The sequence below is a fragment of the Aptenodytes patagonicus genome, chromosome 3 (assembly GCF_965638725.1).
Source record: "Aptenodytes patagonicus chromosome 3, bAptPat1.pri.cur, whole genome shotgun sequence".
Classification (NCBI taxonomy): Eukaryota; Metazoa; Chordata; class Aves; order Sphenisciformes; family Spheniscidae; genus Aptenodytes; species Aptenodytes patagonicus.
Window position 1 is genome coordinate 6,011,207 of NC_134951.1, and position 122,805 is coordinate 6,134,011.

Consider the following 122,805-nt stretch of genomic DNA (forward strand, 5'->3'; position numbering starts at 1 on the left):
CCTGCAGTCCCAAAGGAGACTTCTCAAAAGACAGACTGATGCTTTGACATCTCTTCATAGCACCCTCATCTCAGCCAGTTGAGGACAATGTTTGCAGTTAAGGCACTGGTGCTGGACCATAGCAGACAGGAGTCCTGGTGTCAAACTTCTTGAGTCTCCCCTGGAAAGGATTCTGGAATAAGTCAGGGTCTGATCCTCAGACTGCGGAGGATTCTTTGCTTCAACTCCTCACACCTGAAACAGAAATTATGTTTTCTCAATTTAATAATCTGCTATGCAGCTAAACTAGCTAAAGTCTGTGAGAATTTTAGGAGGAATTCATCTCATCTAACTGTAAAGGTCTACGGAGTTAGTCCTTTTTATATTTGAGAGAGAGGCAGAGAGAGAATGAAAGTGTGAGATGGAAATAAACCATTTTTACCTACTTTGGGTATCTGTATTAAGATATGTTTAATTATACTCCTTAAGTAGTCATTCCCCTTATCTCTAATAAAGTAAGCACCAGCTCACTGAGATAAATGTAGACATCTACAATGTTCATTTCTGCAGATGCCACATGGAACTAAAAGCTAGGAACTCCACTTTCTCCCTTTTAGTAATACAAGAAATGTATTATTGCAGAAACCTTAAAAACATTTGAAGTGTGCTATCATGTGTCCTCTTAGACTTCTCTTGTTCTAAATAAAAAGAAAACTTTCAGTTGTTCTTTCTGGTTCATTGGGTAGAAGGCAGATATGCTGCAGGTGGGTAATGTACCTTCTTTAGACGATGATAAGTTATTTGTCCAGTTCTAAGCAGCTCAATCTGGAGCTTTTTTGTGGTCAATGGGGAGGAGGAGAAAATAGTCCAAAACTAGTAGGATGAAGCATAGGCCTGGAAAAGCCTCAGGCCATAACGGGAGTCACGATGATTAGTTTAGACCAGATGCTTAATATTTACTCAGTTTTTTGTGATAAAGTGGGAGGCAGTCAACATGAACTAACTCATGAGGGAAAACCTGGATATAGTAATTGAGGGATGACTGTTAACTATAAAAGTGAAGTTGTAATCAAATGTCACTTCAGGATGTAGCCCATATTTCCCGAAAAGAGAAGAGCTAGTCCTATTTTACATGATAATTGGTGAGAATTTATTTGAAATTCTGTTTACAGCTCTAGTTATTTGACATTAAATGAGCTGAACTTAAGCCCCAAAAGAAGAGGTATTAACATATTCGGGAAAACAGACAGTCTGCGATATCAGAGAAAACCAAAGAGCCCACTTGATTAGAAAGTCAAAAACTGAAAGGGAATATGATTGCTCTCTACAAACATCAGAAGGGCTAAAAAAAATGTAAAAGCTGCTTGAGCTACCAGATATTTTTATCACAAGACCAAGACATATGCACTGTATTAATAAATTTAGTGAAGAAATCAGTTTCTAAACATTAAAACGAGAAAGGTCAGCAGCAGCCTTCCAACTGAACGAAGAAGGACATAAAAACATTACAAATAGCGGACAAAACATTTATGGAAGGGATTATGTGATAAGCTACCTACAATTCCAGGAAAAGTCCTCAATGACCTAAAAATTCCCTGTGTGCCTAAACAGACAAATGCTGGGTGATTGAAAAAGTAAAAAATGTCAGTCACAATAAATAACGTTGGAAGCAGCCATCATGCTTCTTCCACAGATTGTAGCAACTGAGTGTTCATGAGGAAATCAGCTTATAAATGGGAAAAGAGAGAGGAGACAATGGGAAAAAAAAAAAGAAATGTATTAAGAACCAGGAGGGAAAAGCGAAATGAAAGCAAGCAGTAGAATGTGAAGACAGGGAGACAAACCATGAGATAAGGGAGAGGCCATCCAAAAATGCAGAAAGTTTTCTGGACAGGCAAAAATCACCAGAAATATGAATGGCCATCCAAGCCTAGTTTTTAATAACGGGCACCGAGGAGGTTTTAAGGCACTGAGGGCACTCATAAGCTTTGATGGCCCTGACCAGCCTCCCTTGAAGCCTCTCCCACCGCCTGCCCATGGCCCCAGGAGCCCCATTTTGGCTCAGCCCGTCTCATCTCAATGTACCTGTCTCTACTCTTGTTTTTTGCCCTGCTTCGTGGATGGGTCTTGGACCATCCTTTATGTAATCAATAAACATAAGGATGGGTGCTTTTGAAACACAACAACAATCCAGACCATTTTGACATAATATTGACCATAATATGTCATAAACCAAGCTTAAATCTTTGGAGTTTAGATTATTCCAGTAGCCTCACACTAACAGCCATTGCAGATCTAGCTAGGCAGATCAGTTGAACAAACCAGTATAAAAGATTTTTATCCAGCCTTATATGAGTTATTTAATGCTGGTAAGCATATGTTTTAGATGTATCTGGAAAGTGTCTAAGACTGTGGCATCTAATGAGCTATGGCATGAAAACTTGTATCTTCCACAGGTTGGTATGAACAGTTCAGAGACTGGACTGTTCCACTGAATTTATTTTTCCTTATATGCCCATATTTATTTGCTCTCAATTCATTGTAGTACCTCCAGTGTTGGCTTGTCCCAGAAGGAATGTTGTATTTTAGATAGTAAGTTGGGTTGCAGCTGTTCATTGAATTTGTGCTTGGCCCATCGCAAGGAAATAATAAATTCATCTTGTCAGTTCAATAGCACAGGACTACTTCTGGGTGTTCAGTGATTTAGTACCTACTTCCTGGTAACTAAAAAACAGTCATGTAAATTAATTATGAAGGTCACAGATCATGTTTTCCATTTGGTCAGCATTCAAACTACAAGCAAAGAAGTCCCTACTTGCCTAATATTCAGACAACTGAGGGAGATGTTAGTTGTACATAGGAAAAACGAACAATATGGGAGTTTCTTGTAGGAGGTTTTTTATGTACTGATTGGTCTACTTACATTTGCGACTTGTGCCAAGTTCATACTGATTAGAACTTGTGGATCAGTGTCAACACACATACAAAATGCACAGTTTATGTTGGGTTTTAACTTGTGGTCTCTCAGAGTTTACAGCACTCACTGAGTCATCGAAATCAGATATTTACTGTCTCTCTACCTTGACAAATCCTCATGTAGGTCAGACCAATTCTTTCATGCATTGCCACTAAACGGCACCTTGCTGCTGTGCCACTAAGAACATTACAATTTGGCCTCTCAGAGGCTGATGTTTATATAAATTATGAAAGTCCCACACATAGCAGGAGGTCTTCTGGGATCAGCTCCCTGGAGCCTGTTTCCTACAGTCTCGGTATGCAGATACCCTCTCCGATCTGGCTGCTATGGATGGATTGTTGTACAAAAGTATCACTAGGAGCTATATTAGTTAGGGAAATTGAAGCTAACACATCTTTTCATTAAGGAATATTCCCTAACCACCGTCTTTGACTCTTCATGCATGCATTGCAATTATTGCAGCAAACAGCATTATCTTATCACTTAAGATTTCTGTACCACTTGTGTACTCTGCAAGATTTAGTGGAGAGAGAAGTACTTAACCTTCTCAATAGGAGGGCACGATGAAGTGGAAGAGATGGGAATAGGCCCTCTCGCTGAAACAGAAAGCATGCCAAGTTTTCCTGTAGGCATCACTTTGGTGATGTGGCCTTTCCTTACAGCAAATGGAGCACACAGGACCTTTGCAGGAATAGCACAGCGTTGTACTGAGCCAAATTGTAACTGTAAAAGACCATTGGGGGCAAAAAAGAAAAGAGGATTTATAAAGCTGAAAGGAGTTAATCTAGTTTTCAGCAAACAAGGAAATGGAAGTCACACACAAAATTTACAGATAATGGAATAGACACCTTAAAACTCAGAAACAGAAAATTGGTAAAAAACTTGATATGAAGAACAAAAATTCCTGGGCCACAAGACAGGGATTGTAATGTAACTTGTCACAGACAAGGCAAACAGTTGAATATACTTACCGTTGCAGTTACATCACCTAATGTCATAGCTCTCTAGAGTCACTGTTTCTCAAAAGCACTTTTTTTTGCCATTATTCCTCACAGGGAAACAGATCCCCACCCATGTGCAAACTGAGGCACCTAAGTTGATCATTTAAATTATTAAAGTGGTATATATGATCTGTGCATAAGCCCAGAAAAATATCTTGTATATGTCTAGAAAATACTTTCTACAATGTGGCATTTGGAAGCAAGGCGGGGGAAAAGCCACTATGTAAATGAAACTGTTAGGGAAGAAAAGAATTGGTAGAGAAAATTCATATTACTTGCTAGGAAGGGTGAAACTAATAAGGGAAATCAGCATGTTATAGAATCTGTGCAGTTTCATAGATGAACAGGACTTTTACCCAGAGCTGAAAGTCCACTTAAATTTTATCTCAACTGATAAACATAGAAGGGGTTGCTAGAAACTGTTTTGAAGACTCCTCTGTGCGTAATGTGATCTTCAGGTAAAGGTAATTCAGAAGAATACATAACTTCCTTGACACTGGAAAACAACCCTCCAAACTCCGTGCTGCCAATAACTCTATAGCTAGCACAGCTAAGAAATCCTGTAAACAACATTGAAAAATAATTATTTTCAGGTGCATCTTTCCAGTTTTCTTTTTTAACAGCATCCCCTCTACTGAGCTTCTACCAAAGCCTTTGCTTTGGTAGAATAAAACTTTCTGTTTCCATTTAAATCTTGTCCTATATTTTGGGAAATTTTTGTTTTGATTAACATGAATATAACAATAACACATTGAAGGTGACAAATCTAAGTCAAGTGATGTTGTAGAGTGTCTGCAATGCAAGAAAACTTGGAGATCGCTCAGATTGATACGCACTTGCATTTGCTGATGCCAGTAAGGAAAGCTGTATTGTGAAGGGTCAATGAGGAACAAAAGACTTCTCAATTTCCCTGACAAGTGCCCTTTCCTAGTGCTCTTCTGGCAAAATACAAAGAGTAGAATGAACACAAATACAGGTGTATTCACAGCTCCAGATTGGATTTTGAAACCTAGAGACAGTCCTCAGTAAGGAAAGACAACTGAGATGATACATTGCCATATCTGAAGTCATCTTCTTGTGTCTTTTCAGAAGCTTAATACCTGCTTGCCCTTAGAGCAAGACTTAAGTAAGGAACTTCACACGGGCAGGAACAGCATCTCTGTAAGAGCCACCTCAAGTGCCCAGATACGATTAAGCACAGAGGACTGATGGGGAGCAAGAGAAACACTTACGTTAACACAAGAAAGGACAAGAGACACACATGATTTATCATTAACATCTTTTGCGAGTAGCATCCAAGACTCAAAGCATTCATCTCATTTATACTATTACTTACTGCTTTCTCAGGATAATAGGTAGAACTTTAAGGTGTATGTAAAGCATCCATCTTCCCTGCAGTAGTCCTTTTTTTATCACAAGAGCAGTACAAACTGGCCCTTGTGTAAGGGAAAACAAACCCCGTTATCTCTTGTAAACAGCTTTCCCGCAACTTTGGGATACACCTCAGCCAACAGCTTCTGCTTCTGCATTTTATTCCTTCCCTGCAACGCTCATGCAGTAAAAGCAGAACATGAAACAGTGAAGTCTTTAAGCCCACCATGCTCCTCTTCGACAAGGTATGCATTAGCCAAACACAGCTTAACTGGATGTAATTCTCTGGCCTATTGTATTTAGGGGGGGGGGAACAAAAAGACTGAGTAATTCCTTCTAGTCTTAACCTCTATCAGTTCTGTGTGTACTGGAGAGAGGAAAAGCATTGTATAATAATCAAGTAAGGTCTTCCGTAGAGAAGAAAGTCTGTGTGATTTCAAATGGAAAAACAAAACACAGCTACTTCAGCAAGACACCCTGTAATAACAAGGTAAAATAAACCATCATCTATCTATTAAGCTGTGATTGCTATTTGTCCGTTGTGTTTCTTCCCTCTTCTGATGGACATCTTAATGTTCCTTGTAATAAATTTTCAGTGGTGCACTAGTGACCTTATTTTCTCTGCATTTGTAAGAAGTCAGGTAAGAGGCTGGTGAGGTTGATATGGATCCAGACAAGACAATCTTATTGTTGCTAGCCAAAGAGTCAGAAAACACACTTACTGTCACTTCCCTCTTCAAGTTGAAGGAGGCTATTTAAGACTGCATGGACAAACTGCATTTACTTGGCTGAGCTTTCAACTTGAGGTGAGGTAGGTGTCTGCTGACTCAAAGCATTAAAGTTAATGTTTAATGAAAAAACTCTTCTACCATGACACCACAGAAATGGGATAAATGTCAATGTTTTCAAAAAAACTTATTCAGCTCAAAGTTCAGGAGATCTAAGAAATATTTCTGTCCCAGTGTGCAGGCAAGCTGCACCTTATCCTACCTTTCTGGTCTCTGTAGCTATGTAGCTATGTAGCTACGTCCACAATAAGAGTATACACCAAGAAGTAGCTTAAAGATTAGCATGCTTCCAAGTCATGCTCCACAAATTCACATCATTGGCTGAGGGATACTCATAGTTCAGACTTCAATGAACTGAACTCAGAGTTTTAAATAACATCACTTCTCTTCTAGGAGGCATCCTGAGGCTGGTTTGAGCCTGTGTCAGCCAACAAACATGACCAAAAGTGCACTGAGCGCCAGGTCCTTGCATTCGCCTGACCTATTTAGCCTATTTTAGTTATCTTCCTTTAAGATTAAATAACTGCTCTTGGGAGTTTCTGTTTCTCTCTTCTGACTTAAAAGGGAAGTATAACTGATTAAGTCAGATACAGAAATGTATAGCATATGTCTGGTCAGGTGAACACCACTCCTAATGATGCTTGAGGGCATTCTGTAAGAAGATTATTAAATGCAGCTTCTTTCTCATTCTTTAGGTAAGGATACTGCTCAAACTACCCCTTTACCTCTTATTTTTATTTGTCTGGAAGCTTGAAAGTCTGCCATAACTTTTCACATTTATTTACATAAATGCTGTGATACATCACCAACACCATATTTTTCCATCAGATGGAAAGGTAGGATGAAAAACCCAACGGCCATTTAAAAGACAAATACCCAAAGTTAATTAGTAGATCCAGGTGTGCAACAATATTTACCAAAGAACACCCTCGCTTCTTCCATTGTATTTATAGCCATCATAATTGGGCTGAAGTTAATCGGGAGACACACAGGAATTTCCTAGACAGTAAAGGCCGGCAGCTCACAGTGTGTGCATTTTTGATTGCCCTATGCAGCAACTGGATGGACATGAAAGACTGCTGGCCTTTGAAATTAGATGTTGCAGGTGACTGTTCCCCATCACCTGGCAAGCCTGTGTCAGAAACAAGACAATCAGAAAAAAAGATGGGAATGACAGAGACAGCCATTGACATGGAAGTTGCTTCAGCTGGAAAACATATCAGGCCAAAATGCAGGACTTGATTCTCCCATGCACAAAGTTTCCACTGTGATGTAGGGCTGCAGGTTCAAGACCTTGTTTTCATGACTTAACAGGATAAACATTTTGTGTGCTTCATAGAAGGTATGATTGAGGGCCCACAGCCATCTGTAAAAGTTTCTCCAATTAATAGGGAACTTCATTCATACAAATTACCTAAAGGAGGAGGAATGCTCTCTTTTCCTCTGGAGAAATTAAACTGTTTCTCTTTTGAGCTGTGTATTCAGAGGACAGGGTTTGCAGATCACCATCAGTGCCTAATACTTCCCAAGATTTCATTTCACTCTTTTCTTTGAGAAACCCACCCAGTGCACAGCAGATCTGGCAGACAGAGGAGTCTGCATGCTGCAAACATGCCATTTCCCTGTCCTGTGAAATTCTCATCAGGTTTGGATGAGCTACAAGGGCTTTAAAACTGCCATTTTCCTTCAGCGCTGGGGGTAGAGCAGCATCTTGTCATGGTCACAAAGATCAGTCCACGCTTTTGCAGAGGAAAACTGAAACTGTTCTCCCTGCCACAGCTGCTTCAGACTCAGGGTATGGTTATTTACCTTCCTTCCCTTGGAGAGGCTTGAGGAGAATGTCTAAAAGACCTGCCATTTCCTGAAGCAGTCCCCAGACCCAAACATGACACAAGCCAAAGCCCATCTCAACAGGCAAAAAGTGAGGCAGTGAGGCAGGCCAGACTGGGTTTTCCCAAAAAGTTCAGCAAGCAAAGTAGCCCAACTCCACCCTCTGGATAAAGTATCTTCTTCCACCTGGCAGCTAGTGTCAGTCCTTTTTGCTTAAAGTTAGTAATATCTGAAGTTAAATTTGACAGATTAAGCCTTGCTAATGGTGAGAGAGAAGCATTTCATTTATTTAGAAGAAGAAATATTGGAGTGCATAGATATTGGAATGTAATTTCTTCAGAGTCCCTATTCTCATGTAAATCACCTATACATGTATAGGGGCCATTTACCTGTGGCTGCTGGACATCAGTTCACCTCACCAGGAAAATAGCTAAGTTGCTCTTTCTGGTCAAAGAAAGAGGAGAAAAAAAAAATAACAGGGGGACTGGGGCGGGGGGGGCAGGAAAACTAGGCACTGGGCAGTCTGCTAAGAAGACAATGTGAAGTTTGCTAAATCTAATTCTTAAGGACTGAATATTCCAGTTGCACTGGTACATCAGCTGTCTGGCACAAACAGGCCAGAGCACAACTTTTGTTTGCACTCTCAGGTGACAGATCCCCGTCTCATCCACTGCACAGGTCACGTGAATTACAGCAGAGTAAACGAGCACATTTGGCAAGTCCTTGAAACTCTTGGGTGAAAAGCCTGGTCCTAAGTCAAGTTTCTAGAGTTTGGATGCTTAAATCTGAACTACTCACCAAAGGCTTGCATTATAATCAATGAAGGGAAATGAGAATCTCTAAAACATTCAGCATCTCTTCCTAAGACAACTTTTTTAAGAGAGTTGAGACTAAGCATTTTCTTGAGTTACACATAATTTCCCACTAACTACGAAGGCAGTATAACATGACCAACTTAGACATGCACGCATAGTCTTTCAATACAGATTGTATGTCTTTGTGTGTGTTTATGTACCTGCATGCAATTTAAGATATAAAGTAATACTCTCAGAGAAAGTCCTGATTGAATGAACTTGACTTGACCCATTTTAAAATTTAAACATTTATTAAAAGGCACTTTCCCCAATAAGATTTCAACAAGGAGCCTTTTCTGCACCCCTGAAAGGACTTAATAGAAGGATTGCACGTCATGTGAGATATTCACTGGGGAAAACTTTATGTAAGGAATAACACAAGATATTCATGTCTGACCTATGGGTAAAAAACAATGAACTTCACTCGTGATTTTGTTCTTTTTTAATCACTTCCTGTGCAAATGAAGGAGCTCACAGGTCCTTACAATCAAACATGGCCATCTGTCTTATCCTGTGGTACAGCAAGGATAAGCAATAGCTTTTTAACAAAGCTCTGCTTCCTCTCTTTGAGCTGTTCAAATGAAATACAGTCGCTACAAATTAAAAATACATATATGCTTATTTTAGCTTTGCCACTTGCAAGTTTGACTCTGTGATAGACTGGTATGTTCTTCTTGCTAAATAATTTGGTTTCCATTCCAAATCCATAGACCCATTTTCAAGGAGAAAGAGCTGAGATCATTTTAAGCTTAGTCTGGACAATGGTCTAATTCTACCTCTATACTAGAGAACTCAACAGTGGCAGGGCTTTTATCCTCCCTAAGATTACAACAGCAGTGTCAAGCAGACTTAATCGAGGAGTTACCATGAACAGGGCACCATTATTAAAAGGTGCATGGTGTCAGCCACCCTGTTTGGCAGGCTAAAGATTGCCAAATATATAAATTGGCCTCAGAACCAGAGAAATGGCCGCGGCACTGCTTGGTACACCAGTATAGATGAACCCTAAAAACCTGAGTTCTTTCAGTCTCATAGCACATGAGCAGTTTTCCAACAGTAGTCTCACCAGGATAGCAGCCCAAGGTTACATCACCTCCCAGCACCTATAGATTATACCGATTTTTATACCCAAGGACTGACACGGCTTTTTATTGCTGTATCCTAGCACTACTACTTCATGACCAATTAGTCTGCTACCGCAATATCATCCCTCTTTTTAGCAATTTTTCATTAAATAAAGGCTCCTACCATACAATTTTGACCTATCTTCTGAATACTGGATTAACAGAGGCCAAGTTACTTAGTATCACATCAAGAAAATGTTTTATCCACAAAACTTTTAAGAGTCAAGGCAAATCTTGACAAGCAATGTGAATCTCAAGAGCAAGTGATCATCCAACAGTAATCTAAGTGAAATTTAATTTACTCCTTTATTCATGAGAAAGCTTACAAACTGAGCTGTTTAAAATCATTTAAGAAATTTGGTCTCTGACTTATTTTCATCAATCTGAGGAAAATGCAAAAAACAATAATTAAAGTTGAAAAAGAATCTGTTTTTTTTCAAATTCTTTTTAATAATCTACAGCTTTATTTTCTAACAACTAGAAATATTCTTATTTTCTTATGAAGAAGTATAATTATTTTCTTTTTAAATAACAGTTCACAATGAGAACTTGTGCTTTATGAGTACTTCATTCACTGTGAAATAAGTACCTCTTCAGCCGGCTGAAAGACATTCTCTTTGTCTATCATATCCTATATGAAGAGATAGGAGATTAACCATGTTTCATATAAGATGAAAAATTATTTACCTTTTAAAATGAAAGCTACAACTTGAAGAAATGGTTGACTACAGGGAACCCAATTGCATGTCGTTGTGTTCCTTACTACGTGCAGCAAACCAGGCTATGTGAGATTTTCTTCTAGGCTGCTTCCTTTTTAAAATACATATAAGACAGTGAGAAGCATATCTGTGGCTAAATGAGCTGGTTTGCATTACAAACTGAAAAAATATCTAAGCCAGCACTTCATGCACAGAAATAGCCCGGGAAATAGGAATCGCTATATTGACCCATACTGTTTCCCTCCCATAGTGGGTGTGACGGTGTGTTTGCCTGTCTCTCTGTTTCTTTTTTTTTTTTTTTTTTGCTGTATCACCCAGATCCACTGGATTAGGCAGCTCCGCTGACGGCAAGCGTCCTTTATCAGGCTCTCACAACCTCCTGCTCTCCTGCGCTGCCTTCAGCCTTTGACACCAACATGAGGTTCAAGTTCTCGATCCTGGCTCTTCTTCTGGAAGTGATCATCATTGTTTTGTTCGGAATATTTGTGGAGTATGACACCAGTGATGTCTCCCAAACTTTATACCCATGTAAGTGTTGCTGTCTAAGATTTATAGACGTTAGAATTTCTTTAAACTAATCCTAAGCAAGATTTCTGAATAACTTATGAGACCTACTGATATAGCTGGAAAAGAAAGGCATGCTTTGGGGCAAACAAACTTTTTCTGAGGTGTGAAAGCAGCAGGCTTCAAAGACAAATTCAAGTTGAGCACATATAAAATTCTGAAAGTAGCTAACTGCTGAGAAGTTAGCTGTTCTGGGAAAGGGGAGTCCTGAAAATAGTCCTAGTGTTCGCATAGCAGGTTAAAACTCGGGGAAATATTAATTGCTTTGAAAAATTTTAGCATTTTCCAGAGATGGATGGCAGAGCTTCTCGCCGGCCCTTCTATCCTGATTACTGTATCAAATAATGAAAATGAACGGAACATTTTATTACTATCATCCAGGTTTCAAAAGGTTGTTTTATGAGAACACGGAAATTGGGCAGCATATTCATCATCATTACAAAAAAATTTTGCAGAAACTGGACTCCACGAAGGGCAATAGCTTTTGTCAGAAGGTGGATAACCCTCTCCTATCTTTCAAAGCAGTGGCTCAGTTGTAGACAGTAATGGTTCAGCCTGCAAACGTTTCCGTTGATTTGTTGTTCTGCAAATGCTTGATGAAGTTCGGGGAGGAAGCTTTTGGCCTGAGAAGTAACTACTTCTGCTGACTTCTGCCACCCTCCTCCTCCTCCTGCAAAGATCAGACTGTTGTAAATATATAGAAAAATAAGTCTGCAGAGGAGCAGCCTGTGTCTTGCTGGCAGTATTGAAGGTTTGTTGTTCTTCTTCTTGGCTCTGATGTCTCAATGACTTGTAGCTCTAATTGCAATCCTCTTAATGATCATAACGGTACAGAACTCCTTGCTTGTATGTAATATCCATGTAATTTTGGATGTATCCCTCTTTTTGTCTCGTTCCAACTGGCCTTTCAGTGACAGTTGGCCTAGGCAAAAACTATGCCAGAGACCACACTAATAATTTGAGAGCACAGACAATTGTACTGTGGTACTGTTATTTTATCAACATAGCTATTGCCTAAAACACCTGTCCAACTACCTCTTCTCTGACTCTACCCCCAAAAAAACCCACGACAACAACAAATGCAGCCACAGAACAATAGTGCTTTGGGCATCTTTGTATAATTAGGTAAGTCAGAAGGACGTTTTCTAGCACATGGATCCATCAGACTCAGATTAAGGTCTGTTTGCCCTGCAAGAACACAGAAAATTACTTTCTCCAGTCTGAGCATCATACCTGCTGGCTCTGGTACTAAATTAAGCTGCATTTTCTCAGAGTCCCCCTTACCAAGGAAACTAAAGAAAGGTGCATGGGATCCTCATGCTTATGCCAGTAGTTTAATAGCCTTCAGTGGTCCCTTACAGTGCTGTGGTGCATTTCTTAGTAAACCTCAAGTCATCTTCTGGATGGAGACTGCCTGTGCCACACGCAACACTGTGGGTCCTGTATTTCCAGGGGAGATCCCGGAATAGCCTGTTCTCTCACTAAAAAAAACCCTCTCTCAGCCCTTGTGTGGAGCCCTGGTTTTTAATTTAATATCTCCTTTTTAAAAAGGTGTCAGAGAGAGGGCAGGACCCTCATCAACATCACAGAGAAAAGGGTTCTTGTCACCAGACACTAACAATACAATATAGGCCTTTAAATGTAATATGTCCAGTTAGGGTTCACCTATAGCTATTCCTTCGCTAATACAAGTGTCTAAAATATGTGGAAGGAATTGCCTGCTGTCTTCCACGCCTTTCTGCACAGCCAGTGTATGACTATGTTATACCTGCACACTGTCCCCCAGCTGTCCACACTGTTGAACTGCTAGCAAGCTTCTGGCATGGTTTTGGCTCATGCAAACCAGCACCTTGACCTCCTCCTAGGTATAGCTTTAGGTATAACATAGATCAGGGACTACTCTCAATAAGTAGTACAGGTGGGAACAGTGTTTTGGGAGGGAAGAGCATGTAGCTGTACAGGTGTGAGTCAAGCTATGCCATTTGCTTTTTGGCCAGGCTGGTCGGTTTACCAGTAGAAACATAAACTAAGCAAATACCGCAGATGTAATGTTGTGCTTTTAGATGCTGACCTAAGAGTAGATGAATCTCATTTACAATAAACAAGTGGAAGAAAAGCAGGATTTCCTAATACCTGTGTTTTCACTTTCAGGCCCTCTTTCCCTCAAACATCCCTGTCTACAAAGTGCACACAAGAGCACAGTTTGTCTGAGGACCTGGCAGAAAGTTAATGCTATGGTTGTATACATGTGTTAGGGCATATCCTGAGCCAGGACTTCCCCTGAGTTCACAAAATGATGGGTTCAAACTGCTTCCCATGCTATCCCCAGGGATGTTAACCCATCTGTACCTCATAGATTTAGTTGTTTCATCCAGGGGCCAATTTATATTCCCAGAACTGCAGTGCAGGGCCTGCTTTTATATGCCTTAAAAACCTCAGCACTATGAATCCAAGATGTTTCAGTATTTTTGGACTGAAGAAAGATGAAAATAATAATTGACGATCACCATAGTTTTGCACTCAGGTAAGGGGGCCTGAGATGAGATCATACCCAAAGCAGAGCTTTGTATTATATCTATTTCTGGTGGATGCAAGTACAGGCATGGCGAATTGGATGGACAACTTCAGGTGTGCTTTGCCACTGGAACAGGAGGACAAGGGTGTGTGATGGTTTTGCAAGTACTCCTAGAGGATTTCTTTAGTGCTGGTATCCTGTACGTAATGTCCTGTGGTTGATCCATGATTCATGGCTTAGGGAAACTGATGTTCCACTTCTGTTCAGGGTTCTACTCTTTACTCCTTTAGACAGAGCAAAATCACGGTTTTAATATAAACCTAGATGCCAGAAGCATCTTTGCGTTGAGATTGACCACCATGAGGAGACCTTGCAGTTGAATTAATATGCTGGTCTTGGGCAGCCTTGCAGAATCATGTTCAGGATCTGCTGGAGTGTTTTTCCCAATCTTTATTTTCCTGTCTCACAGAACGGAAGTACTATGTTTTGTTAAACACAACTAGTTACTGAAACAGTTTATTTCAAATTGTGCTGTTTTCTCCATCATTTGAAATCATTCCAGACCTACTCTTCTTTAAAAGAATGCATAAGAGGTAGTTAAAACACAAGATATAGGCTAGATTAGTTGAAGGTCTTCACTCAGTCTGTGAAATTTGTCCTCAACATCCATGAATTAACCCAGTTTTAACCAAGACTTTTCATCTTTTGTGTAAGTAAGTGCAGATAGCTTTAAAACATTTATATGAATCCTGGCTAGCCCTCAGGAGGACCCATGATTACATGTCAACCAGCTGGTTGTTTCAAACAGAATTGCTTCTAATCTTCAGGGCTGGGGTCAGATTTCTAAAAGCACCTTTCAAAAGAGACTTGACAAAGACATTTGAAGGAGAGTTGCTCTAGATGTGCAGTCCACCACCACGGTCAAGTCAGGCATGAAGCCACAGCTCTGCGTTCCTGTGGCACAGGCTGCTGCAAGCTGGGAGGCTGCACAGACAGATGTATCTGTCAAATGATCTTGCACTTTAATATCCTTTTTCTAAACACCCCCTGCTGACTCCCTCTGACACAGGAATAGGGGCAAATTAAGCTGTGTTTGGGGTTCTGCATCCACTAAGACACTAAGACACTGCACTAGGCATGCAGAAGCCCTATTGATGGGCACTGAGAATTAAACTCCTGTTATCAAGGTGCTTTTGAAACTGTTCTTTTGCTCACGTGTAGAGTCAGGTTACTTAAGTGGCAAAGCATCTTTTACTAATCTAGATATGATTTACTGAGATGTTGTACACATGAATGGGATTTTGATGAGAACAATTCACTTGCTTTGTCTGCAATGATTTAACCAGGAGATTGCAAACAGGAGCAAGTAATATGCTGAATGCTAACAAACCATAAGAAAGACTGGGAAAATATTCTTACCTGGAGCTAACTACCCTGAATGGGCAAAACTAAAACTTTATTAGAAAGTCCATGGCATAGGCTGATTAAATAATAAAAAGAGCAGAAGTAGGTAATTTTCAAACGTACCCCTCATTTTGTGCATGAAACTCGTGTGATATAAACTGAAAACTGTTGAAGTTGTATATCACTTTGACTTGTCATGTTAAGAGTTTATTTAATACATTTCCATTTTCTTCTGCTAAAGTCAAACAAAAAGGCTACTTTTGTAGATGTTGCTGTGCAGTTTTTATGGATTTGCCCTCTAGTTCTGTATTTTTTTGGTAACATTAACAAGCTTTTAATAAAGTAGTTTTACAAGAGTCAGACAAATAACCCGGGCCACTTCTCAAATGCAAATGTGATGATCCCACAGATTACTGGGTGAATGGTCACTCACAGAAAATTATTTCTAGAAGGGGAGAAAAATGCTTGTTCAGCATCCAGTTTCCAGTTATCCTCAAAAAAGAGGGGGAGAGAGCTAAGGTCACTCCTTCCCTTATTTGAGACGACCTTTCTCATGTGACCTGCCAGCATATTTTTGTCCCTCTTAAAAAAAAAAAAGGTGGCTGATCATCTGTACCTGAGGTCATCAGGATGGTGTTTAGAGGAAGGCTGGGAAGGCTATCCACTCTCAGCCCTACCGGCACCTAAACACTGCTATATGTTTTCCAAGACATTTGAAGGAGAGTTGCTCTAGATGTGCAGTCCACCACCACAGTCAAGTCAGGCATGAAGCCACAGCTCTGCGTTCCTGTGGCACAGGCTGCTGCAAGCTGGGAGGGTGCACAGACAGAGGTATCTGTCAAATGATCTTGTACTTTAATATCCTTTTCCTAAACACCCCCTGCTGACTCCCTCTGACACAGGAATAGGGGCAAATTAAGCTGTGTTTGGGGTTCTGCATCCACTAAGACACTAAAAACTTTGCTGCTGGTAGGATCAGGAAGGTTGTATTAGCATTGGTTTGTATTGTCCCCAGCCATATCTTTTTTATCTCTTGCCAGGTCCTCTGAAGCAAGGGAATATGTTGAGCTCTAAACAAGACAGTCATTTTCACACAGCATTGCAATACAAAATATGCAAGTATATCAAAAGCAGAAGCCCAAATGGGGTAATTAAGTTGATTTTTTTAAAATAAGTAGTAAGCACAACACAAGAGTTTGGATAGTAGTTCTGGAAATTGAGTAACATGGAGGAAAATGGGAAGCTTCCAAAGGACTGCAGGGGCCTCAAAAATCCCATCACCGGCTATTATTGAAGTCAGGAGATAAGTGTGAAAATGTCCAGCCTAAAGAGGAAGCAAAAGGGTTGGGGATGTCTGCGAACCACCTGCATTTCTATGCTGTTTCTTACATGCGTGTAGCCCAATGTAAAGGGTCTTACTACATGCATGTATGTATTTCAGTGGTGGGCCAGGGCTGGAATATGGCAGGGCAAGTATAATAGAGTTTATTAGGAATCTCCAGTAACATTATACTTCTGGGCCCTCTTTTGGCTAAACATGGTAATGCATATAGCAAAACTATAGCAACGCTGAAAGTACGTAACTGGGAAATGTAACTTCAAGCCAAATATTATACTAACCAGGTCAATGTTTCAAGTTTTTCCCGCATATTTGCATGTAAGAGGCAATGAAATAGAAATGAAAAGAAATAGTTTCTCTATAATGAGGTTCTTACTAACAATACAATCAGAGAAAAAGCTTTAATTACAGGACTCAAACCTGTTTGGTGTAGAGTCCATTAAATCAAATAAAACACTTCAGAGTAACAAAATCTTTTAAAATACAAAATATCCATGTTGTGGTGATAAACTCAGTTTGTATTAAAAAGCCTAAAAAAGGAAATTAAAAACCAAAAACTTAAAAAAAAGTAGAAAAAGAACTAGCCTTATTTTAACAAATTTAATATTTGGGGAAAAAAACATATTTGAAGGAGGGCTAAGTATATGCTGATTAGCAATATTAATTTACTAGTTTAGACATTACCTTAAATGCCTTTTTCTTTTACCCAGGTAAAGAAATCAATCTCTTGTACAGTAATTTTTAGGGATCACAAACATACCTTTGCACTGGGCCAACTAGCACTCTACCAAACAAATCCCATGTACAATTTTGGAGTTAGCCAGAACACGCTGGATGTGACAACCTTTATTTGAGGGGGAAGAGAACTCTTCTATAAGGACATGTAGCTGTGATGTTCCAGGTAGCTTCACACGCAGAGAACACATCCAGACACATGAAATTTGCTGGTATAGCGAATAAATACTTCAATAATTGGGTCTTGCATTTTCCAGACACTCAATCTTCAACTAGTAGACTGGTCATGAAGTGGGGAAGGATGGATCGCATTAATGACATGAGTTTGGAACTCTTCTCTTTTCTATTGAATTCTCATTTGTCCCTAGCTTTCCTCCCTTCATAGTCACTCTTCATAGTCACTACACAGACATGTTTTCCCTTCAGTCTTTCAGGATGTCCATGTGATGATATTTGTTGGATTTGGTTTCCTGATGACCTTTCTGAAGAAATATGGATTCAGCAGTGTTGGTATCAACATGCTCATTGCTGCCTTCGGTCTACAGTGGGGAACCCTGATGCAAGGATTTTGGCACATGGAAAGAGGGAAAATTCATGTTGATATCAAAAGGTACATGTGAATTTACCAAAACTGACATTTCTATCCCTTAAGATATCAGCAGAAGCCATAAACTACAACATCTGTGGGATCAGACTTCTAAGTTCACTGAAATTTGATTGAGCCTTACTGTCCACCTCTCAACATTCATCTGCCCTTCACCTCTAAAGGGGCAACACCTGGTGCACTGGGCCAAGGGAACCAAAGGGTGGGATGAAATTTGAGGTGCTATGTTACATGTGGGCCACAGGTGATGTAGAGTGACTGCTTTGAATCTCTGGAGCTGTGGAAGCTGGAAGATTTCCAGCAGTAGCACACCACCTCCTGCATCCAGCAGGCATGAAAGGGTCTGTCCTTCCATGACATGAGGGGTCACAGAAGAAATGCTGGAACAGTGTGTCTATCCACTCATGAGGTTTTCTCCTACATCTCAAGAAATTATTTGCATGAGCACCATACTGCAGTAGGTTTGGGACCCCAATCATAGAATAAAAGACCTCATGAGCAATGTCTCTAGACATTTTTAATCCCGCTCCCATTCATCTGTCCTGCTTCTACCAAGGTCTCACAGTGTTTTCTACAGCTGCAGTTCTGTTTTCTGAGATAACTTGTAGACAATTTTGAAAGGAACAACATCGTAACGTTACTGAGGGAGAAGCAGAAATAATTTAAGTAGCTCCTTAATGCTTACAGACAGGCAGAGGACCTGTAGAGGACCCATAAGTTAGTGCCCCTCTGTGCTGCAAGTTTTTGACCAATTTGTGTTTTTATATATCTTTGCCATTCCCCATAACCTGCTAATGCTGGTCCTTCCTGACAGGTAGTGAAAATATGATGCACAGTGATAGAAAGGCATGCAAGGCTTTTGAAATGAGATAAACCATCTGACCAAAGCTAAGAGCTCCCTGTCATCTTTGGAGTTCAAGTGACAGTCAGAGCTGGAAATATCCCTGCACATCCGTAATACACATCTCATCTGACCTTTCACTGTAATTTCAACCAGCTAAGCACATATATGGTATAAGCAGGATGTAACCTTCCCACACTTTTTCCTCAGTAGCTGGTAAGATCCCTACAAAACCCATCTGGAAAGGTTTGATTTAATTTTCATCCACAAAGACGATCTTGATAATTTTATATCTGAAGAGTTAAAGCTTTATCATTTTAATGATATGACAGGTTTGATATTACAGCCTTATTTCAGGTCTCTTTAAACTGATTTTCTTTTTTTCCTGTGTTTTTGTTTTGCTTTGTTTTTACTCATTTTCTTAACTTCAGCATGATAAATGCAGACTTCAGTACAGCAACTGCTTTGATTTCATTTGGAGCAGTCCTGGGGAAAACAAGTCCTGTTCAGATGCTGATCTTAACAATTCTGGAGATCACAATCTTCGCATGCAATGAACATCTAGTTACAAAAACACTTCAGGTACAACTATTTAGCAATAACTGTTTTCTGTTTATAACAAATGCTTTCACTTTGTAATACTTCCAGTTTACGTATTCTAGGTTCTAGTTTCTACCATAGAAAATAAACCATTAAAGTCATCCACACTTCTCCTTCATCAAATCCTCATCTTTATGCTGTGTAAAACCTGTGGCATTATTTTGGGTCCCTATTACAGGCCACAGATGTTGGAGCCTCAATGACTATCCATGTTTTTGGAGCTTATTTTGGTTTGGCCGTAACCCTAGTTTTGTATCGTCCTGGTTTGAAAAACAAACATGAAAATGAAGAATCTACCTATCATTCAGACATATTTGCCATGATTGGTAAGTGAAGCAATAGTGAGTTGTTCATCAGTTGTTCATCCCTCTTTCATCCCTATGGTTTAATGATTGCCTATTATTACGCTGCATCCATTTTCTTAAGTACACTCCTAGAGGTGTACTCTTTTTTGTCTGACGCGTGCACAATGTTTTCAGTGACACACATATTCTTACAGTTTTTCCTTGGTTAAAAAAAGGAAAGATCAAATTAAAGATGCATTTTCACTGTGCATTAGTGGTGACTCCCTTTTTCTTATATCTTCTGTTATAAGCAGCATTTCCATAGAAATTGGCCATAATTAAAAGTATTGAGCTGTGCGTGTCCCGCTAATGAATGTTAGAAACCATACATCTATCTGTCCATGAGATCAATTAATAGATCAATTTGCCAGCTAAAACGATCAGTTATATCAATAGATGATAAAGGATTTGCATGTGAACTGTCTTGCTAAAGCATCCTATCCTGGTATGGTTTTCACAGTGGTGAGCTCTGGCAGTGAGTGGGGCATGACGAGAGGTCACAATGTGTTAAAATCTTCCAGTAAGATTTGGCAGAGACCATGAGTCAAAATCCCAGCTGCCAATGTCAAAAGCTTCTGCATAATCTATTATTTCTTCCAGCATTTTGGCTATTTCATGTTTCTTACTGATCATCTTCCTCATTTCTTGTAGCTAGTTCTGTTATGTAGGATCTTTCACATTGAAATATCCCTTGTGACTGAATAGTCTTTGTTTCATTTTGACTTATATTCATCCAGGTACCCTGTTCCTTTGGCTTTTTTGGCCCAGTTTTAACTCTGCCATTGCATCTGAACCAATTTACCAGACTAACGCAATTGTCAACACTTACTATTCCTTGGCTGCATGTACTGTCGTAACATTTGCCCTCTCCAGCCTGGTGGATCAAAGAGGCAAATTCAGTATGGTAAGAATCACATTGCAACCTCTGTTAAATCGAGTCACCCCTCTATAATAGGGATGATTAGGCAGATTCCCAATGTCTGTGAGCTGTCTGGAGCCTTTGCTCATACTGTGGGCAAAATCAGAGCTATTGTTCTTCTAAAAGCTATAATGTAAGATTGGGCTCTGAGGCACCCCACCCTGCTTTAGGTATGTGGTGATTCCTCAGTGGGATCACTGCATCTGGAGAGTGAAAAGCTCTTAGACATTACAGCCATGGTCCTGCTTCCTTGTTCTCTCTTGTCACAGAACCTGCTGGACCATAGAGACATTAGTCCAACGTTCAGGTGGACTTCTGGGTCTTACTCTAAAGAAGATCCTATGTGAGTTGCCATGTTGCAATAGCCAAAAATAAGTCTCTCAAGGCAACGACCTGTTCCCTGGCAATCTCACAGTACAGCTGCACAACAGGCAAAGCCAAACCAGGTTGGGGTTGCCAGGCTGTCAACCTTTCATCTCCTTGCCCTAAAATCCAGCCCTATGTTTTCACCCACTTCTTTCAAGCAGTTGCAGTGTTTATCTAAGCCCAGCGTGAGCAGGCACAGTTCAATGAGCTCGCAGAATTTGCTGCTGTTGTAGGAGGCAGTTCGCACTGGCTCAGCCTGGCTTCTCGAGCAGTCAGATGCAGTTTGCAGTCCACTTTGCAAAAGTTGGACTTCATTAAACTGGCCCCAGTTAAACTGGCTTAGAGCAGCTTTGAACCAACACCTGAACATGTAACAGGGAACCCTGTTTTAAATTCCTGTTCATTATTCATTGGAAAAATCCCACCTGAGGAAAAAGGAAAACATCTATGTGCAAAAAAAGCCCTAAAACAAGCCTCTGTTCCACATATATCACCTCCACCTCTGTACACTCTTTGCAGGTTCTCATTCAAAATGCCACCCTGGCAGGAGGAGTAGCAGTGGGTACCTGTGCTGACCTGTCAATCCACCCTTTTGCTGCCGTGTGCATTGGGAGCATTGCTGGAATCATCTCTGTCCTTGGGTACCACTTCCTGACTGTAGGTATTGAGGATCCACCTCTGCTCTCATTTACTTATTGCTTCATTGGCTTTACTGGAGCTCCCTTGGTTTGCTAGAAAGGGAGTTTAGAAACTGGCTGATACAGTATAGAGAGTAAGTTCTAGATAACGGTTATTTTTAAATCAGTGTGATTTAAATATATGCTTATGAGCTGACTTCAGTCCATCACCTAGCTAAAAACAGAGGAGGATCACGAAGATATTGGAGTTCATTAAAGTTGGGATTTCTGTTCAAGGAGCTGCCAGAATTTTGCTCCAAGCCCATGTTTCAGTGAAATAGGACTAATTACATTTCAGTCTTTTAAACTTTCTAAATAGGTCTGTAATCAAAAAATACTTTTGAAGTATAAAATGGAAGTGTTTCATGTGCAAAACATAGAAACAAAATATTCTGACTAAAACTGTTTAAAGTGGCATTTCGTGATGGAGAAACATTCTGGAAGAAAATACTTGACTAGCAGACTCAGAACAGGCGTGTATGTGTTACTTAGCCACCTCTTTCAACCTTTGCTGCAGTGGCTGAAAAGATTAGGAATATCAGTGGACTGTCATGTGTTTTGTACCATTATATTTATGATGGTAGCTTGGACATTTGTACGATTATACATACATACTTGTTTTTCTCTGCATATAAACAATTGCACAGTGAAGGGAAAGATAGCAGGTTTTATAGCTAAACTTTGCATACGTGAAATAAGTTCAATTGTTTCTTGTACTTCTGCACTACTTTCTTTTGCATATCATTCTAGAGATAATGGAAGACTATAAACTCACTATAAACTTCCTATTTCCCCTCATTTCAGCCTTTGTTGGCATCCAAGCTGAATATTCAAGACACTTGTGGAGTTCATAATTTACATGGTTTACCTGGAATATTGGGAGGTATCGCTGGCATCGTAGTAACTGCGGTAAAAGAGGAAGCTAGGTGAGTTGTAGAGAGAAGAGAGAAAGGAGTTTATTGATTTTGAAGGTCTCTCCTGATTTCCCACCTTCCTTGGATCTAATTATGATTTTTTTTTCAGAAAATGCATCTTTGATTTGATGTCAAACATCGTGTTCTGGTTTAAATAGGACTCTTCTTGACATCCTGCCTTTAACACACTGTTTATATGCCAAGCTTGTTCAAACTAAAAGCTCAAGTAAAAATAAATAAATAAAAAAACAGCATAAAAAACAGCATACAGAACCAGTCAAACATAGAAGAATCTTTATTATGATTCTACAATTACACTGCTGGTAACTGTAAGATTTCCAAGAAAATTGGCAAAATGGGCTATTTGACGATCTTAAAAGACTCCAAGAAGATGAAATGCTGGTCTTCTTAACAAAGGGGAGCATTCTCCAAAAGCTTACAAGATACTAATAACCTTTTCAAAGAACTTGTTTTCATCTGTAGCCTAAAACAAAACTAAAATAAAATCATGATTTCTGTCTTGTACACAGCAATGGCAGGGTATTTTCCTATGAGCCATCTTGTCCAGCAGAGAGCAAGTACAATGTTGTAAGACCAATTATCAGTCTCAAAGTGTAACAATTTTTTGATTGTCAATGGTTTGTTTTTCTGCCCTTTTCAGGCAAGGCATCCGCTTGACTCCTGGCATGCAGGCTGCTGCCCTGGGCAGTACAATTGCAATTGCACTGGCGGGCGGAGCATTGACAGGTCAGTATGATGCATATAGCAACCGAAATATATGTGAATTTCGAGGTTTACCCATGGAGAACTTCAATGTATCGACAATTTCATGTGAATAATACAAAATAGAAAAATAGAAATAATGCATGATGGCACACTGCCAGAAACTTAAATATGGACAAGCAGTTTTCCAATAATTTTGTCTTCAAATGAAGCCTAGATATCTTACTGAATACATGCTGCAAAGACACTGCATTGTATATATAGGAATAGTAAGACGTTGTCATGGTTTAATCTCAGTTGGCAACTAAGCCCCACCCAGCCGCTCGCTCACTCCCCCCCTGGTGGGATGGGGGAGAGAATCGGAAGGGGAAAAGTGAGAAAACTCATGGGTTGAGATAAAGACAGTTTAATAGGGAAAGCAAAAGCCGCGCACGCAAGCAAAGCAAAACAAGGAATCCATTCACTGCTTCCCATGGGCAGGCAGGTGTTCAGCCATCTCCAGGAAAGCAGGGCTCCATCACGCGTAACGGTGACTTGGGAAGACAAACACCATCACTCCAAACGTCCCCCCCTTCCTTCTTCTTCCCCCAGCTTTATATACTGAGCATGACATCCCATGGTATGGAATGTCCCTTTGGCCAGTTGGGGTCAGCTGTCCTGGCTGTGCCCCCTCCCAGCTTCTTGTGCACCTCCAGCCTTCTCAGTCGGTAGAGCATGGGAAGCTGAAAAGTCCTTGACTAGTGTAAGCACTACTTAGCAACAACTAAAACATCGGTGTGTTATCAACATTGTTCTCACCCTAAATCCAAAACACAGCACTGTACCAGCTACTAGGAAGGAAATTAACTCTATCCCTGCTGAAACCAGGACAGACGTTGTTCTGGATGGAATTCTTCTCTAGATTCAGACACTTAAAATTCTGAACAGTAACTAGTTTGAGATTAAGACATATTCATTTAGGTGTCACATGTTTCCATGTGATTGTGGATACTTTCCAAACTAAAATTCAGGCTGAAATAGAAAATTCCAGTCCAAAATCTGGGAAAGGTTCGAGCAATTAAAAACAAGTTCTTATTTGTGTTGACATGAAGAAACCTGCATCACCTCTCATGAGTGACCTGATGTCCCAAGATGGTTGGGCATTTCTGTAGACTAGGAAACGAGTCAGAAAACTCAGATGACTCCCCAGGGCATATCTGAGGAACATTTATTTGGGCATCTTGTCCATTTTTTAACCTCTGATGCTGTTTTTCCTGCAGGTGGTATTCTAAAGCTGCCCTTCTTGGGACAAGCACCTGACCAGAACTGCTTTGATGACTCTGTTTATTGGGAGGTAAGATACAACCTCCCTTTATTTTCATTATGTTGGAAGAGGTACGGCACACTGCAGTCCTGCTCTCCTGGGGTTTGTGGTTTGCACACGAGTCAGCTTTCAAAAATGTTGCTCTGCCTCAGGCTGTGAATTTATCAAGGCCACCTTCAGGATCTTTTTTGGACTTGCTAGCTAGTCATGCCATTTACATTGGACTAACTGTGAACAAAAAGCAGAAATAGAGCCAACAAATTGAGACCTCAGTGGAGCTATTTATCTCTCTTTTAAGTGCTCGCTGTGTCAGGTATCCTCTTCCTTCTCGTAGTTTAGACATGATATTTGCATTTTTGGCTAAATGGTGCAGCTTTTCTAGCGTCACCTAGAATTTCATACTGAATGAAATTTAAAGCACTTCTTCAGTATTCGTAGGGTGAGTCTCCCTTAGGCTGAGCAGAAGCTCTTCTGCTTCCTGTTTGAATGATCTGACCACTGAGGTTGTCGGAAGAAGACGGGCCTCCTGGCACTATTGTTTTATGCATGAAGACACAAACAATGGGGCTGAGAAACAAGTACGTCTGAAATAGCCCTGCTAGGGTCCCTTTGCACTAATGAAGGGATGGCTCTAGATTGCAGTTCATTCGAATCCTTCCAGATCTATGTTAGGTTACATGAATTAAAACCTTGAAAGTCTCTATATTCTCTATATTCCCCACTGATAATGAAAGACCTTTCATCGCCTGCCTCAGATGTAGAGCTCTATACCATAGAGACCTAGATTTGATCAGTTGAGTCCCACATACATCTCTGAGTTGGATGCCTACAATCAAGTGCAGAGCAGAAACTCAGACATACCCTTCCTCTTGGCTAACCTAAGAAGCTCCCTGTACTGTTTGTAGGCTTTCTGCATCTCCCTTCATTACACTGATGACAGATTCTTAATTTAGGCAATCTGTATTTTATCCTTTATGCCAGGACAAACTCAAAAAGGCACGACAAGAAGAAATACATGATATACATTCCTTGTAAATAAAATGTTGTGAACGCAAAATATTTTATTAGTTTTTGTCGTGGTTTAACTTCAGTCGGCAACTAAGCACCACGCAGCCGCTCGCTCACTCCCCCCCACCCGGTGGGATGGGGGAGAGAATTGGAAGAGCACAAGCTAGAAAAACTCGTGGGTTGAGATAAAAACAGTTTAATAATTGAAATAAAATGATAATAATAATAATATGATAATAATAATAATAATACACAAAGCAAGTGATGCACAGTACAATTGCTCACCACCCGCCGACCGATGCCCAGCCAGTCCCCGAGCAGTGGCCCCCCCGGCCAGCTTTCCCCAGTTTATGTACTGAGCATGACGTTACATGGTATGGAATGTCCCTTTGGCCAGTTTGGCTGTGCCCCCTCCCAGCTTCTTGTGCACCTTCAGCCTTCTCAGTCGGTAGAACATGGGAAGCTGAAAAGTCCTTGGCTAGTGTAAGCATTACCTAGCAACAACTAAAACATCGGTGCGTTATCAACTTTGTTCTCATCCTAAATCCAAAACACTGTACCAGCTACTAGAAAAGAAATTAACTCTATCCCTGCCGAAACCAGGACAATATCCACCCCTTATTCTATACCATCTGCGTCATGCTCAAGTCTCATATTTTCCAGTACATTTTCATTAATCACCACCCCTTTATATATATATATATATATATACACACACAGAGATATCATTCCCTTCGTCTGTGGGCCATCCCTCTAAAATGTTCGGTGAGTTCATTTAGTCCATGACTTCGGGCTCCATCTGTCATAATAATCTTTCAGGGCAGGAAAAATGGAGATGGTATGTGGTGTTGGATTGTTCCATGTTGAAGTCAGTTCTGGTACCATCATCACTGTGCTTTGCTTGGTTTCACTGAAGTTATTCTTCATTAGTCTGGGTGATTCTTATTGTAATAACATTAGTATGGCATATAATATTATTAGTATTATTAGTATATCTGTGTATTATTAGTATAACTATTATAACTATAATTAGTACTTAACATCACATAATTCAGATCATTGGCTATTCTCACCCAAAATCAAATCCCCTTGAGGTACACATCGGACTTCCCCATCCTCCCGCATTATCCACCAAGTGCACCCAGGTCCTTGAGCAAAAGCAATCCCATGGATGGGTTTGCCTCTGCCTGAGGCAGGAATAACCCAGACTGTCTTCCCCAGCATATTTTTTATGTGCACTACAGGAACTTTATTCCCATCTACAGTACGTAAAAGTTCTGACTGGGCAGGGCCAGCTCGATTGGCAGATCCCCTAGTGTTGACTAACCAGGTGGCCTTTGCTAAATGCGTATCCCAATGTTTGAACGTCCCGCCACCCATTGCTCTCAGTGTAGTCTTTAACAGTCCATTGTATCGTTCAATTTTCCCAGAGGCCGGTGCATGATAGGGGATGTGATACACCCACTCAATGCTGTGCTCTTTGGCCCAGGTGTCTATGAGGTTGTTTCGGAAATGAGTCCCATTGTCTGACTCAATTCTTTCTGGGGTGCCATGTCGCCATAGGACTTGCTTTTCAAGGCCCAGGATAGTGTTCCGGGCGGTGGCATGGGGCACGGGATATGTTTCCAGCCATCCGGTGGTTGCCTCCACCATTGTAAGCACGTGGCGCTTGCCTTGGCGGGTTTGTGGGAGTGTGATATAATCGATCTGCCAGGCCTCCCCATATTTATATTTCAACCATCGTCCTCCATACCAAAGAGGCTTTAACCGCTTGGCTTGTTTGATTGCAGCACATGTTTCGCATTCATGGATAACCTGGGCTATAGTGTCCATGGTCAAGTCCACCCCTCGATCACGAGCCCATCTATATGTTGCATCTCTTCCTTGGTGGCCTGAGGTGTCATGGGCCCACCGAGCTAGAAATAATTCACCCTTATGTTGCCAGTCCAGATCCACCTGAGCCACTTCAATCTTAGCAGCCTGATCCACCTGCTGGTTATTTTGATGTTCTTCAGTGGCCCGACTCTTGGGTACGTGAGCATCTACGTGACGGACTTTTACAAGCAGGTTCTCCACCCGGGCAGCAATATCTTGCCACAATGCGGCAGCCCAGATGGGTTTGCCTCTGCGCTGCCAGTTGCTCTGCTTCCATTGCTGCAACCACCCCCACAGGGCATTTGCCACCATCCATGAGTCAGTATAGAGATAGAGCACTGGCCACTTTTCTCGGTCAGCAATTTCTAAAGCCAGCTGGATGGCCTTTACTTCTGCAAATTGGCTCGATTCACCTTCTCCTTCAGCAGTTTCTACAACTTGTCGCATAGGACTCCATACAGCAGCTTTCCACCTCCGATGTTTTCCCACAAGACGACAGGACCCATCAGTGAACAGGGCATATTGCTTCTCATTTTCTGGTAGTTCATTATACATTGGGGCCTCTTCAGCACGCGTTACCTCCTCCTCTGGCAATATTCCAAAATCTTTGCCCTCTGGCCAATCCATGATCACTTCCAGGATTCCTGGGCGACTGGGGTTTCCTATTCGAGCCCGTTGTGTGATCAGTGCGACCCACTTACTCCATGTAGCATCAGTTGCATGATGTGTACAGGGGACCCTCCCTCTGAACATCCAGCCTAGCACCGGCAGTCGGGGTGCCAGGAGGAGCTGTGCTTCAGTGCCGATCACTTCTGAAGCAGCTCGAACCCCTTCATATGCTGCTAATATCTCTTTTTCAGTTGGAGTATAGCGGGCCTCGGATCCTCTGTATCCCCGACTCCAAAACCCTAGGGGTCGACCTCGAGTCTCCCCTGGTGCTTTCTGCCAGAGGCTCCAGGTAGGGCCGTTCTCCCCAGCTGCGGTATAGAGCACATTTTTTACCTCTTGCCCTGCCCGGACTGGCCCCAGGGCTACTGCATGAACTATCTCCCGTTTAATTTGTTCAAAAGCTTGTCATTGCTCAGGGCCCCATTTGAAATCGTTCTTCTTCCGGGTCACTTGATAGAGAGGGTTTACAATCAGACTGTAATTTGGAATGTGCATTCTCCAAAAACCCACGACGCCTAAGAAAGCTTGTGTTTCCTTTTTGCTAGTTGGTGGAGACATGGCTGTTATTTTGTTGATCACATCCATTGGGATCTGACGACGTCCATCTTGCCATTTTATTCCTAAAAACTGGATCTCCTGTGCAGGTCCCTTGACCTTACTTTGTTTTATGGCAAAACCGGCCTTCAGCAGGATTTGGACTATTTCCTTCCCTTTTTCAAAAACTTCTCCTGCTGTGTTGCCCCACACGATGATATCATCAATGTATTGCAGGTGTTCTGGAGCTCCACCCTGTTCTAGTGCAGTCTGGATTAGTCCATGGCAAATGGTAGGGCTGTGTTTCCACCCCTGGGGCAGTCGGTTCCAGGTGTACTGAACACCCCTCCAAGTGAAAGCAAACTGTGGCCTGCACTCTGCTGCCAAAGGGATTGAGAAAAACGCATTAGCAATATCAACTGTGGCATACCACTTGGCTGCCTTTGACTCCAGTTCGTATTGAAGTTCTAGCATGTCTGGCACAGCAGCACTCAGCGGTGGCATGACTTCATTTAGGCCACGATAGTCTACTGTTAGTCTCCACTCTCCATTAGACTTCCGCACTGGCCATATGGGACTGTTAAAGGGTGAGCGGGTCTTGCTGATCACTCCTTGGCTCTCCAGTCGACGAATCAGCTTATGGATGGGAATCAGGGAGTCTCGGTTGGTGCGATATTGCCGCCGGTGCACTGTGGTGGTAGCAATTGGCACTTGTTGGTCTTCGACCTTCAGCAACCCCACAACAGAGGGGTCCTCCGAAAGACCAGGCAAGGTGGACAGCTGTTTAATTTCCTCCATCTCCAAGGCAGCTATACCAAAAGCCCACCGGTACCCTTTTGGGTCCTTGAAATACCCTCTCCTGAGGTAGTCTATGCCAAGGATGCACGGAGCATCTGGGCCAGTCACAATGGGGTGCTTCTGCCACCCGTTCCCAGTTAAACTCACTTCGGCTTCCAATACAGTTAGCTGTTGGGATCCCCCCGTCACCCCAGAAATACAGATGGGTTCTGCCCCTATATAGCTTGATGGCATTAGGGTACACTGTGCACCGGTGTCTACCAGAGCCTTATACTTCTGTGGGTCTGACGTGCCAGGCCACCGAATCCACACAGTCCAGTAAACCCGGTTGTCCCTTTCCTCCCCCTGGCTGGAGGCAGGGCCCCTCTAATCCTCATCACAGTACTCATTTCTCATTTCTTGTACGTACGGGTCAGAAGTTTCTTCATTAAGATCAAGAGTAAGATCAGCCCTTCTACTCTCTCTGGGGAACTGCCCGCTGGAAACTGGAGCAGCAATTTTCCTGGAAGAACCTCTTTCTGTGATTGTTTTCCCTTGCAATTCGCGTACCCGTGCCCCTAGGGCTGCGGTAGGTTTCCCATCCCACTTCCTCATGTCCTCTCCGTGGTCACGCAGGTAAAACCATAGGGTGCCCCGTGGTGTGTACCCTTTATATTCTCTCTCTTGAGCAAAAGAACGCTTACTTCTAATAGCCGAGATACTGGTCCGTACAGGTGAGGAGTAGGACCTATCCTCTCTGAGTTGCTGGATCTCCCGGGACAGTTTTTCGGACAGTTTCTCCACAGCCGAGACGATGGAGGAAGAAAGACTTTCCTCGTATTGCCGGAGTTGACTAGCCAATTCATCCACTGTTTGTTCCTCTCCATCTTTCCAGGTCATCACTGCCAATGAATTGGCGTATGACGATGGTGAGCTCCTTATAAACTTCCGCCACATGGGTCGTGTGCACTTGACTTCGTCTGGATCTTTGGATAGTTGTTTATTGTTCAGGTCACCATAAATCACCTCCAGCACAGCTAATTCTCTCAGAAACTGGATACCCTTCTCCATGGTGGCCCACTTGCTTGGGCGACATATGACATCTTCCTTAAAGGGATACCTTTCCTTCACGCTTGACAAGAGTCGCCTCCAAAGGCTGAGGATACGTGTCCCTTTTCCAATTGCTTTATCAATGCCCCCTTCCCTAGAAAGGGATCCCAGCTGCTTGGCTTCCCTACCCTCTAATTCCAGGCTACTGGCCCCATTATCCCAGCATCGGAGCAGCCAGGTGACAATATGCTCACCTGGACGACGGCTGAAATCTTTTCGTATGTCTCGCAGCTCACTCAGGGATAGAGATCGGGTGGTCACTGCCTCGTTTATGAGTTCTTCCTCTTCCTCCTCCCCGATCAGCGGCCGGGTCTCCTCCTCCCATTCTCGTGATGGCCCTTCTCCAGGGTACTCGTACAGTTCTTCCTCCGGTTCCCTTTTAGAAGAAGCTTCTTCCTCCCTTACTAAACGAGCCGACTTCCGCTTCCAAAATTTCTTCTTGTGTACAGGGGCGACTGATACCGGCACAGGCTGGTTCTTTGGTTCAGCCACAGGGCCTGTTGCCGGGGTTGGAGTGGCCGCAGTGCATGTCGCCGGGGTTGGAGTGGCCGCAGTGCAAGTGCATGTCACCGGAGTCCGAGTAGCTGCAGGGCCTGTTGCCGGGGTCTGAGTGACTGCAGTGCAAGTGCATGTCACCGGAGTCTGAGTGGCCGCAGGGCCTGTTGCTGGGGTTGGAGTGGCCACAGTGCACGTGCATGTCACCGGAGCCTGAGTGGCCGCAGGGCCTGTTGCCGGGGTCTGAGTGGCCGTAGTGCATGTCACTGGGGTTGGAGTGGCCGTAGTGCGTGTTGCCCGGGTTTGAGTGGCCGCAGGGCCTGTTGCCGGGGTCTGAGTGGCTGCACGGCCTGTCGCTGGGGTCGGAGTGGCCGCAGGGCGCGTTGCCCGGGTCTGAGTGGCCGCAGTGCGTGTCGTTTTACTGTCAGAGCCAGAGACCTTCCCTTCCCTTTGAGGGCACTGAATGGTGTTGAACAGGGCTCGGTAGGCATGGGCCAGGCCCCAGCACGTTGCAATGAGCTGCATCTCTCTGGAGTTGCCAGGGTGACAGCATACTTTTTCCAAATATTCTACTAACTTTTCAGGATTCTGCACTTGCTCAGGGGTGAAGTTCCAAAACACTGGGGGTGCCCATTGGCCTAGGTACTTGCCCATCTTGTCCCACACACCCTGCCACTCATAGTTATTCAGCCTTGGGGCAGATCTCTGGATGATATTCTTAAATTGCTTACCAACTTTAGACAAAACCGAAACAGTATTCCCAAGAAGTATTAATAGAAGTATCTTAACTGCCCAAGGATGTTCAAAATACTGAAAAATTACTGTAATGAAGGAGGAAACATTATAGAAGAAGGTAGTGACCCTGCCATTCTGTATTTCCTCCGTAAAAAAACTCTCAGAAAGGTTACTGCAATTGCTAGTTGTCTCCACGAAATGATCTCCGTGGTACAGTAACGGCTTCATTGCGAAGTTTACATACCACACTAACGTCAAGGTCAATGTTCTAAAAACAAACCTCACAAGCGAGACATTACTATTCACTGCAGACCACAGCAAACTGCAAAACCCAACACCAATCTTTAACATGTACAGCAGGAAAAAGAGCGCGATGCAGATTATACAAATCAATATTGAGAACAGAGAAACCAACATTGTGACCCACAACTACTAACAGATATAAGTTCTTTAATACGCTCCGGTTAACCTGTTATTATCTCAAACCCTTCGTGCCCCACGTTGGGCGCCAAAAAGGACTGTCGTGGTTTAACTTCAGTCGGCAACTAAGCACCACGCAGCCGCTCGCTCACTCCCCCCCACCCGGTGGGATGGGGGAGAGAATTGGAAGAGCACAAGCTAGAAAAACTCGTGGGTTGAGATAAAAACAGTTTAATAATTGAAATAAAATGATAATAATAATAATATGATAATAATAATAATAATACACAAAGCAAGTGATGCACAGTACAATTGCTCACCACCCGCCGACCGATGCCCAGCCAGTCCCCGAGCAGCGGCCCCCCCGGCCAGCTTTCCCCAGTTTATGTACTGAGCATGACGTCACATGGTATGGAATGTCCCTTTGGCCAGTTTGGCTGTGCCCCCTCCCAGCTTCTTGTGCACCTTCAGCCTTCTCAGTCGGTAGAACATGGGAAGCTGAAAAGTCCTTGGCTAGTGTAAGCATTACCTAGCAACAACTAAAACATCGGTGCGTTATCAACTTTGTTCTCATCCTAAATCCAAAACACTGTACCAGCTACTAGAAAAGAAATTAACTCTATCCCTGCCGAAACCAGGACAGTTTTTTAATGAATTAAACTCCAGTATGAACCACACAATTTGGTGAGAGAAAGTTTGCAGTCTAAGGGGAAGTTTTGAGCCAAAAGAGCAGCTGTAGCAATGACAATCAGGAGAAACAACTTTTAATGACAGCTCTGCAAGTCATTCGCTGTTTGACCTCAGGAAAGTCAAAGCACTGTTTTTCGGCAAGACCTGAAATAGGCTGTGATATGTAAATGATAAAAAATGTCAGGAAACGGAAAGTTTTAAAGTGTGGCTGAAGAATTCACAGCCTGTGTTGACCAGTGATAATAATACAACCCTGCTCAACTGAAGGTCTTGTAGTATTAGTAGAACTGCTCAGAAATATTCTATTCTAAGTGAGCTTTATCAGGCAATGGGAAGGGACATTGATATGTGGCATACAACATCATTTACATGTCATTAGAGATGGTCACCTTGTTCCTTTAGCGCTCTTTGAAAATACCAGATATTAATTTTGCACTCTCGTAGCTAACATCAGTGTTAAGGAATTCTTCTATTAAGAAAACCCTGAATTCATTCCTTAGAATTCAGAACTGGTGGTCCATGTCAGGCTCGGTCAACGTTAATAAATAGACACATAACATATACAAACAGAATTACATTCTCAGTGCACTTTAGTCTCCTTTTATGGCAAAAGGAAGTCCATGTCTCATCAACTGAACTCTTCTCTGATTTTCATGGCAGGTTCCAGAAGAGGAGAAATCACATGAAATTCACCCCAACAACTATGATGAGCACAGCAGATTTGAAGCTACCATGTAGAAAAATAATTCCTCTGTAGTATTTGTCCTAATGATGCTCCTTTCAGTTTCTAATGCTAAAAAACAACATCCGAGTATTGTCCTAACCACGCTGGGTTTTCAAGAAGGGGATGTAGATAGCTATATTTTTGTAATATAAAACAGGCTTGATTTTAGAATACACAGTCATTATGCCAAGCTCAGGTGAATGAATTAGATCCTTCCAATACATTTGTTCATCAGAAAAACCCACCACAAACTGCTCTACAAAATTATCTGTATTTTATCTTTTGTTGTCACTGAGTCAATATAGCTATCGAAATAACCTTTGTGTTTCAAGCCTATTACAGGATACCATATTTAACTGCAAGATTTCTGAGTTACAGTCACACCCTTCAACTGTGTAGGGGTAATCAAGAAGAAATGGATTGATATTGTTTATTTGGATCCTAACAAGCTTTTCACTGGAGCATCCCAGATTAACTTTTTAAGAAAGTGTGTTGTCCCATTTTTGGATGGGGGAGAAAATGTGCTGTATTTTGAAGACTGGTTATGACAGGAAAAAAAATGTTGAAATCATTTTCATGGCAAAGCACAGAATACAGTGATTGATGAGGTACACTCAGTGGCAATATGAGCATCAAGATTCTTTGTTAATATGTTTATTGAAAGGGAGAAGAAAGTGAAATGGTGAAAAAATTCATTATTGGCATAGATTTATTTAGACTGTTTCAAGGACACAATAAGGGAATTGAGTAGGAGCTATGAAAAACAGGTAATTACATAATATGTCTTATTACGTCCAACAGTAATAAATGGATAGTAGCACTGTTAATGTCAAGAATATAAACTGAACTAAATGCTAGCTCCAAGAAAAAGCGGGAGTTGTTAGGAACTGATCAGAAAGCAACTATGTTCAACCTACAGAAGACTCACTGGAGAACTCCTGTGTGGTGAGTCGCTACCTTTGAAGTCACTGCCTCCTAAAACAAGAGAGAGCAGAAAGAAGAAAATTGAAGCTAAATTAAGGTAAACTAACACCATCCAAGAAGCGATGATAATGGCTGCTTAATTAAAAGAGACCAAAATTGAGGTATCTGAAGGGACTCTACGAGATGACAGTAGCTGGGAGCAGAGTCACACATCTGTGCCTACCTACACGGGGTAATCCATTGAGAGGCAATGGATGGGAGAGGAAAATCTAACAGAAGGATCACAGTGCCTCTAGGCATTATTCAGACACAGAAAGCTACCACTGATGTCTCAGAAGGACAAGCGACAGTGGATGAACTTTCAAGACTTTTTTATATTAACATCTTATTTCAAGTCTTACTTATCAGATTTAAGGGGAAAACTCCTCTCATATAAAATAGCACAGAAATTTTTGGTTCTGCTGATGTATTTTTCCTTGAAAAACTTTAGAAAGATACCAGGCAGGGCTGTCCCATACGTTATATCAGCTGTATACTGCTATATATGTCAGACTTCTCTCTATGAATGAAAATACCTTTGTTGTAACACACTTTAGTTCAGATATACTCTTTTGCAGATGTGCAACAACTGACTCTTTTCTACCTTATTGGCTTGGAGACATCTTTTATCCTTTCAAAGCTTTCACACAATCATTTTTGTAAAAACTGAGAAGGCATTTAACAATGTAAATAATGCATATGTAAAGATCTTAGAAGTTTTGTGCATAATTTACAAATGCAAAGTATTGAAGTATTTGAAAAAGACTCCATATGTAGACAGACTGTAAAAATCTTATCCTCAATACATGAAGCTCACCCCTCAAAATCCTACGTGGGGATTCAGAGGATCTTTCTTTCACCTACAGCTGTGAGGTAACTTCACTGATTGTGAGTGTTCACCACAAAGGAATACCTGAGTGAGAAAGTACCACTTACTGTGAGTAAACCTTTCAGAATGATGCCTTCAACAGTTATCTTTAGCTCTTTAAAACGAAAGGGGAAAAAATAAACGATGCAGTTTTGTTCTCCAGTTCTCCTTATAATCTTTCCATAGTAACCCAGACCCTCATCCACTAAGTATTCATTACTGTCCTCTGCCTTTTTTCAGAAGATTACTGCCGCAGAGAAATCAGTCCTTCAGGTTCCCTCAAAAAACAGAGTAGGGAGATGGATCCCTTTACATGGAGATTTATTCCACCTAACCTAGCTACCATTTTCAGGAAATTCTTTGTTTCCTTTTTGACAAAGAAGGACCCTAGAAATAGGGCCTGTAGCAATAGGACAAAGAGTAACGGTTTTAAACTAACAGAGGGTAGATTCAGACTAGATATAAGGAAGACATTTTTTACGATGAGGTGGTGAGACACTGGCACAGGTTGCCCAGAGAGGTGGTGGATGCCCCATCCCTGGAAACATTCCAGGTCAGGTTGGACGGGGCTCTGAGCAACCTGATCTTAGTTGAAGATGTCCCTGCCCATGGAAGGGGGGTTGGACTAGATGACCATCAAAGGTCCCTTCCAATCCAAGCCATTCTATGACTCTATCATTCTAAGTCTAGCTTAGCCTGGAAAACTATATTTTAGATGGCTGAAACCATGTGAGTTGTATATGACTTTAACAACTGAAAGAGGGATTAAAAACGCAGCTGTGAAAAACACTTCATAGGTCCATCCTGATGTTCACAATACTTAAAAACTAACAAATAATACAGAAAAAGCATTAGAATCATAGAATCATAGAATCATTAAGGTTGGAAAAGACCTCTAAGATCATCGAGTCCAACCGTCAACCCAACACCACCATGCCCACTAAACCATGTCCCTAAGTGCCTCATCTACACGTCTTTTAAATACCTCCAGGGATGGGGACTCAACCACTTCCCTGGGCAGCCTGGTCCAATGTTTCACCACTCCTTCAGTAAAGAAATTTTTCCTCATGTCCAATCTAAACCTCCCCTGCCGCAACTTGAGGCCATTTCCTCTCGTCCTATCGCTGGTTACTTGGGAGAAGAGACCAACACCCACCTCGCTACAACCTCCTTTCAGGGAGTTGTAGAGAGCGATGAGGTCTCCCCTCAGCCTCCTTTTCTCCAGGCTAAACAACCCCAGTTCCCTCAGCTGCTCCTCATCAGACTTGTTCTCCAGACCCCTCACCAGCCTCGTTGCCCTTCTCTGGACACGCTCCAGCACCTCAACGTCCTTCTTGGAGTGAGGGGCCCAAAACTGAACACAGGGTTCGAGGTGCGGCCTCACCAGGGCCGAGTACAGGGGCACGATCACTTCCCTGCTCCTGCTGGCCACACTATTTCTGATACAGGCCAGGATGCCATTGGCCTTCTTGGCCGCCTGGGCACACTGCCGGCTCATGGTCAGCCGGCTGTCGACCAACACCCCCAGGTCCTTTTCCGCCAGGCAGCTTTCCAGCCACTCTTCCCCAAGCCTGTAGCGCTGCATGGGGTTGTTGTGGCCGAAGTGCAGGACCCAGCACTTGGCCTTGTTGAATCTCATACAGTTGGCCTCGGCCCATCGATCCAGCCTGTAATTAGGGCAATGAAAATGAAAAATGTAAATATGTAATGTAAATGAAATGAAAAATGTAAAAAGTATGTGTTGTAAAAACATCAAACAAGAAATAGGACTAGAAGTGACCTTTTGAACAACGTGGTGCAGCCAGATGACTAAACCCTCATGTGAAGTTAAGCTAAGTGAACAGGATGTGAGACACTACAGATCATTTTATGAGAAAATTGCTGAATGTGACAGGAAACAATATAACACTCTGATAAGAATTACAGATAACACCATGAAAAATGAAAAGCGAGTTATATGAGAAATGGCCTCATAGCACAGATAATTGTAGGGAAGAATTGGGGACCTTCTGGGGAGCATAACCTTGAAAGGCCAGCAAGTGCCCTTGTAAGCATAGCTGAAATACCAACCTCAGGTACAGATGTAGCAAATCTGAGACCAAACAAAATTTAATTAGTAGTGGGCAAAGATGGGGAAGGCAAAGAAATAGGAAAAGGGACAATGAGGCATGCAAAAAAAACTGCAATGAGGGTTCTCTGGGGTATCTGTCAGGCAGTCCTGAGATAGATCACTGCAGCCCGGAGCAAGACAACAAATCAAATCTCTTGTTTTGATCATCTATGCGTGTTTGATTTCCTCCTATGGTCTCCATCCTGCTATGGTGGAGAGCTGCTGACCCTTTTGCTCGTCAATGAGGCAGCCATACACTGGCAGGAAAGAAAAGCAAGGAGTTAAAAGAGACACAGGGTGGAAGATGAACTTTGAAAATGGGACTGAAAAGTACAGTACAAAGTTAAAGTACAACTACTCTAAACTTGAGGTTCACAATGACTAGCATTTCTTTTCTTTCTCATGAAAGACTGCCAATGTTTTATCCTCTCCAATAACCACTGAACACTCTTTCTGTCTTACCTTTGTTCTCACCTTGACTTGTTTCTACATAAAAAAGCTTAACTAAGCTTTATTTTAAAAATAAGGTTTGGGTTTTTTAAGTGAGTAAAAACTCATTCAGTATCGACATTCATCAAGTTGTGCATAAAAATATCTGAAAAAGATGAGTTAAAGGGCAGCAACTGTGTGTAACTTTCAGCTTGAAATTAGATTCCACCATCAGGATGCTGAAAGCTCTTTTTTAGATTTCTGTCATTCTCAGAAGAAACCTTAGGAGTTCATATTTTTCAAATTAGTAGCATTTTGGAGGTTAGGTCAGCCATCCTTTAAAAGATATTTTCTGTATCCAGTCCTAATGCCTCAGTCTTTAACAGGCAGACCAGTTATCCTCAGGGTACTCAGCCCCCCGAGCTGGAAGACGGGGACGGCGAGCAGGATGAACCCCCCGTAATCCAGGAGGAAGCAGTCAATGACCTGCTATGCCACCTGGACGCTCACAAGTCTATGGGGCCGGATGGGATCCACCCGAGAGTGCTGAGGGAGCTGGCGGAGGTGCTCGCCAAGCCACTCTCCATCATTTATCAGCAGTCCTGGTTAATGGGGGAGGTCCCGGACGACTGGAGGCTTGCCAATGTGACGCCCATCCACAAGAAGGGCCGGAAGGAGGATCCGGGGAACTACAGGCCTGTCAGCCTGACCTCGGTGCCGGGGAAGATTATGGAGCGGCTCATCTTGAGGGCGCTCACAAGGCATGAGTGGGACAACCAGGGGATCCGGCCTAGCCAGCACGGGTTCATGAAAGGCAGGTCCTGCTTGACCAGCCTGATCTCCTTCTATGACCAGGTGACCCGCCTAGTGGATGAGGGAAAGGCTGTGGATGTGGTCTACCTGGACTTCAGCAAGGCCTTTGACACCGTCTCCCACAGCATTCTCCTCGAGAAGCTGGCGGCTCACGGCTTAGACAGGTGGACTCTGCACTGGGTCAAAAACTGGCTGGATGGCCGGGCCCAGAGAGTGGTGGTGAATGGAGTTACATCCAGTTGGCGGCCGGTCACAAGCGGTGTTCCCCAGGGCTCAGTACTAGGGCCGGTCTTGTTTAATATCTTTATTGATGATCTGGATGAGGGGATTGAGTGCCCCCTCAGTAAGTTTGCAGACGACACCAAGTTGGGTGGGAGTGTTGATCTGCTCGAGGGTAGGAAGGCTCTGCAGAGGGACCTGGACAGGCTGGATGGATGGGCCCAGGCCAACTGTATGAGGTTCAACAAGGCCAAGTGTCGGGTCCTGCACTTCGGCCACAACAACCCCATGCAGTGCTACAGGCTTGGGGAAGAGTGGCTGGAAAGCTGCCCAGCAGAGAAGGACCTGGGGGTGCTGGTTGACAGCCGGCTGTACATGAGCCGGCAGTGTGCCCAGGCGGCCAAGAAGGCCAATGGCATCCTGGCCTCTATCAGAAATAGTGTGGCCAGCAGGAGTAGGGAAGTGATCGTGCCCCTGTACTCGGCACTGGTGAGGCCGCACCTCAAATACTGTGTTCAGTTTTGGGCCCCTCACTCCAAGAAGGACGTTGAGGTGCTGGAGCGTGTCCAGAGAAGGGCAACGAGGCTGGTGAGGGGTCTGGAGAACAAGTCTGATGAGGAGCGGCTGAGGGAACTGGGGTTGTTTAGCCTGGAGAAAAGGAGGCTGAGGGGAGACCTCATCGCTCTCTACAACTACCTGAAAGGAGGTTGTAGCGAGGTGGGTGTTGGTCTCTTCTCCCAAGTAACCAGCGATAGGACGAGAGGAAATGGCCTCAAGTTGCGCCAGGGGAGGTTTAGATTGGATGTAAGGAAAAATGTCTTTACTGAAAGAGTGGTGAAACATTGGACCAGGCTGCCCAGGGAAGTGGTGGAGTCCCCATCCCTGGAGGTATTTAAAAGACGTGTAGATGAGGCGCTTAGGGACATGGTTTAGTGGGCATGGTGGTGTTGGGTTGACGGTTGGACTCGAAGATCTTAGAGGTCTTTTCCAACCTCAATGATTCTATGATTCTATGATTCTATGATTCTAATCAGAAAAGAGATCTCTTCCTCTGTAAGGGTCAAAATGACAGAAGCCACTGGGATTGGTGGTTTTCTAAGTGAAAACTTCAAATTTGATGTTTCTAATGCAGTGTATCTCTTTTTTCTTTTTTTTTTTAAAAAGATTAAATACAGATAGATTAAATCTTAATGAAATGAAACAAAGGAGTTGGACTTAAAGAAATAAAAAGTGTTATCTTATTATTATTTCCTCCTATTAGCAATTATTTCTTATTTAAACTAACCAAAGGGCAAGCTTATTGACGCTCAGCCCTTTTCCAAACACCAGTGGATGATCATAACTTCAAAGACTATCTTACAGATATTCAGTACTACCTCTTTCAGAGCAATATCTTTGTATTTCATTACTGAAAGGCAAATTTATCTTACAGCCATTTACTGAACATGTGCCTACAAAATTTATTTTAACATTTGTATTCAAATCTGTTGCTGATTAAATGCATGAATGATGATCAATTGTATTTGTTTGATATTTCTTGGGGACATACAGTCTTCTTTCTCTCTCACTGGGATCAACCTGTTAACAAAGTATGTGTGGTGAGGCTCTTGCCAAAAAAGAGCTCTTCCTCTTCTTCACAAGCCTCCTGCAGAAGTTCACCTTTCACCCTCCCCTGGGAGTTTTTATCCCAGACCTGGGCCTCTTCCCCTCCATTGGGTTTTCTATCCACCCACAGCCTTATGAAGTCTACACTATACCACCTTCCTAGAGCTTTCCCACATGTATTTCTCACTCAGAAACAAAAAATGCATACATTCAGTACAAAATATATTAACAGTCCACTGCCACATACGTGTCCCTACACCTATGCGTCTTGTCATCAAGCAAACAGGCCAGAGATCAGTCTCTGGTACTGCATAGATCACATATGCACCCAATGATACCTTCTTCGCCACGACCTCCAAGGCAGACCTTGGTTCTTTACACGTTCCTCCAAACACAGACACATGCACAGAGATGCACACAAATACTAGTACAACCTACTGCAAGAAAATGATAGATGTTGTCCCGATTCAGACCTACTGTGCAAACACATTGAAGAGTACCAGAGGAAATCCTATACTTGGAACTAAGAACTAATTTACTTCAGAATAGTATGGATATTAATGAGATCCATTGAACTTTTTAAAAAACCAAACCCAACTTTCCCACTTTAGAATCAAACTCTCTCCAGCACTGTCTTCAAAGATGCAAAGATGCTTACTTTATTATGAGTGATATAGTGTCCTGGTTTCGGCAGGGGTAGAGTTAATTTCCTTCCTAGTAGCTGGTACAGTGCTGTGTTTTGGATTTAGGGTGAGAACAATGTTGACAACACACCGATGTTTTAGTTGTTGCTGAGCAGTGCTTACACTAGTCAAGGACTTTTCAGCTTCCCATGCTCTACCGACTGAGCAGGCTGGAGGTGCACAAGAAGCTGGGAGGGGGCACAGCCAAACTGGCCAAAGGGACATTCCATACCATGGGACGTCATGCTCAGTACATAAACTGGGGAAAGCTGGCCGGGGGGGCCGCTGCTCGGGGACTGGCTGGGCATCGGTCGGCGGGTGGTGAGCAATTGCACTGTGCATCGCTTGCTTTGTGTACTATTATTATTACATTATTATTATTATTATTGTTATTATTTTATTTCAATTATTAAACTGTTTTTATCTCAACCCACGAGTTTGTCTCACTTCTAGTCTTCCAATTCTCTCCCCCATCCCACCGGGGTCGGGGGGGAATGAGTGAGCGGCTGTGTGGTGCTCAGTTGCTGACTGAGGTTAAACCACGACACATAGCTAATGTGACCAGACCCCCCAGTTTTCCAGCAAGTTTGGCCAATGACCCCTATGTCTGCATATGTTTTGGGTATTTTTTTTCTTGAGTTCATGTTAGGTGAGGAGAACTGGGACAGTGAAAAGAATGACTGTTGCTCTACCGAGTCTTGCTCACTGAGGTGACTGAGCACCACAAGAATATTCTCCTGTTCCTAACAGAACCTGGCCAAGTTCTCCTCATGCATCATGTAAAACACCATAGAGCAGCGAAGTGTTTGACTATCATAAACTTAACAAACACTTTAGAAACAACTCATCTGGTTCAAGACGTGTGTCTAGAGACATTATCTGTCAGACCTTGGAGGAGCCACAAATATTGGCCCAAAGCAGGATCTTGAATCTCCACTTCAAAATGAGGCCAAGGGGAAATGTTCCCAAGCAGGGAAGAAACACTCACAGCCTGTCACTCATGTCTGTGACAATCTCACCCTGCTCATCTCACTCACTACCTGCCAACACTGCAGGAACCAGAGACCTACTGGAGGAAATCAGCGGGACTGAGCAGGCAAGGGCAACGGGGTGAGAGGGGTTGCCTCCTTCTCCCACTGCATTTCAAGAGACACCTCCAGTTCCCACAGTGTCCTTCCAATAACCCGGAGAGTCTTGTACAGGCAGGTGAACGCTGTGCTTGTTCTGAAACTCTGCACAGACCTAACCCTGGGCCCATCTCTTGGGAAACAACTCAGAACTGCTGCTTCCTTTCACATCTCAAGAGTCAGCATCTGACTCATTCTTTGCTAATAGTTAAATCCCAGATATATGTGGAAAGAATGACATTCTCGGTGCCTTTTTACCTCCTTTGGGGAGGTGGAGTAGAAACAGGCCAACTGGCACACAGCTGGACATAGGCCCTGGACTTTTTCCAGGATGCCTTCTAGGTAGGTGAAATGTCCTGGTCTTTCCTTCAGAGACCCCGGGGGCAGCAGCAGACTCGGGGCAAGCCGGTACAAGAGCAGGCTTGCTTTAGCTCCTCTTCCAGGCTCCCGGCCAGGTGCCCATGCTCTTTTCCTCTAGGTCTCTGCACCCCCATCCCCTGGGGGGCTGACTCCTTTCCTATGCCTTTGGTCACGTCTCTGCAGGGATCCTGATGCTTTAAAGAGTCAAGGACAAGGGGGTCAGCCCGGGCACCTCACCTCACACAGCCTTCACGTTCTTGCTTCAAGGTCATGTACAATTTAGTTCTCTACATTTCTACTAGAAAGCTCTTCCAAACACTGTTTTGAAGGCTGCGGTTCATATTCTCTGGTCAGTCTCAGTGAAAGCCCTGAATGGTTTCTTCTCCATGGCTTCTTTTAACACCTCCTTCTCTGCTGCTCACTTTCTTAGACTCTAAGATACACAAGTCAGACTGTACCTCAGCCTTATTTCCTCAACCAACAGAGGCCATCTTTTCTCAATTCTCCGCTCAGCTTTGGCTCCCCATTCAGAGATAATCATACAAGCTCTTCTCTCCACCTCTCCTCCTGAAATGGTTACAGCTGGATGTCAAAGGCAATTGCCACAGCTGAAGACACAGGCCCTACTGTACAACTGGCTCTAGGTTGCCCTGCTTGAGCAGCAGTGTTGGACCAGATGACCTCCAGAGTTCCCTTCCAGCCTCAACCATTATGTGAAAATCAGGAACATGTAAGGCATGGATTATCTGACCAGTTTGAGTTTCTGGATTTGGAAGACAAGGTGCCCCTTGCCCTCTATTCACTTTAAAGGAAGCTGAGGCTATCAGATCAATACACACCTCACCATTTGGCCAGATCAGTCTGACCCTACATCTCACTCTGCTTGAACTGCTGCTAGAACAAAGATGTGTGTGCCACAACAAATTATTCAGCTAGCTCAGAGGAGCTTGGCACTGAGTTCTTCCTCTCTTGAGTACTTCTGATCAATGCAGCTTTCCACTATAGGACCCACAGTGCATCAAGGCCATAAATCCACATTGAGGTTACTCAAGAGGAATCTTCACAACTGTCTCAGATCCCTAGTCAGCTGAGCTTCTGCTCTTGTCAAGACCTGGCATCCCCAAGATCTTCCATAAAGAGAGAAGGGAAAACCTGAGCAACCAGTAGAACCTCTTCCTTCTTCTCCCACCTCCTCCCAGTCTCAAAGTTTAAGGCAGTGTTTAAGTTGCCGTTTCTAATTGGACTTATGCCCACAGAAATCTCTGCCAACACACAGGACTAATTTAGACATCACCCATTAAACAGTAACCAGCGTAGGGTAAAGTGAGCGCACACGGTGGTGAGAGTGCCTAGTAGGGATTCTCCAAGGGTAATACCCCAGATGGGCATTTCTACCATTTCTTAGAGGTGAAGTTCATATCTCTGTATGTGTAGAAGTGCCATTAATGCTTGAAACTCTTAACTTCTGACAGGAGATTGCACTCTTTGCCTGAATTTTCATCTTCTCAGCTAAGCCTTTGCTGAAAGACAATGGATTGGGTCACTCTTGTTCCTGTAGGGTTATTGTTCATACTCATTCTCCTGCTGATTCTGAAAAGACAACATGTCTGTAAGAGCCACGCAAGAGAAAACTTCCCCCCGGGACCCACGCCTTTACCCATCATTGGAAATCTGCACATCATGGATCTGAAGAGACCTTACCTGACAATGCTAGAGGTAAATTCTGTTGTTCCTTTTCTTAGAGCTCTCTGTCTAAGGCAGTCACTGACCCCCCCAAAAGGGGTACAATTTTTTCTCTGGAGAGGTAGGTTCAAATGCAGCAGAATTAATTATCTGCAGCAACTGTTCTTCCTATCACATGATATTGTGTCAGTGCAGGGGGATTGACTTCCAGCCACATCAAGAGAATTGACCTATTTCTGTGGAACACAGGAAACGCTGGGGTTCTCCAGACAAGGGTAACTAGAAGAAAGGGGCCCTACAGTTCCTACAGGAACTTCCACCAGGGGCTGCTGAAACATTTAGGAGGAGACCAGAATTTTCTGGAGGCTGTTTGGTGGATTCAGCCATCAGGGAACTGACAGAAAACAGCTTCTTGGTTCTCTCCCTTCATCCTCGCCATGAAGGAGGAACTTTCCTGGTTTCCCAAAGCAAAGCAGGAAACAAACAAACACTGCTTATTCTTTCACATCTGGTGGCGGTAAACTCCAGGACTTCAGGGAAGATGGTGTGTGACAGATAGTGTATGATTTTTGGGGCCCTCTCACTGCTCTACTCCTCAAAGCCATGAACAGCAAACCTAAGAGTTTCAGACAGTTCCTGTGCCCTGATGTACCACCACCTTGAAAACTGTCTGCTTCTGGGCTGGGGAACATTTCCAACATATCCCCTATGAGTTCTCAGCTTCTCAATCAAAAGTTACCTGCAGAATCCGTGTAGTGGATGCAGTTACCTCATAACTCAAAATGAAGCAATTCTTAACCTGCTTTCCTCAATTTCATTCCCATGTGAGCCATGCAGTCTATTCCTGCCTGGTTGTGGCTGCAGCTCTTCCACTTTGTCACTAAAGGCAGTAACTCCAGCTGCACCTAAAGGCATAACTCCAGACTATTTAAGAGTTGTTACTCATTATTCCAGCTGATTTGTAATTCCCCAGATTTGTATACTGGGAACTGAACAGGTTTTGCCATGTTTACTGAGAAATTCACTTTCCGTTTGTCTCTTCAAAGGAACACAGGGCCAAGCCTGTCTGCTCTTCAGCCTTTCCTTTAGCCCCTCTAAAAGTCTGTTACTCAAATACCTAACAGAGGATTACAGACCCCATTGTGATTCTTTTCCTCACAAGAGCTCCGACATTTGTATGACAAATTCTCCACTTTTTGGACAGTGAATGAAAAGCCAATGCCATGCAGGAAAGTAAACCTGCTGAGAAACAAGTATTTTGAGCTTGCTGAAAATCATCTTCTTTTATTGTCCCCTTTCATCTGACTAGCTATCCAAAACATATGGCCCAGTCTTCAGCATTCAGATGGGACTAAGGAAAATGGTGGTGCTAGCAGGATATGACGCAGTGAAGGAAGCTCTGGTGAACCAGGCGGATGCATTTGCAGGGAGACCTAAAATACGAGTTGTTGAAGAAGCAGGAAAAGGAAAAGGTGAGTGTGCTGTTCTGTTCCCCATACACCTGCCTTCTGCAAAGAAGAATGAGACTTCCTCCATGGAGAGGAGAATGCAGAACGTCTCACTTTGTTTTGCAAAGCATGTGAGGCAATGGAAATGAGGGGGAAACTGAACAATGTGTGGTGATATTCATCGGAGATAAGGAGAGACAATATTCTTAATTTACACATAAACATATAATTTAGAGGTCTGAATCTGCAGCTGAGTCTTCCCTTAGAGGTGACACGGTGAGGAGCTGACATGGGGCCGTCTCCTGTTGTCTTCTCACAAAGGCCACCCTTGCAACTGCCCAGCTACCAAAACCTTGCCACATAAACCCAATACAAGCTGGCAGAGAAGCGTCTACTGCATCATCAGCACTATCTCCAAATAGTCCTTGTGAGATTGATATTATTGAATGCTTATTTTAAATTTTCCTGTTCAATTTATATTTGAGAATAAATCTCTCCTAAAGAGAGAATAAACAATAACCCAAGCCTTTAGTTTGCTTCCCCAGAGGAAGCTCACTCTTGCTCTGAGTTCTTCTGGTGCAGATTTCACCCCCCCACAGGTGTTAGACCCTGAACCTGATCTTTTGATTCCCATAAATATTGATGGGATACATGGAAATAGGGACATGAGAGACTGTCATCTCCTGACAGGAAAGCAAGAGTGAGCACATTTGTATCTTGTGACCAGCTCTGAGTAACCAATGTATTGTTAAATACTGACCTATCTGCAAATGATTTCTTTCCTCACTAGGGACAGTTTCTTGAACAAGACTCTAAGCAAGAATAAGAGAGCATGATAGGTGCAAGGAGAGTAAATAGCAGCACCAGCTTGACCAAAACTTCTCTGCAGATGCCACTGAGAATTCTCTGCAGCTTTTCTAGTGTGTAGGGGGGTGGGATCACCCCCACCAAGTAGGGAGATTTTCCAAACAGATGCCCATATTTGAGGTTTCATTTACTCTCTATAATCTACATAAGTACACAGGCGCTCTTGAGAGAGGATGCATCTCACCTAAGGGAGACGTCTAAGGTTAATGAGCTCACTCATCATCCCAGGTGGTGTCCCAGAGGCACAATTCCAACACCCTGTTCTAAACAAGGCTGAACAAAAGCCCTCATGTCTCAGGGCACATCAGACACCTCATGAACTCAGAACGGCAGCTGCTTCCCTCAGACCTTTCTCCTGACATATCTTTCCTGTCTTATTTCATTCTATGTGGGGACACAACATGTCTTGAGAGCTTGACAGGTTTCCTGCCAGCACTCATCTTTACCAGGATTCAGGGCAGATGAGGAATCTTTGCTCTCATGATGAAATTTTTATTTCTGTGTTTTCATTTTCCATTTCAGGAGTTATATTTTCTGATGGAGAAAACTGGAAAGTGATGCGAAGATTTACTCTTACAACCTTACGAGACTTTGGAATGGGCAAGAAGGCCATAGAGGATCGTGTTGTAGAAGAGTATGGATGCCTGGCAGACACCATTGAGGCACAGAAAGGTGGGGGGAATCTTACCTTCATAACACTTATTTTCCTCAAGCCTGCTACAAAAATGCCAAGGGTCAAGAAAGAAAAGTCTCTGAACTCTTTCAGAGATCCACCTTTCTCCAGCATCCATGCTCCGAGGAGTTTATATGAGCTGTCTGTCTCTGTCTCTCTACCTGGCAATTGCCTGACATGCAAATGAAAAGCATTCACTGAGGCACTGGAAGTCAAACATAGAGTCAGACATCAAACAGCACGTCTGAGAAGAGTAATTTGTTCCTCCATGTGCAGCGCCTTTGATTGATTTAGTGGCACTGGGAGAGTAGAAGGCTATCGCAAAGACTTGAATACCTATACTAAAAAATTGATTGTCCCTAAAGTCACATGTCTGTGAAACCCCTTCCAACAGGAGGCAGAACATCCAGTTACACATTTCACCAGCATCACCCAAGATTATTTCTCACTAGGCTCAGTTACCAACAGCAGGACTTCAGTAGGTAGCTCTTTCGACCAAGCAGACTTGGGATAAAAACAGATTTCTACATCACCATTCTAGTTCAGGCTTCAAGTACTCACCTTGAACCCCTGAAAGCTGTATCCAGCTGCAAAGGGGATGCACCTGTGGGATCTAGAAGCTGTAGAAGTGAGACCCCCTGCAGGAAAGATTGAGTGAACAACAGCTACTGAGTTAGGAGATTGGACCTAGAGGGCCTAAAGGGACACAGTCCAACTCTCAAAGAATAGTGGTGATACGGGACAGCCCAGGATGGCACCGATGGGGGAAGTGGCAATGCTGAGTTTCCCTTATACCAGGAAACTTTAAGATCATGTATGCCCAAACAGAGCAGCCTGGGGAAAGACCACAAAGACCCAGGACCGCAATAGTCTTGGAGAAAATGCAGGGGAGCACAGAAGACTTGCATTCAGTCTCTGGTCTGTCAAAATGCCGTTAGGGACATGAGAACCCTGAGATGGGGGAGCCTTTCCTCCTGCCATCTCTGTGCCTATCGTGTCCCAGACTTCACTGAGACTTTGCATGTTACTTTAATTAATTAGAATAACTACTGACTTTGTTGTTTGCACCACCTTTTCCCATGCTAGGGAAGCCCCTTGAGATGACTATGATGATGAATGCTGCTATTGGTAATGTCATCGTGTCCATATTGCTTGGAAAGCGATATGACTATGAAGACCCCACATTCAAAAGGCTCCTGTCATTGGTGAACGAAAATGTCAGGATTTTTGGAACTCCGTCGGTTTTGGTAATTCATACTGTTTGAATATTGCTATTCAAAAGCATGATTATACAGTGGTATACAGAGGTACACCTCTCCAACGCTGATCATTGCAACACATTTATCTATACATGACAAATGCACCTTGAAATGGCAGAAAGCGGACCTTATTTATGGATTTCTCTTAGCAGCATAGCCTGGGAAATTATAAGTTCCTCCTTTCATGAAGAATTGAACAACATGTAATATGATACAAGGATTGTGTCCCCTAGCAATAGAAGTTGATCATTATTCCCCATCTCCCATTACAAACAACAAGGTCAAAATCGGTGTGGGAATGCCTATAACTGCCTCTTAAACTTGACACTCCCAATTCCAACCAGTGTGGAGAGGGAGGGATGAATTCTCTAGGAGTGGAGAGGTAGGAAATTCTGTCAAGGACATATGCACAAACATGGGATTTCTAGGCCATCATCAACTAGTGTGATTAATATGCAGTGTAAGAGGGAATAAATTTTAACCATTTCACACAGTTGGCCAGGGAAAAAGGAGGACAAAGGAACATATTGCATCTTGAGTATAAGGCTGTACACCATTTTCTGTAAGGGCTTCTTCTTGTTGAACTATGGTACATCTGCTTAGCAGCTGTTTCTTCTTCCTCACCATCTCTGCATCTTGCAGATGTACAACATGTTCCCAGTCCTTGGATTCCTCCTGAAGGACCACAAAATTTTTATTCAGAATGTAAAAGAAATCAATGCTTTTATCAAAGTGACTTTCACAGAACATCTCAAAGCCCTGGACAGAAACGACCAGAGGAGCTTCATTGACACTTTCCTCATGAGACAACAAGAGGTAATTGAGTCCTAGCAGCTTCTTCAGGTCTCCTCACTTTCCTTTCAAAGCTTGGTAGATAAACAAATGTTCTTCAGCAGAGGTCTAGCATGTGCAAAAGTCCTACCAAAAACTGTGGTCAGACTAAAAGACTCTGCAGTCATTTCAGCTAGGAGATAAATTGATCACAGACAAGCATCTTTTATGTGTCCCCAGTAATTCATCAGGAAAATACAAAACACTATTTCAGCAAGCAAAGTATGGGAAGCTGTTAGTTTAAAATCCCTTTCTGTACCATAGCATTTCTGATTCTTTTTTAAAAATCACATCCCCCTTCATAGAGATGTACCCAGGGAAAGCTCTAGGCCCAGGACTCTTCAGTACATATTTCTCAGTTTCAGTTGCCAGCTCACACAAGATTTCATTTACCTGCTTCAACAAAACTCTAGTTTTACAGTTCTTGTAAAAATGTGTCAGTGTTTGTACCCAGGCCTCACCTCTATGTGGTACGGCCTCGTCAGGTTTCAGCCCAAGTCTGCTATAGCAAAAGCATGAGTTCACTGCTGGATTACAGGGGAACATGAACCACCCTTCTAGGCTCTCTTTTGATGCTAGTGGCAGGTAAAGGCAATATCATCATGGGCCAAGTCCCCAGTACCTCTTGAGTTCATGACAAAACCCAGCTCTGACAGCAAATTTGTTCCTCTTCCCAACAAATCTCATCCTGCAAGATGCTCTGCTCCAGGACCCATGGGCAGAAAAACTCTGAAGCAAATAATTGAATGACATGGGTGGCCCCAGTGACTGGTCGCTCTTTTCCAAAATATTCTTGTCATCACTGACATTTTCCAAGCTGAAGACCCTTGTTGACTTGAGTGTGTGTTCTTGTGGGCAGCATGAGCAATCCAAACACTCTATCTCAAGACTCAGCTTAGAACAGGTTTCTCAAGGCATCCCCTCAAAACCTTCCTATCCTTTACACTTAACCCCTCCCTGAGGGATGCGTATGAAAGTTTTTCCCTGTTCTCCAATGAAAAAGTGCCTTCTTGAATCTTTAATTGACTGATACTATTATTGTTTCATATCTCCAGGAGAATGGAAAGGCTAATGGATATTTCCATAATGAAAACTTAACTGGGGTTGTGAGAAATCTGTTTGTAGCTGGCGTGGAGACCACATCCATCACTTTGCGCTGGGGCCTTCTGCTCATGATGAAATATCCTGAAATTCAGAGTAAGTGGAAACTAGGCAATCAGTGGCTTCTTTCTCATCAGGTCACCTCAAATGTGACTTCACATTGAGCAGGGCTGAACAAAAAGTGAATTCTCCACATCCCCCTATTCCTAGCAGAAGAAAGAGACATTCAAGTGATCTGTCTATGTATGATCCCTATTCCTTTCACAGAAAAGGTCCAAGAAGAGATAGAGCGAGTGATAGGGTCAAACCCCCCACGAATCGAGCATCGAATTCAAATGCCATATACGGATGCTGTTGTACATGAAATTCAAAGGTTTGCTAATATCCTGCCATTGAACTTGCCGCATGAGACTACTGCAGACGTGACCCTCAAAGGCTATTTCATTCCCAAGGTGAGACAACTTCTGCACTACTTTTCTTCCCTCCATCCCCAGTGCAACACATCTCCCTTTCAAGTCCTGCTTGCGTCCAAGGATGCTTGCTCACACTGGGGTTCTCAAAGCTACTTTGGCAGGAGCTCCCCTATTAAAGTGGGTGTTTTGAGCTCCAACACTCGCCATTGCTCTGATGGTGACAGCAACACCATCCTCGGTGCAATAACTGCTCTGCCTTGGCTTGCAGGGAACCTACATTGTCCCCTTACTGGCCTCTGTCCTGCAAGACAAATCCCAGTGGGAGAAACCAGACGTCTTCTACCCTGAGCATTTCCTGGACTCTGAGGGGAAGTTTGTAAAGAAAGACGCTTTCATGCCTTTTTCAGCAGGTATCTTTCATTTTGTTTTTAGGGCTCTGAGGGGAACTGGACATCTAAGACTACTTTCCCATTGCAGCTGGCCTCTCAGACTCTTCCCAGAAGTCTCCTCTCCTCTCCTCTCCTCTCCTCTCCTCTCCTCTCCTCTCCTCTCCTCTCCTCTCCTCTCCTCTCCTCTCCTCTCCTCTCCTCTCCTCTCCTCTCCTCTCCTCTCCTCTCCTCTCCTCTCCTCTCCTCTCCTCTCCTCTCCTCTCCTCTCCTCTCCTCTCCTCTCCTCTCCTCTCCTCTCCTCTCCTCTCCTCTCCTCTCCTCTCTCCTCTCCAGTCCCCCCCTCTCTTCTCCTCTCTCTTCCTCTCCTCTGACAACAGCTCAAGACGCAGGTCCCACTGACTTTCTTATGGCTGTTCTGCATTTTGTTCCAGGGCGGAGGACCTGTGCTGGAGAGACTCTTGCCAAAATGGAGCTCTTCCTCTTCTTCACCAGCCTCCTGCAGAGGTTCACCTTCCACCCTCCTCCTGGAGTTTCCATCTCAGACCTGGACCTCTCTCCCTCCACCAGGATCACCATCACGCCAGTGACTCATGAGGTCTGCGCAGTGCCACGTTCCTAGGGCTTTTCTTAGTCATCTGCTTTTCCTGAAACACCCAGATGAAATACCTATGTCTCTAGTCCCACATGAGAAGTTTGGTACTTCTGAATCCAGTAGGGCATTTTTAGCCCAAGCGCACCTTGGCTCATAGCCGGAGGTGTCTCTCCCACCATTACAGCAGGCGGCAGTCCTGACTTCCAACCACTCCTTGAAAGGGAAGGTGATGGTCATTGTGAAGATGAATCCCACGAGGGCGATAGCAAAGTCCATTTCATTCTGTCCTTCCTTACACCTCTGCATGTTCCCCTCTGTATTGGGTTTGCGTGTCAAGGTTTTGGTAGCGGGGGGCTACAGGGGTGGTTTCTGTGAGAAGCTGCTAGAAGCTTCCCCTATGTCTGATAGAGCCAATGCCAGCCGGCTCCAAAACGGACCCACCGCTGGCCGAGGCCGAGCCCATCAGTGACAGTGGTAGCGCCTCTGGGATAACATATTTAAGAAGGACGAAAAAACAGCTGCACAACAGCAAATGCAGCCGGAGAGAGGAGTGAGAATATGGGAGAGGAACAACTCTGCAGACACCAAGGTCAGGGAAGAAGGAGGGAGAGGAGGTGCTCCAGGTGCTGGAGCAGCAATTCCCCTGCAGCTTGTGGTGAAGACCATGGTGAGGCAGGCTGTCCCTCTTCAGCCCATGGAGGTCCACAGTGGAGCAGATACCCACCTGCAGCCTGTGGAGGACCCTACGCCAGAGCAGGTGGATGCGCCCAAAGGAGGCTGTGACCCTGTGGGACGCCCGCATTGGAGTAGGCTCCTGGCAGGACCTGTGGCCCCATGGAGAGAGAGAAGCCCAAGCTGGAGCAGGTTTTCTGGCAGGACTTGTGAGCCCATGGGGGACCCACGCTGGAGCAGTCTGTTCCTGAAGGACTGCACCCCATGGAAGGGACCCACGCTGGAGAAGTTCATGAAGCACTGCAGCCCATGGGAAGGACTGACATTGGAGAAGTTCATGGAGGACTGTTTCCTGTGGGGGGACCCCATGCTGGAGCAGGGGAAGAGTGTGAGGAGTCCTCCCCCTGAGGAGGAAGGAGTGGCAGAAACAACGTGTGACGAACTGACCGCAACCCCCATTCCCTGTAGCCCTGAGCCGCTGGGACGGGAGGAGGTCAAGAATTCAGGAGTAAAGTTAAGCTGGGAAGAAGGGAGTGGTGGGGGAAAGGTGTTTTAAGATTTAGTTTTTATTTTCTCATTATCCTACTCTGATTTGATTGGTAATAAATTAAACTAATTTCCCCAAGTTGAGTCTGTTTTGCCCGTGATGGTAATTGGTGAGTGATCTCTCCCTGTCCTTACCTCGACCCACGAGCCTTTCATTATATTTTCTCTCCCCTGTCCATCTCAGGAGGGGAGTGACAGAGCAGCTTTGGTGGGCACCTGGCGTCCAGCCAGGGTCAACCCACCACATCCTCGATGAAAAAGGCCGGGGCCAGTCTCTGGGCCAGACCTCAAAAGGTACTGTGCTGATCTATACATACACACACAAAAACCCAAGAGCTTTCACCTTCCACACCTCCAGCACAGCTACATCCAAACTGCCTAGTGAAAATGGTCCATTACACAATTTAACCTTGCACCAGTGCCCTAAATGCACACACAACACATGCACGCAGAAATATAACTGAACGGCTCAACCTGAGACAAGGAAACGTAAGATGTTCACCTGATGCAGGACTGCAGTGCAGATGCGTAGAGGGCTCTCAGGTAATGCCATGTGGTTATATGCTGCCTGGAAGTTAAAATTAATTTAGTTTACTACAGAATAATGTGCATATTAATGATAAAGGTAAAAACACAGAAAAATAAAAAGTCCTTCTCCATTTCAAATCAAACTGTTGCCAATGTTGCCTTCAAAGCTGGAAAGATCTTCTTTCACACCTGAAATGGCTTCTGGGGGGTGCACCCTTGCCTGGAACAGACAACCAGTGCTGTGCTCCCAGCAGGACCTGAGCAAACCAGTCCTTCTGTGGCACCTCTTAGGCCTCTCCTCATCTTTCTCATACACTCCTGCAGTAGCTTTTTAGTCACAAAAACAAGTTGTCTTAGTCACAAGAAGTCTTCTTAGACTTCAGTAAGGCTTTTGACACTATCTACCATAAGATTCTCATAGACAAGTTGTTGATGTATGGGCTAGATGAGCAGACAGTGAGGTGGGTTGAAAACTTGCTGAAAAGCCAGGCCCAGAGGCTAGTGATCAGTGGTGTGAAGTCCAGCTGGAGGCCAGTAACTAGCAGGGTACTCCAGGGGTCAATACTGGGTCCAGTCCTGTTTAATGTCTTCATTAATGATTTAGATGATGGGGCAGAGTGTACTCTCAGCAAGTTTGCTGATGACACCAAACTGGGAGGGGTGGCTGATACAGCAGAAAGTTGTGCCACCATCTAGAGGTTCCTCAATAGGCTAGAGAAATGGACTGACAGGAACCTCATGAAGTTCAACAAGGAGAAGTGCGAAGTCCTGCACCTGGGGAGACACAACCTCAGGCAAACAACCCCCCAGTACATGCTGGGGACCACCCACCTGCAAAGCAGTTTGACAGAAAAAGACCTGGGGGTCCTGGTGGACACCAAGTTGAACATGAGGCAATAATGTGCCATTGCCGCAAAGAAGGCTACTGGTATCCTGGACTGCATTAGGAGGAGTGTTGCCAGCAGGTCAAGGGAGGTGATCCTTCCCCTCGACTCAGCACTGGTGAGGCCACACCTGGAGTGCTGTGTCCAGTTTGGGGATCCCCAGTACAAAAGAGATATGGACATACTGGAGAAAGTCCAGCAAAGGGCCACCAAGATGCTGAAGGGACTGGAGCATCTCTTATATGAGGAAACACTGAAAGAGCTGGGACTGTTTAGCCTAGAGGAGAAAAGGCTCAGGGGGATCTTATCAGTATGTATAAACACCTGGAGAAAGGGTACAAAGAAGACAGAGCCAGGCTCTTGTCAGTGGTGTCCAGTGACAGGACCAGAGGCAATGGGCACAAACTGAAACACAGGAGGTTCCCTCTGAACATCAGGAAACACTTTCTTACTGCGAGAATGACCGAGCGCTGGCACAGATTGCCCAGGGAGCTTGTGGAGTCTCCATCCTTGGAGATACTCAAAAGCTGTCTGGACATAGTCTAGGGCAACTGGCTCTCGGTGGCCCTGCTTGAGCAGGAGGGTTGGACCAGATGACTTCCAGAGGTCCTTTCAAACCTCAACCATTCTGTGATTCTGTGATTTGAAATTACCAGTGAATTCAATGGAAGCAAAGTTATACCAATTCCTAAGCATTTTTAAAAAAATAAATCTCTGCTCACTAATCACTTGGGCATTGGCATTCTGGTTTCAGTTCTCAGGGTATCAAGGCTGTGCCTGTACTAATGATGAAAATATAACTAATCAGTAAACTGAAGAGCATGCAGAATTTATGACTTTTATACCAAACACCGGGTTGATGACCTGTGGTTCTCCATGTTCTTGGACTTTCATGCTTGGACACGCTCACCCAGTCACACGCGCTTGGCTAGCAAACATTTACCTGCGTCTGTACTCTACTGAGGATTCATTAGCAAGCAAAGGGGAAGACAACTAAAGCAGTCACCAATCGCAAGAAAAACATACCCTTCACTGGGAAAGAGGTCTATGGGCTAGTACAAATGTCTCTCGGGAAATTTTTGCAGGAGGACAGAGATCCAGAGTTCACATTTTCTCTTTTCTCTTCTGTAGCAAATATTTGGCTGAATAGAGATGGACTGGAGCAGCTGCACTTTCATTGGTTTAGTGTTCATCCTGACTTTTCTATCTGTTTTGAAAATGGGAGGTTTCTGGAATAACCACCGGAGAAAGAATTTTCCCCCAGGACCAAGAGCATTACCTATCATTGGAAATCTGCATTTGTTTGATTTGAAGAGACCCTACAGGACTTATCTACAGGTAGTCATTATCTTTTCTATTGGTCCCATAATTGCACATATCTCCAAGCCCTATAGACCAAGATGTAAGAGTTTCTCCTATTGCACTGGATGTGTTGCATCCACAGATGACCCTTAGTGAGGGACGGGAGACTGTTATTTGAGCAGAAAACTTTGAATGCAGTGAGATTTGTTCTTTACTGTAATACTTCCTCTGTGCAACTTCATGCATCTAGGTTTCAGCCTTAAACAACTCTCAAATTAATAACAAGTGCTCACATTATTTTTGTGGTAATTTTGAGAAAAGGTAACTGAATAAGGAAGCATTTTGATATGTGGTCTAACTCCCTCCACCTTCCACTGATTGATGTGTCTGGGGTTGCGACTGCAGCTTCCTGCTTTCACTGATTTAGCAACCCTTCTCATCTCCCTTTCCTCCTTTCTTCCCCAAAAGCTGAAGATAACTATATACTCTTAATATTCAGGGCCAACAGTTGCCAGAATATACAGCAAAGATCTAAGCAAATCAAAGTAATAAATCTTTCGTTTTCTTCTAGTGCTTTCTTTACCTAGTTTATTGTAGGACTTCCCTGATTTTGAGTCAGAAGACTTCTGTGAACCTGCTCCTTTCTTAGAGTTTTTTCTACTTAGACACTGAAATTACACGTCCTCCTTGCTGATGATTTTAAAAGGGATATTTACACCTACATATCTGTGTGTATGTTACATCCACAAATCAAAAGACCACTCAGAGGCAGTATCTGGAAAATCGCTGTAGCTATGCAATGCAGCCTAATTGTGTTGGCAAAAGCAAGCTCCATCTCTTTTCAGGCCAGCTGAACCAACATGTCTCTGCTGTAATTTAGTGAATCCATTCTAATGGAGGAGGCTGGTTCTCTGACTTGATCTTAACTCAAGGTTTAACAGTCACGCATACTTAGTGCGTAAAAGCGACTGGAGACCATATGCTCACCCTAAGCATCACCATTGCAAGCATTGGAAAGTCCTTACTGGAGAACACCCTTTGAAAAGATCATATTCTGCCTCAGCTACAGCAGTCTGGGATAACAGTATCACCACCAAAGAAGCTACTCTTAATTCAGACACGTGTCGCTGCTGCTATGTTATTTCATATAGCTGCTTACCAGTTGCTGAGCATTTTGCATATCGATGCTAAATCATTGTCTTCTCTTTCTCTGTGCAAACACACTAGAAAATAAGTGCATTCAGGAAAACCCCCTCCTATTGTCAGGAGTATCGGGACAATTGAGTTATATGAAAATAAATCTGCCTGTACAAGCTAAAAAGGTACCAGCTTAGGCCAAACATTGTCTCTGAGACAGTGTCGTGGTTTAACCTCAGTTGGCAACTGAGCACCACCCAGCCGCTCGCTCACTCCCCCAGCCCCCGGTGGGATGGGGGAGAGAATCGGAAGAGTAAAAGTGAGAAAACTTGTGGGTTGAGATAAGAAGAGTTTAATAATTGAAATAAAATAAAATAAGAATAAGAATATACAAAAAAACAAGTGATGCACAGTGCAATTGCTCACCACCCACCGACCGATGCCCAGCCAGTCCCCGAGCAGCGGCCCCCCCGGCCAGCTTTCCCCAGTTTATGTACTGAGCATGACGTCACATGGTATGGAATGTCCCTTTGGCCAGTTGGGGTCAGCTGTCCTGGCTGTGCCCCCTCCCAGCTTCTTGTGCACCTCCAGCCTGCTCAGTCGGTAGAGCATGGGAAGCTGAAAAGTCCTTGACTAGTGTAAGCATTACCTAGCAACAACTAAAACATCGGTGCGTTATCATCAACATTATTCTTATACTAAATCCAAAGCACAGCACTGTACCAGCTACTAGGAAGGAAATTAACTCTATCCCAGCCAAAACCAGGACAGACAGATTCATGGTAGATGTAGTCATATATAAAAAGTGAGAATTTACCTAATGCTAGATCCTGGACCAGAAACACACTGGGTTTTTTATACAATAATAGTAGCAAAGGTTTGAACAGGTTTAGTCTGTAAACAAAACACAATAACACAGAGATCAGTGTGAAAACATGAGTAAAAAATTGAATTTACAGGGATTCCTGAGGGAAGACAGAGCTGTCAGCACAACCCTTGACGGACTTGGGGTTTCAGCTGTTAACACTTCTGCTCGGTTTAGCACAATGGGACTCCACTCCTGACTGCGCTGTCTAGCCATTAACCATCATAATGTCTGGCACATTCACATTATTTAAATCAATTCACTTTCTCTGTACTTAGGAAAACATTTGTCATTTTAGTAACTTAGAGGCAGGACATGAAAATAAGCAGGACTGAAAGGGTGGTGAATTTCTTTGTAAGCTGTAAAAGCTGTAAATCACTGTTACCTTCTTCTGACAGCTGTCAAAAGTGTATGGTCCAGTCTTCAGTGTTCAGATGGGCCAAAGGAAAATAGTAGTGATTTCTGGATATGAGACAGTGAAAGAAGCTCTCGTAAACCAGGCAGATGCATTTGCAGAGAGACCTAAAATCCCAATCTTTGAAGATTTGACCAGAGGAAATGGTAAGTTGGTTTTATTTTTCCTTATCAGCTTGACTTATTCAAAAAGTTTTTTCCTAGAGACGAAGCAGAAGCTGGCACGTCACTTTGGATCAGAGACCATATAAGGCATTGGAAACAGGAGAAATTTCATTTACTTCAGTGCATTTATTCAAATTTGAAACTACTGACAGTGACAACAAAACCACCATAACTCTAACAATAGCCACAGCAACAGATAATGGATAGTGTCACACTTTCAGGATCTAGAAGGGGGCATGCATGCCGGGGAAGGCATTTCTAGCTCACATGATACGGTTCCGGACTTCTGTTGGTTTGGGCTTAGCATAGAAACTCCTTTTCCTGAAATGAGTATTATACTGCTGCTTCTCATTTCAAGTGGTGAATAGTGCTTTTAAAATCCAAATGTGACAATAGAATGGAACACATACGGAATTGGGGATTTATTTTAATAAGGGAAACACTGTATACTGACCTGGGTTTCCAAATGAGAATTTCATACCCAAACTTCAGTCTAATTTTTCATGAGAGTTTCATATTTACATCTCCAAAGACCCTTGGACAAATTCAGGAATAATTCTGTGAACATTTGAACAGTTGCATCATTTGATCACATTATTGCATGTAAGCTTTCTTAACACCTTATTTTTTTCCTTGGAAAAAATATAACTAAAGTTATTAGTTACATGGTGTAACAATTTCGGTGAAAAAACTGATTGAGGAGGTTTTAAGATGCTACCTAAATTTTGAAGACATTTGTGCCTAGTCAGGTTTCTCCTGCAATCATCAGAGACATGAGATCTCAGTTCAATTCCACTTCCAAAGTATGATGATCAGCGGTTTGAACTTGAATTTCCAATGTCCTCTTTCTTTCAGTGACAACTGTCTCTCAGAGATACATGTTCTTCTTAAGACTTGGTTAAATACCTCTTAAATAGTTTATCCTCCTTTTTTTTGTGCAATAAACCTATTGTTGAGGCCTGAAAATACTTAAGGGAAAGTTGTTTTTTTCCTCAGCCAGATATAATTTAGCTTGTTTTAAAAGTGACTGCTACTAAATAGCTACATTATTTGTCTACAAATTAGTTATTTAAAATCTTCTGCCACCTTGAAATGTTCTCTTCTTCTGTCAGGGATTGTTTTTGCTCATGGTGAAAACTGGAAGCTGATGCGAAGATTTACACTGACAACCTTACGAGACTTTGGAATGGGGAAAAGGGCCATTGAGGACCGCATTGTGGAGGAGTACGCGCATCTGGTAGACACCATTGCGTCACAAGAAGGTGGATAGATGATGCATTCTTCAAACCTCTAAGGTTTTGTTCAAGTACCCAGAGGCTTGCCAGTAAGCTTCTCAAGTTCAGACCTTTTTAAGAAATGTACTTCAGGCTGAATCAAGTTGATGAATTTGGCTCCTCTGGCATTTTTGTGACTTGGCATGGTATTCTAACATTGAATAATAATCAGTAACAGCAATCAATCATAACAAATAAATAGCAATAATTAGTATTAAATTTACATTTACAAATTACAGCTCTTGCCACAGTGTAATATATTCTTTTGTTCACTGTATAGGAAAGCCCTTTGATGCTAGTAAAATAATTAATGCAGCAGTTGCTAACATAATTGTATCAATATTACTTGGAAAACGATTTGACTACGAAGACTCCAGATTTGCGAGACTTCTACGTTTGACCAATGAAAACATGAGGCTTGCTGGGAAACCTTTGGTTACGGTAATGATAAATATTTTTATGTTGCTGTTCCACTGGATGCCATAGAAACATAGTAATACTGGTAGCCAATTGTTCCTATTAAACAGAAAAAGCTGAGACTCTGAGAGGTAATAGGTTTACAAGCACTTTCTGGGGCAAAACGGAGCTTGAGAGACAGTCTGGGAATCTTGAAGCCAACAATCAAACCCCCAGTCGCTCAAAAACATACTTAAGCTATAGTTTGAAGAGTGCTAAACCTGGACTGAAAAAATCAGACCGCGTAGTGCATGAACAGCAAGCTCAGCATTCCCCAAAAATATAGTTCACGCGTATAAAGTAACCAGGCAGAACAGTACACTCTCAGAACATGGGGCAGGGAGAAGCTATAGAGTATGTGGTCTACCAGTAAAAGGAGCTCTGACACAAAACCTATTTTCCCATGCTTCCAGTCACTGAAATGTCTCAATGAGCAATAAATACTCTCTGAAACTCACGTGCAATGCTGCCACGCACCAGGTTCACTTCTGTTCCTTTAGGCTTTGAAACAGAAAAAAAAACTTCGCAGAAGAGCTGGCTAAAACAATAAAAAATGTTGCTGGCCAACACTTCCATCTCCCTGGTGGCAAGTTACAGGTGTTTGTGTCTGACAACTACACTACTCCTGCAAAATAGTAATTTGGGGTGGAGAGTTTTCCATGTATTCAGTGGTCCTTGATGGATTTTTCTACCATGAATTCGTCCAGTCACTTTTTCATGTTCTAAAGAACAAAGCATTAATGTTAAGTCTTTGTCTTTGTATCTGTAAAACTGGCACAATATTATTAATTTGTTTCTGTAGTGTTTTCAGACCTCTGGCTGGTAAATTCTCTCTAACATCTTTCACTCTTGCAGATGTACAACATCTTCCCACACCTTGGATTCCTCCTAAAGGCTAACAAGACTCTTCTCCAAAACAGAGATGAATTCCATGCTTATGTACAAGTTACTTTTATAGAACATCTCAAAACTCTGGACAAAAATGATCAAAGAAGTTTTATTGATGCTTTCCTGGTTAAACAGCAGGAGGTAACTGAATCTTTTCTCATTTATTCCAATTTTTATGTTTATATGAAGACATTTACAATTTCCTTTCAGCCCTAATAATTATAGCTGTATTTCTTTAGGGAATCTATCTTTGACAAAACACGTATAACAAACCGGTAGAGTCAAACAGTTAGTACACCCTGTTGCAGTTCCAACCCCTTTTAATCAGCAAACATTTATCCTTATTTATGCTTTTCTTCAGACTGTATCAATATATTTACAGAGGCTGCATCTTTTCATCTGCTCTCTCTGTTGTCCTAGCCCTTCTGGCTCTTTCAAAAACATAATGCATTACGGAACAAAAGCGCTACCCGGGCATTACTGGGATCCTTATTTGGGGTCTCTGATATATCAGGGTTACATTCGTCATAGAGAAACCAGCTCTCTCTGCAGCTTGCCCCAGTAAATGCAGAGACCATGCAAAACATAAAACCTATGTCAACACTCTTGTCCAGGTACAAGTCCAAAGCTTTTCTTTGTCTTTCACACTTCTTTAAAATATATGATTTATTTCTTAGTAAATGTTTAACTATGTAAATTGCATTTTCACATGGAAAGCTTTATGTTTTCATCCTTTTATCTCAACCACTTCTTTCAGGAGAAATCATCTACCAATGGGTATTTCCATAATGACAACTTGCTAAGCTTGGTGAGCAATTTGTTTACTGCTGGCGTTGAGACAATTTCCACCACACTAAACTGGAGCATTCTGCTGATGCTAAAGTACCCTGAAATTCAGAGTAAGTGCTTTTATGACAGATGCTGTTACACTCAGTACATTAAGAACTGAACAGGAACCTGGACAGTCAACATATCTGTTAGTACACTAAGTTACAAAAAGCCAAGATTTCCAGCTAATTATTGTCTAGAATCATAGAATCATAGAATCATTTAGGTTGGAAAAGACCTCTAAGATCATTGAGTCCAACCGTCAACCCAACACCACCATGCCCACTAAACCATGTCCCTAAGCGCCTCATCTACACGTCTTTTAAATACCTCCAGGGATGGGGACTCCACCACTTCCCTGGGCAGCCTGTTCCAATGTTTCACCACTCTTTCAGTAAAGACATTTTTCCTCACATCCAATCTAAACCTCCCCTGGCGCAACTTGAGGCCATTTCCTCTCGTCCTATCACTTGTTACTTGGGAGAAGGGACCAACACCCACCTCGCTACAACCTCCTTTCAGGTAGTTGTAGAGAGCGATGAGGTCTCCCCTCAGCCTCCTTTTCTCCAGGCTAAACAACCCCAGTTCCCTCAGCCGCTCCTCATCAGACTTGTTCTCCAGACCCCTCACCAGCCTCGTTGCCCTTCTCTGGACACGCTCCAGCACCTCGACGTCCTTCTTGTAGTGAGGGGCCCAAAACTGAACACAGTATTCGAGGTGCGGCCTCACCAGGGCCGAGTACAGGTCTAGGTATAGCTGTGCCCTGTGGTTCAGACCCAGTGAGGGGCACACTGGTCAGCCTACCAGTAGAGGTAAGAACAGAGTTCATATGGGCCAGGTCCCTTGCGCAGTAAAATCTCATTAATTAAAAAGAAGAGAGCTGCCCTGTGTTGGCCAATGAAATTGTTCCAGGTTTCCCTCAGAAACAGGCTGTTGATAAACCAAAGGCCTGTGCAGATGTTAAATGGACTGTACCGAGGCTTTAAATACCTGAGCAGACTCAGGGAATTGCTCTTTGTCTGACATCTCCATTCCAGTTTATGGCACAGCGTTGTTAGGAGTCAAGTGGGGGGTTTGAGACACCTCTTGGTCAGAGCAAGAAACTTTAGACAGAAGAGAGGGCAGAAAAATACAAGTCTTTAGGTCTCTTACTGGTAAAGAAATAATCAAACACTGTAGTTCTGTCCACCGCCCGTTATTTCTGAAAGGAAAAAAAGATTTTGGGAGAATTTATGGTCTTTTATACTTTACATCAGTAAAGCACAGTATGTCTCAGGGATGAATGAGTCCTTGTCTCTTTCTTATAGTTGATTCTTTCCTCAGGAAAGGTCCAAGAAGAGATAGAGCAAGTGATAGGGTCAAACCCCCCACGGATCGAGCATCGAACTCAGATGCCATATACGGATGCTGTCATCCATGAAATTCAGAGGTTCGCTAATATCCTGCCATTGAATTTGCCCCATGAAACTGCTGCAGATGTCACTCTCAAAGGCTATTTCATTCCCAAGGTGAGATGCCTACAGGATTGTTTCTTCTAGCATTTCTTCTTTCTCAGACCTGATTAATGTGATAAACATGAACTCTCTAATGAAGTCACACAACAGCAGTCAGAATAATCTCTTTCTCCAGGCTGACAGTCTTGAAGTCTTATTGCCATTACCGCCACCACGATATTTGTCCACGGATTAATTCCACTGTCTTATTTTGCAGGGAACTTACGTTATCCCCTTACTGACCTCTGTCCTGCAAGACAAATCGCAGTGGGAGAGACCAGACATGTTCTATCCTGAGCACTTTCTTGATGCCAACGGAAAATTTGTGAAGAAAGATGCTTTCATGCCTTTTTCAGCAGGTGCCTTCTCTTTTCCATTTACTGCTGTTGCAAGTACAGATCTTAGACAAGAACTACTTGTACCAGTGGTTTTTTTGTTACTGAAGCCTGGCCTCCACACTGTCTTTTTCATGGGACCATTTCACAACCCGTATTTCACAGATTTCTCAGGACACACCGCTGATAAGAGAGAGTACTCACAAATGTCTGCTAATTCCTCCAACCTCTGGATCTTATTGGTTTCTCAGTTAGTATTCAATGTTTATAAACGGGAATTTGTAGTGCCTTCTTAAAGATGAGGGAGGTTTTCAGCAAATTCCATGATGGTTTAGATAACACATTTCTGCATCATAATCTGTAGCCCACAACTGCTCTATGGCCTGGGCTTCTTTGTCTCTGGCTCTTACCATACCCAGCTGCATTGTCTATGACCACGCACAAAGCACACAGGAAAGGTGGCTTCTGTGTCTTTCCGGGGGAACCATGTTTCATTTTTGCACGTCCCTTTTAAAAAGTCACGAATAATGTCGGCTGGGATCAAGACTTCACATACTGTGCCAACAAAGAGGAGTTGCCTTATGTAAAAACCCAAATTCTGTGTAAAATCAAAGGACAGAAAGGGGTTGCCTTCTGAGGCTTCCACAGAGCGTGATGTTCACCCAAGCTTACGCACCTGCACCATTTGCCAAAGCGTGAGAGATTCCGACCCACGTGATGACTGCTCCTTCTCTGGCGTTTTTCCTGCTTTGCAGGCTCTGTCACTGCTCAATTAAGTTCCTATACATCAGTCTCTGGCTAACTTGTCTATCATATCCACAACACTCTGCATTTTTCATAGACCCTATTTGTGTATTTTAAATTCTGCATGATATTTGAATAAGGTTTTTCCTTGTCGTACTCACCATCCAACATATAGTAAATAATTTTTTTCATAGAAGGACTTATGATACTTCCAATTCACAGGCCTTCTTTTTCAGATTTAAGCCTAGATGTCCTGGCTGAAAGCACATCCAGGGAGTGTCAGGTCTGGGCATTCCCTGGAAGGCTTATTTCATAGCAAAGCCATGCAACAGCGCTTCATTTTCCACTTTCTGTCATACAAGGGAGTTAAAATCAAATCTTAGTTCAGGCTTTTGTTAGCTCTGGCCTTGAATCATCATGCTCTGATTAAGACAGTTTACAAGCTGCTGAATTTGACCAAGACTGAGAAAAATTTATATTCACAGTGCTTTTGAAGAAAGGCTTATATTAGGGGGTCCATAGAACATCTCCACCCTCCATAGAATATCTCCACCACCGTCCTCCTAGAGTCCCCCTCTAGCCATCATTTGTGAGTCTCCAAGGTCTTTTCTGACAAATTTTAACATAAAAATTTGCCTGTGACTAGACTAATAGAGCCAAAGACTAGACTAGACCAGCCAAAGTTGGTCTGGGATCCAAAAATTGAACCAAGTAGAGGAAAAATCTGAAAATGAAGAAAAATACAAATTTTATTGAAAACTGGAATTAAGGAATTCAGGTTGCATTTCCATACATTTCTCCCCAAACGCAAGCATTTAGACAAATGAAAAGAAAAAAAAATCACCAGGTGGCTTTGTTATCATACCTCTGAAGACCAAGTATCCTCTCTCTTAGATGATTCTTGTACTCAGTAGACTTTTAAGAGCTACTGTGCTCTTTATTCATAGCCAGGATGTGACATTTCAAGTGTTCTGGATTCCCACTGATCTTCCTCGGAATAAGAGCTGCTCAGAGGTTTTTATTTCTTCAAACTATTGAAAAAGCAGCTCCCACTGACTCTCTTATGGTTGTTCTGCATTTTATTCCAGGGCGGAGGATCTGCGCCGGTGAGACTCTTGCCAAAATGGAGCTCTTCCTCTTCTTCACCAGCCTCCTGCAGAGGTTCACCTTCCACCCTCCCCCTGGAGTTTCTACCTCAGACCTGGACCTCAGCCCTGCTATTTCATTTAACATCATCCCCAAACCCTATAAAATGTGTGCTGTAACACGTTTCTAGAGCTCTAATCAGCATCAATTTGTTTCAAAAATGTTTGAATTACTTTTCCATGATATCTGCCTTCTTCATTCTTTGGCCAAAATAATGCACAGCATTACATCTTAATGAAGGTTTCCAGTACTTCTAAAACAAAGAGGTGTTCTTTTATTTTTTATATCTTGGGGGAAGGCAGAAGTGGACCAGAAGTGTGGACTAATTGATGACTTATGGATTAACCTATTAGATCACCTAATCTGGGCTAAGTAATACAGACCCTCAGCTTTCACATTCTTACTTCAGTTTTCACTTGGTAATGTGTGTTTGTTGAAAGCGTATCCCCCAGAAACACTCCCAAGTCCAGGTTTCTCTAAAGAGACATATAGCCCATGAAGCTGTGCCTAGCTTGTACTATCCTGCTTAAAGATAAGCACTGCAGAGCCTCTGTGGTGAATGTGGGATGTTCAGAGCTTCAGGTCTTCAGAATGGTTGTTTGGTCTTGGCAGGCAGATGGGTTTGAAGCTGGGTTGGATATACCAATGTTCTCCCAACACCTTGTTGTGGCTTCTTCCCTTGGCTCTTCTCCCTAATCCTTCCCCTCTTCAGGAGCATTCAGTCCCTGCTTCTGCCTGGGCAGTAATCAGTGCTGACCCTCTGTGGTATGCCTTAGAGCTCGGCTTTTCTTAGGTTGGCTATTTTACTTGGCACTAGAAGGGCAATATTCCCTGTTCTGCCACTTCTCCTGAGACTAGGTGTTGAAGCAAGACACTCATTCCTTCTCCTCGGAGGAGACACTCCTCTGAACATTCCCGTTCGTTTGATCTCATTCCCTTGGTTTGGGGGCTTTCATATCAGCACTTCTCCATATGCCTTTGTCTCCTTACCCGAACAAGATTCCGATCATTAGGCTGTAAATAATTAAATAATTATGAGGAGATTCAATCCACTTAAAAGTTGATATACAGAGCACAATTCAATTGCTTTAACCCCAAGCCTCTAGCACCATTTTAGACACCCTCAGATCTTTTGCTTGGCCTTCAGCTGCCAGACTGGGGGGACAGGTCCTGTGCCACATAAGCCCCTTGTGCATGTTTCAGGTAATGTAGATACTTCAAACATCTATGAGTGTTCAACTGTAGGCTACTAAATAGAGACTAATGATTAAAGACTCAAAAGTGAAAACAATATGAGAATCCAAAAAATTGCATGAGTGGTTACATCATTTTTATTTTCAGGAGCAAATTTGCCCTCTTCTTGAATTCTTCTAATGTAATAATTCCCTTATAATTTTAAGGAAAATTTTTACAAAGGAGTAGTAAACGTCTCATTTAGATCTGTTTATTTTAGGTTTTGGATTCACAAAGGAGTTAGATAGAAAGGAAAATTAGCCTGAGATTTTTATTTGTTTCCAAATTTCAGGAGGCAAAGAATTTTAAAACTCGTGCCTCTCCTACTTTCCAACCCAGGTTGCAGAGCAGGTGCAGGTGAAAACTTTGCCAACATGGAGCTCTTCCTGTTCTTTACAAGACTCCTGCAAAAGTTCCTGGTTTTTCCTACCCCTGAAGCATCCATTTCAGGTCTGAACACAGTAAGGTGCACTGGCCTTTCAGCAGACATTTTAGGATCTGGCCTGTGATTTGATAGTCTTTTTTTTTGCTAATACATAAATCCACACACTCCTGTGACCACAGAGTATTGTACAGGTGTAATGGTGGCAGGAGTCTGTTTTTTTCCACTTTTTGTGAACATTTATAGATGTCTCCAAATCCATCTTTCGGCCTGGCCATTTTAAACAATACGCAGTTGTTTCCACTTCCAGTAGAGGACAGACCAGAAAAGCAATGCAGAAGAACGGTCAAACTTACTAGATACAGTAGGAGAATACTGCTGCATGTCTTCATGGTGCTCATGAGCTGTAGATCCTCATGTTGGTATCCCCTCTGAAGCGCCAGCTGTGCTAACCGTACATTCTCATTATTGGGTACCATTTTGCATCTCAGGGGGAACAACGTTAAAAAATCAGAACTGCTGCACTGGAAGTTCTAGTACTCCAGATCCTCACAGCCTCTGTTGCTACTTAGTCCAGGGCTCCTGTGAGAAAAACTGATGTAACTTACAGGACATTTCCATTGCAATCTTGTGTGTGTGTGTCTTCTGAGCTATATTTGCACTTGGAGAACGTGATGTTTTTCATCAGTTAGCTGAGATCTGTGAAAATTATCATTTAATTAGCTTTACCAGGAATAAAAACATGTTTTTCATTCTCCGCCCCTGAAGTTTAAATGTTAAAAACATTTATTAAAATAGTGAGAGGGGGGGATCCACTGAAGGCAAGGTTTGAAAAAGGGAATCACTGTAGAAAAGGTATTAGAAGTTGGTGATCACATTTCCTTTTCTGAAGCTGTTCTTTCTCATATCATCAAAGTACTCAAAACAAATCAGATGTTTGCATTTCTTGCTCCTATTAACCTTTAAACAAAACACATTTATCTTGGTAATATAAGAAATCTAATGTAACAAGAAGTCTTGCATTTATCTTATAAATAAAGATTCTGAAGCCATAGAAAGAATGTGATAATTGAAAGCATGATTGCAGTGCATGAAGAGGTGGGAGGTGATACGATTGCACTGTGTTTTCCTGATAGAGTGTTTCTGTATGTACAAATCAGCTAATCTTATCTAACCATCTTTGTACATATTGATTCACATGACCTCCATTAACCTACCACCTGAGGCTTTTCCACGTATTTCTCTTCGAAGATAGAATCAGATCAAAATAGATTTTTTAGTCTTTTTCCAGCTCTAACATTTCAGAAAAAATCCACTCCGTTTAAACACTGTTTTTTCACTTGGGGAGTTGGACACAAAATGATGAAAATAAATGACTTTTTCATGAGCAAAACAGGCCCCTATTCTTTACACTACTTCTTGCCAGGAGTTGCCATCAGCCCTGGAGAGGCTAAACCTCCATTTCTAGATCTTTACTAATTGAGAAGAAGGTGGGTGTTGTCTGAAAGATGGCAATGCCAGATTGTTCATGAGTTATGGCACAGTTGCTTGATGTTTGCAGGATCACCAGGATGAACACCATCATGGAGGCTGTAACTCCTCCAGGCAAGACCCACACACTTCAGAAGAAGGCAGAACCTGGTTGTACTTGAAACAGGACATTCATTCACACCTAATGTTCACCAAAAAGGCCCACAGTTATAATCACAAGAGTACTTAGTCTGTTGGTCTGCCCAGTTGCCTTGGACAGTTTGGGCACACTACTGTCAGACACACCAGCTGACTGACTGCTTCTCACCCTGAGAAGAAACAGAAACTCTCCCTCCACCACGTGACACTTGCATCTGTAAAGTGGCAATTTCCTCTTTAATTATTATTTCTCTCTCATTTCCCTGCTATCTTCTGTTGACCTTCTTCCAATGATGAAAGGCCAACAATGCTACAAGTAAGTCAAACAGCCCTGAAAATTTATTTCACAAATCTAGAAGTATCTGACACAGCCTACCATATGCAAAGAAATAACAGTTGTGTACTTGTTATAGCAGATCACTTCTCAAGAAAAACCTTAAGCCAAGTTGACCTGAGTCCTGAGGGTCATTATGATTTTTCCTGAATATTCTGTTGTTGCTTCAGGGGTAGGAAAAACCAGGAATTTAATTTAACTCAAATTTTAACTCAAATTAACTCTATCCCTGCCGAAACCAGGACATCTGTAAATGGATAACCTCAGTAAATAAAGCACACACCTGTGGCAAGAGCTGGTGCTTTTGTAATGAACCTTCTGACTTGCTGTTAAACATTGCGTAAACACTGCCTGCAAATTCCAGCTGTCAGAGGGCTCCCACCTCCTGGCGACAGTAAAGGGAAGTTAAAATTGACTGAGAGCCAAAATAACCCTAGATTGATACTGCTTCAAGCTTCCACGTCTGCTCTCTCTCCGTAGGCAGTGTGGGAGGCGAGTGGTGCTCTTGGTTCAGACCCAGTATCCTCAGGGTACCACCCAGACACAGCAGGGCTCATTGGCTGAATGCTGGTGCAAAGAACATCGCTGTTTGCTGAGCGATCATTACAGGGTGCGTAGGGGACCCTTCCCTCACCAAGCATGATGATGGTCACCTCTTTTCTACGTGCTTATTGCTTGTCCTGACTCTTCTATTGACTATGAAAAAAAGAAAGTTTCTGGAATAGACACTGCAGAGAGAATTTCCCCCAAACCAAAGTCTTTACACATCATTAGAAACCTGCTCATCACAGATCGGAAGGGGGCCTCCCGGATATCGCTCCTGTAAACCTTATTTTTCTTCCTACTGTCCCACCGTGCAATCAATGAGCATTTGTGGTGGTGCTCTCCGTCTAAACTTCAACCCAGGTGCAGAATGGAATGTATTAAACCAAACTCCACCTAAAAGTGCAATAGGAGGAAAACTTCAAGTACTACATAATTCATTCTCTTTACTGTAGGTGCCCTTTTATCACATCACCATATAATTTCTGACTTCTCTCGAAAATATTTTTGGCAATTAAAAGGGATCACCCCTGTTATGAAGAATTCTTATCATTTTGGGACTAATATACAAAGCATGACCAGAAAAGAAGAGGTTATGGAGAGGCACAAGATCATGTATGCCTCTGTGAGAATCCGTTACAAGGACATCAAAATGTCTAACCTGTGGCCACAGCCTGCTCCAGTACTGAGTCTGTAGACCCCAGTATGTCACTTTTTCTTTCATGAAGGAAAAGCCATCTTCTCTTCACAGCAGTTGGCTCCTTATTTTCTTCCATTAACTGGCAATACTTCTAGGAGTAGATGCAGAAGGTAAATCCACTTCCATGAAAATTTCAAGTTCTTCCCATCAACACCTTTCTGAAGGCAAGAAGATAGAAGCAGCAAAGCTCATATTAGTGCTTCAGTGAGCTCCCCGCACTGGCTATACATCAAGGGTTTTCAACCAAAAAGTCAACAGTCTTGTCTGAACTGACCCTGATCTTTCCTCCAGGACCTTTATTTGCCGAAGCAGCCTGAAATTCTGCCTTTCCTATGGCAGGATCCTATGTTGCACGACCACCTTGGGCTCCTTCCTGAGGTATCTCTGTTTCTCAAATGGTTATTTTCTGTCTTCAGACCAAAAAACCACTGGATGTAGTTACCTGGAAATTATTCTCCCTCTCAATAAATGTAGGATCTCCACAGCTTCTGTAAAAATGGTCTAATTGGGCTGAATGAGATAGGACCTAGAGGTAGACATCTGGCCCTATCAAAGGCAATGGCAGAATTTACCTGGACTTGAGAAAGACAAGGATTATAATAATCTTGATATATCCAGTTATCCTAAAACACTAGGCTGCCTTAAACCCAGATTGGCCTTTGAATCAGGAGTGTATACATCTGTGCACCTGCTCACACACTAACAAAGCACTATCGTTTCCTTCAATTCTCACTTTTCTATGGTCTTGCAGAAATTCTCTGTTGTATGCCAATAGCTCCCTCCTGCCAGGAATCCCTGCTTTGCTCAGAAAACATACTCAGTTTTTAAAAATTGATGAAGTAGAATTGTAGCTTGGTTTTCCAAAACCAAATCTGCCAGCCCTGTATGAGTGACTCAGGTACACAGATTGTCTTTCAAATGGCACTGCACATACAAGTGACATTCTTATATTTAATCTAGTATGAAACTCAGAAAGCTAAAATAATAATGGAATATTTGAATATTAGTGAAATTAAATGTCCCAATCCATCTTTTTGCCCTCCTTTTAGAAAATTTTGTAATTTTTAGTCCAGGACCTGCTGATAATTCAAAATCCTTTGTGCCCTAAAAGGACACGTGCCTCCTACTCTGCTCCAGGCAGGCATTCAGCAATGGGAGGTGCCCTCCATTAATATCATCCTGTCAGGTACACACTGCAAGTAAAGTTACCCTGGAAATGTAGCCATATGTTTGGGTTAATACCTACCCTAGACTGTAGTCGTCACTGTACTAGCCTGATTACCTTCTATGCACAACGCATGCCTTACAACGACTATGCCCTTGAAGAAGAACTAAAAGACTGATAAAAGGGGATCATCCTGCCCTAGAAGGCGTCGGAGGCTCGATGATTGCCAAAGAAACAAGAAGTCAGCAAAAAACTGCGGTAACTAGGGGAAAGGTAAAGGCGGCAGGGGGAGATTGCGACCACCGACTCAATTCAAGACTGGAAAGACTTGCCCCCCCCACCTGCAAGGAGCACGCGTGCTAATTTACAGGGCAAGCGAGGCTAATTTGAACACAACTGTGTGAACACAAAAACCAATGAGCCATAAACTTAGGCGGGCTTTTACTAACCATGTAACAATATAAATACACTGTAGTTCTTTTGTGTGGTGTGCTAGCTTTGTGGAATTACCACCTAGCACCCATCTTTGCGCAAACACGAGGTAAAAAAATATCTCGGCTCTGTGGGCAAGATTGGCTTATTGCACACCGGGTACCAGACCCTGCTTGTGGGACAACAGAATTAGCCCACGAACGTGTCGAGCATCACCTCCTCGCAGACCTGCAGGCATCCAGTCCTTCCAAAGGTTTAAGTGCAGAAAATATTTACCTTTCTCACTCACCTGGGTTGTTGTTAGTTAACCCATTAGATTGCATTGTTAGTGATGCCAAAGGATGCAAGGAAGAAAACCAGCAAGCAAATCAGTTGGGTACCGTGCGAAGCTTTGAAACTAGGTGAAGCCAAAGCTCGTGTTATTTGAATTTTTAGCAGACTGACAGCTGCTGTTCAGAGGCTCCCTGGCAGCTGTTTGGTCAGCAGTATGCCACTGCTACACTTCTAGTCCACATTGTCTGAATCAAAGGAGGTCTGAGTGACAGTGTTGACAGAAGTCAAGCCAGCAGCCTAGAGGACAGGCAAACCCTGGAGGAAGAAACAGTCTTTTGGGTGTTAACCAATCTACTTTTTTACTTGAATCCGTGTAGAATACATTTTTTCCTCTCTTGCTTTCTGTAATACACCTCCTGGGCATATGCTGTTTGCATTAAACCTCCACAGTAATGGCGCCAATTACTTTCATACAGGACTAAGGACACCCTTGTTGTCAGTATCAGAAGAAACAGGCAGAAAACATAATGAACAGGCCCGTGGTTCCTCCCCAGGCCCTTCAGAGCCTTTCTGTAGGCTTGGATCTCTAAGGTCCTCTCCCTGAAGCTCATGGCTCATTCTCTCAAGTAGAGAGACCGACCTAACCTTGTTTCTCCAACAGGCTAACCCCTCAAATCTTCTTTCCTTTCCCCCCATGGCTTGTCTCTTTCTTTCCCTCTTTTGCCCTGTTTCCCAGACAAATTCAGGAATGAATCTGCACAGCTTTACAGGGTCCCCTTCCACCACCTGGACTCTTTGTTCTGCCTTTGTCTGTCCTCCACCTTTCTGCTCTCCTTCCTTTGCCAGACAGGACTGCCAAAACTGGTTCTCACTCAGGCTTTAGTTCATCTCCTTTTCAAAAGGAAATAGGACTCCTTTTATTCCAGACCTGACTCCTGTGAGGTGCTGCAATCATGGACCCTTTCAGTTCAGTAGATAAACACAAGCTTAAGGCTAAAACTTAATAGTCCCCATTAAGTATTTAATTCAGGTCTGTGAGGAACCTTACCAGCAGTGCTGGGTACATGTTTGCACAGAGATATCTACAAAATACTAGAGATACATAGCAAATTTACCAGAAAGCAGCACCTGTAGACACCCACATCCCCTTCACAGTCACATCCCGCTTCCAGTCACACCCATTCAAATCCAAAAGGTGAAATCCTGGTGCAAAATAGGAATGCCAATAGATTCACAGGCTCACAGGACTGCAAGATAATTCAGGGCTGGAAGGGACTGCAGAAGGGCAAAGCAGAGTCAGTTGTGAGGTGAGACCAGACTGCACAGGGCTTTATACAATCGGATTTTGAATCCAGAGGGATCCAAATACAGTTTGGACATACATAGGTGTAACAGAAAGTACAATACCTCTCTGGGTCAAAGTTAAATCCAAGATGGTATAATAAGCCTCCCACTGTTCTGTTTTCCAGTGGAGATCTGATTTTGGCACACTTCTCAGGCTGAGACCCAGGCTCTTTAGATGAGCTTGCACGGCATGATGCTTATTGCTCTATGTTGCCACGAGCATAAGGCACTGGCGTGTTGTTGTGGAGGTAGCCTCCATGACAGTGACAAATTGCTCACAAGGCAAATTATCACTAGAAGACCACCACTGCATTACCACTTTGCTTTTCTCTGGGGATATATTGGTAAATAGACATGCTGTAACATGGAAAGCTAAGAAATACTGACTAAATGACAAAGTCTAGTGATCCTTAAAATGTAAAAGAGAATCAACGTACTGGACCAGATGCCCTGTGAAACAAGACTCCTCCCCTCTTAAACTGTCTTCTGCAAGGTGCTGGAAGAGGCAGTCCAGACTAGTAATTTATACAATACCGGGAACCAACAGAAATACTAAAATTTATGAATGTCCTCTGGAATCAACTGCCTTAATTGGCAAAGGATGGTGACCTCCAGCAAGAAAAATTTTCAGAGCTGCTCTTCCCACGCTACTGTGTTGGTAGTACCTCAAGACACATGCTGTCAGTTAAAAGCACATGCAATTGGCAGGATTCAGCTACAAATTCAGACACGTAAATTTAGGTGTCTGACTATAAGTGCCTATATGTGCCCTTGTGACTTAATTCAGTTGTGTAGACCTTGAGTGCTGTTTGAGATGCTTTATGACAGCTGATGTCCAATGAGTAGCCCAGAAGGGTGTTGCTCTCCCATTGGGCCTCTGAACCTCAGGAAGGTGTCTCAAATATTCTAAGATGCCCGAAGTTGGACTAGACGCCCATGCCTAGGCAAGTAAGTAGAGGCTTAGTCTACATTGTCATTATTCAGTGGAGATCACCTGAATACAGTCGGTGGAGCCTCAACCTAAACAGACACTTAGGTTTGTTCAGCAGTAATTGAACCCTGCCTTTAGTGTCATTTCAGACACCATGCAGCATTGGAGATACCTGCACAGGGTTAACAAATGCGACGTATGGGACATTTGTTGCCTTCTGGATCGGCAGCTGCAGATCAGGAAGGGTACCCTAGGGCACCGCTTGCCTTCAGCCAACCAAATAGAGCCCCCGTTGTATTTTATATCATAGGCAACCTGTCTTTGATAGTTGTGCTGCTCAAGGAACAACCTCTTAGTCATGCCATTATCCTCCTAGTAGGCTCCTCTGCAAAAGCCTTATCAGCTTTGGCATATAGAAGACTTCCATGTGTCCTTCCATGGCCTTCAGTGATAGCATCTTCATTGTTGCTCCCAATATACACTTATACTTCGACACTCTTGACTGAGAGACAACGTAAATATCTCACAGCTTCTGTCTGCCAAATTTTAAGTGAGTTTTAGACTGGTGTGAAAACAGTGAGACTTACTTCCACTCCCAGAAGGAGCATTTGCAAAGCATTTGGAGTTATTTACTGACAGAATTGATGGAAATGACTTCTAGCAAACCCTCCTGACTTGTGATAAAACACCTATGTGTTGAAGTTAAAATCTACAAGATTTTTTATCCACCCTTGGCATGTTTAGCTCTATCATGAGTAGAAGACAGACAGACAGATTTGTCTTGAGAATAAAGGAGAGGCACAGTAGAAAGGAAACAGATTTGTTTCTGTATTAGACATTAAAAGACTTCTTTTTCTTTAATTCAGACTGCTCCCTGCAGGTTTCTCTGCTTCTTAATTTCACATACTAATCCCTTTTAGGTCATGTGAGGGAAAGAAGAGACTTGAGGACTTATACCAAGAGAGACAGATGGGGTTAGAGATGTCCAAGGATTCTGCTGTAGATATCTCAGAAAATGGTTATACAGAAGGAATAATTCTTCAGTCAGAAGCAGTACCATTACAGTTGAATTACAACAAAACTACTAAACTTACAACCATTCCTAAGTCTTTTGGATTTGCCATGAGCAGTTTTCCCTGAGCAGAGAAGTCATGAGCAGTTAATACCTTCAATTTTAGGCTTACGCAGGATATGATTTCTGATCTCACCTAAGTTATTGAATTCCATCCAAAGTGCTCCTGCAGTGCATAAAAGTTGATCTGAATGTAAAGGTTTGTGAGGTTTGGCTATAAGTGAGATTTGACTAAAAAATGAAAAGGTGTATGAATCACTCTGAAAAATGAGCAGGGAAGAAATTGGGCATTCGTGCTTGTCAGCGATGTTATTGATGGTATATTCGTCTCCAGGACATTACCCTGTGCTGGAAAGCCACAGCTGTGTAATTTCTTAGCTAAAGTGGTAGCCACAAGCCCGCTATAACCCTTCCTCTGATGCTCTGGAAGAGTATAACCATGAATCATGGCGGCAAACTGGTCTGTCAGGCTCCAGGAGAGGGGATACCCGTTGTCATCCAAGACACAGACGCTGGGGAAGCAGGAAATGAGGTTAGCAAGGTACTTCTGGCACCTTGGGTTGCCTCCCCGTGACCAGGTTTTGCTGAGCAGGCTGGCATGGGAGATGTCCAGGTAAGTCAATGTTAATTTAGGGTCCGTCCTAAGAGACAGCACAGAAAGTGTATTAGCAGAAAGCTGTGCCTCATATTCTCCAAGCAACTGCACTAGATTTAAAGCTGTCTTCTCCAGCCAAATAGATTTCCAGGTCTATATCGGAAAGGGGAATCAAAGTGAGCTGAGTTCATTAGGCTGGAGGTTTGGGAATAATTACAGAGGGCAGCACCTCTCCATTTTAGGTTTTTGTTTATATAAGTTCCTGAGCCCACACAACACAGTCCAGAGGTGCCTTATTCCTTACAGGAAGAGTGGGGAATATGTTAAGGAAGGCAAGGAGCCTCAGTGACATACTAGGTGGCACAGGGGAGTGGAAAGGATTTGATCTCCAGTCTCTCATCCTCCAAGACTGATAGATTCTCTCTGGATTTCAAATCCACTGCTGAGAAATTTATTCCAGGAAAAATGGAGCCTCTGGTTCCCCTACTCTTCTGCTCTGATGTCAGATCAATATCTCACCAGCAGAGGGATGTTAGAAAACTTAGAAGGCTTCAAGCAGCTGAGTAAAGCCCCCTTGTGAAAAACAAACTTTGCGGGAGTCCCAGATCCATCTATCAAATCTAAGGAGCTTTAACACAGGAAAGTCAAAGGAGATGGAAAGCAGACCTGTGGATCCCACGTATACATGATGAGAGGAGGGGATGGGGACTATTCTGGAACATAAAAATGCAAAAGTGATAGACTGATTAAAGAAAAATCTGGTAAGTATTTAAGGTAATAGTTCCTTCCTTACCAAGTAATTCCTCAGTCAGGTTTTTGACCCAGTCACAGAGAAAGCCTAGCAGTCTTCCTGATATTTTTGATGTAAATGTACTTTCAGGAAATACACTGCTGTAGTAACGACATCAACAAATGACATGGAATGCTTAGACATACTGAAGTCTGATATCTGGCAGCATGTCCGTGTCTGCATGGATTACCATCTGGAAAGAGGGTGTTTTCACATCTACTTGCTTAGATAAAGCCACAGTTCTGGATATTTCACATATTCCATCCTGGAGCCCTGTGTATACAAAGGTAAATATTAAGGCACTTTAAAAAGAAAGCTTTTTTTTTTTTTAAAAAATAAAGTCCAATAGTACACTTTTAATGGAATTAGCCAGGTATTTGAAATCTCCAAAATTATTAACTAGGTTCCCTCCACATTCTGGCTGTAGTTTTACATACCTGAAGGTCAGAAGGCACCACACTTTTCATCTAATCCAATGACCAGAACAACAAGGACACAGACCCTCCCCAAGTGACGTCCCCATCTAACTCCTACCCTCAGTTTGAGCCACAGTAAATTACCCAGTCCTAATACAAGGATTTCAATCATGGAGGAATTACCTATTCTATTAAGCAAGTTCTTCTACTAATTGGTAACCTTCACCATTAAAAAAGTGTACGTTATTTCCCATTTAGGTCTCATCTGGGTTCAGCTTTCAAACACTGGCTCTCACTAAGCCTCTAATTACCGCATTCACTACTGCTCAGCTCAGTCTGTATGTTGTCTACAGAATCCTATGGCCAGTAGCAAAATTAAACATAAATAAACATGCCTTCCTGACAAGGAGATAGCTTCATCTAATTGAAAGCAGAACTTGAAATGGTAACAGTGAATATGATATGGATGAAATTCAAAAGCTAGAAAAGCCATATCCTAGATCTTGTGTTTTACTTAAGTACAAAAAACCTTTCTACAGAGCAGAATGGCAGGGTCTACACTCCATGAAGACTTTATCTATTCTGTTTCCTCTAAACCAAGTAAGGCTGGACTGTACCTTGTATCTGAAAAAATTGTCCCCAGTTGATGGCATTTGTGTCTTCCAGTAGCTCCTGGTAAGCCTGTATCAGCTTTGGTATAAAGCTGCATGAGCATTGGTATAATGGTCAAGATCATCCCTCTCATTCTGGGGAGGAAAAATATGGAAGAATCAAAAATTCTCCCCCTTCCCACACACACATCTTTCACATTGGAATCAAAACTCCCTCAAAGCCAACCCCAGAGATCTAAAAAATGTTTCGAGCTTCAGGGTGGCTTCTTTTAGGACATTTTCAGTAGCAACTCTCAAGCCAGACAGTAGAAGTATCTGTTGCTCTCCACAGTGTCATATTAGCAGGAAGCAGCAATGGTAATAAGTCCTCATGTACCCGAGGCACAGTAACCCAAACCTGGTGGCAGTTTCTTGAAATTCTTGCCTAATTCATTGTTCAAAGCTCACCTCTACTACTAGTTGTCCCAAAAAACATGCTGTGTTATTTGGTTGCCAAGGTCAACATGTTTAGACTGCATCTCTTCTGGTAAACAAAATATTACCAATGCTTGTTCTCTGCCCCTGAGCTGAAATAGCACAGTCTGGCCTCGTCAACACTATTAAACTCTCTTAGTCTCCAAAACAGGCTGGAAACGTCCAAACTGCCAACTAGGGATTGTCTGTGTCCTCTGCTGACTCCTGCATTGCTGGCCTAGGAGAGCTGGTTGTCCCAGAGACCACGCCAAGGATTTAATTGTACCCCATATGAGCCTACAGCAACAAGGGCTTGTCTCCTAGCCTGGAGTTGGAGAAGCACCCACAAATTCATGCAACTCAAAGATTGCTTTATCACAGTGGACAGAGGGGGTTAAGGCAATGCTCCCTCCCAGCTTCTCTTTAGCACTGCCTGTCACGGACCAAAAGACTGCAGAAGGACCCTTCTTTCACCCTGTAGCCTCATCTGCCCCATCACAAACTCACTAAGGCTGTGTTTTCTGTCTGTCTGTACAAAGGCTAGAAAGACCAACGAATCCTTGGAAAGTTTGGTCAAGTGGCGTGAGCGCAGGTAAAATGTTCTCTCCATAAGCTGTGCAAGTTAATCTTCCATTGGTGCAATCAGGATAATTACAATCAATTAGAGCGTGTACTTCATAAATAAGTTTGGTTATGCTATAATCGCTAGGCAGAATGTTTCAGGAAAGAGCAGCACTCCATACAGTGGGCTTTGTGCTGGCACCCACTGGGATGTCTTATTGCACTTCACAATTGTTACACCCTGTTACACACTTCCCAGATAAAGCTAGCCCCATCCGCAAAGCTCTCAGAAAGCTGAGAGGAAGGCCCCAGTCATGCTGGATCCCCCTGTCAGAAACAAAGATAAAAAACACATCCATCTACCTCCCTCTGAGGCCAGGTGATAACAGCTTTGAAATCTGGCCATGAGATCACCACCACTTCCTTCCTGAAGGGGTTCCCTTGGTTGACGTTCATCACAGCTCCATAAACCTGCAGGATGAAGAGCCAAGAGAAGAAAGATGGTTTGAGACATGCTAACGTGGCACCTGTGTTATAAACCAGAGACTGAACCAGCGACACGGAGCTGAAAGCACACGTTTAGATTTTCATACACACAAAATCACACAGGTTGATACCTACACACTCATCAGTGAGGCATATTACCATGAAGATAAACCATTGTCTAATTATGCCAACCCTAATTACGTTGGAGAGGAGGTGGACTGGTTTGCTTCTTTTCTTAAGTATGTGGATTTGGGTTAGTAAGCAGGGCCAAACAGACATCTCACATGTAGTCATCTAAACAGCAAATATCAGTCAGTCCAGAAGAAGCACAACCCTCTCCCCACAACTTTGATTCCCCGACAAACGTCCTGATTCACTGATGGAAATACCACAGAAAACGACAGGTCAGCGCTGTGTTACCTTGAGGGACTCGGGGAAACTTCACTTTGGCATTTTCTCCAGCATCTGCAGCTTCATGGAGCAGTTGAGCACCAGCATCTTCCTTGCTGGGAACACACACAAGGTATAAAGAGTAACTCAGAAAAGCAATAATGTGGAGGAACTGAGTGGCATAATTGCTAATTTCATAAAATACGATAGCTCCCACAAGTGCCCTGTTTCAGCATTTTCCTCTGGAAAGCGTTTTGGGAATAATTTTTTTTTTTCCCAGTAGATGGATGTGCAGAGAACAGCAGGGTGGGATGGTGTTTGGCAGATCAAACTGGAGTCAGAAAATCGTGGGCTTAATTTGCTATTCTATACCACGTTTCTTGTGTAACATCAGGCAGGTCACTTACAGATAGGTTAAAAAAGAGGGCTTTCTCATGTCTGCCCCAAAAAATCATGTTAGTTTTTGCTGCTAAAAACCGTAAAAATAAATTCTTACCACCAAATTCTTTAAGCCTAGATACGACTGACCTCTCTTACTGGCTACTGACAAGTAATTTGTACTATGTTAATTCAGCCTTTAACTTTTTAGGCTATGATTTGGGACAGTTCATCCCCCAGGGTAACTTCTTCAGCAGAGGAGTTACTGCCAGAATGACAGCCACAAATCTTATTTGTGAAACACCTGCCTTGCCTTGGTAATTTTTTTTTCTTTCCACCTTTGCTGTAAATCCAAACTAGCCCATCCAAAACAACATAGTTACGGTCTGTCAAAAAAAACCCAAACAAACAAAAAACCAAAAAACCAAAAACCAAAAAACAAACAAACAAAAAACCCAAGAAGCAATAAAACTGTATCTTCACTCAAAAAGTCCAAGGAAAGAATTAAAAATCCTAAGGTTTCTTAGAAGTACCACATCCTTCATCCTCTCTTTTACCTCTTAAATGTGCACCAGTTAATCTTAAAAGCATTTCCCTTTGCTGCAGTTCATTATAAATCTTAACATGCCTTACAAATTATTGCAGCCGTCAAGTATCCACCTTACTACTAACGAACATCTTACAAGCAGCCACCTCTCAGGATCACAGATGGAGAATAAATCCTGTAGCGGGGGGCTAGGTGGTCAGCCATCCTCAGCTCCCGTGTTTGCTTATTAGACCCTGTATGGCTACTACAAAGGTACTGATCCAACAGACAGATCACAAGTAAGACAACAATCAGGTGTTGCTCAATCTGATTTTCCTATGTTTTTAAAGGAAATAAAAAGCACCCGCGTACTACAAATGTTGAAGGGTCTTAGCATTGATGACTTATCTTGTCAGCACTATATATTAACCTTATAGTTGATCTTCTACTGCGAGTTCGTCAAGGAGTCTTTCCAAGATCACTGCTTGGAAAGAAAAAGGCTTCTATTCACTTAATACAATGGGCCAATATGGCCATTTTCTTACTTTTTTTCATTCTACAGGTTGCACAGCATGTATTTTTTCCTAAAGGCTTTTGCATCTCGTAACTTGAATCTTCCTTCCAGGCTATGTTTAGGTTTCAAACATTTAGTCCAGTTTCCAAGTGACAAGGCTTTGTTTAACAGAGAAACAACTCAACAGTCAGCACTAATTGCCTCCTGTCGTTGTCCTCAGCAGACAGATTTAGGGTTGAATAAACCACAGCATTAAGCAACACACGTACGCAGGCAATCTGCTCCCCAGGTCATGGCAGAGGTACACGAACAGAGCAATACAGTGAAGCTCAGGCTGCCCCACTAAGACACCTGTGCGTCAGGAAAATATCTTCCAGAATCTATGTGATCCACCATCAGCCTCAAACCCTCCCCTTGTTCCTTGTCTTGCTTCACCAAACATAAAAATTTAAAAAAAAAAAAAAAAAAATAGCCCTTTCTATGATCACATGTGCGTATTTACCTTTATTGAAGCTTAAACTCCATTTTCTCACCACATTCACGGGGAAAATTGCCTCTGTGTCACAGCGCATCAGTATGCATGTAACTATATCTAAAGGCAGCGTTGATACGCGTTTGAATACACAGCTACTTGTACTTAAGGACAGTTCTTATATCTCTATGAAGTGCTTTCAGATTGAAAACAAATATCGCACCAATAGATGACCTGATTGCTTACCTGCTCTCAATCTTGTTGCTCGTCCTTCCAAATTGCAGTAAGCTTGAAGATAGGAGACAATAAAATGCATCCACTTTGTGGCTGCTTCTGCGTGAGGAATGACGAGTCCTTGTCCAGAATCTTAAAACTGTAAAATATAATTTGATTGATCAAAATTGTTCTAAACTGGTATGTTGTTCCTAAAAGCTTTATTCTTTCTTTCCTTTGGGGAGCATGGAAATAAAAGCCAGAGCCAGCCGCACCTTTGGAGGAGGAGGGACTCTCTAAGCAGAGTTAATGAAGCGTCAAAAGGCTTGTTCAAGAGAATAGGCTCTAACAAGAACCTTTAATTTTTTCAGTAAGACATTTAATCTCTTTGCATTCATACCAGTGAATGATCTGCTTTGCACATAATCACCCTTCTTCTTCTCAGTGGTAGTGAAATTAAAGTGGTCAATTCTCATTCGCAGTGCCAAGCTTCATACCATGGGGGAATTAAGAGCCTGAGATAAACCGAGACACGTTCTGCCCAAGAGAGAAGCTAAGAAAAGCTAAGCAGCCCCAAGCATCATTTTGAGGTGGCAGCCCTGTTCACCCTTCGCCCGGTTTTTCATTTGTCCTAGACAGTCCAGTTTGACGATGCTAAGCCATATTGCCCTTTTGATTTGGACTTGGTAACGTACAGCACGAGGCAGAAGAGTCAATAGAGAAGGAACATTGAAGTGTTATGGGAGAGCACATAGAGAAAGATGCTTTGAGCACGAGGCAGTTGATATGGGATATGGATTGATATTCCTGCTGTATCGTAAGAAATCTGTAGCTTGTAACTTACCTACTTGAAACCAAGGTTTGTGAAATTGAAGAGTTTCAGATGCTCCCAAGTCAAATCACACAAGTTCACAGCTCCACGCGCTCAGATCAACAGTGAACCTTCTCCTAGGAGAGTCGTCTAATCTCACCAGAAACCAAAATCTGATCATTCTGCAGCTCTGCCCAAGGGTAACCACCATCAAGTAAGTTGAGTTAAGACCACCTCCTAAAAGTCTGGGTTTATGTTCCTGTTTTATGTTGTCCTGTTTATGTGGGCATGACAACCCCAAAGTAACAACATCCACAGCCAGCCAGGCTATCATAAATCACCCAATGTCAGGGAAGAAAATAAAATGAAAATAATTATGGCTTGCATCTGTAACTATCTAGCCCTGTAAGGCAGTACCTCCGTTGCTAGTGACACCTTTGCACTGTGTTTACAAGGCCTCAGGATTGAGGCTCATCAGGTGCTCCTTGAATGTTTTTTTTTTTACCTAGCTGTGTAATTTAGCATTTCCTCTAATTGACCGGGTGTCTATGAATAATTATTTTATTTTTGTTATCTTTGTATGGTACAACCAGAGTTTTATACAGACAGCAGTAACAAGCAGTATGTCCAATGAGGTATTTATGACCAACCTAATGATATAGTATAGAGAAATACAGGCAGAGTATGACAGCAGAGGCCTTGAGAAATGGAGATATGGGATGCGGTGCAGAGAAGTACAGGTATGGGGTGATAAGCGATGGGGCACGGGAGAGCGGTGAGGATGATAAGAGATGAGGCTTGGCATGGGAGACCCCTCCGCTACAAAGAACTCACCAACAATCAGCTCAGGAAATACCGACCCGGAGCTGGACAAAACTGGTTTTAGGAGTAAGAAAGAAATAGCACCTAATATACATAAAAGGTATTATGCGCTCCCCCCCGGGGAGTGCTTCCTCTTTGCATTTAAACAGTATTTTGAGCGTAACACATTGCAATCTAAACAACTAGATTTGGAAGGAAGGGAAGAGACCACAAATCTCAATTCCAGGAGCTGACCACATCGGAATAATTGCAAAAGGTCTTGTAATTACAGCCTTTCCTGGGGAAACACAGAAAATGCTGCAAATAATAGCTAAGAAAAAATTCATCCTACTTCACTACCCTGTCTTTCAGTGCCAGCATCTATGATTAAAAGTACATCAATGATGTCCAACTTTGTCCAAGCCATTTAATTGCCTCTGATGGACACACGCTTCAGAGATTTGTTTACTCCTTTTTCACATCTATTTGTACACTTGTGCTTGCACAGAATCTTCCGGCACTGTTACACAGAGTACCTTACTTAAAGAACTTGCTGTCTAGCCACCAAACTGGCTATTCCCTCATTCCTACGTTGTAAAAAAGCAGCGAGTAACCAATCCCTACTCAATGCTTTCATGAAACACCTTACATCTTTATTATTTCCTTCTTCAGGTATCTATGTGGTTCACGAAGTTCAAAACCCACATAGTAAATTGCTCGCAAGTAAGTCACCCTTAATGAAAGCAAAGGAGCGTATCCTAACTTAACAAAAATTAAGCTAGCTGGCATGCAGGAAAATCATTAACCCATAAGCTGGATTAAATTACTTTGGGGTAGTGGTTATGTCAGTAAGTGACCACTCCCCTCGTCGAGTGATCAAAAATTTGAGAAATATTTCTACATATTTATACACTTTTTCATGTGATTCAGTACAAAGCAAGCAAGTACTTAGTCTAGTTTTCCTGATCCTACGTGTAGCAACTACAGAGAGGCTTTTAACCTCTCATAGGAGAATAATTAGCTCATGTCTCATTAAGAGTACCAGCAGCTTGTAAACAAAAGAACAAGTGTTTGTGTGGTAAGTCAATGTAAAGAGCGCTGCTGTCTTCTAGCCTATAATTTGACTGTAGAAAGCACTTTATAATACCTGAATCTTTTAAGGGAGAAGGCTCTATCATGGAAAAAATAGAGGGGAGATTAAAGTACATAGGAAAATAGACTTTTGACTTAATTTCCTTTCTCTAAAGCTGAAGAATATCTGGCAGCTAACGAAATATAAGGTGAGTACACAACTCTGAGATTAGAGCTTTGCTCTATAATGTTTTTACCTGCTTTCTTCAACCATCTGGATAAACCAGGTGTAAATGTCTTTTTTTTTTTTTAAGCAGTGAATATGAAAATGTAAAAAAAAATTGATAAAAATTATTGAATTTCCTGCCATGGAGGTTTTTTATTAAAAAAATGGTAAGAAAGTTGAAGAGGGGATTTGCAACTAAGCATTAGGTAAGCATATTTTTACTACGTGTTTCCAGTTTAAAGAGAATTTAACTCCAAAAGAGAAGTTAGTTTGGTAAGAGATACTGCCTTCACCGTTAGAGACGTGATATAAAACTCCAAATACAATGGAACAGATTGCCTTATTCTATAAAAATGCCCAAATAAGCCCAGGATCCATTTCCCTCCCTTACTCCTAAGACAGTATATATCATTATTAGAAGTCACCACAGCTCCAAAAAACTGCCCGCAAAAAACCTTGATCGCTCACTTAAATCACCAGAGTCCCAGAATACATCTACAGATTTATATACCAATATTCATAGAAAATGTTTTAACAGAAATTCAGCAGTCACAACAGTAAAGCCATTAGGAAGAAGATGCTGTTTCCATGATCAGCACCCTGCTGCTCTACATTAACACAGAGTGCTGGCTTAGGTCATACGGAGTCTCCTTTGAAGAAGATATTTCGGTTTCTCAAAGAAAGTCCACCTTTGCATAGGTCTTTTCAATGAGGGTTAACATGTTCTTCAAGTCAGCTGACTGCTGAATAGTATTCATATCTTTTAAAAGACCTTTCTGATTTTTTATCTTCAAAATTTCTTCCTAAAGAAGGAAAGAATAATAGACAACAAATAAAAAACAGCTTTCCCCGAGTCCAACAGAAATTTCATTTTCATGCAGCCTAGCTGTACCTGAATAAAGCTAAAATAAAAAGGATTTGAAGACACAGAACGAGACAGTATTCCTTCCACCAGTTACAGAGAGATGTATTTCAGAACTGATTACAGGTTCCCTAGGACCACAGGTTCCTAGGGAAATTACATGTCATCCTTTAAATTACAGGTTTTCTAGGGTTTTGTTCTGTTTTTAAAACATAAGCATATAGTTCTCAATGAAAAGGAAAAAAAGAAGAAAAAAGAGAAAACATCAGATATTTCAGAATTTTCAGAATTGCTCCCTCTGGCAGCGGTTAAGTGATAAAAGCAGATTCTGTTGCCTTTCTTCTCATAGCCAAGGTGTCTCTGAAAATATATTCCATGCTCACCTGCAAAGTGGGTGCCTGGAAGCTGCGCCTGGGGAGTTCTGGAAGGTGGAGTGCTCCACTGCCGTTTTCCTGGAATACCTAGAAGGGGAAAAAGAGGGAGGGGAAGGGGGGGCGGGGAAAAAACAAACCCCAAACCCAAACATCAGGCACACAAGTAGGAAAATAAACTGGCTATCATGATCCAACTTCTGAAAACTAAACTTCTTAATTTTGCAACTGAAGTTGGAAAGATTGAAAAGATACACTCCCAAAGGCAAATAAGGCCTTCCTTATACGACGCAGAAACAGCTTGGGTGCGATAGCTCTGGAAACATATTCTCCTTAGAGGAATGCAGCAACAGCCATTGGAAATACCTTCCTGGCCTTTTTTTCATCTTCCTCTAATTGGTTCTTGAGCACCTGGATTTTGTACTGCAGTTGCTGTATAGTTTCTTCAATGCGTTCTGCTGATCGCTCAGCTTCATTTATTTCTTCCTAAGACAAAACAGACACAAAAACAGAACAAAATTTGCCTTAGAGATGGTGAGCCTTTTGCGTATAAGATACTGATAATCAGCATCAGCTCAGTCACTGAAAAACCATCCAAAAAGATACGCTGCTTTGTAGCGAAGGTGGGTGACAATGATGAACAGTGGACAACTCCTCCGCAACAGCGGAGGTATAGCCACCAGACCGTCTGCTAAACAGTTACAACACACCGAGCAGCAGCAGACGGGCAAGACATTTTCCTCCCTTCCTTGCCTTTCATACCTGCAATTGTACCAAAGACTCTTCATTTGTCTCAAGCATTTGTTTCTCTGCCATTTGAAGGCTCGGGACATTCTTCAGGTTGCTCAGCTTCCCTGGAGGTACCTTTAAAGTCTTGAAAACTCTCAGCACCCTTTATTATAGAAAAAGGAAAGCATGAGTTGTTGGGAGTTCTTCGCAAAACAAAAAGAAAACTGATTAATGACTTCACTGGGGAAAAACTAAACTCAGTTTAGTCCAATTGCTGCCAGCGAAGTAAAAGGATCCAGACAGGAAGAAAAGCTGTCTTGAATTGTTTTCCAAAATCATGTGGAATAGATGTCTAAGGAAGGAACCAGGAACAAGAAATCCCACCGTTCTAACCTTTGCTATTACACTGACGTTGTGTGGTTTCTATCTCATTGACCTGTACACCCCCTGACTATAAATTGACATTAACTAGTATTTTCCCAGTTCTGACCTTTCTGCTTTTCAAAGTAAAACTAAGTTCTAAAAGCAGCATTTTTAACCGCTTCCAAACAAAGATCATTTCAGTAAAATCTGTAAATGCTTTTGTGAAACATGATATGCCAGAGGAATAGTTTTCGCTTGCTCTCAAAGGTCCTGATTCTGAGGAAGGCTTGAATTCTTCCAGGTTGGATCTGTCTGTTACATACACCAAACTGCCACAATTTCCATGCATCTCAGATGAGATTGCAGGAGTCTGGCAACTTCAGAAATTAAACATGTCACAAATTAAACATTATTAAAAAAACCAAAACAAAACATTTACGAAAAACTAGCTCCTCATGTTTGAACCTTGAGGCACTGTAAGAACAAAGAAAGCAACATATCAACATAGAGCCTGAGCCTATAAGAGCCTGGAATACCGACACACATGCACACAAGAATTCTCAGACACTCAAGCATATGTAACTACTCCCGCAATGACATTAAAAAAAAAGCTACAAGTTACGCCCCAACAGAAAATTTCAATTCTCCTTGAAGAAACTTCAACAGTCAAAAAATGAATTAGCTTTTAAGAAAATGTAGCTGTAACTGCTCTCACCACTATCATAAAATGATAACAAAATAAATAGCTGCCCACAAATTTAAACCCTGTATAAAGAGTACAAAGCTGATCCAAGGAGCTCTTAAGAATACCTCCTAGGTTCTGTTATGCATATAGAAGTAGTTAAAGTGGGTCTTTCAACAACTCTTGCTTGTCCGCTTCAATCAAGGTACCATCAAGATATTTCCCTCCTTTATTTTTTATCAACTCTCCCTTCCAAGATTTCCTAAATGTGATTGCTCCCAGGAGCAATTCTGTAAGCATGGTACAAAACAACATCCTTTCTCTCCCTCTTTTTTTTTTTTTAAATTATAATTTTTTACCTGTCTTTCAGTAAATTGAGGTGCTTCTGAACATCATCTTTCCTCTCACTTTGTTGGCACAAAACAGATCTGGAAAGAAAATAAAGGCAGAATTTTTATCGCAAAGCCTGCAAGCACAGAGAACGCATCAAGTGAAGTGAACACAGTCAGAACTTCTCTAGATAAAAATTTCCAACTTCAGATAGAAAGTGTTATATTATACCAGACAAAATATACACAGCCAGCCATATTGCCCAAAAAAGCTCCAAAGCTTTTCCAGTTCAAGCAATGTTATGATTTTTACTTTATTCCTTGTGGAAACAAAGAAGAACCACCAGGATATTTGGCACTTACAGTATTACTGAATCCATTACAGTTTCCAGAAACTGCCTACTACTCTCTGAGAGAGTCTGCCAAGATCCTATTTTAGCACTGGTTAGCTTCACCTTTTTTGAAGAACCTTTTTCTCCTGTTAACACAAAGGAAAAAAGGAAAAGATACGAATTGTCAAACCTGGATAGACAGCTTTGTGACTCAATTCAGTCAGATCGTAGTCAAAACAGTTAAGATTTTTCTGTGTCAGAAAACTATCAGGTCAAATCTATCCACATTAGGTGGTACTTACTATTTGCAAGTCACAAGTCGTTTAAAAAGCACAAAATAGAAAAGGTTCTATCTGTTTAGAATGAAACTACTGTACGAAACTTTCCCAAAATCATTGGCAATACAAGTGAGAAAACCCAGAATGAAATAAAACAAAGAGTGGGAATATACATAAGCGAGAAACTCAATGCAGCAGGGGCCTCATCTCGTTTTTATGTTCAATACGACACATGCCAGTCTTAAGAGAGAAGGTTAACAGAGAAGACAATGACCTCTGAAAAGAAAGTTAAAATGTTGTGGGTGCTTGTGGTTGAATTTTACAAGAGAAGAACACTTCTTGCAAACAAAATGTGTGCATATACAACACGATACGAACGCCCACTGGCTAACGACTGTACTGCGAATACGCGCTGTTACTGTTCAGAAAGAAAACTTTGAAACTTATTTCAGTGACATCTCACACATCTATGATTTCAACACAGCAGTTACTACTTTTACTGTCAGTGTTTTGGAAAAACAAGACACACAGGACAAGACAAGACATAAGGAAAGAATACAATCCTACCTGCAGGGGAATAGTCCCCATGTTCCTTAGCTTGCCTTTTGACTGTCTGAGTGACCTGCTGAAGAGAAAAAATTACAGCAAATGTGGTAATTTTGAAACTGCTGTGCAACCATTCATCTACTACTAGCAACCCACTATAAAAAGGCCGTGAAAGCACTGACAGAGGTCTACTGACGCTGACCAGAAAAAAGGCTTTTTGAACTGTGAAACAGGAATTCATCTCAAGGTTAAAGAAAGCAATTCACTCTTGATTCCTCCCATTCCAAGAATGAGGTAATGAAATAAGAAATGCACGAGACGTTTGGCTATCCAGCCACATCTGGAGATCACGCCGTTCACAAGTTCAGTGGTTAAGCAAGCTCTCTCCAACAGAAAGCTGCCTAGGCCAGTCCCGAGACATGCAGAGAATATTTTCCAGAACTGAGTAAACGTCACCTGAGCTGAACGAACCCTGACTTTATCACTCTGTTCAAACAGATGCTATGCAGCTCTTCAGAACTCCACAGCCAGCTTGCCTTTTTATTAATCATCAGGCAATGCTTCCCTCTACTTGTCACAGGCACACTAGCACGCAACTAGAAATTCTGGAAACCAGGGAGCAGCTAAGGCAGTGGGTCTCAAAAGAGCTGTTCACACTGGACATTTCCTCAAGAGGACTACCTTTAGTTAATGAAATATTCTCTATAAATTCCAGTAAAAAACTGGGCAAAAATACCTTTTTTTTTTCTTCTTCTCTCTCTTTGATTACTTTTCTAATTTCTTTAATCCAAAATAGTTATTACCTTTCTTTTTTGACCTTGTTTTTTTCCTTCTCCATCTGTTCCCTTTTTTTTGCTGGAAGGCCCTTGTCGATTTTGTGATTTAAACTTTTTTTTTGCAGATCCCCCACCAGTGGTCTCCCCCATTTTACTGGAAGATGCGTGGCGGCGTTTCATGATCTGTAAACCAAATGGAACAGGAGGAAACAAAACCAAAATTAAAATCCAGCGATTATAATCCATACAGTACAAACCACACATTAACAAGCAAAACGATGGAAATACCCCGTGCTAAATGACCCAAATGTCTGCATATTTGCTAGCCCAAAGCCTAAGATATTTATCTAAGTGCAGGATCACAAAAAAAGCATCCCCATTTGCCTTTTAGACAAGTCTTTCCGTGTTCCACATCTCTTTCTAAATGGAAAGCCAGCACGTCTGTACGCCAGAGAGCAGCAATGGCAATTCAACGGTAACCGCACTGAGAATAGTCTAAATGTCTTCTTAAAGGCCTCCAACAATAGTAATTCTTTATTTTTTTAATGCAGTTCAGTGCAGGCATCCCATTACCAGAACCTTCTACCCCAGCACCGAACCATAGTGTTCCTTGCTGCAGTTTACACCTTTAAAAGTGTCTTTTCTTACTCACTATAGAGATGGAGGAAAAAGAAGGTCACGCAGACGACAGTAATCGTTACACCCCACTAGCCGCCTCTTTTCTAAGCACAACGACTCAGACGTGCTCAGTTTTTCTCATCTCCTCAGGCCACTTCTTCCCGCACGCAGAGGCCCCCCTCACGGCTCGCCAGGCGACAGTCGCGACCGACACCGGGTAAATAAGTCCTGCCTCTCCCTCCGCCTCCAATAACTACCAAAATACGGAGGCCGTGGTCTGCTTCTCAGGGCACACCTCAATGGGCAAGCACGACGGCTCGCCATGTCGCCGTGTCGCGACAGCGTCCGGACGCGACTCGGGTGGGACAGCATTTGCAACGTACCTCAGTGTGCGAGGCGCGGACTACAACTCCCGGCATGCAACGCTGTGCGCCACGGCCGTGCACCGAGCGAAACGCATGCTGGGAGTTGTAGTCTTCACCACTCTTGTCTGCCACCCCGTACCCCCAAACTCCTGCTCCCCGTCGCTGCCGGATAACAGCGCGGGAACCTCCACAAAACCTCCCACCAGCTCATCCTCCCCCCCCCGCCCCCGAGACTCACCGCCCCGGCGCCTCCTCAGCGCTCCCGCCGATTCCGCCTTAAGCCGCCGAACCGTTAGCAAACCGTTTTCCCGCGCCGCGCACCCGGGCGCATGCGCACTGTCCCAGCCCCGCCCCCTGGGGAGGGAGGGGCGCGGGGCGGCCCTGCGCGCATGCGCACTGCCACGCGGGGAGCCGGTGCCGGCGGAGGGGCCGACAGCAGGTAGCGGGGGGGCGGCCGGGGCCTGGGCCCGTCCTGAGCCCGCAGCCCGCCCGGCGCTCCCGTCCCTCGGGCGGGTACGGCCGCGACCCTCCGGGGCAGCCCCTATACCGCCCCCCCGTCCCTATTGGCAGCCGAGGGGGCGTGTTGGGGGCGGGCTGTGGCGGCGGGGGGTACCGGGTGCTCGGCGCTGGGCGCGGGCGGGCCTGTCAGGGCGGTGGGGGGCTGCCAGGCCGGGCCGGTGAACGGTGCTTTCTGGTCCCTGCCCCCGTCCGGCTGTGGGTGCCGTGGTGTGAGGGGTGGAGGGAGAGGTGCGGAGGAGGGTGGCGGGACGGCTTTGTGGTTCCTTCGGGGTACGGGGCCGGGGAGATGGCGCTGGGACCCGGGCAGCAGCGGAGGCGGAGTTTGCCTTCCACCCGGGCAGCAGGGTCACGGCTCTGCAGGGAACTGAGTGCTCCTCTGGTGCTCCTTTGTGCTCATCGGATTATATGTGTACCACACGTAGCATATATATTATTAAAGCACTTGTGTGGAGCGTGTTGCTGCAGCACCATAACAGTGATAGAGATGCTTTCCAGTTTCATGCAGACTTTCTCATAAAGGTGTCAGGGAAGTGTGTGTTTCCAGGGAGTTGTGAAGGAGATGAGGCAGAGAGTACTCTGCGCTGGGTAAAAAACTGGCTGGACGGCCGGGCCCAGAGTTGTGGTGAATGGAGTTAAATCCAGTTGGCGGCCGGTCACGAGCGGTGTTCCCCAGGGCTCAGTTTTGGGGCCGGTCTTGTTCAAGATCTTTATCAATGATCTGGATGAGGGTGTCGAGTGCACCCTCAGTAGGTTTGCGGATGACACCAAGTTGGGCGGGAGTGTTGACCTGCTCGAGGGTAGGAAGGCTCTGCAGAGGGACCTGGACAGGCTGGATCAATGGGCCCAGGCCAACTGTATGAGGTTCAACAAGGCCAAGTGCTGGATCCTGCACTTCGGCCACAACAACCCCATGCAGCGCTACAGGCTTGGGGAAGAGTGGCTGGAAAGCTGCCTGGCGGAAAAGGACCTGGGGGTGTTGGTCGACAGCTGGCTGACCATGAGCCGGCAGTGTGCCCAGGCGGCCAAGAAGGCCAATGGCATCCTGGCCTGTATCAGAAATAGTGTGGCCAGCAGGAGTAGGGAAGTGATCGTGCCCCTGTACTCGGCCCTGGTGAGGCCGCACCTCGAATCCTGTGTTCAGTTTTGGGCCCCTCACTCCAAGAAGGACGTTGAGGTGCTGGAGCGTGTCCAGAGAAGGGCAGCGAGGCTGGTGAGGGGTCTGGAGAACAAGTCTGATGAGGAGCGGCTGAGGGAACTGGGGTTGTTTAGCCTGGAGAAAAGGAGGCTGAGGGGAGACCTCATTGCTCTCTACAACTCCCTGAAAGGAGGTTGTAGCGAGGTGGGGGTCGGTCTCTTCTCCCAAGTAACGAGCGATAGGACGAGAGGAAATGGCCTCAAGTTGCGGCAGGGGAGGTTTAGATTGGACATGAGGAAAAATGTCTTTACTGAAAGAGTGGTTAAACATTGGACCAGGCTGCCCAGGGAAGTGGTGGAGTCCCCATCCCTGGAGGTATTTAAAAGACGAGTAGATGAGGCACTTAAGGACATGGTTTAGTGGGTGGTGGTGTTGGGTCAATGGTTGGTCTCGATGATCTTAGAGGTCTTCTCGATGATCTTAGAGGTCTTTTCCAACCTCAATGATTCTATGATTCTAAGGTAGCTAGGCATGCCGTCTTCATACATAACACTGACTCTCCAGTGATGGATAAATGATGGTGCTGCTTAGGGACTGAAATAAGTCACACATTTCTTACGTGGATGTAGATGAGTTGTAGGAATGTTTTCCTTAACTAGAGGAAAATGTAGGATTTTTCCTGAAATCTGTTTTATGCATTGTCTGATTGAAAGGCAAGGGGAGGGGGTGTCTGTCAAATGAGTAAGTCAATAAATACACTTAGTTTTTTTCCTGAGTAATTGTTTTGGCTTTAGCAAACTGCTTGACTTCTCCCGTGTTGGATTTAGATGATAACGCAAAATACGTGGTTTGATTTTCTTCAGCTTACCCCATACTCGCCGACCAGTGGGGCAGACATGCTAAGAGCCAAGGATGCTCTCCTGCGCCTGCGGCCCCACCGCTGCACATGCCTGGCACAGCTTCCAGCCTGCAGGCTCGCGTGGCGTTCGCTGCACAGGCAGCCGCTGCACCCCGAGTGGGCTGCCCTTGCTGAAAAGCAGCTGAAGGGCAAGAATCCAAAGGATTTAATTTGGCACACTCCAGAGGGGATCGACATCAAGCCCTTGTACTCCAAAAGGGACACGAAAGACTTCCCTGAGGAGCTGCCAGGGGTGAAACCGTTCACTCGAGGACCCTACCCAACCATGTACACATACAGGCCGTGGACTATCCGCCAATATGCTGGCTTCAGTACAGTGGAGGAGAGCAACAAGTTCTACAAGGACAACATTAAAGGTAAGACAGCTGATTTGGGAAACAACGTTGCCTTGCAAAGCAATGGGGAACGTTCATATGGTGAATTACGTGGCAAATGTGATTATTCCGCCTTGGGAGTTCTGATTTCTGATAGGCTTTTCCTAGTGGCGCTGTATTTACTACTGGGAAATTGGATCATTTCTGAAACTGCCCTTGCTTCATTTTGCTACTGAGGTGGAAAAATGAATGCGTTAAATGCTATTTTTAGTTATTCTGCCTTGACACCGACAGAAGCAAAATTTGGCTACATCCCAGGGTCCAACCAGCAGAGATCGTGGAGCACTTTACACTCATTTTGTGACCATGAGAGAAGATTATAGTGGAAAAATCTGTTGAGCTTCGTCACTTAGCACTTCTGGTGTTTGTACATTCTGACATTTTGGGGTTCCATCTCATGTTGTAAATTTTAAATGAACTCATATAAATACATATGAATAGTGTCATTCATGGTGTACTAGTAAAACCAGCTTCCTAAAAGTATTGGTATTTTCCTTTTTTGAGAGCTGTTTTCCCAATATTTCTGCAGAGTATTGTGCTTTGCAGCAATTTGTTTAGCTAATAGCCAGAGCGTCATCATAATACACTATTGAGTTAGGCATTGTAAAACCACTACTAAAAAGTTGTTCTTGATAGACTGAAGCATTAGTTTTACTCCAGCCATACATCTTAGCAATTGTTTGAAGCTAATTATAACCTTACCAGTCAAAACAACAGACCACTGAAATCTGCCTTCTGAGTAATGCATCTGCGATGCTTTTATTTCCCACTTTACAGGCCTTCCTACTCAAAACATCACTGTTTAGGGCAGGGGAGAAGAGTTGTTTGGGGTTTTTTACCTCTTGCCATATCATGGTTAGCTAATACGAAGCAGTATTAGCTGCTGCGGTACTCTTGCAAGTATTCTCGATTCTTTCCGTTTATAAAACTCTCAGTAAATTAAGAAATTATGAATACAGGGTATTAGAGATTTGCAAACAAACATTTCGATAGAAAGATTGTTCTGAATATAATCTGTCTTACTGCTGAATGTTGCTGCTGAAGCAGAAGGGCTAACACTTGGGTTAGCTGGTAGCACAGCTCAATTACTCAAGAACGTTTGCTGCCAGGAATTTTTCATCTTGATTCGAGTTTTGACATTGTGATATTGTAATTTTATCTCTGTTGTTGTGTCAGCGGTTGTATGAATATTGAATTATTTAGCATAGCTTCTGAATCTGACCTATTTGTAAAGCATTTTAAATAATTTAGTTAAAATCTCTCTGTAATTAGAGGAATGCTGAAAAAGAATTAATTATTAGTTCTCATAATTGCTGAAATTTCTATTGCTTCAAACTAGGGAGAAATTTAAATTTTTGTCATTGTGCTTCTGAGCTATCACCTAGCTTTTTAGATCAAAGACAGTAGCTGGCATCTGACAATTAAGAGCTCTGCTGATGTTGAGAAGCAGACTTGCAAATGCAGTAGATACAGTTCCTTCAGGAACAGCAGTGCTGGTCAGAGGGTGAATGCCTGGGGTGAGCAGACTTTCAGGTACTGCTTTCAGGTGGGAGCAGCAAGTCTGGCAAGAGCTCTACCTGTCCTGTTCCCTGCTTTTATGAGTCATTTTCTCTTACTGCAGATTTTAGTAATGCATCATTTCACGTTAGGAATAAATAGCATATGGCAGTAGAGCCAGGATAACAAGCAGTGCGTGTGTGTTTAATCTGTGATAAAGAGAAGGTAATGTGACGTAGTCTATCACACTTTTGTTTCCAGCTAAGCTAAGTAGAGTTTCTGTATATAAGCCCTGATACTGTCTGTCTATGCACATTTGTAACTTGTGGCCAAACTGTTACGCAGTGATTTGTTAAGCATGGTGAGGTGATTGTGTGGCTGAACTAGAACTATGATATTTTTTTCTCAATTAAAAGCTTTCTCATTTAAAGTTTAAGACGAGAAGACCTTGGACAAGTTTGGGGAGGGAACAGCGTTTAACATCAAAAATTGGTTTGTCGTCCAAGCCTGGATGCCTGGATGATGTAAAATAAAGTTAATAAATTTAGATCCAGTCCTAATGCAGACCTGTTTAACACTTCTGAATCTCTCTCTTTGTTGTTTTGTTTGTTTGTTTGTTTTTGGTTTTTTTTCTTTTTCATTTAGCTGGCCAGCAGGGATTATCTGTTGCTTTTGATTTAGCCACCCATCGTGGTTATGATTCAGACAATCCACGTGTTCGAGGAGACGTTGGAATGGCTGGAGTTGCCATTGATACAGTGGAAGACACCAAAATCCTTTTTGATGGAATTCCTTTAGAGAAAATGTCAGTTTCTATGACAATGAACGGGGCAGTCATTCCCGTGTTGGCAACATTCATTGTAACTGGAGAAGAACAGGGAGTGCCTCAGGCCAAGCTGACAGGGACAATCCAAAATGACATCTTGAAGGAGTTCATGGTCCGAAATACATACATTTTCCCCCCAGAACCATCCATGCGGATTATTGCTGACATCTTCCAGTACACCTCAAAGGTATTCTTTGTTTAAATGTATTTACTTCTGTTATTACATCTAGTTAACTATTTATGAGGCACTTTGGAGAACAAAGCAGAAGATGGGAAGACCTGTCGTAGTGAAGAATGATGTGGTTGCGGAAGGGGCCGGGAGAAGAAGTTAAGATCCCAAATCACTTACGGCATAAATTTTAAGATTTTTAAGTCAATCCAAATCAAAGTCAGATTAAGATGAGCCTAAGCCTGAAAGGACGGCAGGAAGCTTGGAGACGAGGAACAGACAGGCTGTTCATTGCATAGAAAGTAAGAAGCCACATATTTAAGAAACATTATGCAGCTGTAGGCAGGAGTGAAGAGATAAGAAGCCTTGAAGGACTTCTGCTGTGAAATTGAGCATGAGAAGCAGCAGTGAAAGGAGTGAAGTCCTGAACCGATGAGTGGAAGTTCAGTACTACCAGTTGTTTTCTTAGCTGTGTTTTCGTTGGAGAGGTGAAACACAGCCTGTAATTGAGAAAGAGACTTGTTGTGGTGGGTGATAGTTTAAGCACAATGAATAGTGCAAAAAGGTAAAAGCATGTAAAGTATACATCTGCAAACACCATTTAACAGATGGGTTGTATTTGCAATCTACAAAGGATGGATTGTTTGTGAATGTCGGTAGAACAATTATCTGATCCTCCCCTCTTCTGCTGTCGTAGAATCATAGAATGGTTTGGGTCGGAAGGGACCACTAAAGGTCATCTAGTCCAGCCCCCTGCAATCTCGTACCATGTTGTCTTTTATTTTTGCAGTATATGCCAAAATTTAATTCCATCTCAATCAGCGGATACCATATGCAAGAGGCAGGAGCTGATACCATTCTGGAATTAGCTTATACTATAGCAGATGGCTTGGAGTACTGCAGAACTGGACTTAAAGCTGGCCTTACCATTGATGAATTTGCACCAAGGTGAGCTAAAGAAATTTGCAAGTATAAAACTGGCTTTTGGCAAAACCTCTAGAGTGTAATATCAAATTCAGTATTTTTACACATAGAAGCAATATTGGCAATGCTCACATTGCAGATAGGTTTTGTTTTGGTTTTGTTACACAGTTTCAGCAGTAGAAAAATATCTGGTCCAACATACACTTAGACTACATCTACGCTAATAAACTGAATAAAGCTCGTGTACAAGCCCAAGCATTGTTGAGGTCTGTTGTGACAGTTGGTCTCTGGGTCAGAAAGAAGATCCCTAAGCTGTAATATCTCATACAGTTGTAGCTTTAGGACTGCAGAATGCAGCAAGAGCTCTCGCAGTTCTTTTATGCTGTAATATTATTGAATGTTTTTAATTAGTATTATTTTGAAATATTTGGGAAAAAATGCTTAACAAGGGGAAGTTCAGGTAGTTCAATTTACAGTTGCAAAGTTCCTAAAAATAAAATTTAATTTTAAGCAGAATACTGTATTTTTGTATAGTTACTGCCAAACTAAGCAGAATCACAGTTTCAGTGGTCTAGTTGATTTGCAGATCCCCTAACTATACGGTGAGTCTAAAAAACAAAAGTCATGGTTCACATAGCCTGTTGCACATCCAAACTATAGGAGTCAGCTGAATTAGCCCGTTTCCAAGATCTGTGGCAAAATCAAAGCGGATCACGTAGAAAAAGATACAGCCTTATTTTCAGACTTTCTAGTGATGGAAAATCTGCAAGAGCCTTTGGCAAATTGTTTCAGTAGCTAATTCACTGTTCAAAGAGTGCATCTTCAGTATAATGAGCTATGCGTATTGACATTTATAAATCATAGAAGCTATAAGTAGGGAAAAGTAGATCAATAAGTCTGTTCCCTGATATGCTATCCAGTATTGAACTGATGTTTGATTTGGATTTGGATTAAAATAGTCAGGAAGAGGAGGAAAGCATGCTTACGATACGTAATGTCTTCTCATTATCAGTAGTTTGTGAATGCAACTACACTAGTAGATTGTGTCCAGGAGCGTTCCCTGGCACTAGAGTGTCACTGTAGTTAGTGACTTGCCTGAACACTGCTTGACCTAGGGCTCCCCCAAAACAGTCCTTGGGGACAGTTTAGCCATTCCAGGGACCATTGTCACTGGCACTTTCCCTGCAGTCACCTTGTTTGGAGGCTAAGACAGTTTATTGGCATGAATGTCTATCATTCTGTAGCAATTGGCATCAGCGTTCAGGAACATTCCCATCATCTTATGTCTGGGTTATATCTGTAAAAGTAAATTAATTGAAGACCTTGCTGTAGGACTTCTTTACTGAAACAGAGTTATTAGAATGGTTTAACGTGTTATCCTGTTCATGTGCTCTTATTACAGGCTGTCCTTCTTCTGGGGAATTGGCATGAACTTCTATATGGAAATAGCTAAGCTGAGAGCTGGGAGGCGGCTGTGGGCTCACTTGATAGAGAAAATGTTTAAGCCCAAGGATCCCAAATCTCTTCTGCTGAGAGCTCATTGTCAGACTTCGGGCTGGTCACTCACTGAGCAGGTTAGAAATTGGACTCTCATCAACTTCCTCATTTAAATATGTTCTCATGTATATCTTAAAGGGGGCTGCTGGTTTTACTCATAAAGATGCCGCTTTCTGAAGGAGACAACCTGTCTTACTCTCAGTCTGACAAATGCACACACTAGCATTGGGTACATCTTTTTGCTTACGTAACACAAAAAGTCTTGCTGAGCGCCAGCAGCGTTGCTTCCCAAAATGCTGCTTTACAAAATACCTCAGTATTATACCTCAGATATACATTAGGCCGCACCTCGAATACTGTGTTCAGTTTTGGGCCCCTCACTACAAGAAGGACGTTGAGGTGCTGGAGCGTGTCCAGAGAAGGGCAACGAGGCTGGTGAGGGGTCTGGAGAACAAGTGTTCTGAGGAGCAGCTGAGGGAACTGGGGTTGTTTAGCCTGGAGAAAAGGAGGCTGAGGGGAGACCTCATCGCTCTCTACGACTCCCTGAAAGGAGGTTGTAGCGAGGTGGGGGTCGGTCTCTTCTCCCAAGTAACCAGTGATATGACGAGAGGAAATGGCCTCAAGCTGGGCCAGGGGAGGTTTAGATTGGACGTGAGGAAAAATGTCTTTCCTGAAAGAGTGGTTAAGCATTGGACCAGGCTGCCCAGGGAAGTGGTTGAGTCCCCATCCCTGGAGGTATTTAAAAGACGTGTAGATGAGGCGCTTAGGGACACGGTTTAGTGGGCATGGTGGTGTTGGGTTGACGGTTGGACTCGATGATCTTAGAGGTCTTTTCCAATCTCAATGATTCTCTGATTCTATGATTCTGGACTGCCCTGTAGTGCTCAGGTGAAAGGGCAGAAATTGAGACTGTATTCACAAAAGGGTTCCAGCATGATGATAGGCAGAGTCTCAGTGCCCAAGTTTTCATTGTCTGGCTTTATTTTCATTCTGGAATCACTGTTGTAAGCTTGTGTTCTCTCAGCCTAGTGGATACTGAATTGAGAATAGGATCCAAACCTGCTAAGTAGAGAGAATTGCAGAGAGGTGGCTTATATTAATTCAGGACTCAGAGGATGAAGCTCTCTCTTGGATTTGTCCTGTAAGTTATCCTTTCAGAATGCAGCTGAATTAGGAAGTAGAGGCTCCTTTTTCTCAAGATCACTGGCTTGAGAATGCATTTGAGCATCCAGGGAAGTCATTCATGCCCCTGTCTCTCACTGCTGAAGTAATGGTTACAGCTCGTCTGCTCTTTTGAAACTGGGTGCAGTTTCTGCTTTTCCTGTTGAGTTACATCACTTCACAACAAGAAAATAAACCATTGGACTATATATATAGTTTCCCAAGTGAGGTCAGAGCTGGGTTCTAGCTCTTATTCCAAGGCCTGCTCTCAATCAATTTCATGCAATATGAGTTATTTTTAGGTTGTGATTTGCAACCATTGTTATTTGACCTCTGTGCCTTGGTTTTATTCTTTTTTTTTTCAGAGCAAATGTTATGTTTACTTACATTACAGGAATGCAGTAAAACTAAAACAATGGAATTTTTTGAACAGTAGCCTTTGCGGGTCCTCCAATTAAAAGTATTGTATGAGTGCAAAATATTAATATTACCAAAAATATGATCAACCATCTTCCATTGTCCAGTGTAAATATATTTCTGGCTGGATCATAACCCTTTTTTCCTGTCTAAACGTAGTTTATCTTAGTATAGCTCCTCAGAGCCCAGTGTTTGCTCCTCATAGGTTTCAGAGGGCAAATATATTTTCCTTTGGCCTGCCTTTAGATAGGTATTCACTCATAAATTATGTTTTACATTCTTGCTTGTCCAAAGCACATTTTTCTGTCATTCTTTAAATGGAATACTTGAACCAGAAATAGACTCCAGTGTGGGTAGAATTACCGTATCCTTGTAAAATAGTGATATTAATTTCATGTCTTTATGGAAAATAATTTAATTCACAGATCTCATGATTCCTTTTGCCTTCTTGAAGGTCATATTACATTGGTAGCTCTTAATTACTTTGGATACATTTCATCCCAACTAAGCATGTCAGGAATTAGGTATGCAATCTGAGCTACTGTTAAGTCCCCTCAATAATCAAATGAAATAAGATGAGCAAATGCAGTGGGTGAATCTTCACTCTGTCTCAAAACACAAGTCAACCCCTGGAGATCATGATAACTCTTCTTTGACTGTAAAGGCACATATATACAACTCAACTATCTAGACGTATGAAAAGAGCAGATAAAAATTTTGACCTAAAGGCTGAGATTATATTCTGTAATACTGACTCTATTTCTATACCTTGTACTCCAAATTATCCGTTTGTTTTGGTTAATATCCCAGTTCTCCCATAGGTATCTTTCCATTTTATAGCACCAGCAAATTTCAACAGTAATTCCTACCTTTGTGTAATGCTGTCATTAATGAAAATATTCAGCACAGTTAGTTCCAAACTGCATCTGGACTAGTAACCTGTCTGCCAGATGTGCCATTCACTGCTCCGAGACTTCTGGAATCCCAGGATGGAGGACATCGGGACTACCTGTTCCATCCTCTCCAACTTGGATTCGTTAAGTTCTTCGAAACACCACTAAATATAAGTCCAGCTTTACTTTGTTACTCATACACTGATATTTTTGGCTTTCTTTATGCATTAATCTTTTTGTCTGAGATAAGTGATGTATCAGTTTGATTGGATGTTTATTATTGACTGTTTTCTTTTTCAGCTTTTGTTATGATTACAGTGTTTCTGTTGGGAATCTTGCATTCACTTCATTGCAGTATTATATGTGTGACTAGTCTGCCTCAGCCCTGTGGCAGAACCATTGAGCTTCAGAGCTCTCCTTTTCCTTCCAGGATCCCTTTAACAATGTTATCCGTACTGCAATTGAAGCAATGGCTGCAGTGTTTGGAGGTACACAGTCTTTGCATACAAATTCATTTGATGAAGCCTTGGGTTTGCCTACAGTGAAGAGCGCTCGCATTGCTCGGAACACGCAGATCATAATTCAAGAGGAGTCAGGTATTCCTAAAGTGGCGGACCCCTGGGGGGGATCTTACCTCATGGAGTGCCTCACCAACGATGTCTATGAAGCTGCCTTAAAGGTCAGTTTGCATAACCTTTTATGTTTTGTGGGAAAATTTTACGTATAGGAGTTTTGAGAAATGTCTTTTAAGGAACTATTTGATATGTTAGTAGCTTCTAAAGAGGGAATGATTTTACACTTACGCTTCAGTGATTTCTTTGTAAATGAACTTTACGAAAATACAGTGTATATTTAGAGAGAGACTTCAGCCTTCCAGGAGACTACATTCAAAAGGGAAATATCCCAGTGTGGAACAAATAATCAAGCCCTGCAAGGTCCCTTGCACACTGAAGACTCCCAATTTGCTGGGATGTCTGTTTTATGCATAAGAAAAAAAAAACATTCAACAGAAGAAAGAGTCAAACCAACCTACTTAGTTGCATGCCTACTCATGCTTGTGATGATCTGCTTGAGACTTTAAAACTAGGCGTTACTGAAAGCAAAGTTTTATAGCCAAGCATGTAGGCAGATTTTTCTGTTGGAGCAGAGTATTTTTTTTTAAATAATGTTTTTAGCTGCCTGTCATTACTTGCATGTGAAAAGTACTGTGCAGGAGTAGTCTTACTGGTGGCAATCCTGCATAAAGATACACGCCTACATGTCTAGCCTACAGCTAAACCCAGTGATTCTCCTTTTGAGCAAATTACTGCTCTTATGCAAAGTCATAGAATCATAGAATCATAGAATCATTGAGGTTGGAAAAGACCTCTAAGATCATCGAGTCCAACCATCGACCCAACACCACCATGCCCACTAAACCGTGTCCCTAGGTGCCTCATCTACACGTCTTTTAAATACCTCCAGGGATGGGGACTCCACCACTTCCCTGGGCAGCCTGGTCCAATGCTTAACCACTCTTTCAGTAAAGACATTTTTCCTCACGTCCAATCTAAACCTCCCCTGGTGCAACTTGAGGCCGTTTCCTCTCGTCCTATCGCTTGTTCCTTGGGAGAAGAGACCGACCCCCACCTCGCTACAACCTCCTTTCAGGTAGTTGTAGAGAGCGATGAGGTCTCCCCTCAGCCTCCTTTTCTGCAGGCTAAACAACCCCAGTTCCCTCAGCCGCTCCTCATCAGACTTGTTCTCCAGACCCTTCACCAGCCTCGTTGCCCTTCTCTGGACATGCTCCAGCACCTCGACGTCCTTCTTGTAGTGAGGGGCCCAAAACTGAACACAGTGTTCGAGGTGCGGCCTCACCAGGGCCGAGTACAGGGGCACGATCACTTCCCTACTCCTGCTGGCCACACGATTTCTGATACAGGGCAGGATGCCATTGGCCTTCTTGGCCGCCTGGGCACACTGCCGGCTCATATATAAGTCCCAAATTAATAAGCTAATACAGGCCCAAACACTAGCCTGGGACTGTACAGACACTGTTAGCACATTGTCTGACGTGTTTTTTAGGTCCTTGTCAGCTAGGATGCTTCTAGACAGTGCCAGGCATGGTCCAACAGCCATTTTCAGTAGGCAGTTTGAATGTGGTCACCATGTTTTGGAGCTGAATAGGCTTCTGCTGTGTGAGAGCTGAGCCACACCGTGCCACTTGTCTTCAGGATCAGGGGACTGACCCCGGCTTTTTTCAATTCATTTGTATCTGTGTACATGTAACCATAAGGGCTGGTTGGCAGGCAGAAGTCAGTGCAGAGTCAAGGTCTCAAATTTTAAGCCTTTTCATCCATGGGTGTTACTGGTTGAACAGTATGCCATGCAGTGTTACTGAATTCATGGAGTTTTGGTAATAAAAATGCTCTTTTGTTTGAGGTGTCTCTTAATTTATACCAAAACCTGTAGTCAGAGACACGGAGATAGGAAACACACTTTTAGAGCACAGGACTGTATATATAGGTATAATAAAAATTTGGATGGTAGTACAAGTGCAAAGCTCGTTTTGTGAACCTTGCTACTATTCACTTTCTCAACCCTCTTCATTTCTCAGCTTGTTGAGGAGATAGAAGAAATGGGTGGAATGGCCAAAGCTGTTGCTGAGGGGATTCCCAAACTTCGTATTGAAGAGTGTGCAGCTCGAAGACAAGCCAGGATTGACTCTGGTAGGGAGCAGGGAGATGAAAGAAGGGAAAACTGCCAATAGAATACCTCTGTATAAAGGTTTTTTACACACATTTTCATTGGTTTTTTTCTTCTTAGTTTAGGAGTAGCAGATTGTGAGTGATAAAATGGTAATAGTTTTATGTCAGTGAAAGCTTCTGGAAAGAGAGAGCGGTATGTATGAAACACAGTACCAGTATGAAAACAGTCTTGCTTGACATATTTAAAAGTAGGTTAGACAAAGCACTAGAAAGACTATTTCAAAGGAGTATTTTGGGCCTTCAGTAGTTAATCGCTTCATTTCTGAGAATATCTTTAAACTGCGATTCCTGACTTTAAAAGCATGACCGCCAGCAGATGGCAATGTCGAACGTACCTGGCCAAATTCCTGGTTTTGCTCGAGAACTGCCCATTTTTCCTGAAGACCAGAAAAAATGCAGTCATCTCAGAGTAGAGGATGATGCAGCTCTTTGTTTGTGATGTATAGAGAGGTATATGCATACGTACACATGTAGTAAGTGTACGTGGAGGTGTGTATATATGTGTGCTTATAGCTCTATCCCGCTTTTTGTAGTCTGCGTTCCAGTAGCAATCCAGTAACAGAAACTAGGGATAATTCGAACATGAAAGAAGTTATATGAACTTTTTTGTTTGGAGGATAAATTTGAAGCAGGTCTTTAATTAAGACCAATAAAGAATAATCAATAAAGTTCTGTGTTTTCTCTCCCAAGGTAAAATACTTCATGTTGCTTTGAAAAGTGTAGTAATGGTATCAGGCACTGTAAATAAAAATGGTTAAGTCCACACTGGCTGGGAGCTAAAATACAGTTTTCCAACATGATAAATTAATTTTTATTCACATGGAGTAGTTTTAGGTAGGAATTTCACTTTCTTATTTATCTGGGGAATCAGAAAAGTAAATGCAGAGCAGTGCAGGAGACCAGCACTTCTGCTTAATTCTGTAAGATTCAGTTATGTAAACTTAAAAAGAGAAAAATAGCTAATGTATGTTAGTGACTCATTACTAAATCAGTTTGTAAGATAAATACTGTTCTATTTCAAATCTTTTTTCTGGCCCACTGAGTTGAATGTTCATGCATCTAATCATCTCTCGTCATAAAATAGGGAAAATACAGACTTAAGTCCTTCCTATAAGAACAAATTTTAAGTATTTAAAATGTATATAGTTATAAAGCAAAGCACTGCGTTATAATGCTCAAAATTTTCTTGTCCTACTAATACTGTGTCTTTTCACAGTAGTTTGCAAATGTATTCTGAGTTTCTGGTGTTTCCACTGGAAATAGGGTCTGAAGTAATTGTTGGAGTAAACAAGCATCAGCTAGAAAAAGAGGAGACAGTCGAAGTTCTGGCTATTGATAACACTTCAGTCCGTAGCAAGCAGATCGAGAAGATTAATAAGGTGAGAACTACCGTCTTAAAAATGAAAGTTCTTGTAATTGCAGATAGAACTTGAGAAAAGGTGGCTTGCCAGAAACTTGACCCTCAAATTTCTGAGAATCCGCTCTAGTCGTTAGCGGAGAAGCTAGATTTCTGTTCAGCTTCAGTGGAGGCTGATGGAAAATCCCAAGAAACACAGTATTAGAATCCAAACAAAAATGTTTTTGTTGCGTTCATTTGGTTTTAATCATTGTATTTCAGATAGTCTTGTGAATATATGTCTAACCTTTCAAAATTGAGAACTTTACATGTTCTGAAAATAAGATAGCAAATAGCTACGCAATGTTTTGCTCTAAAAGTATGTAACGTTACTTAATCACTCAGACTATTTGTCGTGTGATTTGTCTTGACTCTGAGCTTGTCAAGTGCTACTAAGGGACATGGTTATGGAACCAGAAATCAACATCCACTTTCGTAATTAGTAAAAATGTAGATAAAATGGTTTCAGAGTTATTTTATGGACTTGTACACATTTTAAGGTCTGAGATGCCTTTTTACTTCTAATCTTGTTGAAATATGTACCATATATTGACAATTGACAATTCCATGCCTCCAGAATTAATATTTGAAATCAGAAAGTCTTACACGCTCGACTTCCCTTTCACTTTGTAGTTTGTTTTAACTAATATTTTTCTCCTCCACTTCAGGTGAAGGCTAGTAGAGATCAAGCAGCAGCCCAGCGATGTCTCACTGCTCTAACACAGTGTGCTGCTACCGGGGAAGGCAACTTACTTGCGCTTGCAGTGGAAGCGGCGCGTTCAAGGTATTGGGGGTGAGGGTGAATATCCGACTGCTGTTTAAAAATCGATGGTTCATTTTCACCTTTTAACTGTTTTTGGGTATGGTGTCAGTGAGGTTGGTGTCTTGAGATGTTTTGGGTTTTTCTTCAGAGGTGGAAGTAAAGGATGGCTGCAGTTTGACATTGTAAGATCGACTATTACATTTTGCAGTCTCTTAAGGCTATGCTTTAATTTCTCACAAAGAACAAGACGGATACAAAGAATCTCATATGAAATGATGCTGTTCATACACATTGTGTTGTTTACAACTCAAGACTCTTACCAGTTACGGGACGTAACTAGGTTTCTCTGTCACCCTGCTGTTTCACAGGTCAGGGAGCTTAAGAAGTGTCTGAGATGTGAAAATGGATATTCACAATCTTACTATGGTCTGTTGCTTCATCCTTCCTTGCACCACAGATTGGTGTGAAAACATTTTTTGATTGAAGGAGAAATAAGTTTGTTTAGTCAGGCAAAGGCGTAAAAGATGCCCTTGAGTAGAGCAGCGAGGCATCCTTTAGAGTCCAGTGGAACATGTACTTTTTTCACCTAAGGTGCTTTTAAGACTGTTTTCATTCCTGCTTCAAAGTAAGCGTCAGTCTCTAGAATAGATCCTATCTGTGTTCCTTAGTTAACTAAATGCCCCAAAAACCAGCAAACCAAATTCACTCCTTATTGGGGTGCTGCCCTATTTTTACTGTGATGTCTCAAATTCCTTCATTCCCTTTCCTTGAACACATAACAGCTGTATTTTGAATACATTTTCTCCCACAGAGAGCTTGTCACGATTCTCCAGCAGCATGTCTACGCCTGTCTTTGAACTGTAAAGGTCACAGGAGGGTAGTGTTGGATTTACCAGGGATTCGTATCTTCTGTACCAAAATTGACCAGTTAACTGCTAGTTTCTCTCCTTGGTGACCTTGTTTTTGTTATTTGTAAAAGCATTAATGGACTGCAGATCGACTTTGTAAGTTACAAACACAAAACTTACCTCTGCCCCAAAACTATAGATGGGACGTGACCACAGAAAGAAGTTGTCGTGGCATCTGATAAAGAGTTTTTGAAGGAGGATTGTGAGCTCTGTCAACATTTACAGGGAGCCCTTCTGTTAGGGGCAACGTGGGAAAAGATTTTCAAGTGATCATGTTCATCCTTTACAAGTAGTAGACAAGTAGGCCAGTATGACCAGCATGTTAATGACAAGTGCCTGTCTCCTACTGAATGGAAAATGATGGGTTTTGATCATGAAGACAAGTCATGTAATTCAACTGAAATAAAAGGAGTAGCGCAGAAGTTTCAGTGTTGAACTATGGAAAAGACTCCATGGACTAATACGGGGATTTCAGTGCTGACAAGCACAAGTAGAAAAGTCATTTTATTATTGTAACCAAAGTAATAAGGCAGGCCAAAGGTGATGGGGAGCGGGAGCAGTACTGCCTCCCTTCTGTGCCTCATTTCTCATGAGAAGCCACGTTACAGGAAAATGGGTGCAGTTAGGTAGGGCTATGAGACAGGTTATGCTAAGTTCTTTCTCATCTCCTTCATCTGCGGTGCTGTTTTTCTGCCCCTCTCCAGACTTGCAGATCCTGCTGTGCCAGCGATAGGTGATGGAAAAGGAAGGCATGAAGTGCAGTGTAGCGGGTAGTGCTGCTTCTTTGCCCAGTCTTGTGTCCTCGTGGTACTTTGTCACCTGATTACACAGCGCTACCTCTCATTACTGGTGAAAGGCAGAGAGGCAGCGGCAGTAGTGTGAGACTAAACAGACAGAAGGTGCCAGTCCTAACAGGCACTTCATGGTCATTGACTTTCTTTCTTTCTTCAAATTCATGTTTATGCAGCATAGCCTCTACGGCTGGTTGTGAACCACGGGGAGAGAGTCATAGCACAAATTGCTAAAGGAGATAGATCCTGTGCCTGATAGGACACACTGACTTGAACAATATCCTCTTTGGCCATCGCAGTTGTGGTTGTATTTCATCCCATTTACCTTGTTGAATTGCCCAAAAGCTTAGCGAAGAGTCAAGCTCCTCTCATTTGGAAATCCCCTGCTTTTGAGGAGGCTCAGGGATCTCTGAACAGTTGAGGGCTCTGATATAGCACAGTTTGTCAACAGTAACTCTGAGCAGTGCAGAAGTTCATAGGATGCAGGCTACAGTTTATGTACAAACATGCTGTCCTTGCCACAAGACACGTTGTAAGGGTTATAGGCTAATAAAACACAAAACGGAGAATATAGCCGTCTTTTGGTCTCCACTTCAGAATTTTAAGTTTACTTAAAACAACAGATTAGATTGTAAATTACCTGCTATCCCAAAACAAAGGGTGCTACCAAAACATGCAGTTCCGCACAAGGCAAATGTGAATGACAGTCATGTGAAGGAAACACAAATTTATACAATAAAGGCAAAGTGACTTCTGTTCTGTCAATTTTGCGTAATTGTCTAGTAGGTTTTTATAACCATGCATCGAAAAAACTGTAAGTTAATAATAAGAATTGTTGCTTATGTTACTTATGCTTTATAATAGTGAGATGAAAACGGTTGTCTCCAGAACAAAATTTTGCTGTAAAGATAAACAGAAATGGGAGGGGTTTTATACTTCCAGTTTGTAAAGAATTTGTCCAACTAGTTGATGAAAGAAAAGTGTAATTGTCATTAAAAATATGCTTTTCCTCCTCTGTTAAGGAGAGAGGCTGTATTCCTGGCTTCAGACAGAGCTATTCCACTGTGGATGCATAGATGCACCCACCGATGCAGCAGGACTAAGAACTAAGTAGAGATTTTTTTTTTAAAAATGTTTCTTGGTGAATAGTAGGAAAACATTTATGAGTAGTTTAAAAGCCAAACCTCTACTATTACTTAGGAACTTTAGATTTAAAGGGTTGCAGAGACTTGGGGCAGAATTTTCAAAATACTCTAAAGGGATTTCAGAAGCAGTATATACAGAAGAAAGAAATGGATTTCATTTTTTGTGCAGTACACAAAAAAACTTCATCCCAGCCACCAGATTATACTTCAGTAAAATTGATAGTCCAAACCGTTTATTTTTCACTTGTTACATGAAACTTTCATTCACAGTTTTAGATAATAAGAACAGAAAAGCACACCACAACTATAGCTACACGTGCTGCGCTTTGATTTAATACTGAAGTTATACTCAGATGCTGCTGCTGCAGAAGAGAAGGAGGAGAAAGATTTATCTAAACTTACAGTTTTCTCTAGAAGAAAAGACGCGTGTTATGCCCCTGTAAGCCTTCAGCAAACAGCCAGTGTTTACACAGGCGTAAATTGTCAGTGTTTATGCATGGGATGTAGCTATATCAGGCTGCAACCTGTGATGTCTAGCACTCTGACAGGGAGTCAGTACTTACAGATACTATTTTTAGGTCTGCTGCAAACTTGCTTTTTAACCTTGGGGAAGTCACTTAATCTTGCACTTATGCAGTTTACTTTTCAATTTTTTGATAGTAATATCAGAGAACAGTAATATTAATAAGATTATTTAGATGTCCTGAAAAACAGGATTAAAAATGATTAAACAGTGAGTAAGGTCCAAGAACTATTGTAACTCAGGTAGTGCTTGCCAAGCTTTCTGAGATCTTACAGGTGCTGTAAAAATTAAGAGTATTACATAGTGATGTCAGTGGTTTCTGATGCAATTGTGGACAGTTTGCTTTGTAACTAATGCTTTCTAAATCATCACTAATAAATAAATTCAAAGAAAGTATCAGACTAAGACCCATTCACACATAGCCATACAGATACTATAAATTTGGTATTACTTTGCGTTAGCTGCTTTTCTAGACTATGATCCTCATAAATCCAGATATGAACTCCTCAGTGCGCTGAGGGGAAAAATGGATAAAAGCAGAGAACTTTAAAAATATAATTCCAGAAAGCCGGGGCAGGGAAGATGACAAAAGGTGGCCAAGCCTGTGTCAGTAACATGAGTTAAAAATGTGTGTTCCAGCGTGATGCTGTCTTGTAGACAAAGCAGGCCAACTGTGAAGAGGGATACCTAGAGCTAAGAGGCTGGCTTCAGGCATGTGCATTATACAGATCTTGCCTATGTGCTCAGGACAGGATTTCTGCCATTTCACATTAGCGTTCGTCGCAGTTTGTAACTACGGTTGGGTTTGCTGAGTATAAAAACCATGAGCTAGCCAAAGAGCAAATTAGCTGGGGGGTCACAGGAAGTAAAATCTCTCTCTGAAATTTAGTGAAGGATTCGGTTCCGTTGGATGCGTGGCGGATTGCGTAGGGTAGGAATTGGATAATAGCTACTGAAACTGCAAGCAGCAGAAGGAAAACTGAGTGCAACTCATTTGGCCATCCCCTTCTAAAAGTGTGTGGACAAGAAGTTGCGTGTTGTCCAAACGTCCTTTGAGCATTTTATATAAAAGCTTTAAAGGATGCTTAACCAATTTTTTCCTCAGAGTAGCTTACAGTTAAATGCAATATGACAGGAGAAAATGTGAATTCCAGGGGTTTGAAATGTGCTTAGCAGAAGCTGAATGGATGGGGTTTGGTCTCTGTATTTGTAAGCGTACTTTTAAAGTGTTTTATAAGAGTAGTATTTTTCTTTCTTCCTTTGACAAAGTTTGCAGCGAGTTGTATTCATTTCTTAATAGACACAAATTCTTTAGTCTTTTCCTATTCAAGTATAAACTAAGATATTTCCATTCAAAATATTTTTGATGAAAGATTTCATCACGAGCTCAGTAGCATACCTTCAAAATCGTTACACAGTACCGAATCCCAGTTAATTTCGTAGCAGAAGTAAGCAGCTTGCTGTGATGGAGCTACTAGCTGAACTGCTTTTTCTCCACAGATGAGTTGGTTTTCCCTTCTAAGAAGGTTCCTTTCATCGAGTCTTTGGTTGTGGGCTCAACTGTAATTAGAGCACAGCATTGGGTTTTTTTGGTACAGTCTGCATTATAGGGACAGGATGCCATCCAGAGGGACCTGGACAAGCTGGAGAAGTGGGCCTGTGTGAACCTCATGAGGTTCAACAAGGCCAAGTGCAAGGTCCTGCACCTGGGTCGGGGCAACCCCCAGTATCAATACAGGCTGGGGGATGAAGGGATGGAGAGCAGCCCTGCCGAGAAGGACTTGGGGGTCCTGGTGGACGAAAAGCTGGACATGAGCCAGCAATGTGCGCTCGCAGCCCAGAAGGCCAATCGTATCCTGGGCTGCATCCAAAGCAGCGTGGCCAGCAGGTCGAGGGAGGGGATTCTGCCCCTCTCCTCTGCTCTGCTGAGACCCCACCTGCAGGACTGCGTCCAGCTCTGGAGCCCTCAGCAGAAGAAAGACACGGACCTGTTGGAGCGGGTCCAGAGGAGGGCCCCGAAAATGATCAGGGGGATGGAACACCTCTCCTCTGAAGAAAGGCTGAGAGAGTTGGGGTTGTTCAGCCTAGAGAAGAGAAGGCTTCGGGGAGACCTTATTGCAGCCCATCAGTGCTTAAAGGGGGCTTATAAAACAGATGGTGGCAAACTTTTTGGCAGGGCCTGTTGCAACAGGACAAGGGGGAATGGCTTTAAACTAAAGGGGGGTAGACTGAGACTAGATCTAAGGAAGACATTTTTTCCGCTGAGGGTGGTGAAACACTGGCACAGGTTTCCCCGAGAGGTGGTGGATGCCCCATCCCTGGAAACATTCCAGGTCAGGTTGGAGGGGGCTCTGAGCAACCTGATCTAGTTGCAGATGTCCCTGCCCACGGCAGGGGGGTTGGACTAGATGACCTTTAGAGGTCCCTTCCAACCCAAACTATTCTATGATTCTATAGATTTTACGCAGAAAGGTGGAATCCATTAAGCCTGAGATTTTTAAATGCTTTGGGACAGAGGCTGTTATTTCTGATGTTTGTACAAGAAGACAGCACAGCCTAGTTTGCTTCTAGCACTTGCGCTACAGCAGTAAAATGTGTATTATTTCAAACACGCACAGTGTCTCCAGTAGCAAACAAAGCTTGTAACTTGCACGTAACTGGATTTCCCAGATTCTTCTGCATCTCAGCAGATAAAGGAGCTATGTCAGGAGTAGAGGAGAAGAAGAATAAATACTAAAATATAAACATCAAGGGAAAGGCAAACAAATTCCAGTTAAAAAGTTAGGCTTCAGTCTTTTCTGTGTGGTGTTCTTTTTTTTTTTCCTCTTGATTTATATTTTGAATTTTAATATGAGTCCAAATGCAAGATCTCGCAGTCTGAGCCCAAAAAAATTCCCAGTTGAGAAAATTTGATTTAATTTCCTGAAATATTTTGCCATGCAGTGGTCCCCATTGCCTCGTCACTTGTAAAATCACTTCTCGCATCAGCAAAAGAGTATTTTCTTAAAAATACTCTTGTGTGTTCTGTTAGTGGACGACAGTGGGGTGAGTCGGATGCTCAGAGTTGTAGCACCAAAGGGGAAATGAGTGTAAATGAATTTGTCCTGCAGCAAGGCAAATAGTTGGGCCACTGCCAGTGATTTCTGTATTCTGTTTTCATATAAGCCTCCTGATAGCATTAATACTTTGTTCCTGTGTCTTAGGTGCACTGTTGGAGAAATAACAGATGCAATGAAGAAGGTGTTTGGGGAGCATAAAGCCAGTGACCGAATGGTGAGCGGAGCTTATCGCCAGGAGTTTGGAGAGAGTGATGAAATTCTTCATGCCATCAATAGGTGAGAATAGCTTCCCAGGAAGCCAAACAGAGTCTCACATTTAATCCACTGTGCCCTAAAAAGCATTCCCCAAACCTGAATGACATCCCCAGAACAAAACAAAGATCTGCAGTGTCATTCTCATGCCTGTAAGCAAGTAAGCAGAATGAGAAGAAATAAGTGCAATAAGAGAATAGTCAAAACTTAATTGAACTTTTATTTGCTTGCAAACAAAATCCACTGAGGTGATGTTATGATTCGAGGTTTTTGTTCAAATAGACTAGGCAGCCGTGAGATTAAGAAGCTGAGAAACACTGCCTGAAATCCCTGTACATTGGATTGCTTCTTTTGAAGACCCTGTAATAGTAATCTCTACAAATATTTCCAGCAACTCATATTTGCAAAACCTAGTTTTGGTCTGCCCATAAGGTGTCCCTGCAACTTCACTCCTACCGTTCCTAACGTTGTGAGGCTAAAATCTGTCCGGATATCCACATACAATTTCCAGTCTACGGGTGTTACTTACTCGTACCACGAGGGAGAAAACATCGGAAGATGGTAGTATGTGTGAAAACAGTGCCCATTTGTGCCTTTTGTCAGCTTCTGCCTTTGCTGCTGTCCTCTCGGGTGAAGAGACCCAGCTGCAGTAGTGGGTGGTGATGTAGTATGAACCGACGCTCGTAAGTCCCTGCTGTGTTGGGGCTTATACATTAAAGAGTTACAGGATCTCTTAAAAGGGAATTACTTGATGGCTTCACAGTGGTGACGTTTAGCCTGACTTGAAGGTAGGTGTGCTGGGGGATGTCACCATCGCTTTTTATTTTAAATATTTATTTTAAATTTCAGCATTTGTAATTATGCATTTACGTGAAACTGAACTGAACTGATTCCTTGAGATTCAAGATGTAGCTCCCTTTTTTACATACCTGCCTTCATGTCCGAGATCATACGTACCAGTTAGTAAACATGGTAATGAAACTGGATTTACTACGTGTCACCTTTGCACAGGCCTTCGAAAGTGTGATTTCACACTTGCCCCACACTTAAACCAAGCCCTGAGTTGCAGTGACTGGCTCAGGTGGTCTTAGCCTGGCAGGCCTGGAGCTGGTCTTGTTGGGAGGGAGCCTGTGGGTGGGGAAGTAAGAAAACAAGATTATGGGAACAGAAAACAATACGGAGAAAAGGAATTTAAGGTATTGCAAATCAATTCAGATACCTACTTCACTGATACTCTCAGCAGTCCTTAGGGATAGAGAAGGCAGGCCCAACCCCTGTACATCCTCAAACAGAGGCTTTGTCAGTCTGCTTCTTCAGGCTCTCTTGACATATTTCCTTTTTAAGCTGCCCGAGTTCTTATTTTTTCCCTCTTACGTGATGCATTATCCTGTCCTGGAATCGTCTCCGGAGGCTGTTCAAATCTGTGCTGATAAATGCTTTATCTAGAGCCATTCTTCTCCCCAGACTAAGCCACTGGATTCATACAGTGATCATCCCAGCCAGGTCAGCACGTGGTTTCAAGGTGCACCAAATCCGTACAACTCCATCATTAACAGAATGCTCAGAAGAGTACAATATTAAAAAAAAAAAAAAACAAACAAAAAACTTTTTATTTCTGAGAAGTGGTAGTCTTAGCGTCCCGCTCAAGGACAGATACTGGCGGTACATGGATAATGAAAAGTAAGATGAAAGATTAATCTCTGAGGCTGTGGTTACACAGTCACTTTTACTCAATAGAAATCTGAACTGCCACTAACCAGAAAAAGGGAGGCACTGGAACGAGTGCACAGAACGGGGGATGCCGTAATCCTTTTCTGCACAGACTTGAGCCCAGTTGAATGATGATGCACAGCATGATGTCTAGGACCCGTCTCTATAGCCTGTGTGCCATGCAAGTACTTTTGAAATAATTGGTCATAATTATTCTTAAAATCTAAAAATTGTGTTTTCGTTAGTTGCAATTCAGCTCATTAAACCCTCTGAGAATTCAGTATTTTGTCCGTTACAAAGCAGAAAAGTAGTGGAGTGGTTTTCTTTAAAAAAGAATGTTTTATTGTTCAGGATAGTAATTACAAGAAATTGGTTAGTAATCATATAACATGAATATTAACATAGTATGCCGACTAGACAAACCGTGACTTAGAAGATCTTTTGATTTGATGTACAGAAATGATGCTACAGTTGCAGCTAGTGCTTTTTTTTATTTTATTTGTGGAAATACTTCTAATGATTCTCAGTGACTTACAACGATACAATGTGTGTTTTCAATCAGAGTTAACAAGTTCATGGATCATGAGGGGCGCAGGCCTCGTATACTTGTTGCAAAGATGGGTCAAGATGGCCATGACAGAGGAGCTAAAGTTATTGCTACAGGATTTGCAGACATCGGCTTTGACGTGGACATAGGTCCCCTCTTCCAGGTATGACCGATTGAGCGGTGTCCAATGTATTTCAAATGCAGCGATTTTCCCTCTAAGGCTTGTTCGGCCGCCAGGCTGGGGCTGTGACTTGTCACGTAATCCTCTTTCCATATAGACACCGCGAGAAGTGGCCCAGCAGGCGGTTGATGCGGATGTGCACTGTGTTGGTGTGAGCACGCTCGCAGCAGGTCATAAAACTCTTGTGCCTGAACTCATCAAAGAACTCAACGCCCTTGGCCGGCCGGACATTCTTGTCATATGTGGAGGTGTCATCCCACCTCAGGTACAGGTCGACATCATTTCCGTCAAGACTAGGAGACTGCTTTATTTCTGTCTGTGCTGGTTTTAGCTATTTCCTATATTCTGTTAATGTCAGAGCGGATTTACAGCGCTGGAAGCTACCGTGTATAATCACCAGGGTCAGCACAGATCTGCAAGGTGGTCGCAGAGCGCCGTCAGGTCTCATTGATCTGGTTTCCTGTACACCGTGCCCTGGTTTAACTTGCAGCGTTTGTTGGATGGAATATTAAGTTGTGTTGCGAAAAGATTAGCCTCAGGGAGATGTTCTTTATGCTCTGTTGTTTCCAGTTGCCAGTACCTTGCATATTACTGATAAAGGCTAGCTCCTGTCTTAAGAGACTTCGTGACTTCCAGTAATAGTCCGGAAGAGCCACAGCTAGTGACTGAGGCACCTGGCGGGTCCCAACACCTATAGGCTACACGTCTCATTCACTGATTAGCCTCTCCTCATGTTCCCCGTCATCAGGCCTCAGTGTTGCCTCTCATTCCCTCTGCTTTCTCATGAACTGTTGAACAGTCAGATCTGGGCTTTTGTCTTAAAATTTTCCTTAGCTCATCCACAGTTTGCCTGGCTGTATCGCCTTTAGGGTCATCTTCTGTCCAGAGAGATGCAAATTGATTTTGCATATAAATCTCCTGTTACTCCCTTTTCCCAGGCTTCTTCCTTTTCTAGCCAATTAGGTAAGCGTTCAGGAGCTTAAAAAGCATTCAGGACTTTAACATTGAACGAACAAAACTTGTAGTATTTTTCTAGGAGACAAATTGTGTTCTGTCCAGTATCTCTCAATGGGATGCTACTAACCTGTGGTTGAAAAGGTATAATGTATCCTATGTAGAAGTAAGAGAGAAAACACAACTGCTTCCCAGGTCTTTCTGAAATTTCAGGGCAATCACAAAATTAGAGTAACTTCGATTGCAAGAGACCACTGGCAGTCATCTGGTCCAAGCCCTGGTTTAAAGCAGTATTTTCAAAATTAGAAGTTAGATCAAATTCAGATTAGGTTATTCAGGGTCACATCCAGTTGACTTTTGAATATTTTCCAAGGATCTGACATTAGTCCGATTCTAAACAAATAAAGTCTTTCCCGTGGATGTGTTTTTAATATTTCTCTTTTACCTCCTAACTACCATATTTTTCCCATTTCCCTTGATGCGGTGCTGCCTCTCTCTGGGACTTGTTGCATATCCTTTCTCAGGGCCAGTGTACAGGATAGAGCATACGCCAATTATAAATCAATTATCAATTTTCTGTTGCAGTATTAACCATAGATCTTAAATTTCTTTCTGAACAGGATTATGACTTCCTGTATGAAGCCGGCGTTACCAATGTGTTTGGTCCAGGGACTCGTATTCCAAAAGCAGCTGTCCAAGTGTTGGATGATATTGAGAAGTGTCTGGAGCAGAGGCAGCAATCTATGTAACGCTGAAATGTCACACAACGCAACCAGCCTTATACTAATCGCTTACAGAATGTAATCATCAGCAAGGGATGGCCAGCCACATACCTTTGGTTCCACTGCCCTGTGCCCTGGTGTTTTGTGCTTTCTAAGAAAGTTGTAAATTCTCCGCTTGTTCTGTTTGAGGATTATTTACATGTGTACCCACAAGAAAATTTTATCTCTAGAACTATGACTTCAGGGAATGAAGGGAATTCAGTAGGTGGGTTTGGTTTTTTTTCCAAATACACTGATAAATAAAATACCCATTCCAGCTCTTTGGTTGATCTCTTTTTGCCTGCGGAGAACTTCTTTTGAATTTTTTGGCAGGCGTTGTAGACCTGGAAGTCTTCAGGCAAAATCGCTGAAGGTCAGCAGAGATGCGATTGAATCCAGCAGCACTTTGATGTTAATGTTAATCTGACTTAACTCTCTTTAGAAATGTATAAGTAGATAAACCATAATTTTTCAAAGTTTGTGGTTTGTTTAATAAGATACCAATCCTGTATCTGACAGTAACCCATGTAGGAGCAGCTGTGCACCTCCGCTCCGTCTACATCGCTGCCCTTCCCCGATACTTCACTATTTCTCAAATGAAGTTCATTTCAGTGCTCATTTTCCCTTACTTAGTTCTGTATTTTTGTCCAGTATTGTTCTTGCTATCCCTGTCTATTTAGCAGTCAGACTTTCTTCAGGTAAATTGATCCTAGATTCTCACCATTTTTGTCTCCCCTCCTCCAGGAGGAACTTGATTTGGACATGTGAAAAGTCCTTTGTGGAATCCGTACAGGGCAAATGGGCTGTGAGGGTCTTTTGGGGGACAGTCCCTGGCATTACGGCCCTATCCCGCTTCATTTTGCCTTGCTGCTCATTGCATCCCATCGTAAAACGGGACTACAGCCTCCCAGGGATGATGCTTGTATCTGCGTCATGGTGGAAGAGGCTGTAGCACACTTCTAAGAGCTTCAGCACCATCATACTTTGTTCAAGATGAGATTTTCTGCAGTTGGCCCAAAATTTCAGATCCAGTTAACAGCATTGTATCCTCACTTAAAGATTGCAGTTGATGAGATCTTTACTTAAAATAAGCTTATTTAATGGGGCACGTTCCCGTAGTCTCACACTGCTCAGAAATGAGGTTAACTGACTTGCTATTTTCTTTTCTTTTCTTGTCTTTCTGATTAAGGTTTAAAGTATTGATCCCAAACCAGACCTTTGCCTTTAAAACTCCTTGGGGGTTATCCTCAACTATTTATAAGTATCTGATTCCCTCCAAGAAAGATTGGTATGGTTCAAACCAGGATATACAGAAAGTAACAATGATAAAAATACTCCCTTATGTCTTTTCACAAGCCGCCTTGCCTGCCAGCTGGAAAAATACATAGTCGAAGTTTTGTGGCCGCTAAACTTCATAACGACACTGGTTTCATTCCTTTCTTTCTGTCTGTGGTTTCTCTGCTCTTTGATAATGTAGGTCATCTACCTGTGTTTGCCTCACAGATTCCGCTTTTTTTTTAACTCTTAACGATCTTTAAAATCTGCATCTCGTTCCCTTGAATTCAATAAAACGATCCCCACCAACTTCAGCTGGCATCAATGCCACCAACTCCAGGCCTTCAATGCTGGAAGGAGGGCCCTTTAAAGCTCTGGGTCGGGACTGGCTAGTGTACATTGATTCTCTCTTGTCATATCAAGGTTGGAAAACAAAATGGTGATTCTAGGGAAAGAATAGTTTTCTCACCTGGCACACAGTGTTTGTATTAGGCCCTTTAAGGAAAAAAAATATTGAAGTGAACAGACTTTCCTTCAAGCTTGTCGTCGGTTCACTGCCTAAGTAGAGACTCCTTAGATTCCTTATGGGATGACAAGCTGAGATGGAACATGCTTTTCCCGTATGTGCGCTGCTGCTGGGGCAGCACGGCAATGAACGCAGTGCTTACCGACGAGTCGCTGTCAGGTTGTCGGCCCTCATTGGTAACGGCGAGTGGTTACCAACTAAAATCTCAGATGCTGCACCCACTCCTCATCAGCCTGGCGGCTTTAAAACTGCACTGCTGTTCAGGCTAGCGAGAACCTGCGTCAGTGCAAAATCAAGTAGGTACTCTGCAAATACACTGAAACATTTTGTTTCAATGTGAGTATTTTTGGCATATTCCGGGACAAAATGATAACTATAAAGCATGGGACTAGACACTCAGGCCTTTCCCGTAGGAATGAGCAAGGTAGCAGCAGGTTACTGCATGGCTAAGTCGTTTCCCTTAGGAAGTTCCAAAATAGTAGATCTTTTTTTATGTGGAAGACATTTTCTGTTTTGCAAAGATGCAAGGAATACAGCTAGGACAAAGGACTGGAGATTTGGAGATCCTAATCTACGCATAGGAATTGCCTTACTGCAATGCATTGTCTTTCATGAAAGAAGCTATGATAAAGCAGGGACTTGAGCATTCACCAAGTCCCAGGCCAGCGCCCTAATTGTGAAACAAACTTTCCACTTGATTTTCAATTGCGAAGTAACATCCCGAGTGTGGTAGATGACCCAGAGGACAAATGACTATAAGGGAGTAGCAATCTGTTCTTCGTTCTCGGTGTTTCACAGCCTCCAGGATTGATGCTTTTGCACTCGTATTAAGCTGTTCATCAAACAATCGGTGCTTTACGATGATGAGCAGCGAGACCGTCTCTACTGTGCGGATAAGAGAAGAACCCAAGACAAAGTTTAAGGGATTTCCCCAAAGTCGCACAGTGTAACTGGCAAAGTAACGAGGTGGAACCCAGGTCTCCGCAGCGTTAGCCTCATGCTCTTAACTGCTGGAACAGTGATCTCCCTCAAATAATCGATCTTTGTTCTGAAATGAGTCACGTTTAATTTTACAGATGGAAAACTGACCATTAATAGAAGTGATCTAGTTCTGTAAGTTATTCCTGTGCTGAGATGGACAAACTGCCTAGAAGGTTTTTCAAAGGAAGGCACTGAATTCCGATTTACTTTAATGCAAATCAGGGTGCTAGTTGTGTTACTTGACTTGCTATGTCATCATCTGAGTAGGGAGCTCCATTCATCCTCAGTAGAAAGAAAGGAGCCGAAGGTGGCTCGCCCAGATGTGGATGTCTGCATTGTAAACTTCCACAGCTGAGTGAGGTAACTCCTAGTATGTGAGCAGGTTGAGTTTTTACCTTAAATACTCGTATTGGGATGACTGCGCTGGTCATTGCAAAGGTGCCCAGATTCGCTCCCGAGGTAAGTGCTCGCATTCTGCTTCAGTGCCTTAGAAGATCACTTAGCTGACAACACAGTTCAGGGCTGGGCAGGGAATACCATGAAATTAGAGTTATAATTTGACCATAAATCAACTTCATGAAACTTAAGAAAAAACAGCTAGTCCCCTATATAGTATGCTATACTTCCTTTCCCAGTTCTCCCATCAAGGGCAGCCCTGCTTTTTAAATTTTCTGTACCTAACAAAACCCATCTAAAATTCAGAATCTCTACTGGGGAAGTTTTGATTTGCTTCTCACTGAGTCTGAAAAATGAAAAAGAGATTTGAGCCATATTTGATACACAAACACCTGGACTTTGATTTTTAAAAATGAAGTACATAGATAATAAATCAGGCTATTAAAGCATTATACTTAAACATTAACAATATACAGATCTTTTGGTTTTACAGAGATTTTGCCTGTATTGTAGAGTGGCATATTTTCCATATTACATACACTTCAAAAGCATTTACAAGTGGATGTGGACCTGTTCTGCTCCTAATTTTTCACAGAGGAAGCTCACGTTATATTACATTATTGACGTGCACTTCATTCTTCTGTTCAGAAATCTGCAATTAGCAGATGGGAATATATATTTTGCTATTTACTTTAAACATCAAGCAACTGAGCAAGTGAAAGCAAAAACTGAGGTGGAAGATGGTTATTAAAATACAGTTTCATTTTCCTATCAGGTTATTTTTTAAAGCTGAAAAAATGCTGATTATTGACATTTACCTTAACGAGTCCCTTTCCAGCATGTTTACATTTTCTCCACCCGCTGAGAGACAAAACCCTCTTTTGTTTTACGCTGCTGTCCCTTTTGCATTCCCCTCTGCGATCCTCACCCTCCCCACAAACACACTTGCATAACGCTCTCCTGCCTCTTCCCCTCTTCCCAAATATTTTCCTTCAGCTTTCACGTGCTCCCCTCTCAGTTACTGGTGTTTTCTCCTGCTCCCCACATTCCTCTTCCCTTTTCCCGTTTTCCTGTGCCATGGGCTGTTGGAGGTGACCGTTTCCCAGAGGATGATTCACCTCTTCGTATTTGGGACAGAGGACTGAGCGCAGTCTCATTCCGTATGGAGCATCTGTGAGTGACAACCCAGGACAAGACAATGTCACCCTGGAGGCCAACTTAATTTAGGAATTTTTCGCAACTTTTTACAAATAAACCTAGTTTAATCTAGTGGAATATTTATGAGAGTTGGCGACACTGCCAGTGGCAGGAGTTCAGGGGAAGGCAAGCTCCTTAAAGTTTCCTAACCCCCAACTTAGTAATTAATTTGTGCCTCAGTGTATGTTACAGCTCATGTCTCATTTTGTTTATTCTTTTGTAATCCACACTCCGCAGCAACAGCAATTCTCATAGCCACAGAAGTGTTTAAGCCTAGCTTTTAATCCTCTTCTTGGCCTTAGCTGTAGTTTATAAAATGAAACTGATTATTAGGGTTTGAGTGTGGTAGAAGTTTTCAAGAACTCAAAGTCCATTCACTATCGGTTTAGATTGTCGTTTAAATTCTGTGCCAAACCTGCCTGTGATTTAACTCTTCTTGTCTTCACCGAACCTAATGCAGAGATGGACGTGGTCAGCTGAGCAAGGAGGGGACACGAGAACTGCAGCTATCAAGCCGTATTCTGTACAACATTTCAAACCCTGAAGATACGTGTTTATGTCCTTTAAACTCACAAACAGTAAGTCAGAGAGAGAGATTTAAACTGTAGGATCTCATCATTTCCACCTCAGAACCTCTTTTGTTCAAACTGGCTAGCAGGATGGTGTTAGGGTTGTACGTATGCTTTAAACCGAATCAGCAAACTCTGTTCTCAGTTGCAATTGTGCCAGTGCTCCAGCCAGCGAGGAACCCAGTGCCTCAGGAGCTCCCACTGAAGCGATGAGAGCTAGGACTGCATCTGCAGGATTACCTACTGCCGGGCAAGTTATCTTGGGGATGGACGTCTTTTGGCACGCTATACAGAGTGCTCCTCCAGAAAACAAATGCCCCGACAGCTTTCAGGGTAGAAGAGCTGTTACACCTCAGCAAGCAACAGCAAAAGTGCACAGTTCCTTTTGCTAAGACATTCCTTCACTTCTCATTGTGCTGTTTGTGATACGCAGAAGGCATCCTCCGCTGACTGCCACGTTCCCACCTAACCTCTTCAGACTAAGGCCGCTCGACTCCTTTTCGAGCTTGTGTTTTGAGGAGTTGGAACTACACCTCTGACAGAGCAAGGAAC

General features: G+C 42.7%; 6 protein-coding genes across 11 annotated transcripts; 4 read left to right on the plus strand and 2 right to left on the minus strand.

Moving 5' to 3' along the window:
• The first annotated feature begins 5,536 nt into the window (after window positions 1-5,536).
• On the plus strand, window positions 5,537-35,078 carry RHAG (Rh associated glycoprotein). Its single transcript, XM_076332610.1, has 11 exons — window positions 5,537-5,573; window positions 10,962-11,171; window positions 17,627-17,810; window positions 19,077-19,227; window positions 19,424-19,571; window positions 20,327-20,493; window positions 21,394-21,531; window positions 22,356-22,477; window positions 23,127-23,212; window positions 24,448-24,521; window positions 33,465-35,078. The coding sequence occupies exons 2-11, from the start codon at window positions 11,060-11,062 to the stop codon at window positions 33,540-33,542; spliced, it is 1,260 nt and encodes a 419-aa protein (XP_076188725.1). The 5' UTR covers window positions 5,537-5,573; window positions 10,962-11,059; the 3' UTR covers window positions 33,543-35,078.
• An 8,974-nt stretch (window positions 35,079-44,052) lies between these two features.
• Window positions 44,053-53,835, plus strand: LOC143157709 (cytochrome P450 2K4-like). The gene is made up of 9 exons (XM_076332613.1): window positions 44,053-44,421; window positions 45,698-45,860; window positions 47,226-47,375; window positions 48,463-48,623; window positions 49,278-49,451; window positions 50,522-50,663; window positions 50,835-51,019; window positions 51,249-51,390; window positions 51,801-53,835. The coding sequence occupies exons 1-9, from the start codon at window positions 44,236-44,238 to the stop codon at window positions 51,986-51,988; spliced, it is 1,491 nt and encodes a 496-aa protein (XP_076188728.1). The 5' UTR covers window positions 44,053-44,235; the 3' UTR covers window positions 51,989-53,835.
• A 1,668-nt stretch (window positions 53,836-55,503) lies between these two features.
• On the plus strand, window positions 55,504-65,901 carry LOC143157708 (cytochrome P450 2K1-like). The gene is made up of 10 exons (XM_076332611.1): window positions 55,504-55,634; window positions 55,723-55,929; window positions 58,294-58,456; window positions 59,587-59,736; window positions 60,029-60,189; window positions 61,060-61,233; window positions 61,850-61,991; window positions 63,244-63,428; window positions 63,631-63,772; window positions 65,581-65,901. Exons 2-10 carry the CDS (start codon window positions 55,744-55,746, stop codon window positions 65,766-65,768), a joined length of 1,491 nt encoding a protein of 496 aa, XP_076188726.1. The 5' UTR covers window positions 55,504-55,634; window positions 55,723-55,743; the 3' UTR covers window positions 65,769-65,901.
• Window positions 65,902-75,823: 9,922 nt separating this feature from the next.
• Window positions 75,824-80,086, minus strand: GLYATL3 (glycine-N-acyltransferase like 3). The gene is given in 6 exon segments (XM_076332614.1): window positions 75,824-76,317; window positions 77,208-77,334; window positions 78,095-78,170; window positions 78,173-78,223; window positions 79,466-79,573; window positions 80,009-80,086. Coding segments are annotated over 6 exon segments (867 nt in total). The 3' UTR covers window positions 75,824-75,890.
• A 3,349-nt stretch (window positions 80,087-83,435) lies between these two features.
• Window positions 83,436-91,594, minus strand: CENPQ (centromere protein Q). Of its 5 annotated transcripts, none has more exons than XM_076332621.1 (9): window positions 91,480-91,594; window positions 90,286-90,441; window positions 89,504-89,558; window positions 88,690-88,804; window positions 88,357-88,425; window positions 86,986-87,115; window positions 86,590-86,709; window positions 86,236-86,313; window positions 83,436-85,793 (listed from the first exon to the last, which is right to left on the minus strand). In XM_076332621.1, exons 2-9 carry the CDS (start codon window positions 90,436-90,438, stop codon window positions 85,665-85,667), a joined length of 849 nt encoding a protein of 282 aa, XP_076188736.1. In that variant the 5' UTR covers window positions 90,439-90,441; window positions 91,480-91,594; the 3' UTR covers window positions 83,436-85,664. The 5 variants fall into 5 exon arrangements, with proteins under 5 accessions (XP_076188736.1, XP_076188732.1, XP_076188734.1 ...); XM_076332617.1 differs by having other exon boundaries at window positions 89,504-89,561; XM_076332619.1 differs by lacking the exon at window positions 91,480-91,594 and adding an exon at window positions 91,260-91,277 and having other exon boundaries at window positions 89,504-89,561.
• Window positions 91,595-91,643: 49 nt separating this feature from the next.
• On the plus strand, window positions 91,644-117,590 carry MMUT (methylmalonyl-CoA mutase). 2 transcript variants are annotated; one of them, XM_076332615.1, is made up of 13 exons: window positions 91,644-91,680; window positions 93,759-94,170; window positions 96,331-96,698; window positions 97,471-97,628; window positions 99,007-99,178; window positions 102,003-102,251; window positions 104,169-104,280; window positions 105,583-105,698; window positions 106,384-106,499; window positions 113,049-113,180; window positions 115,429-115,576; window positions 115,692-115,859; window positions 117,169-117,590. In XM_076332615.1, exons 2-13 carry the CDS (start codon window positions 93,792-93,794, stop codon window positions 117,295-117,297), a joined length of 2,247 nt encoding a protein of 748 aa, XP_076188730.1. In that variant the 5' UTR covers window positions 91,644-91,680; window positions 93,759-93,791; the 3' UTR covers window positions 117,298-117,590. The 2 variants fall into 2 exon arrangements, with proteins under 2 accessions (XP_076188730.1, XP_076188731.1); XM_076332616.1 differs by lacking the exon at window positions 91,644-91,680 and adding an exon at window positions 91,692-91,754.
• The last annotated feature ends 5,215 nt before the right edge of the window (window positions 117,591-122,805 follow it).

What these genes read in the sequence shown, in the direction of transcription:
- RHAG (XM_076332610.1), top strand. Translation starts at nt 11,060, where the DNA reads ATGAGGTTCAAGTTCTCGATCCTGGCTCTTCTTCTGGAAGTGATCATC. An exon ending in AAAGAGGCAAATTCAGTATG is followed by an intron (nt 20,494 to 21,393) that starts GTAAGAATCACA and finishes CACTCTTTGCAG; the next exon opens with GTTCTCATTCAAAATGCCAC. An exon ending in GCGGTAAAAGAGGAAGCTAG is followed by an intron (nt 22,478 to 23,126) that starts GTGAGTTGTAGA and finishes TGCCCTTTTCAG; the next exon opens with GCAAGGCATCCGCTTGACTC.
- LOC143157709 (XM_076332613.1), top strand. Translation starts at nt 44,236, where the DNA reads ATGGATTGGGTCACTCTTGTTCCTGTAGGGTTATTGTTCATACTCATT. An exon ending in GAAATATCCTGAAATTCAGA is followed by an intron (nt 50,664 to 50,834) that starts GTAAGTGGAAAC and finishes TTCCTTTCACAG; the next exon opens with AAAAGGTCCAAGAAGAGATA. An exon ending in TTTCATGCCTTTTTCAGCAG is followed by an intron (nt 51,391 to 51,800) that starts GTATCTTTCATT and finishes ATTTTGTTCCAG; the next exon opens with GGCGGAGGACCTGTGCTGGA.
- LOC143157708 (XM_076332611.1), top strand. Translation starts at nt 55,744, where the DNA reads ATGGACTGGAGCAGCTGCACTTTCATTGGTTTAGTGTTCATCCTGACT. An exon ending in AGATTTGACCAGAGGAAATG is followed by an intron (nt 58,457 to 59,586) that starts GTAAGTTGGTTT and finishes TTCTTCTGTCAG; the next exon opens with GGATTGTTTTTGCTCATGGT. An exon ending in AAGGCTATTTCATTCCCAAG is followed by an intron (nt 63,429 to 63,630) that starts GTGAGATGCCTA and finishes CTTATTTTGCAG; the next exon opens with GGAACTTACGTTATCCCCTT.
- CENPQ (XM_076332617.1), bottom strand. Translation starts at nt 90,438, where the DNA reads ATGAAACGCCGCCACGCATCTTCCAGTAAAATGGGGGAGACCACTGGT. An exon ending in AACAAGGTCAAAAAAGAAAG is followed by an intron (nt 89,562 to 90,285) that starts GTAATAACTATT and finishes TTTTCTCTTCAG; the next exon opens with CAGGTCACTCAGACAGTCAA. An exon ending in TCCAGGCACCCACTTTGCAG is followed by an intron (nt 85,794 to 86,235) that starts GTGAGCATGGAA and finishes TTCCTTCTTTAG; the next exon opens with GAAGAAATTTTGAAGATAAA.
- MMUT (XM_076332615.1), top strand. Translation starts at nt 93,792, where the DNA reads ATGCTAAGAGCCAAGGATGCTCTCCTGCGCCTGCGGCCCCACCGCTGC. An exon ending in ACAAGCCAGGATTGACTCTG is followed by an intron (nt 104,281 to 105,582) that starts GTAGGGAGCAGG and finishes CACTGGAAATAG; the next exon opens with GGTCTGAAGTAATTGTTGGA. An exon ending in ATTCTTCATGCCATCAATAG is followed by an intron (nt 113,181 to 115,428) that starts GTGAGAATAGCT and finishes GTTTTCAATCAG; the next exon opens with AGTTAACAAGTTCATGGATC.